Source organism: Brienomyrus brachyistius, chromosome 3 (genome assembly GCF_023856365.1).
Source record: "Brienomyrus brachyistius isolate T26 chromosome 3, BBRACH_0.4, whole genome shotgun sequence".
In the NCBI taxonomy this organism is placed as follows: Eukaryota; Metazoa; Chordata; class Actinopteri; order Osteoglossiformes; family Mormyridae; genus Brienomyrus; species Brienomyrus brachyistius.
In genome coordinates, this window is record NC_064535.1 from 35333887 (window position 1) to 35453100 (window position 119214).

At 47.5% G+C, this 119214-nt stretch overlaps 3 protein-coding genes across 6 annotated transcripts; 2 read left to right on the top strand and 1 right to left on the bottom strand.

Annotated features, from left to right (window-relative positions):
• The first annotated feature begins 39679 nt into the window (after positions 1-39679).
• LOC125738270 (CCR4-NOT transcription complex subunit 2-like) lies at positions 39680-66313 on the top strand. The gene is made up of 16 exons (XM_049007081.1): positions 39680-39740; positions 40061-40185; positions 54221-54340; positions 58454-58526; positions 59287-59434; positions 59551-59733; positions 59902-59981; positions 60433-60558; positions 60875-60999; positions 61406-61526; positions 61696-61852; positions 62964-63025; positions 63118-63167; positions 63713-63813; positions 64570-64714; positions 64972-66313. The coding sequence occupies exons 1-16, from the start codon at positions 39695-39697 to the stop codon at positions 65056-65058; spliced, it is 1749 nt and encodes a 582-aa protein (XP_048863038.1). The 5' UTR covers positions 39680-39694; the 3' UTR covers positions 65059-66313.
• A 5592-nt stretch (positions 66314-71905) lies between these two features.
• LOC125738271 (calcium-activated potassium channel subunit beta-4-like) lies at positions 71906-83255 on the top strand. 3 transcript variants are annotated; one of them, XM_049007085.1, is made up of 4 exons: positions 71906-72470; positions 72605-73059; positions 79064-79191; positions 82805-83255. In XM_049007085.1, exons 2-4 carry the CDS (start codon positions 72724-72726, stop codon positions 83154-83156), a joined length of 816 nt encoding a protein of 271 aa, XP_048863042.1. In that variant the 5' UTR covers positions 71906-72470; positions 72605-72723; the 3' UTR covers positions 83157-83255. The 3 variants fall into 3 exon arrangements, with proteins under 3 accessions (XP_048863042.1, XP_048863041.1, XP_048863043.1); XM_049007084.1 differs by having other exon boundaries at positions 71906-73059; XM_049007086.1 differs by lacking the exon at positions 82805-83255 and adding an exon at positions 80537-82224 and having other exon boundaries at positions 71906-73059.
• Positions 83256-84116: 861 nt separating this feature from the next.
• On the bottom strand, positions 84117-110490 carry LOC125738269 (receptor-type tyrosine-protein phosphatase beta-like). Of its 2 annotated transcripts, XM_049007079.1 has the most exons (34): positions 110232-110490; positions 109272-109670; positions 107873-108282; positions 105040-105316; positions 103223-103498; positions 102744-103001; positions 101786-102049; positions 101215-101484; positions 100691-100951; positions 99671-99937; positions 98863-99126; positions 97529-97792; positions 96934-97197; positions 96115-96378; positions 95522-95791; positions 95171-95434; positions 94365-94631; positions 93851-94129; positions 92153-92431; positions 90514-90663; positions 89964-90213; positions 89673-89779; positions 89436-89541; positions 88682-88762; positions 88004-88021; positions 87834-87915; positions 87654-87744; positions 87375-87451; positions 86623-86757; positions 86405-86527; positions 86063-86226; positions 85356-85491; positions 85053-85191; positions 84117-84338 (listed from the first exon to the last, which is right to left on the bottom strand). In XM_049007079.1, exons 1-33 carry the CDS (start codon positions 110281-110283, stop codon positions 85084-85086), a joined length of 6777 nt encoding a protein of 2258 aa, XP_048863036.1. In that variant the 5' UTR covers positions 110284-110490; the 3' UTR covers positions 84117-84338; positions 85053-85083. The 2 variants fall into 2 exon arrangements, with proteins under 2 accessions (XP_048863036.1, XP_048863037.1); XM_049007080.1 differs by lacking the exons at positions 107873-108282; positions 109272-109670; positions 110232-110490 and adding an exon at positions 105395-107812.
• Positions 110491-119214: the final 8724 nt, after the last annotated feature.

Sequence of the window (119214 nt, forward strand, 5' to 3'; positions counted from 1 at the left end):
GGGAAAGCACAGATAAAGTCCCCTAACTAGAGACCCCCCCAGCACCCCCCAGAACTTTAGTAAGTTCCATATTATTCCTGCTGTCTTTACTATGAGGTTAAGATGAAGGACTTGGCTTCCAAAGAAAGGTCTCATTCTCCAGCAGCCAAAAGTCTGAAAGTATCCAGAATGCACAGCTATCAGGAAAAATTGGAGCAAGAAAAATCATTTAGGGATCCATGTCGGCACGGCTGTCTATGTGGAATGAAGTAAGATTCATGCTCCAGGAAATAGCACAGGTATTACTCAAGCTCAGGCCAAGGAATGGCCATCACTGTACTTTATGAATGTACCCAGTACACACGATCTCTGAAATCACATGGGAATTGCCAGGATACTTATCCGGATGTCGAGCAAGTCAGGAAGACGGGGCATGGGGACAGGGAGAGGGGCTTCAAATGGCACAGGATATGACAGAGGATGGGGGGCGAGGTCACAAAGATGGCATGAGATGTACAACTGTCAGCTGGGCCGGACGTCCCATCAATCAGCAACGACAGACATGAAAAGGGGACGAGGAATCCAGATTTATCGCTTTCTTTTGGCAGAAAGAAGGAAAGAAAGATGCAATCAATTTTTGCTCAGTTTTTGGCGTAGAACAAATGTGAACAGATTACCGTCTGATAGCCGTACACTCCAGGCAATCCATCATTGTTGTGGACCAGACAGCCTGTGATTACAGGTCAAATGCGACATCTTTTGTAAGGAGTGAGTTGCAGAAAAGGCCTACAACAGCTGGGATACCCGGAAATACCGCGGCCTGCATTTCACGGTGGGACCTTAGCAGGTCAAAGGTTATTTACAGATCCAGAAAGACGCGGGAAGGTGCCGTGAGTCGCACACAAAGCCGTTACTCCACGTTTCTCCTGAAAAAGCTCCGTCACTGAAGTACCCAGTGATGCGTCATTTCTTGCAGCATGTGCCCTCAAAGGGAGGGTTATGGGTAAACATTCAAATGGATGTAGGATAATCTCACGGGATTGCAGCCATTGTGCTATACAAAGAAGAGAAGCCTTTAAAAAGGCTGAAGACAAACACTCAGTCCACCACCATCACTCCACCATGAATCTCTGATGGGACGTCTTTCCCTTAATAAGAGGAGCACCCAGGGACTACAAAGACTCAGACTTATTAGGTCACATGACACTGCACACGCACCATCGGTGATCTGGAGGTAGTGTTCCACTTTGCGTCTTTAGCGCGGGATGCTGAGGTCACGCATTCATGCCGAGTAACGAAGTACAGCAAAGATGTTCTCCTGTCACTTCACATTAATGAGACTGACGGTAAATGATTCATACTGACAAACCTCACTTGAGCAGGGACATTAAACTAAGTCAGCAGAATGCTGGGTCTGCACTATAGCCAGTGCTCTACTCTGATACTGGTCATTCCTCGATATATCCATGGCATTGCTGGTTTGGCAGCCTTGAATATAATGCATTAAAAGCCTCTATTAAGGGAAATTTAAACATACTGATGGCTTTTTAAATGTTAATGGACATAATCTAAAGCCTTTGACGTAATCCTCAAACGAAAGTAAATCCTAGTAAAGATTTTTAAAGGGGGTGAAACGACGCTTAAGACCGTATCTGTGTCTGTGACTCCTGCAGAGGAAGAACGACAGGAGACTTTTATATTCTTTGAGGAGGCAGGCGGCTCCTTTCAAAGTTCTGTGTGTAGCTGCACTTGTTGTGCACGTGTAGCACCTGCAGATACTGCTGTTTTAATCGGGTAAATGAGTTGAATATTTTAAGTTTGGATTATGACCATTCATGCCACCGTTCGTTCGCACCAGGTCTGCAGTGTTAGCCGCGGCGCTAATGCCTGTGGCATATCAGCTTTTATAGTGTCTCCAGGGTTAACGTAAAAGGCTAAGCTAACCCTTCATCCAAGCTGTAGGACTTCCTGAGTTGGTCTAGTGCTGCACGGAACATACCTGAACCTTTCTGAGAAGAAAGTTAGTGTACTGCTACCGTGATAAAATTAGTATAGCTAGTAGCATTGGAGGGTCATCTGTTTTGAATAAAGTTGATTTAAAAAACCTTAAAATGTGTCTCCCATTGAGTTCAGGCAGCAAGATAAGATGTTATTGATCACTACACGTCATCTAGCAGATTTACTAAAATGCACTTCTAGAACAATAGTGACCCCCCCCCCATGAAAAAAATACATCAGCAGAATGGTGTACAGTGCAGTGCTAATGCATGTCTGTGAACACAGAAGGTGGAGCCATACTGCCATGGGCCATAGAGGGTCAGGCTGGTGACCTCCAGGCTGGCTGGGGACAGGAGCAGGGACACTACATGATAGCATGAACAGATAAATGGCAGCAGCAACAAAGGAGCATTGGAAGAGCTCAGCCGTCCGACCTGTGGCTGAAGGTGCCCCCCAGCCTCTCCATTGTTCACAGGAGAACAGTTTGGACTGTGGCGCTTAGTCAATCTTGAGTCCTTCCCGTTACTGGTGATCCTCCATATCTCACACAGCCGCTGTTCGCAAACCAACCATGGACTCTCCTCTGCTCTCATCTCTTCTTCCCTCGACCTCTCCTTGAGCGGCCTTCTGAAGCTGTATCACAGAAAACCCGTTTTGACAAACCAGGCAACATTATATCAAAAATGAATCACAGCGGCAGCTCACTAAAACCAGTGCGGATTAGGTTAGCATAGTGCTGTTCCTCAGTCCCAATTCAACGGAGAGGCAGTACTTTCATATTTCATGACTTAGTCAGAAGCCTAGTCATTACTCCTCAGTTCGGTACGTCTGTGCAGGAAACTAGCACTCTCCAGTGACACAGAGGAGAAAACATTTTTTATTTGAAACACTGAAGAACAGATGGTCTCTGCGCAGTAGAAGAGAAAGAGAAAACAATCCCTCACATTTGTTTAAACTTTAGTAGAAAATGTTTGATGTTTGAGCTGCACACAAGCACGATGTCGTCGGGCTCGGACTTGGGAACGAGGTGAATATCGGAGTGTCCTAAGCAGGCGAACAGCTGGCATGCAGGGAAAGATCATGTGGCATCCCTGAACAATCCAAGCCGCAGAAAGTCTCGGGGACAACAAGAACGCATGACTTAACTGCGACCAGCTGACTCACTCAGCAACAGGAAACTGAAATTCTCGGCTGAACTTCCTCCCGAAATATTTCTGAGGATCAGTATGATGATCAGCAGAATTACGTGGCTTACTTTGTTTCAGACCCAAAACGGTGGTGAGGATCACACCTGTGATACTATGCAACAGCTAGTGTTGTGCAAGGTAATGAAAATTAGTAATCAGTTACAGTTACTTCATTAAAAAGTAATATACAATGTATAGTGTCTCGTAACGCTATAGTATTGTGTATCGCTATGGTAACACGCAATGTTACCATCACTGGTAAATGTTCCAGTGAATGTGTGGCTATAGGACACAACGGCACCCCCCTAATATTACCCACAACCCCCACAACCCCCCCCCCCCATTTCACATAAGCAGGGCCTCTTCCACAGCACCATGGGAACTGAGTGGGGGGTATAAGCAGCTCAAGGAGTAGTAAGGAGATTCCAAGGATCCAGAACGCTTTCATACTTCCTGTTGTGAGACGAATGAGCTACCAGCCAAGCAGAGTGCCTTCGGGTTCCAGTGGGGGTGGAGGAAACTTTAGGCCCCCATTTTCAGCAGCTGTGAGCCAACTCAGTTTTGACACATTTACAGCTGCTGAACCCACATTGCCTGAAACACCCTCCTGTACAGAAAGCCGCCTTACTCAGACAGCCTCAAACAGCAGGGGGCACTCTCCCTCCTAACAAGTCTCTGACAAGTCCCTCTGTGCCAAGCCAAAAATGGTGGTCAGAATATAGATACTATCAAAGCATAAATACCGATTTAATGTTAGGGCAATCTGCAGTAGTGAGATGGGATAAGCCATCGTAAGCTTAATGGACGATTCTCTGCAGCTGCTCGAAAGCTGGAGCCTTCTTTGGGTATAGAACCCCTCTCGGCTTAGCAGCAAGATGTAGTTAGCTAATACTTTTGCCCATAGCCATATACTAGCCAGGAAAGCTTGGGGTCCAGTATCCATGAAGTAGTTGGGGTTATGGGACTCTCTCAAGGGCCCCATTGTGATATGATGACTAGGCCGGGAAATGGGATTTGAACTACCACCTTCTGGACACAGATCTCAACTCAGTGAGCCAGTTATTTCATTTAATCTTTAAAGGTTTGAAACCATGAATGTCAGAGGGGATGTGGAATTCCGTGACAGATGGGAACGGGAATAGGAAATGGCTGGTGTTTAATTGATGAGGTTCCCATAGGGAAGGCGGCAGTGACAGTGAAAGGCTAGAGAGGCACATATGACACTGATTTTCCTCCCAAACTGAACTCGGGTCCCTTACTGAGATATCAGACTGCCACAAATAAATGTGAGTCCATGCGGGGAAGTGGGTTCGGATCGGATTAGCCCCCATCGATCGACCCTGTTGGGGAGACACAGTCATACATGCTGCCTCACAAAGCCTGTGGAGCTGTGAAGCATTTTAGCTGATGGGGGAAATGTTTTAAAGCAGATTGGGGGGGCTGTCATAGTCTCGCCACATGGCGACCGCTGTCCGATGGTGGTGTGGCTCTGGGCAGACTGTGACCTCAGCAGATTTTACATGATGCAGACAGGAAGGAGTGAAACACGTCGAAAGCAGAAGGAACAACACAATTATCTGTTTATCTTCAAAAATTCATTCTATGTATATCAAATTGACCGAAAGGAGGAGACAAGAAAATCCATCAAAGCACAAGGACATTTACAATTAAAAAACTAAAAATGTTTGCGTAATAATTCCAAATTAACCTGCAGTAAAGCGAAGGAGATACATTATATTTTTTATCATTTTTTTTTATGACTGTTACTGCTGTTCATGCCGAGAAAAAACCATAAAGCTTTGCGTATGTTTACCTCCAGTGATATTTTAGCAAACCTGTGTGCAGGTATGTTTAGAAAGGAATCTGGCTCATAGTAGATCATCCTAAGCACAGTATTTATGGGTATAACAAGACCAGGCAAAGCTTGGCTCTGAGCTCAGAAAGGCAGCGGTGAATGGTGAACGCTTCCATCTGGTGGGATGAATAAAACACAAGGCTCACTCCATCGAAACGGGAAACCAGGTGCCCCGGGGGGGGACAGCGCTGTTTGGGACCAGCTTGTCTCCCCCACCCTCTGTCACGGCTTTCAGATTGGGCCCCACCCTGAAGACTTCGCAGAGAGAGGCATTTAAAGAAGCGGGACACGGCTGCTGTCCATTTGCATGGCCGCAGACCACAGACATCCCAGACAGATGTGTGATGTCACTTTTGCGCCACGTCCCGTGAAGTTTGACCTTTCAAGCACCCGTACCTTGTTCATAGCAAAACCGCCAGCTCTGAGAACACCCAAAGAGTTTCACATAATTGCACAAAATTAAGTCATGCTTAGTTTCACCTTATACCAAATGTTTCTTTTTCCTGAAAGTATAAACCTTGACATGAAGTGTACTACAATGATACCAAGCGATACCCTTTTTTGCAAGGGTTTCATTCAAGTAGGGAGCAAGGAATTAATTGGCTTTTTTAATTACTGCTGTCAAAGAAGACTCAAACAATGGCTGTGGACTCGCCGCATCCAACAAATGCAACGAAACACATGCAAAAAAAAAATGTGTCAATGAGTGCAGATTTTGAAGTGTAGACGAACTACTGAAATACTGATTTAATAGCGAGATGATGAGATTATGGGGGTTTTGTTTTAATGAGTTACAGGACTCAAAATTGCAGGACTGTTAATAAAAACAGGGGATTGGGGAGGGCGCGGGGGGCGACCTCACAAGTTGATCCCTGGCCCACGGCGTCGGGAATCCAGTGAGCGTGGGGGGGCCTTGGAGTGGCAACATGCAGGGGGGGCTGGCGGCTCGCCGGAGGCTGCTCCCGCCTCTCACGCAACATGAAAAGCGGCTGGACCCCCATTTACAGACCCATGTGGAAGCTAATGAGGAACACGGGAAGGGGGGCAGTGATTGGGAGGAACTGAGCCCCTCAGGGAGATTCTGGTGCAGAAAAACCATCAGACCTTCAAGTAAGAACTGACATCGTTGATGACAATGGCCATATTTGGAAAACAATGTATTTAACATGCTGGGGTGTCATAGGGGCAGGATACTGTAGCAGATTCAGGGGGGGGCAGCCTAGGGGTCCCTGAACACATAAAATTATGTATGAAATTGGACTGGGGAGCCCGGCATTTCTAAGCATGCCCCTGTCATTGTGCATGGTACACGGGGGTAGCTTTCTGGCTTCAGGATCCAAAGGCCCTCCTAATGTAGGAATGCAGCTGGCCAACAGGGGGCCCCCAAGGTTCGGCCCCCATGGAAATGTGTGGCTTGGGTGGAGTGAACACCACCTCTAATAGTAGTACCTCAGTAATACTGACACGTTTTTGTGTGCAGGGACATTTGGTTGGATCAGTTGACTGTCATCCTTCCTGATTCTTCCTACCTGTTCCTCACTGGCTGGCTGGGCTGCTTCCATTTTTGATGCACATTACGCTTGACACGTGGGCTGGAGGTGACACACATGCAAGTGACACGCGGAGTACGTGTTAGGAAGCATGTTCTCACAGTATCAGGCCATACAAATGTGCAGAAAAAAATGCTTTAATCTGCAGCGTAAAAGAAAGGAGAAATTCAGGAGAGAAATTCCCGTGTCCTGGCTGTGGAGGCGATGGGATCAGACTCCAGCCACCAGAGTTTGTTAAACATCTAGTAACACATCGATTCGTCCAGCTGGAATTAAACCGGGGGGGTGCGGACGGGACACTGTCCCCGCTAAACTCTCACCTCAACTCAGGCAGTCCCATTGCAGCTGGAGGGGGCCAAGCTTGGCCAGCATAATCGTCATCATGCTTTCTTTCCTGGGGAGTTCATTGCAAACAGCTGTCAGATTCCTGCATTATAAACGGCTAATGCTCAGCTTTGATTTACCTGGACCTGGGGGCAAAGACAGGAATGAATTAGTTGGATCTATGAAAAAACAGGTGTTCAGTGCCATGTCTAGTCCATGTCCCGGAGGACGTGGAGTGAATCCGTCCAAAGATTCCATAAAACTACACAGCAGGTGTGCAAAATCCGGCTTATGCTAAAAACAGCCTGTAATGTTCATCATGCAGTTTTTTTGGAGCCATTGGAAAGTGTCAGGTGGCTTCAGGGAGGAACACGATATACCCAACCGTCAGTACTGAGCCGAGCACTTAGACCACAGAAGATCCATCTCCAGAGAGGACTGGTACTCTGCATTATCCTGTCCCCCTGCTGGCGTCCGCAAGCCCAAACGCGCCGCGTCCTGTTACTACGTGTTATCCTCTACCTGTGCTACTAATTACCTTACCTCCCTGTCAGTAATTGGCTTGAAACGCAGGCACCATCATCAGTCAAATCGACTGACTTTATGTCAGGACGGTTGGAGAGGGCACATACTGGACTGTCTGTTAGCTGTACTTCGTAAACAAGTGCAACGGAAGCAGAGAATCTTAAAGCGTCCCTAGGGAGATCCTAAGGGTTCAACAACCGTTCCCCTGGGATTTAAACCAGCAGCCTTCTGGTAGCAGGGCCTCTTCTCGCTGCCTTCGTGTTGTGTGTCAGGTCATGCTGATGTAGGACTCGCTCTGCTAAAGTGCTTGCTGGAGGGGCCTTTCCGAGAGGGGTGGCCAGCTGGCCTTCATGTACACAGCCCACTGTAGCTGAGTGGTGCATTTTCGGTCCAAGAGTCTATCCATTATATTGCAGCGCCAGTGTCTGAGCTCAGTCTGCCTCCCACACTGAACCTCCAGCCTGGCCTCCTCTATGTCCGGGCCTTTCTGGGCTTGGCCGACGTCCTGATTGCTGGCTATAAGCACAAGGCGGAGCCCCGTTAATGGCAAACGAGCTGATTTAATGTGTTTTAGGGCACACTGGGGATAACCTCCCCTGGCACTACAGCAGACTTTGCATTCGTTCCGCCTGAAGCTCCGTCTGAATTTGAGCCTGAAATCCAGTCGTCTCCTGGTCATGCAGCTCTCTAAATGAAATGCACTTTTGCATTTAGCATAAAGCTGTCTCGTGCATTAGCGAGAATATGTCATATGTACTTAATATTCTGTGATTTAACTGGTTAAAACCAACAAAGCATGTGGCACATACAAACAGAGGCATTTGTTTTCTAGCTGAGCCAGTAACAGTCAGCTTATATCGGGAATAAATTTTCACCTGCTTTCAATAGCTGGAACGTGGCTGGCTTATCTTAGCAACTTCATACGACGTGGCGTTTTAAGCTAATTTCTCACAGCGAGAGTGTAATGGTGAGCAGCCAATGATGACAGAGGAGGGGGGCAGGTACGGAATGGGGGCACTGAGCATTTATAAACGGCCGCCTTCTCTGCTCATCCATTTTTTTCTCGCTTCCTTTTTCACACAGAATTTGGGGCGAGACGCCCTTGTGTAAGAGGGACATGTCCCCAGACAGAGGACGGGATGCAGCGTCCTGGGGATTCCAGGATGTCCTTTGGGTCATGTGACCAATGTCATGAGTAATGGCTCTTTGGTGGAGGGAAGGTCTCAGTAGCTGGCACATGATGCGGCCGGCGATGCCCGCAAGTCAGAGGGCAGGCTCCCATGCAGCGCGTAGAGCGCCCTCTTCTGGAACCTGACTCGGTGTATCGACAGCATTTCTGGAACGCGATCAGCACCGCTGACTGGCCTCCACGTGGTTTGGGCTTGCTGGCTCTGCCAAGGACAGTGAGGAGGTCTTCCGAATTCTCCTCCCGGAATCATCCATCCTCTGGAGTCCACGCCCCACCCACAGCACGCCCATGGAAATCATGCCCCATTGCAGCCGGATGGGTCAGGCTGGGGCCCCACTGATTGATCTCCATCAGCAGCCCCCCCCCCCCCCCCCCACCCCGCACGACCACCTCTGCTCTCTCTGACTGCAGAGTCATTAAGCTTACAAGGAGGGAGTAAGCAGAAAACTAGCCAGCTAGCGAAGTAGAGAGGATGGCTGCAAAGCCCGCCCCCTGCCGAGAACCCGAGATGGCTGCAGGGGAAGGGGGGGCATCTTTGAGGGAAATCCAGCTCCTATGGAGCCCTGCGCACCTCTGATCCCGCTGCCGGATGGCACCTCCCTGGGAAAATCACACTCACTTATCAGTGTCCGTCAGGGCGACACCTCAGACAGTCGCAGAACCCCGTTTTGTCCGGTGCTCTACGTTCAGCCTGGGGAGCCCTGTGAAGGTATCTGACGAGCTTTTCAGCTCAGCAGATTTGCAAACGTGTAGGAAAATCAGATGCAGACCAGCAGTTACTGATCAGCTCCTCAGAGATGTTCCAGGTTATTTTTTTTTTCTCCCAAACCCAGTTACTATATATTAGAAAGGTAATCATTAGTGATCCAAGTCATAACATAACAAACAGATTCCATGAGGTGACTCTGGGGACTGACTCTGGGGACTGACTCTGGGGACTGCTCTCCGGGCGATGCAGAAATGATGTCCACACCCAATTCATGCTGATCATCTACTCATATTTTCTTTTCCATTTTTCTTCCCAGAATTACATTGGAATCATTTGCTCTGCTTCGCATACAGCTATTCTTCATATACAGGACATAACAAACCTGAAAAACATTTTTATATTTCATGGAGTCATTTAATCAGCTGCTCTAGCTGAAAAAAAAGCATATTTGTACTATGATATGAGTGCCCTGATAGGATAGAAAACTAAGCTGATTACCCTTGTTAACAAAATCCTTTTTCCTGAATGTCAGCGTTCCAGTGATCCTTAAAATTTGCTTACTTGCATAGTTATTAGGTGGTGGGGGGATCAGTGGAGGGTGGAGGATTACAGAGTGATGATCCATTGTCTGCGATGAGCAAAAGTGAATCCCCACGCGTAGCGGAGCGGGTGTCCGTGCTGATGCTCGGTGAGGCATCCATAATACCCTGTGCCCACGTCTGTGCCCGCCCCTGCTTTAGAGTGACACGCCAATGTCAGCCTTTGTCGAAGGGCACTCTGCTCTCATGCCTAAAGTTTCTGGGCAGAGAGGAGAATTTGGGAGCTGCTGTCGGTCGCTGGAACAAAAATGACCCCCCCCCCCCCATCATTCTGGAGGACTAACCCTCTCCATCCCAGGAATATCACCACACCAACTTTATGTATTATTTAGTAAGTGCATTTATCCAATGCGCCACAGAATTGAGCACGCAGGAGGGTCAGCCAGTCCCTGGAGTGACGGCGGCCTTGTATAGGGGCCCAGCAGTGAAACCACTCAGCTGACCATGGGATTTAAACCAACGACCTTCCCATCACAGGCACCGTGTTCTAACCCACTGAGGCACATGCCACTGTCATTGAAGACACAGACCAGCCTATAATACTACTAAATTACATTTGATTTTGATGCGATGGGTTGGCACCCTGTCCTGGGTTGTTCTCTGCCTTGTGCCCATAGCCTCCAGAATAGGCTGCTTCCCCCCCCCTCCCCCACCCAGGACCCTGGATAGAACAAGTGGGTAAAGAAAATGGATGGATGGATTTTAAAAATTATGTTCTGGAAGAATTTCATTATCTTTTTGAATAAAAATGTTCAAATTGCGTATTTAGAAATTATTCAATTATAAGCATGAAGTTTACCTGACAGACCTAACAGTCTGATGGCAGTCTCTAAACCTTCCCCAACTGTTTCAATGTGTATGTGTGGGGGGGGGGGGTTCACATGCTGTCTATGTCTTCTCAGAGGTCTCTGCTGTCCTCCTGCATCCAAAGACAAACAGTTAGACTGTCTGGTGTCTCAAAAATACTCATAAATGGTGACTCAGCATCAGTCTTGTATGAAGTACCCAAAAGTCACACTTAAGTATAAGTACAGATACTCTCCCAAAAATGTAGAGAATTCCACTCAAGTAAAAGTCTTAAAGTACCTAGTATTCCAAGTATTCCAAGTATTACAAGTAATCTATAGCTAACTGTACTTGAGTAATGAAAGTACAAGTGCAACAACAGAACGCTGCTTAAACTTTTAATATTAAAACGTTTACTCAGCATTTTAAAGCATTTAAAAGAAAAATTTTGCATACATCACACACTTCAAAAACGGCTTTAAAAACCTAAACAGGAGTAGGCTATTGTTAAAAAAGAAGTACAGGTCAATGTTAATGTATTTTGAAGCCATTTCTGAAAACACAAGTCACTGTTTTTCCTATTACCAGCATGGGGTTCATTATCTCAGTCACGAAACCCTGTTTTCCAAGTTAAATAACTATTTCAATGTTCATTGTTCAAACGTCCAAGTTAATATTAGTGATTCAAATGCCCTAACCAGCCTGTAACCAAGAGAAGACAACGTTCACCTAACATCAGACACAAAGCTCACCCCAAGCTGTTATCCAGGCTAATCGTGATAACTGAAGTTAATTCACTGGTGTTTACCATTAATTTAGCTTTGCTCGATGTGCTTCTTTAGATTGGACGGGGAGCTTTTAAAAGCCAAAATTTCAATGTCTTTAGGCAGGCACAAGAGGCATCCAATAAGACGATTCTTTCCCACCACGTAGGAAAATATTGTGTTTAAGTGTGGCCAGGGGTGCTGCTCATCTTCTTCTCCGTCATTTGTAGCCGATGCTGCGTCCGCTGTTTCTTCCTCCCTGATTGCTTGTGGGATGGCTGCTCAGCGCTCACATCGACAGATAGACGACAGGTTGAGTGTGGAGTGATGCGTGTGCACGTCGCGTTACGTGATTCATAGAACAATGACAAGTCAGCTTCCACAAGCTTTTGTTGCGGTCAATTAAACTAAGAGCGACAGGGAAAACACCAAATCTAATTAGATTTTTGTAACGAGTAACGACATTCCGCGCTGAAATGTATCAGAGTAAAAGTATGCAGTTAAATTAGGAAATGTAGTGAAGTAAAAGTGAAAGTTCACAAAACAAAAAAACTCAAGTAAAGTATAAATACTCCCAAAACATACTTGAGTACAGTAGTGAAGTATTATTACTTCGTTACTATACAATACTGCTCAGTATGTATGTGTCTTTGCGCACGCGTGTGTGTGTGTGTGTGTGTGTGTGTGTGTGTGTGTGTGTGTGTTTGTGTGAGCACACCCTTAGATAGGCTGGTATCCCCCGCCCTGTGCCCTCTGCCACTTGGAATAGGCTCCGGTTGACCATGACCAGAATACATGGTTCTGAGATGTATTACTTGATGTATTCTGCTTAGATCTGCATAGCTTTTAGCTGCTAAACAATGATGTGACAGGACCAGCCCATTTTGTGTGTAACAGATATGGTGTTTTTATCAGCTTCTGGCCCTCACCTGGTTCTGATTCCCTGCCACCCCGGATTGGCAGCAGCAGGCCCGGTTTGGCACCAGCAGGCCCGGATTGCCTGCCCCTGCTATGTGTATCACATCGCGCCCTTAAACAGTTCCGTCATGCTTCCAAGGCAAACAGAGTTTGTGAGTGATCACGCTTCTGATTGTTTTTCTGTTTACAAATGCAGGTTCAGAGAACCCCAGAATGAGAGCAGAACCGGGCGGCTGCTGTGGTTCGGCATTGGACAGACTGTGAGGGCGCCTTTGTCTCCAGCTCCTCGCATATCTGAGGGGCGAATTGGGGCTTTGGCTGCCTGAGAGGCTAATTTGCTGACCTGCTCCGGGCTGCAGCCCTGCTGCGTCCTGCTGCTCGCTGATTCTCACCAGGAAATACCTCCCTGGTCAGTGTCATGGAGCCACTTTGTCATGCCGCTTATACTCAGCGTGATGTAAGACCTTCGTAAAAATATTTTAATAGAACTATTTTGATTATGATTGACTTAGATTGTCTCTTTATTTAAATATAAATATTGTTTAGAATCTGATCTTTAAGATTTATGTATAAGGTTAGCTGTTTAAATTTGGAGGAATCCGATTGGACGAAATGGGAGAAACAGGAAGTACGGAGTTTTAGTTAGTTGCTGTATTTTGAGACCCCACATGCAATGCTGAATAGATGGTTCACAGGATGGAATCTTACCGCCATCTTGTTGATTGTTGGGAAGATGCTCCATCATTACATTATAGATTCATGCTTGTCCCATTACACAGGAAGCAGATTTTGCCATCCGAGCGCCTGTGAATGTATCTGGACATGCAGGATGGGTAGGCAGGATGTCGGTGTACATCAGAATGATGTGTCATAATGTAAAGTATTCTGCAAAGACATGGCTACTCAAAGATGCAGGTTCCCTCAGTGGGAGCCGGTGGCCTGTATCAAGCTCACCTGAGGGGGGGTAGGTGGATAAATCCCTGCTAAAAACAGGATTAGCTTTTCCGCTGGGCCTCCCACTAAAACTTTAAGCAATTGTGACTCTGCTTTTCCAGAATGTCACGTGGAAGCCAGCCAGCGACGTCTGTATCTCACCTGACATGACATGCGGTAATCCGAGAAAGCGGGATTATGCCGCAAGTAAAATCCTCCGTGTGCATTAGTGATACAGCCGTTAGCGTTACACCGCTTACTTGCGCGGTAAACCGGGGCAGGACCGAAATGGCAGACTAGAGCTCGACATTCCCGCCTCTCCTGTGCCGGGGATAATTACCCCTGAAGATGCCATTTTCCTGTAGAGGAGGAAGGTAAGCCCACTTCACATATTGAAGTATATTGAAGCATTCATCATTTGCTCTGTCTTCCAGAAAAACCAGGTAAGGTATTTGGAAGGTGGAAACTTGTAGTAGTCATAATGAACACCATGCTTACGGATTTACTCTGGGGACTCTCTGTCCCCCCTGGCAATGGTGGAAGGAGGCAAGACATGTCAGTGGTCAGGAGCAGGGCTGTTAGCAGAGGGGATGCAAAGGGGTGTGATCCCAGGGCCTCTGATTACCCCCTTCTTGGCTGAGGGCTTGGGACATGAATGCATGCACAGGACACTTTGATATTGTATCTGGTGTTTAGGAAATTAAAATGCGATCTTACGGGGGCTAAAGCGGAGCAGGCGGAACCGATGTGCCCAAGGGCCCGCAGCCCACAGAACAAACGGCCGCAGAGCTTCACCCTAATACCACAGCAGCTGTAGGGGGCAGCGTGACAGACTGTGAAACCAGGGGATCTCAGAAAACAATGCCGCTCTTTATCTGCAGCGGATGGCGCAGTCGCCTCAGCGTGTACAGAGCGGCACCCGGTCCGTTTGAAGGCCTGGTTGGTGGGGAAAAGAATTCGATACTCCTGAGGGGTGTGGGATCTGTGAACACCCAGCAAACTACGGGCGTGTGGGTGACAAAAGCCCCCTTAAACAAACTCAAAGCCGACAATAACGTGCAACAGAAAGACTTGGTCTGCCACGTTTGACCGTTAAGCAAACACACTTCATTTAGCTCTACTGGTTCCGGCTAAGTGCTTCGCTCAAGAGGACCACTGCAGATGTCCTCTCGGGACTCGAACTGACAACCTTTATATTGCAAGTCCATTCGCTTAATCATATTGCCCAGCAGGCCATGATAAAACATGATGTGTCTCACACTGAACATGAGAAAGAAGACGACCAGCCGCTAGCCCCAGTGGCTACCTGGGGTCATACCCTGTATATGCTGTAGGTGGCAGTGTTCTCGCAACCCAACCCTCAGGCTCAGTACAGGGCTTTGACAAGCTCACTGCTGGTTTCACCTTCATGGCTTTTTACGTCTTTCTGGCCTGGAGGCTTTCGGTTAAATAAATCCGCATATCTGATCCTCCGCCTTGTTGTTCTCCTCCTGCTCCTGCACCTCCTCCTTCACCTCCTCCTCTTCGCCGGCTAAAGCACATATCTCTCCAGGTCTTCGTTAGTCACATGGTCGAAAGCGAATGACTCTACATAAATAACCATGTACATGACGGCATTAAACGTAATGGCTGACCTGAGCGTCTCTTTTACCCAAAATCTCAGCTCTTCGTACCAGGGGACGCCATCCGCCTTTGTGGGAAAATATGAGAGCAACCTCCGCCATGAAAGTGTACCCCACCCTCCTAAACTTTTCTGTGTAATCCCCCCCCCCATTCAAAGTTCATGATGCAGGACAGCCCAGTGATTTTTATGAGTTTTTTTTAATGATTTCATATCCATACGCAAACTCCTGCCTGTGTCTGTTTCTCCGCTTCTGAGTTTAGCCTCTTTTGGGTGACAACAGGAAGAGACCATAATCAACATTCTCTGATTTTCCCCCAAGACTCCATACAGTTTAGCATCTAAAACTGAAGCCTGCATGACTTCAGGCAAAGACGTTTTTGGAAATGATCATTCCTGTTAAACCTGATGTGTGCTGAGCTCGTTGTCTCTCTCCTGTCACCATAGGACAGGTAATGAATAGTCTCATCAAGCTGTTGATAGCCCTGTCTTGGCTGGCATTTACACAGAAAGCAAACTTCGTGGGCTGTTGAAGGGCTTTGGGCTAAAGTTCACAGAGAAAGAGACTAGGAGATAGAAACGTCTCACTAAATCAAATCAGGGATGATGAAATTAAGAGCATCTCGTAAATGAAAATGCTTTTGTTTAGCAATCAGCTGATTACAGCGTAAGCAAAACTTGCACCGTAATCATTCCCCGCCCGCTGGAAAGCGGTTCTTTCCCAAACATCAAGGGGCATTAATGAGCAGACTGCAGACCAGCCTCTTCTGTGTCTGTGATATTTCCAGGTGTTCATCTGATTACACGCAACTTCCCGGAATTCCAGGTGAAAATCCCGTTCTTGGGCGTGAATAAACATTCTTGTGCAAATCTAGACAAAGACTCCAGTAAACAAAAAAAAAATAAACCTCTCATTTTAGCATCACTTGTGGTCATGTTTAATAAACATACCCTAGCATTAAATCACTGGTATTTGTGCTGCTGACTTAGCTCAAAGTGAAACAAGCCCAGCTTACCCTGTAATAACTCTCAGCTCTGCTTAATGCCACACTACACACACAACACAATCGCGCCCCACATTCCTTTGAAACGCGTGTGCCAACGTAAATGAAGTCCCAGACAGCGAAATAAAACAGGCAAGCTTTAATCCATCACGTGCCCTTCATTTGGAAATGGATGTAAAAACCATTTAACGTTTTTCAGAGCTATCACCCCCCAATGAGCAAGCAAGAGGAGTTATGGGCCAAACTCTTCCAAACTGGAAAAACACCCAGGAGCTCAAAACGCATGTAACCTTCTGGCACGTCTGACAGCTGGAAAACAGCGTTAACTGTGGAAGGTGTACAGAGCTGGTCAGACAGGAAGGCATGAGATATTTGTGTGGCTACTAGTCTTATCTGACATCAGATCGGCACCAGGAAGTCTGGAAATCATGGTCCTGTGTGTGGGCCTTCACCTTCCCCTTTACCTCCCCCAACCCCACATAACGGGCATTTTGGACTGGAAACAAGCATCATAAACAACAGTAATGCACTGAAAAAAAAAGACTTTTCCCCAAAGGCCTTAAATGTGTGTGTTTAGTTGCTTGTTCTGCCCTGTAACAGTGCACTTCTACTCTGAAATATCATCTGTACAATTAGGGGCTCATGTTACAGAAGGACCCAGAAACGGCCACTCTGACATATTACAGCCCCCCCGTATCATGTGATGCAGCTGAACGCAATTAAGCCGCTTTGTCTGAGGTTTCAGTAACATTAAAATGGGTACCGTTCTACTATTAACTTGCATTATGATGTGCGGAGCTCCTGAAAAGCCCGGCCTCTGATGTAAAACTGATGTAAATTTCTAGAGCAGAGCCATGCCAAAGTGGACAGTGTGTGCAGGAGCAGAACCCCCTAACACGCCTCCCAAAGGCTGCTGAACAGCAGCCCCGCCTGTCACCGGGAGGAGCACCTTGACTAATCGCTCAATGAAGTAACAGTCTCACTTAATTAAAAGACAGAGTCCTGAACAAAGTATTGACTGTCTGTAACCTGACACATTTAATAATGTTCAAGTTCAAGAGTCTCCAACATGCTTTATGTGCTTTTTCAGCAGCAGCACACAGGAATTCATACTCGCTATCCAGCCAGGAACATGTAACATGTAACATGTGACCAGACAGCAGGAAAGAAGACAAAGGTTCCAGCAAAACATCAAAGCGGACATATGAGTATGAGCCGCAGAGGGACGAAGGTATGGGGAGGATGTGAAATAGATAAAAGAATTAAAATTCATTTAAAAAATGGCTGGAAGAGGAGATGTGGCTAAGTATGAATAGATAAAAACAGAAATTCAAGAGATTGATGGAACCGGAGATGTGGCTAAGTGTGGATAGATAAAATGAGTATTAAAAGAAATGTCTGGAAGAGGAGATGCAGCTAAGTGTGGATAGATAAAAATGACTATTAAATCAAAGAAATGGCTGGAAGAGGAGATGTGGATACATAAAATATAAATATATGAAATAAGTACTAAATAAATTTTAGAAATGGCTGAAATCGTGTATCTGGCAGAGTAAAGCGCGATGTCAGAATTCACTCCGGCACAGTTTAATTTTACAGTGGCTGCTCGATGGTGGAAAGGCTTCATTAGGCAGACAATGATTTTTGATCCGTGGAAATAAAACAACCTATGTAAATAATTTGTGTGAACTCCGCATAAGTCACAGTGTCCCTTTCAGGCTGCGGCGGCATCGCGAGTCTCTCCTCACGTTTTCATGGCCTCTGAACCAACATGTAATTAGTTTTTATTTTTCTTCTTCATGCAACAATATTTTCTCTTGGATCAGGAAATGAAAAATGACATGAAAACAGGGTGGAATCTTTTCCATGGCAGTTTTTTTAATTCATTTTTACAGAATAGGGCACTTCAAGCCGAATTAGTGAATCTGATCGGATTTTTAGCTTAATACCCCTCCTTAAGACACTGCTGGAAATGTAATTGTTTAAAAGTTCATTCCTAAACCCTGGCTCCTAGATTATCCCAATGCTGATCCACTTTCACTCTCCGGGTTTTGAGAGCTTGAATCATTCCCAAATGATTACTGCAAATATTTACCTGCAATGTTTAACGCTCATCTACTTTACAAACAAACTGTGACAAAAATGGAAATAATCCAGATCAAGTCGGGATTGGGGAGAGTGATATATTTCCATCTTTATCCTGTTAGCAGATGGCTTTATCCAAAGCTACTCAGAACCCAGCGTTATTCATCCATCAGTTTGCGTTGTTTTGTTCCACAGAGCAGAAGCGGCGGCGTTTCCATTAATATGGATTTTGTGCATTTTGAAGTTGCAACCTGACAAACTGTTAACGGAGGTACTTAAATTCTGGGGAAAAAAAGTTTTATGTTTGCTTGAGGTGATTTGTTTTTTGTGGTGAGTCTAACACGAAGTAATCCACGAACAGAATTTGGTATTAGATATGCAGGACGTGATCGTTAGTTCTTCTAGAGCTGCGGACTCGTCTGAAGCCCTCTGCATGTTGAAGTACGAGGCATGGATCTTAATCTCGCTGGGTGATAAATGGCAAGTATTATTCACTTAGCATCCATCAGTGGAAACACGGCCTATTCGCAACTTTGCCAAATTCGTTTATAATTTGTAGAAAACATTGCCGGAAATACAGCTAGTGTTGAGGCAGAAGATCCATTTTTTGGGAAATCTGTAAGGGGGCGCTCTTTGGACTTCTGTTCATATGCAGACACCTGTGCAGAGGTGTCACCTACTTCCAAAGTTAGGCACTCACCGCTGCACGATGAAAAACACACTAGTGTACTTTAATGTGTGCTCTAAGTGGGCCACTTAGGGTCCAAGCACGACTGAAAGTCATCAGAGTACAACAAAAGAGAACCAAGAGGGAGCTTTCACCTTGTTGGCACCGGTTCCTCAGCGCTAATTTGGTGTCGACTCAAACCGAGGGAATCAGTTTCACTCCATTCTTCTGTTTCTCCATAAAGTGTGAATTTACGAAGCCAACGTGTCCTGCATAATCCCCGAGCCGCGGTGTTCCTCTGAAGGGCCGTTCCCAGTCCCCGACCCCATAACTTTCTGCCACCTAGCAAACGGCTAACGCTTTCTTAGCGAAACGCTCTGGTTGACAGCGCCTCCCTTCCAGCCGCCTGGACTGCTGACACGGCCATGAGCGTTGCGTAACCTCTCTCATTACGCTCCGCCATACCGCATTCTGGGTGAGTGGTTCGAAGCATGTCAGACACCCACGTAATAAACCAGCGTGGCTCGGTGGGCCTGTAAAGATGAGGGGGTCTTTTTTCGGCACGAATGCGTAAGTATCTGCAGGGACACACCATGACTCATTCTACCCTGGGACATATTTATGGATGTAGCTCGAAAAGCTTCGCTCACAGGGTTCGAACTGGGAGCAAACAGTGTATCGCAGGACGGAGAACAGGACGAGCAGGCAGCACTTCTGCTTGGTGTTTGTGCAGCCGCATCAGAACATCCTGGTGGTAAGCATCCATCTGCCAGTCTGATCCTAATCCTCCCAGTCCCCCACGGCCGTACGTCAGGGCGCGAGGTGAGGGTGACCGGTTGGGCAATGTGCTCATTTAGCTGTCAGACGCAGCTGGATAGTGAGATTTTTATCTCTGCTTCCATATGGTGCCATAAAAGGAAATACTTTATTTGCAGATGTAACGCACTCGCAGTTTTGTTCGTGTCTATAAAAATTCTCTATCTTTTGCGTTCTGTTTCCTGGTGGCAGCCCTCCGCCCTGCCTGCCTGCCTGCCTGCCTGCCTGCCCGTCTGTCTCCACATGCCGTAAATCACTCTGGGTGGCACCCGAACACTGCATGATGCCTGACTGTAAAATATGGGGTTCAAAAGAAACAATAAATAAAATATGATCGAGTAAAATATGATTTTGAAAGGAGAAGTACATAAAATATGATAGAATAATATACGATCTTGAGAAGTTATATTTGCCAATGGCAGTAACGTGAACGGATACATTTGTGTAAGTTTTCCCAGCAGTGGGTATCTGGGGAATTATGTGGGGGGGGGAGGGGGTCCCGATGGAAGCTGCTGGTCAGGGATTCTAAGGCCCACTCATATGCCGTGCTCAGCAAGGGGGGGTGGCATGAAATCCTTGCAGCCCCCAAGCACAGAGGGACAGCCAGCTGATGTCTGTGTGGCCACGTTTAACCTTTGGCGGGGGTGAGTTGCCCCAAAGCCACTGTAAGGCAGGGAGGTGGTCTTCCCTAACACCCTACGGGGGTGGGGTTCTTACAGATTGCCAGATGTGGCACTTTTAAAGGGCTCACCTGGATGGACCCAGATCCCATTTTGCCTGAGATTAAGGGCACAGTAAATGGTTTGATGTGGAAAACCATTGTGTAAGAGTCTGTAGCCAGATACTGTAGGGATGGGGTCACTGTAAAGCATCCACGGCCTGCCTCCCCATGGCGAAACCGTCCGCATGTCCAGGAAGGAAGACGCTGGCCCGCACCACTCTGGACACTCCATACAAGGGCGGTTGTGTGGATTAGTGGCTTAGGATACTGCACCTGTGATGAGAAAGGTGCTATTTCAAAGCCCAGAGTCAGCAGAGTGATGTCAATGCCTGAATAAAACCCTAATCCTCAATGCTCCAGGTACCGTCCATTCCTGCTTTCTGAAAAATGTACGTTACTTTGGATGAAAAGTGTATGCTAACCATTCCTCTGTGCGTGAGCCTGCTTCTTACAGCGAGCTGAAGCCTTCCTCTGTGCGTGAGCCTGCTTCTTACAGCGAGCTGAAGCCTTCCTCTGTGCATGAGCCTGCTTCTTACAGCGAGCTGAAGCTCTCCTCTGGGCGTGAGCCTGCTTCTTACAGCGAGCTGAAGCCTTCCTCTGGGCGTGAGCCTGCTTCTTACAGCGAGCTGAAGCCTTCCTCTGTACGCGAGCCTGCTTCTTACAGCGAGCTGAAGCCTTCCTCTGTGCGCGAGCCTGCTTCTTACAGCGAGCTGAAGCCTTCCTCTGTGCGCGAGCCTGCTTCTTACAGCGAGCTGAAGCCTTCCTCTGTGCGCGAGCCTGCTTCTTACAGCGAGCTGAAGCCTTCCTCTGTGCTTGAGCCTGCTTCTTACAGCGAGCTGAAGCCTTCCTCTGGGCGCGAGCCTGCTTCTTACAGCGAGCTGAAGCCTTCCTCTGTGCGCGAGCCTGCTTCTTACAGCGAGCTGAAGCCTTCCTCTGTGCGCGAGCCTGCTTCTTACAGCGAGCTGAAGCCTTCCTCTGTGCGCGAGCCTGCTTCTTACAGCGAGCTGAAGCCTTCCTCTGTGCGCGAGCCTGCTTCTTACAGCGAGCTGAAGCCTTCCTCTGTGCGCGAGCCTGCTTCTTACAGCGAGCTGAAGCCTTCCTCTGTACGCGAGCCTGCTTCTTACAGCGAGCTGAAGCCTTCCTCTGTGCGCGAGCCTGCTTCTTACAGCGAGCTGAAGCCTTCCTCTGTGCGCGAGCCTGCTTCTTACAGTGAGCTGAAGCCTTCCTCTGTGCGCGAGCCTGCTTCTTACAGCGAGCTGAAGCCTTCCTCTGTGCGCGAGCCTGCATCTTACAGCGAGCTGAAGCTCTCCTCTGTGCGTGAGCCTGCTTCTTACAGCGAGCTGCAGGGCCTCCGTTTTGATTAGAGAGCTACTCTCACAGGCATGTGGACATTAGCAAACACAATCCGTCATTTTGCTGGGGGAGAGAAGCGAACACAGAGTGGAGATTCTCTCTCCCCAGCGGGAGCAGTGATTGATCAGGGCAGCCCTTGTCAAGGCTGAGGTTATGGATTGGCAATGGGGGGGGGGGGGGGGAAATTGTTTCCCGATGCCCCCAAAACCGCTCTCAGATGTGACTGGAGCCGCTGTTTTTACATTCTTTCATGGACACCAGGAGACAGCAGTTAGGCAATTATATACACAGACAAAGACAAGCCGTATGAGTATGTACATGTATGCCATATATAGCAGGCTTGTTCATTTAGAGTGTCTTTCTGGTAAAGCTTTGCATGAAGTACTTCAGCAATACTTGTATAGGAAAATTTCACATTGAGTTATACTGTAGTAAAAATTGTAATTACCTAGCTCTGGTAAAACAGAGACCTAAATCTATGTTCAAAAGCATTTGGAGAGTCTTGAATTGCACTCCTGTTTTTTTTTACTGCAACTTTCCAATGCAGAGAAACACAACACTGCCCCCTGTTGGGGATTTTTGATATTGGCATGTTTAAAAGGCTGCATTGAGGGCATGGTGGTAACCACACCAGCATAAAGTCAAACGCAGACCTGAATGCTCTCTCTCCATTTTCCCTTAGAAATGGGAAATTAGGGCATGTGTGTTCCTGCTGGAACTGCTACTTACTGGATAGCAATGATGAAGAAAATTAAAGAAATAAAAACCATCTAAAGCATCTTGATAACGGCAAACGTCTCCCAGTCTTTCATTAGCTTCTTCCCAGTAGACCGAATTGTCCCTGTATTTGGGAAAATGGGCAGTTTTGTTCTGGCAGGACGTTTCAAAGCATCATATCGTCTTGTTTGGTTAATGACTCTGACCTGGTATAGACGGCCTTCCTACACACAGAGACCCAACGGACTCAGCAGCACGACCCCTCTCAGGATCTGAACCCGTACCCACCCAGTCGCAGGCTGGCCAGTAATGAGCGGTGAGTGGACTGGGGGGGGGGGGGGGGGGTGGCCTCAGGCTGTTCGTTGACTCCACGACCACGGAACAAAGGCGTCGTTCTGGCCGGGGGAGTTTAAGACAACCTAATGAAGTGGAGTGTAACCCTGTCCTAAAGCAGGAGATACGAGCTCTCTGTTGGAGCGAAAAAAGCTGTTAAAACTAATGAGCTTTCCTCTCTGGACCCCCCTTTCTATACTCCATTTACACCCCCCACCTAATACAAGTCCCCTTTTCTCCCATGGCAACTTTGGGAGGTTGGTGGGGTCGACCAGAGACTCTTCATTAGTCCATCTGTTTTACTGAATAAATCTGCCGTTTTTTTCCTGGCTAATTTTAGCTGCCGATGGTGCGTTTACAGCTCCTTCCACACAGCTTGCGCCAGCTCTGCCACCGTTCCCCATTTACTTCGCTCCTTGAGAAGCTCATTTCCAGCCGGTGGCTGGCTTTTAAACTTCTGCTCAACTGTGGATGCAGCGGTAATAAATGGGTCATGGAGCAAGCAATTCAGCCCCAAGAGACTTATCCGTTTGCCTGGCCAGATCGACAGTCCTGGATTCATTGCAGTCCCATCTTGAGCTGATTCTGTAACCACCTGAATGGAACATGGTTGTGTCAAAGTCAGGTGACCAGAAAAAGTGTAAAACAGGCTTCTGCTTTGTTTGTCGGGCTGAATACACCTTCCTAGACCCTGACGCCTGAGGCACCCTGTCGGTTTTCCTGTGTTTTCCCTTGCTGTCATTCCTGCTCGCTGTTTTGTCGAACCCGTCTCCACTCCCATATAAAGTCGACATTCCATCCTTGAACCCCCACGTCATGTGGATCTGTCTTCCCCACCCTCGATCATTTGTACGCTGCATTTCCCTCTCTAAAATCTCCCACATCTCCAGGAGCACCCTATCCCCTGAAGGGATATAGCAGGCCATCAGGGGTTCAAAAGCACTTTCAGTACCACACAGACACTAGGGCTTGCGAGATTAATCACATGTCACTCTGCCAGTGTATCCATCATCCGTGGGACACAGGGTGGATTCCTTGGCCACGGCAGTTTGGAACGTTCTCCAGTTGTCACGGCCCAAGGCAAATCCTCCCTCTCCTGTCAAGCTGGCTTAGGAGAGCGTGTCAGTGTACCTAACTGCTGTATGGGGTCCAAGACAGCTCCTGAGAAAACATCTTGATTGGCTCTTCATGTGTGATTGACACTTATGTCATGCAATGTAGAGCCTTCTCATGTAGTAATTTAGCCATATTAAGAAACAGACATTGCATGTAGAAAAAACATATTCCAGGCAATAATAGTCGAATACTGACGCATCTATCATTGCATTTATTTAATCAGGCCGGGGAAGGTTTTGAATGCAATGATATTCGTATTTGTCTCATTGTCAAGACTCCAGAACCTCCGGAGAAAATGTGGAAGTCATGGTGATGACCTTGCAGTCCTGACCACTCTTCATCACAGAGATAACCTCACATTCCCTGTTGTTACTCAATACGGTGATGATCTTGCATTTCCTGCTATTATTCATCAGAGCAATGACCTACCTCGCATTAGTGCTGTTACTTATCATGGCGATGACCTTGCATTCCCTGCTGTTACTCATCTCAGTGATGACCTTGCATTCCCTGCTGTTACTCATCACAGTGATGACCTTGCATTCCCCGCTGTTACTCATCATGGCGATGACCTTGCATTCCCTGCTGTTACTCATCACAGTGATGACCTTGCATTCCCTGCTGTTACTCATCATGGCGATGACCTTGCATTCCCTGCTGTTACTCATCACAGTGATGACCTTGCATTCCCTGCTGTTATTCATCAGAGTGATGACCTTGCATTCCCTGCTGTTACTTATCATGGCGATGACCTTGCATTCCCTGCTGTTACTCATCACAGTGATGACCTTGCATTCCCTGCTGTTACTTGTGGCGATGACCTTGCATTCCCTGCTGTTACTCATCACAGTGATGACCTCGTATTCCCTGCTGTTACTCATCACAACGATGACTTCACATTACCTGCTGTTACTCATCACGGCGATGACCTTGCATTCCCTGTTGTTACTCATCATGGTAATGACCTAACATTTCCTGCTATTATTCATCACGACGATGACCTCACATTCCCTGCTGTTACTTATCATGCCGATGACCTCACATTCCCTGCTGTTACTTATTGCGATGACCTCACATTCCCTGGAATCACAGTGGCACACAGAGGCCATGGAGGCATTAGGCCGCTTCAATGTCCAGTTTCTGCCTCCTTCTCCTCACTGACAGGATAAACAAACCTCCTCTGTATTTCTCTAGCCTGTTGTACTGGGGTCAAGCGGAACAGGTATGATGCAGCATGTTTTGACAACATTAGATGGTGATTAATGTGCAACATGTTTTGACAAAGAACAGATGACAGAGGTTCATGGGAGCATTGCGTATGCAAGCCTAGGGGGAAAACACACAGGAACCAATATTACATGTCACTTTGGATTAATGGCGTGCTGTATTTTCTCACTGATACAGTATATGAACAAAAGTATCGGAACACCTAAAGTAATTACAGGAGGAATTGCCCACATAAGCCACACCCACTGCTGACATACTGGTGTATAATTAAGCACTCAGCCCTGCAATCCGCAGCATCAATGGCAGCAGAATGGGGGGGGGGGGGTCGTACAGGAGAGCTTAGCCAGCCCAGCACCATTATTGGACACCACTGGACACCTTTCCAGCAAGTCGGATCCCCACACTTCTGTCCTGCTAGAGCTGTCCGGGTCAACAAGTGAAGTGACTGTGAAGAGGAAACATCTGGGAGCAAGTTCAGCTGCGAGGTGGGGGCCACACAAGCTCACAGACAGGGACCTGATCGCCCAGCATGGATACCCAACCTGAATGGCAGCAAATTCTACCAGCATGTTCCAACACCTAAGGGAAAGCCTTCCCAGAAGAGTACAGGCTGCTATAACAGCTAAGGCTCAGTCAGCTTCATATTAATACCCTTTGATTTAGAGTGAGATGTTGGACAGGTCAGTGTCCCAAAAATTTCGTCCATATACTGTAACTCATTATTCTTTCCATCCATCCATCCATCAATCCATCCATCCATCCATCCATCCATCCATCCATCCATCCATCCAGTCATCTACTTTCCATAACCTAGAGCCTAAGCCAGGAAGCATAACACTGGTAACACCACCGATATGATGCATTATTCTGTTTATATATTTTGTGTATATATAAAATGTTTGTGCATATATAATACGCGACAAATGACAAAGCACCCCCTTTTTCAGTCAGTCTGTCCATCTGGTGGTCAGGTGAAGGACAAGTTCTGACATAGGGTCACCAATTAGTTAGATGTTTACTTAACCACTGAAAGAAAGGCCCACGTTTATGTGAACTCGCTCTGGTAATGAGCATAATTTGGGAGTGAAACTGGAAATTCAGGTCTGGCGTCATGTTGCGTGGGCTTGAGGTGCAGACAGAAGGCCACAGCAAACGGTAGCGTGTACACTAAACACTCAGCACCATGTCGAGGGGCCTGGCTTGGCCATTCTCCTCACGCCAGCTCTGTGGGCCCATGTCAGACGTTAGTGTAGCAGAGACGCCAAAGTGGCACCAGAGTTCCCTCTGCACAAAAACACCAGCCACTGACAAGGTCTGCATTTGATCAGGATACACCACATTACCCAGCATTCCTGCGGCGCCTGGATCTTAATGAACCCAGATGCTAAACAGGTTTCGAGGACAAAATGGGGATGTCCTCAAGCCAACTAAGGTGGGACTGGCTCAGCAAATTCGACAAATTGGATCGTATGTATGGGAAATCTTGGGATGAGGAGGATCACGTTTGCACCCAGGCCGTCATGTTTATCATAGTCATACATCTGGAAAAATAAACAGGATGAACAATAATGACCATCTACGCTCAGCACTTATATGTTTATGAACATAAGAGTTTCAGTGATGGCAGACATGAAAAAGAAACCTAAAATTTACAAACTAAGTATTTAGGCACTATAATGTCTCTGTGTTTTTATGTGTGTGTGTGGGGGGGGGGGGGGGGGACATCCAATGGTGTTGAAAATTGGGGCTTTGAATGGCTGGTAAGACGTCCTACATAGACTATGGCTGCTGGCAAGGAAAGCCTCACCTATTGACTAAAGTCAGCCTACATATGGCTAGAAAATAATTTATCATTTCCTATTAATAAATATGCATTGATTTGCATTACTGTGTCTACCTGAAAAGGACTCCTTCCCAGGCTAAAAAGCTGCCTTAGTTATTCAGTAGAAGATGTTCCTTTCACATGCCCTCAGCCAACAGGGCCGATGAAGAATGTTTTACTGACACCTGCTGGTCAGTGTGGGGTGGTGACCTTTGAGGTGGGAAAAGGCCAGCATATCTACCCAGAAAAACACCTTTAACTATGTATATCCAAAGGCCCCTTGGGGCTAGAGAGTGTGTTTGTGTTGTTAAATGCTAAAGAGGATAAGCAGTGAGGGTCCAGCCGAGCCCCCATCCTGCTGCTGTTTGCCCCCGTAGGGTCGACATGCTCCCCCAGCTCTGTGTCTGCTCTGTGATTACCCAAGTAGTTCTTCACAACAGAGACAAAACTCCAGGCCGAAGCCTCAGTGTCATTCAAGCATTTGGTAAAATTGGAACCGTTCATTAGTTTATGAATCTGAGGACCGTCAAAGACTCCAGCTTTTAGTTTTTCCATGCTCAGTCCAGGGAAAGATCTACAAATGTACTTGAAGCACTTACCCTTTCTGTCCAAAGCCCTAACAAATTGCTTTATCAATCCTAGGTTAATTTGAAGCGGTGGGAGAATGATTTTGTTGATGATATTCGCAGCGCCAACAATCATTTCTTCCCTTGTAGGCCTTGACACTTTTGTCCAATGATCTTGCTTTCTCCTGCTATCCCAGAGGCACATGAAGCATGGATATTTTGTGTATCCAGATTGCTGTTCAAGTAAAAAGTTCACCATCTTCAGATCAACACAATTCGACCACTGGTGCTCATGGTAACGGATTGTCTGTAATGCTGAGTAAGTAATGGGAAGAGACGCATAACGGTATACAAAAGAAATGGGATATTTCATTACCTAATACACTGTTAAAGAGTCGAAAGACAGACCAAAAGCTATTCCATTTGTTATCACACACAAGTCACATTGGGGTAATGCATTATTTTCATGGATGTACGTTATCTCAAAAAGTAGAACCAATTCAGCAAAAGTAAAACATTTTTTTCTTGTAGACCTGTGTTATTTATAAGTACTCAACATAATAGCTACAGGAAACACAGGTGAAATTAAAATTTATTGAACTGTAACTTACTGACATTATTCCAGCTTTGGTCACACAGATTTACCTCGATTGGTTCCTGCAAAAGTGTGAATCCTCCCTCCTGGAGAGCCTCAGAGAAGCTGAGGACTTTGGGGGAGATGCGTGTCGCAGGCCGGGACCCCCAGCTGTATTAGGCACATGGAGACTGCCTCCTATTCTGATTTCACATGGGTGTCATCTGGTCCCTGCATGCTCATTTTTAATTCAGCCCTTTTATTATTGGCTTGTAGGACAGGAAACTACAGGCACATGATCCCCACTGGTGAGCCGCTTCCTGTCGACATACGCCTGCCGTCCAGCTCAGGTAGTTGTGACAGGGTGCTCTGCTTTCTGCCTGAATTATTTAGCGTGCCTTGGTAGGGCGGCGACTCAGAGGGCTGTCAGGCGGCACGCGCCACAGCCCCCCCAGCCCCGTTCCCAAAAGACATCTTGCAGCACACGCGGGAACTCCAGGAGACAGAAAAGTGGGTCGGATTCTGGCCAGCTACAGAATCAGAGCTGCAGATCAGTCTGGAAAAAGCTAACAAATGCTCTTTTTAGATCACATTGCCCATGTCCTTCAACCCCAGTTTACCTGCTGTTCTCTTAACATTCATAGTCTGCATTGTTTCACTGTTGAAGGTTCAGCCTACGTTACTAAATGCATTGCAATCCTGTCTGACTGGAGATTCCACAGTACAATTACACTCATTGTAAAATCTGCTCTTCTCCTCCATTGACCTCCTGGTGTGTCCTTACAGGGCACTTTCCTTTGCCTTCTCTTTGGCATTCAGCCAGTTCCATCTGCTCAGTTCACATGGACCATACCTACCATGTGAGCTTGACGATCGACACTGATGTCCACCATCCCTATACTGCACTGCATTTGATGATGGGCTCAGTTGTACTGCAGGGGGCCTTTGCATACAGCAGGTATTATGCCAGTATTTCGCAAGTATTATGCAGGAGCTAACGACATATACATACAGGCGTTCTGTCTGATCTCCTCAGTTTTGTGAGTGGGGGTCCTGTGGCCATGTGTGAGCAGCAGACAGGCGATTGGACAGAACGCCTGCATGTTTATGTCGTTAGCTCCCGCATAATACCTGCTGTATGCAAAGGCCCCCTGCAGTACAACGAGTTTGGGTCTTTCCTCAAAAACCCAGCAGGGGGGCACAGAAGACTGGAAGGGCAGCAGTGAGCGATTATGTGAGAATTTCTCTGACAAGGAGTTTTATTGGAAGACAGCTCAGCTTAGCCCCACAGGATTTAGCTCCTTTATCTGGGAAAACCAGTCAGCGAGGAGGGTATAGAGTCCCATCCGCCCGATCTTGTTGGTTCTCCTTGAGGGCTTCTTCCTGTGGAGATGTGCAGCATGTATCTGGCCAGCAGGTGGCAGTTCAGAGTCAAGCATGATGGTAATAATTGCAGCAAAACAACTGCATGGAGATCGGTGTGGAGAAAGCATGACATCACCATATGGTTCCTGATAATCCCTTTGCCAGTAATTATACCCATCATGCATAGAATTCAGTACAAACACTCCCCATATTCGCTCTTGCTTTTCAGCCCAGAACTAATTGGCTCATTATCTGAAGCAAAATACTTTAACTCCCCAATTACATCACTATAATAACATTTCTGATGCCTTTTTAAATAGAAAAATTAATTATGTGTAAAACTATACCTGCCATATATATATATATATATATATATATATATATATATATACACACACACAAACTCTCTTAGCCGGAACTTTACAGCTCTGCAGAGACAACTGCTGTTGGATCTCTCAGAACTCAGACTCAAACATCTGCTTGCCAAGTGTCTCGGGACGTCAAAGGCATTATGACATTTTTACTGTTTCTACTCCATAAATGAAAATGTAGAGTTCAGCCATAAACTTTCCTTAAGGGAAGTGGCATGTGACATGGAAAGGCCCAGAGCTCAGTCATGGTCATTCCTCTGACCGTAGAGTGATGCTCTTGTAGGCCAATGATGGAGGGATTCTAGGGATTAAAACTGGGGAACATAACATCATCAGAACTAAGAAGATGAGGCGGGTGATCATCCATAAGTGCTTCCCCCCCACCTCCACCTGTACGCACTGCTCTGTTAGCTTGAAACTTTAATGGGACGTAAATCCGGCCCGATAGTATGTCGTCTGCGTTTCGGGGGGTAACCAAAGATGAGTGCGGCCGTCTTTCAGCTTCCCTCGGTTTGTAAACAGCTGTGCTGGTACTTGATTGCCTTTGACAGATTGCTTCTTCCAGGAGGCTGGCCAAACTCCGCGAGAAGGGCGGCTTTGTGTTACACTGACCCCGTTCGTCCCACCGCTCACTGCAGCAATCCCACTGTCTGACATTCATCCCGGATTGTGTATCGGGCTGCAACTAATCATCCCTCGCTGGAAAAAAATACTGCTTTTGTTTATTTCTTATTCTGTATAGCGGATAATCTTAGTGTTACAATTAATTTATTTAGTGTACACCTTTATACAAAGCGACACACAATTGAAAGCAGGATTAGCCAGTACTTAGAGTAACGGGGTTAAGGGCCTTGCTCAAGGACCTAATAGCAAAATAACACCACCAAACCTGGGATTTGAACTGACAACCTTCACAGGCACCACAACCAAACCAACTGAACCTCACACCACAGCGCCCCCTTCAGTAGACTGAAGCTATTATCTTTAACAACTGACAGCAAACCTACAATAAATTAAGCAGTGGGCAGCACAGTAATTTGGCGTGTGTTCTCGAACCGGAGATCTGTTGTCTCGGCTCTCTACAGAGCTCTTATAACTGGCCACTTAGGCAGAGTCGTCTGAGATACTGACCCCCGGTGTGGACTCGCCTGCTTGCACTTGGCTGACGCCTGCCTCCTCAGGAAGCAGCCACGCTCCTGTGGCCCTGCCTGGCATCAGAACTCTGCTCCCTATTCCAATTTTCCACATATTCATAAAATTCTGAATGAACGAGGCTTCTGTCTTTACGCCAGTGCCCAAAAGCTCCGCCTTGCCGTGAGGTCGCACTAAATCGCGCCTCTGGCAGAGAGCCGAACCAGGGGGCTGATTGGAAACAGCTGGCTCTGGAGAGTCCAGGCCCCTCTTCAGCGAAAGCCTTCAGAGACGTGGCAGTTTGATGCAGGGTCTCCCTGGGCCTCCCTGGGCCTCCCTGGGCCTGTCCCAGCAGATCGGCTTCTTGTGTGTTTTGTGCCGAGATCCTATGCAGAGGGATCAGTAAATGAGGCATTTTATGAGTACAATTATCCCGACACAGCAACCTCACGAAGCAGCCGGCGGAAGGCTCTCCACGCTGATTCGTTTATCACCCAGGTTTGCATTTCATGTTGTGTGGCACCAAGACAACCAAGGGTCATCCTCCAAAAATAATGACTCCTACTCTCAAAGCAGACTCTACGGCTGTCATTAAATCTCATGAGTACTCATGATTCCGTTAAACCTCCTAAACAAAGATACTGAGATATCATGTTCATCTTCCCAACAAGCTGGATTAGTGGCGGCATGTATAATTAACTTATTTCAGAACATTATATGACCTTGGTGCTTCGTGTACACAAGCGACGCAGGTAATTGTAAGTCATCCCTGCTTGAAAAATGAAGACATGAAAGACCGAGGTGACATGCTTCAGTGGAGGGAATGATGTGTTTAGCAAAACAAAACAAAAAAACTCACCGAAATGTGTCCTAGAAGGCCAACCTATTCAGTGGGGGCCAGCAATGATGGATAATGAATTGACACGCTAAGAGATTGACGGAGAGATAGAGGCAAGACTTCAGTAAGGGAGTGAGTACCTTTCCATGCTTCCTGGAGGAGAAACAGTAGATACTGGCATGCTGCATTATTGAAGCAGTCTGCGGAGCTGGGTACAGGGACCAGGAGTCGGGCCCAGGCATTTGTCACGCTGCAACAGCCACGACTGCTCCGGAGAGCGACGGATCATTCCGGAATGCAGGTGCCGCCCTGATTCTGCGGCACTGCCAGCTTATTTCTCTGGGTTACTCTGTAGGCTGGTTCCAGAGCCAGTTTAAAGTTCAGGACAATGAAGGTCGACCATAACATCGCTCAGGTGAGTCTTCTGCTTAATTTGAAGACCCCTAGGACGGGGTTGGGTTAGATTCTCAGAAGTTTCAGTTTGTATTCTGGTGCCTTCATTTGGCTTTCAGACTGATTTTTAACATCTTATCGGTTTTACTCTTGTCTGGTGCATCTCTAATTAGTGACAAGCTTGGTTTTGTGTCTGACTGTATTGTTGTTTCTGCATTTCATGTTAATCATTTTGTGTATTAACTAAAATATAAATATAAGGTAGAATAATCATTTATAACAGAAAACTGGATGGAATGTATACTAATTAAGGTACAGTATGTATAGTAAGCGAGATAACTCAAAGGTTGACCAGACCGCCTTTTCCGAAGTCTGTCTTTACAAAGATTGTGTTGTAATGATCATTTAAATCAGACACAATGGCATGTAAGATATATATTTATAGATAATGCCATTGTTTACTTGTCGTCATATCATAACATCTGGGTTTTTCCACAGATGAATTTTGTATTGAAAATATTTTGCATTTAATTGTGCATTTATTCTGAAACTGCCAGACCTGATGAACAAAAAGCAATGCGGATTGTCACACCGTTTAATTTTTCCAGAACATTCCGGGCTTGGTCACGTTGGCCTCTTATACAATAGCAGTTATTTATTTAGCAGAAACTTTTGTCGCATGCCTCTTTCACACGTGTGCTGAGCGGCGACAGCCGCGCTTCTCCTTTGTTGCACTCCATATGTTACACAGGTCTCCCTCGGGCTCCCGAATGCAGGGCCTGATGTAAATAACCTCAAAGCACCTGGGGAGGCACAGGTGTCGGGTTCTAGCGGGACGGTGATCTTATACCACCGGCAGATTTGATTACAGCCGACGGAGGTGATAAGTGTCCACCTGCACCATGTCCTCCTGGAGCGTCCCCCAGTACGAGGGCAATTTTGGTTTTAACAAGACATCCAGGGAAGAATAGTCCCAGACGTCCCTTAGTTTAATCGTGGTTTTTACACACTGAGCCACCCCATTGTCACTGGAGCCAGACACAATGCGAGACTTCAAAAGTGATGAGGAAAGCTTAGTACCTCCTAATTTGTGAGATCTGTTCTTTGGTTTAGATTCATGCATGTGTAGATTCTATGGTACTCACCAAATGTTGATGATTTTTGCTATATTCATGGCAGTTCTGTGATTCGTTTCACTTTCTCTGTATAGTTCAAACAAGAGCTTCCAGACAGGACATTGGGGTTTCACCTGTCCCTCATCCATGAGCTCCAGGAGGAACCAGAGCTTAAGGAGCCCAGGTGAGGCTCAGGTGTCTGTCTTACCACACGGCCCAAGAATTGGTGTCATCCTATGACCTTGGGGCTTCATGCTGACACATGGGTCCTTCGCACAGAGAGGAACAGTTGTGATGCCATGGATCAGACATGCTTGGGCTGCCTTAAGAAGCCCGCAGCCTGTGCTAGCACTATGGCTTTAGCTGCCGGCTTGCTGGCCCATGCTGAAGGACCTGGAGATGATCTCCTGTGGCTGGCAGTCGCTCAGCACTTCCACAGGAGGCTGATGGGAACAGCTTCTGAACATGGACAGAGTACTTCATGTGGATCAGAAGATATTCAGCTGCTTTCCAAAGTGCGATATTCAGCCAGAGATGACATCACCCTCCCACGGTCTCATCTCTATGTCAGCACCATCTTAGGCTTAAATAGGTTTCCATAAAAAGCACATTTAAAAAGAATAACTTCAGAGTACATTTTGTCTTGTCTGAGGCTGTTCTGCTGTTCTGTAAATTACAGAGTTCATCTCCGAAACGACAGTATTAAAAACTCACGGAGTTCATATCCAGAGGTCTCATTAAGACACCAGCATAAACCTCAAATTACAGCAGTATTATCAGTGTGGTATCAGCATGAGCAGATAAACCTCAAACAGTTTCAAGGCTGGATTTTGCTCGACAGAGAAGCATTTCAGTTCAGTTTAGCGTGGTAAGAGCCTGGTTATTTGATATATACGATGACAGACGTGCCCAGGCATCTAACAGCAGCAGTCCACTGTGCATGCTCCGGAAATTTGTCAACGTCAGCGATTTGGGTATCCGCTTCCGGAAGGAAACATCAGCCCTATGCAACATCTCTGCAGTGCAGGGGCCTTTTTGATCTGAGTAATCTCAGACGAGGTAGCGCTCTGCTCAGAGCAGCTCCGAAATGCCAATCATCCAGACAGACAGGTAGCCCGTGCCACTTCCAGGAAGTAACCTGAACCTTTAGCCAGTGCCAGAAACCAAGTTCTATATATCCATCCATCTATCCATCTATCTACCTACCTACCTACCTACAAACCTATCTATCCATCCATCTATCCATCCATCTATCCATCTATCTACCTACCTACCTACAAACCTATCTATCCATCCATCTATCTATCCATCTATCCATCTATCTATCCATCTATCTGCAGCTTCATTCTGTGCCAGGTCTTCCTTTAGCTTTTCTTTGTTTGACTTCTGAATATTATCCAACCCTCCATTTTCTGCACCCGCTTGTGCTACGCAGGGTCGCCAATCCTAGAATCTACTGGCACAAGGCAGGGAATAACCAAGGATGGGATGCCAACCCATCACAGTCTGAATGTTATATCTGCTAACACGTTTGCTTCTGCCGCACAGTGCATACAGGAGCCTCTGCTCAACCAAAAACTAAAAATAAGCACCAACCTGGCATATTGTAATGTCTGGACCATTTTAGATGGATTCACTTGCATGTAGAGCTACACGGAGATCCAAGCAGTGAAAAACCCCTACGCATTCTCTATCACAGGCGTTGCCTATTCCCACCCATCAACCCCCCACGGGACCAGGAGAAAAGGTTGCGAGCCCACCTCCCCGTCGATGAGGAGTATTCCCATCAGGAAGAGACGTGCCTGTTGGCCGAGGTGACAAAGCCTTCTTTCCGAGGTGTTTCATTTCACATGACTTGCCGTGTGAAAACTGCATTTCAGGTTGGCAGCGACTTCCTGTCCATGCCGAGAGCATCCGAAGTCTGACCTGACTGACGCTTTCCTCCTAAATGTCCAAATACCTGCCCTTTGCTTGGGCCTTCAGTGCAGCAATATGCGATAATCGGAAATGCCACCAAGAACCTGCCCACCAATCTATGCTATTCTATAATGAATATATAATTAATCATCTTCGGCATCAAGACACAGTATGGCCTGAGCAAGCTGGCTACAACCATTTTTGTATTACTTTAAGCTCAATTTCATATTTATGCACATATATTGATCAATTTAAATACAAACAGACAACAGCACCGTCTGCTCCATCTGTGCAGCTGCTGCGCATTGAACAGGAGCTGCAGGAGAGGTTGCGCAGGGAGAAGGAGCGCCAGGAAGTGCTGGAGCTGGTGCGTCAGGAGGAGAACCGACGGAAATGGAGAAGCCTGTGCTATATGGGCCTCAACCAGCGCATCAACAAGTACGTGGGCTGGGGACACAAGGCCTTAGCAGCTACGCTACGCAAACAGCTTGTGGGTTGGACTCTAATTTGCTCTTAACGTGTGGACTCTGATTTTCAGTGAATTATCTGCTTTCTGTCTGATCCGATCATATCTTTCTGTCTCTGTAGGCCATGGGTGTTCAGCTTCTATAAAACTATTCCCATGCACATATACTGTCAGCCAATCCAGTCGAACACACATGCACGCAGAAAGAAGAAGAAGCCGTCCAGTGGATGATAGATGGCGGGGCTTAAGGACGAAAAACTTGGATTGGGCAGAAGATGGGGGGTGAGGCCAAAGGTGCTGCCGGCTAAGCTGTCTGCTGTCGTCTGTGATGCTGGAACGGGAGGCCAAAAATATGCACATTAAAAACAAAATGTTCCTTCACACAATATTTCTGTACAAGCCCTTACAATAGCCCTGCCTGATTCTCCGAAACAGGAAAGTAATCACATTTTTTCATGAGGGAAGTTCATTGTGCTCAGGGAAATGGAGAGGGTCGGCTTTTTACTAGAGCCCCTAAACATTTCAGCGAACGCAGAGCCTCTGGAGACAGATACAGTAAGAAGTGACGAACACAATATACCAACGGAACAGTGTATCAGCAAATGCTAAGGCTGTTAATCGTTATATTTGTCGGACATAATGAGGTGATGTTATCAATGTGACCCAGCGATCATACGTTTTATATTTAAACAAAAAGAATTATCGTTTAGAGTTTGTGAGTGAATTAATTGGTTCTAGCTTATTATTGTTGTTCAGCAGAAAGTTCACGCATAACATCAGACTCAGAATCTGCAGGTTGAGTGTACAGGGTATTTTCTTTGGTACGGTGGTGCTGTGTTCAAAAATAACACTGAATACAATGAGTGATAAAGCAATGAGTACAAAGACATAAACAGGATAAAGAACAATGCATAAGCTATACGAAGGCTGGAAATGCACTGACTATTGATATGTAACATATGTTATGTGCAAAGCAGGATACACAGACGACACCGATGTGCAGAAATGCACTCCAGTGCATACTCCAGTTTTCCCTGCACTCCACAGACACGCAGCGCCCGTAGATGGAGGTAATGATCATATTCATGTTTCTGTGCAAAGGGTTCCGTACAACATGCGTCCATCCAAAAGGATAACTTAGGATAACTTAGCAGGATTTTATTCATCTTTAAATTGTTTCCTTATCCAGTCAATGTGCAAACTACTCTGGAGATCTTCTATGCAGAGCTGTCAACTTTGCTCAGCTGGCCGGTGTGAAATTTTCAATCTGTGACAAGTCTGCACAGGCATTTACATGTATGTAACGGTTTTATTACCTTGTAAATAGTCTGTAGGGTTTGGAAACTCCCCCAATGCTTTTGAGGTAGCTAATTTTAGGTTTATAATGGAAGAATATAGATTTGCCGTGTGATTGTGTGAGCATGAATATCTGAAAGCATGAGTATCACACCAGATGCGTGAGAGTTGGAAACACTGTCTGTAACATATTCACCCAGGATGTCCACAGGACATAACATGCAAAATGATTTCCTGTACATTATCATTGCATTTACATTACCTGAGTGCAACTCAAGAAAAAGTAAACCACGGTGAAATATTGCAGCAAGTTATGAAAATTCTTACCTCTCTGACAACCCACCTTTAGCCACCATTAAAATGTGAGGTATGTCCAATACAAGGAAGTGACTGTATAGGTTTGTGCACTTTCCGTGGTATTCCTAGCTAAGCTCTATGTAGTCGCTTCTTGTTTGCTTACGGTAATTTCTCAAAATTCTGTTTAAACAGGAAAGGACTCATAGTACTGGGATTTAATACATATAATAAGGGTGATCAACAGTGATGTGGTTTAAACTGCTAAGCAGGGGACCTGAACCAACACCCTTCTGATCATAAGAACAGGGGGCTGATTCACACACTGCACATTTAAGAGAAACATTAAAGTCAGGTAAAATGGTTTACCGAGCATTTTTGTAATTAAACTGTTCTGCTCTCTTATTAAACCAAGGGAAGAAATTTTTCATTTAGTTATATTGGGTTCTGCTTAAAAGAGCATATACTCTAATTTGTGTTATTTCACTTGCATTGTTATAGTGATGGGAACCTCTAAAGTCACTGCACAGGCTGAGATCCCATGATTAACTGAATGACCTGCTAATGATTAAGATTCTAGGCCGTATTTCCATTTGGGAGAATCCTGACTATCGGTAGCGTCACTATTAGCAGCTACAAAATGCCAGCTACATTTAGAAGCAAGGCAAAGTGCCGTCAGAGTCTGCCCTAGGGGGGAACAGAAGGTGATCAATTATTTATGCGTCATGTGGATGCATGACAGCTCTTTAATTCAGTCTGTGGAATAGCAGACGACAAGGGGGTAAACATTCATCTGCACCTCACTTTGGAGGGTGACTGATGTGAGGTGTAATTACAGGAGATCTCAGTATCCTTAATCAGATGTTTATCCTCAGCTCCTGTTCACGTCATCCATAGCTTACATTCAGATCCTCACTGTATTTTCCACCATTTGAGTAAAAATACATCGACATATTATCCATCCATCCATCTTCCAAGCACTTATCCTGGGTGCGTAACAGGAGGGCCTGAAACCTATCGCAGGCAGCAATGAGCAAAAGGCCAAGCAATCAGAAGACACGTGCAGGAATTCACAAACACAATAAATTAGCCTAACTACTCATCACTGGGCTGCAGGAGAAAACCACAGAATCCAGAGTAATCCCATGAGACAAGGGAAGAACCTACAAACTCACTCAACATCCAAACCCTCAACCCTGGCAGTGAGAGACAACAGTGTTACCCACTGAACCGTTGTGTTCTATTTATAGATAAAATGAAACCTAAGAGACCTTATGACGCTTTCCGATGCAAAATCAGCATCTGACAAACCTCTGGATGAGCCAGTAGTCCGTGGGACAGGAAGCATCACATCTGCGCTGCTCATTGGTGGAGATGCTGGAGACGAATAATTCATCAGATATTTCTGTGGTACTAGAAAGTACTGGACCTTTATTATGGCATCAAGATGAAGCTTTTTAAGGCCTGTGATACTGTTGATATGAAAAGATGCTACATGATTTTGACAGCATTGGAAGAAACGTGGCTTTCAAAGCCACAGTGGGTGAGATTGGCACGCAGACTCATTGGCTGGTTTCACCTTTGCGATTAGTCATCTTATTAGTCCCTGAACCGCTTAAATATGTTAACCAGCGACGGTGGCTCCACCCACAGTACGTTTCAAATGATTTTCCCACTACTGTGTTTTGAATTGAAAACCATGGTCCTTACCCCCCCCCCCCCTTAAATGACATACATGGTGTGTAGTTCAGGAGTTCTGTGATTTGGGGAAACTGGAATTTTATTGTTATGGCCACTGATAGGGCTGTAAAGCATCAAGATAAAATAACAGGAGGAAGTAACTTTTTTTTTTTTTTTTTTATGAGAGATGCATATAATAATAATAATTGTGGCTTGTTAAGTTTTTCCCAACCATGCAGTTTCACAAACAAATAAATCCTGTGCGATGCTGGAAGAACGTGTGATGTTTTACCAAAAAAAATTATGAAAATGTAGTAAAGAGAAATATGTGTTCTTATTTGTTGCTGATTTTTAGATTGTGAAATTGTGTCCACCTCACTGTCCTTAGGGAGGTCAGTCCTGCACTGTGTGCCTTTCCAGCCTGAAGCCCAAATGAGCTCCAGTATGAGGTGGTCCCGAAAACTCCCGTCCTGTCCTCCTTCCAAAAGCTACCCTCTGCCTATGTTTTTTCTCTAAGCTGAAGTGGATACTGAGTTTTTTTGCCCTGTGGTTGTTCTGTGGTTTTTGGTTATTCTTGAGTTTATGTTTATCAAATGAGCAAATATAAAAACGTTTTTCTTATAGTATTACTACAATATTGTATTTATTTATTGCATTTTGTAGTATTTATTGTAGCATTGTATTTATGCCATTCGTATCTTTATAAACACTTTAAAGAACCAGCAGACTCACACACACCTGCGACCTGCATCTGCGACCGTCCATCTCCGCATTTTCGGTCTCAAAATACGGAGATTCGTTCGCGGCAGCTTTAAGAAACATTTATTTCTATGCCACTGAATATATAACATATTATAGTATCGATTCACATGGAAGTTAAGCAGCGATAAATGACAGGACGGACAGCCATATGTCAACATGCACCGTTAATACGGGGTAAGCTGGCTAGTTGTACGAAGACCTGAGCTACCTGCATATGGACGACAAATTACCTGATTAATTCATATATATATATATAAATATATATATATATGATTCGTATATATAATGACTCCGCAATCATACTGATTACGTCGATACGTTAAAAAAAATATGTTCGATATATCTAGCTACGGTGCTAGAAACAGCACGGACGCTGAGCAGTTATGTGGCTACCAACAGGATGCTTTTCATTTAAATTATATCAAAACGATACTTATGTAGCAGTATGTCCGTGATTCCTGAAGTAGACATTTGACAAGCATGATGTGCGGTAGCTAATGGCAACGGCAGCCATGTTTCCGAGATCACGAAGGGGTCGGAGGTTAAAGGTCATTACCCAGCATCCACTGTCGGAATACGCCGCCATCTTGGATCTGCGAGGGGAAGAGAAATTAATGCGGTGAGTTTTTTTCCTTCTTCTTCTTATGATTTTCTTCTTAATAATTCTCGGTTCGCTCCGCCAATGGACGGCCGCCCGTAAGAACAGGCGTCGCGGTGGAGTTGGCCGTCCGTGTCCGGGTCGGATGGCGGGACTGAAGACGGACGGTGTCTTTATCGCTGCTGGGTTTTTGTCTGGGGCCGCGGAGGACCGAGGGGAGGAGGCTGGGCCCGAGCAGGCCCGGCCCGCCAGCGCTCACCTAACGGCCGCCGATTTACTCCCGTATTATGGGGAAATCGTTGCCGCTCTGGGCACACCAGCTTCAGCTTGGAGGCCGCGTATACGGCACGGTGGGGTCTGCTGGAAACCGATCTTAGATATAAACACGGCGTAGCCCGTAGCGGTGGAGCGGCCAGTCAGGCGACGGTGGGCCGGCCAGTCCGACACCCTCCTATCAGTCTGCTCTGTAGGAACCCGGAGCCGGCAGACCGCCGGAGTCCTGACTGCTGGACTAACGGCGTCCCGGTTCCCGACGAATTGAGGGGGCTTAAAGAGGAGTGTCCGCGGATCTGACGCCTTTACGCGTCCGGTGACGGAAGGGTTGGCCGGCACCATCACTGCCAACCAGCCGAGCTTCAAAGCCGGCAGGCTCTCCAGGGGGCTCCGCCGCTGCTGTCACTCCGCAGCTGTCACCCGCGCTGCGGTGCCTTTTATTCCTCGATGCGAGTTACCTGTATGGGTGGCTATATGGCCGCAACTAGCAGCCTATATCGAGCTATCGTGGGTGATTGAAACAAAAGTAAAGCCACCCCCGTAAATTACTGGGCAAAAACGAAATCACGGTTCCACCGGAGTTGCTGATCTTTTCAATTAAAAGTGAGCCTGCAGCCGTGTCCCATCAGTTACTGTAATTTAATTTTCTGCCTGGTTGGCATCGCATCAGCCTCTGACGTATCGATAAGCTGGAGTTGTTTCTGTTTTTGTACTTTTACGGTGTGTGTGTGTGTATTTGGCGTGTCGCGGCGGATATGAAGAGCCTCCTGAGCGCAGACGGCTATCCACTTCTGCCTTTACGCACCAGAGGCCTGTCCGGGACGCGGAACATTATCATCATACATAAAGTCCCACTTTTTTAAACAGCCCCACATTGCACTTTTATTAATTCATCCCGTTTAAGCCGTACATGCAGTCTTGTTATTATTATCTTTATTGTTACCTGTGTTGTGTTGATAGTTTAAGCGGAATGAGACTGGGAATATTTTGGCTTTTCATAGATAAAAATAACCATGTCCCAGTTGGTCTTATGGTTAATACTTTTATTTCTATCATTATAGTCTGGAATAGAGGTCAAAAATGTCAAGTAGTTTAAGATCTCCAGGTTTTTTTCTTTGAAATTAGTCGTTTTGTATTTTCAGTTTACATTACATTACCGATTTTGAATCCAAAAATGTGCATTATGATTTAACTCTGTGGTTTCATATAATCTGCTTCGTCTGAGAACAAATTTCATAACCTTTTCATAATTTCATTTTAAATTATTTTTGCACAAACATTAGTTATGATGTTATAGTGGAGTGAGGTTTGACAGGTCGCTGTTTTCAGGGGAAATCCTTAGAAAGAATCTTTGTGTGGCTGAAATGTTTGCTGTCCTGATTAAATATGGTGCTAAGACTGGCATCAGAAACTAAAGAGCCGCAGTTTTCTCCTGTTTCCTGCTCGGGGGCAGAGATTCTTTCTTATTGGTGGGACATGAACGTTTGACACGGTGTTCCTGGCTTTGGACATATGACTGGTAGTTAAAGTTTGGGATTAACAACACTGCAGCAAGTTAGTACTATATCTGAAGCGAATGCTGTCAATGAAGTGGGTTATTGAAATGCATGAAAAGATGCTGTCCCACATTTCAGCACTGTACCATAATATGATCTATTCCCCTGCCTTTTCCCTTTTATAAAGCATATTGCCATTACAGCATTTGGCCCTCACTCTCTCAGAAGTGTAATGGAACCCATTTTTATTAAAATGAACCGCTAGCAGGAATGTACTGGCTCTGGTCATTTCTTCAGAGCGCAGTTACTTAGCACATTTGAGGCCATACCCGTGTTTATTGTGGCCGTGCTGCACTGTTTCCATCCTGTGAGGCAACTTTACTAGACATGAATTTGAAGCTGTTTTTTTTTTTTAGTTCGTTTTGTTAGAATTGCTGTGATTAGGGTTGTGGACGTGACACGCTGTGCGTAAGGTTATTGGGGAAAGCCTCTATTTGAAGACTTACGTCAGCTAGTTCATACGTCTGAGAACAGAGCTAATGTCGAATAATGTACACTAAGCTGGTCCTTAATAGGTATAACACCTAATAGGGAAAGGCTTGAGGTTCAAGTGTATGAGAGAGAAACAGTGGTTGAGTTTGTAGCCTTAGACATGAACAGGAGAGAGGGAGTGGCTCATTTGAAATGAACATGGTCACCTGACTCCCAACGTGCCCCCTCCCCTTCTGCCTTTAATATTCAAGGAGTATTTGCTTGACATGATCCTAGAATTGTAAGCAAAATATCGTGTTTCCACCCTAAAGTGCTTTAGAGTATGTTGTTTTTTTATCAGTTTCTTGCAGCTAAAATTTATTCTGTAGAAAATGTCTTAATGAGCAGGATCTAAAGTATGAATTCTGAAATGGGTGCCCCCATTGTAGCGGGGATCGTCCTGGGGCACAGAGGATGCCGACTGTGTCGGCATTGGGGCACTAACTGTGAGTCGCTTTCTGAGCATCCTACTGTGGGATTATATTCAAGAGGAGAGACTATTGTTGAAATGTGGGACAGATTGTTTAACAGCATGTCTTAATGTTTCTTTGGAGTAACAAAAGTATGTTTGTTTGTGTCGGCCAAGCCTGAGGTTCTAGATGGATTGCTGTCTGCAGCCCACGTCATGTGTGTTATGAGCCGGATAGTGACAGTGCTGTTGAATTGGGAAAGCTGTGTGTTTTATGGCCCCATCCTTTAGTGTTTCTCTGACTCGAGAACAAACTGTCCTCACTTCCATTAAGCAACGTTGTCATTCAGATTCTGAAGCCTTTCATTCATAGAACCAGCACAACCGCATAATGTATCATGTTCGTCCCCACATCCTATAAAGCATCCATCTGCTGAAGTAACCAGATCACTGCTGGGGCAAGTGCTGTTTTCACATTATGCATTTTGTGCAGCTTTCTCTCTCTCCAGCTCTGACTATTTGCCGTTAGTGATTATAAACACAGGACGTATAACAAACGACAGATTCACCAGTGTTCCCATTGGCTAACACAGGGCAGCAGTGACGTGTGTCTTTCTCTAAAGGTTTATCGGCAGTTAAAAAAACAACAAAAACAAATGAACACCTTTTTTAATTATGCCATTTCCCTGAGTTGAGGAATTGAGCATCTCGATTACTCAGCAGTGATTGGTCTTGGCAGGCAATAGTGAGAGTATGCATTCCAAAAAAATCAGCTTTTAAGATCCCGCGTTGACCCTGAAAGCCCGTGTTGAAGTCCCTGAGTACAGTCGCCAGCATTTTCCTGCAGGATTATCTGACCTCGGCTAGCGTTTTATCTGATTAGCCCTGTCAGGTGTGTCAGCCTGGGCCCGGCTTCTACAACGCTGGAAAACGGGTGAGAATCTGTCAGCTTGCTTTTGCTTCACCCGCTGCCTCCAAACCGCACTGTGACGGCCCTCCCCAGCTCCCAGCATGATGCTTTCTGCCTGCAACACTCAAATCAGCCATCCCCATCCCTCCTGAATCATATAACGCGCTCAGCACTGTAGCTCTGTCAGTTGTGTAATGTGTGATGGAACAGGAAGCATTATCCCTCCCCAGGAATTGTTGTTGCCAGAGTTAGTCTGATTGCTTTGCATAAGAAGGGTGTCCTTGTTACTGATGGATTAGTAAATATTAACATTTTGTCTAGGTCTGGGTGAGTTTGACCTAGCAAAAAAGTATTAATTGTCTAATAAAGTATTTGTGTCTAATGCACTGAAAATGAAGCATGATTATCGCGACTTCTGCTTCGTTTAGCCTACCTCCATTCAGCAGACCTCCCGGTGTCTGCAAGACTGAGAAGTGTTCCTTTGGGACTTCGAATGCAAAAATCTGCTCTTACATAAAGATATGTCTGTTTAAAGCATTGGTCCATCGAATAATTTAAGGCATGTTGGGAGAATGATTCTTTCGTGCTATAGATGAACTGGTTGCAATTTTCTTGGCCGATTCTGATTTCCAATTTTTGTGCAGAAGTGACTCATTTTCTCTCATTTAAACAAGTCTCAAAATAAAGAGCTTCAAATAACAATGACTTGAAAGTTAGTTGCTGTACATCTGGCTTAATCTGACATATTTTACTTTACCACACAAGAGCAGGTGCAACAGATTTGAATAACAAAACAAATGTTAGTTACTTATGTCATTTCTCAGTTTGTTTAAATTCACCACATAACACAACATTGACCTTTTTCACTTTCTTTTCTTTTATACTCATCTTTAAAAAGTCCATAGGTTACCAACCTCCAAATAAAACTGAAATGTACTCTACTCTTCCAAATAATAATAGGTGCGGGGTAATATTAATACCAACATCGCATGTTATGCACATGCAATTCTTACATTGCCAGTAAGCCCAGTCTTTTTCTTACCTTCATACTGTTCGGACATTGTAGCGCAGGGGATTAAAGTTTCGCGAAACATTTTTACAGCCTTAGCTACCCGGTTGCATTTCTCTTATTGGCACCTGATGACTTCAGTGTGATGGTCAGTAATGTGGATGGACGTTGCCTTTCGAGGAATGATGGTTCTGAATGGTGAGAAGTCGCAGAATGCTGACCTTTGTATTTATGTGCTCCATGAGGGCCCACTCAAGAAGATCTTGAAAACTGCACAAATACCCCTATTATTGTCTGCAGCATGTAAATAAGGCCATTAGATTGTATCAGAGCTGCTGTTTTTTAGCTACTTAACAGCCGACTGAGACTGAGAAGGAGGATGGTCATATCATGGCTGGGTATCTCCAATGATTTCCTGAATTTATTCAATTACAATTTACAAGGTCCCAATTCCATTTGATCTGATTTAATATCTAATGTGAAGTTAGTCATCTGTATAAATTCGGTATATCCTTGTGTTTATTTAATTCCATTAGCGGAGGGCACCGTGTGTGACGGTTTTGGTATATTGTGGAATTAGTAAGTAGTTGAAGTTGCGGTGAAGAAAATAGCCCGGTATTCGCAGTACCCTTTAAAAAAAAGAGATATTGTGATAAGGTAAAAAGACGATGATAGTGTTACTTTTTGCTGTTTAAACATTTATTGGATGTAAGAATATGCTAAATTTATGCAGTACTAACTTTTGGGTATCACAATACGCCTCTAATATTTTAAGTGTCCAACCAAACTGATTATGATAAATATATTTATCATACCTTTTAATGCCTTGTATTTGAATACTTGACGTTTCCTTGCTGCAAAGGGCTTTTGGTGCTGAATGTCTGTGGTCTGCTTTCCCTGAATCTCCCCTACTTGCTTTGTCCAGGATTGTACACATATGTCCGGAAACGACTGCAGTGTGTGGCCTGTGATATTGGTACAGATTAAAAAAGGCCTGGCTGTATGCCAGGCCTCGCGTGTCTCCCTTCTTACTAGGGCTGCCACTAATGACTATTTTTCTCTGGATTAATCTATAGACTATTTTACCAATTAGTTGATTAATCTAAACGGTTCATTTTCCTCCAAAAGTCAAACAGGCCATTTAAGTTAATTTTATTTTGACAACAAACTGTATGTTATTGCAGGGCTTTAGGTACTGGACGCCATTATACGGACATTATTTTCGCCCACAATTCAATAAGCAAATTAGCAGCATGCATGAAATAGTAATGAGATGCATGCTGTAACGCCCAAAAGTTAGTAACCTGTATAAATTCGGCGGATCCTTATGCCTGTTAAATTTGGTTAGCGGAACACCACATGCTGCTGTTTTGGCAATTCGTCCACTGTTTTGGCGGTGAAGGAAGCGGCTGCTCAGCATCTTCTAAAAGAGGAGATATCGTGGGTAAAGAAGATAAAAGGATTTGGTGGTGTGGTGCTACTTTATGCAGATTAAAGTCAGACACCTTTTTTTGTAAATATACTTTTCATTTTTATTTCAGTTCACGAATTACTTTCTTTTGTTTAGTGTCCACTTTCGTTTCAGTTTTAGGATACGATACTAACATTGGTCCCAACGGGTCCAATGCGCACGAACACACTCTGACACCATCAATCCATGTAGAATAGGCCCAGATTTTAGCCTAAACATTATCTCAAACACTTATTCAAGGAGATACTGTAGCAGGCAGAAAACTTTATGGCGTAAATAGCGTATTTAGTAGCTACAAAGCCAAAAGATATTAAAAAGCAGTGATTGGTGATTTGAATAGACGACACTTATGGTGGTTTTGCTTATTCTGGAGGTTCAGAATAGTGCCTGTGTGTTTTCTCTTCAGATACTCCTTCGTCTTGCTGTGTAGTGGTGCCATCAAACTGTAAAATCACCTTTTTGGTTTGTGATGATTTGAACTATTAATAATTACGTAGTGATATTAAAGGAAACCATTTGTTAGAATGAATTTAAACATTTTTAGAAATCATAATGGTAATTTCATAAACGTCATTCTTAAAGATGCGTCGATTTTAAATATTGATGTTGCTGCATTTTCAGCATCGCCGTCATTGATTACGTCGGCTAATCACGGCAGCCCTAATTCTTACCCATATGTAAATTTGATTGGCTACATCTCTGGTTTGCTGCTATAATCAGCTTTCCTTGCAGTGCTGCAGAGCAGCTGGCTGTTCATTTCAGTTTCCCATCCCGTCTTTGTGCCTGTGTCAAACCTGCACCCAGTCAGCTCTCTTGCACCTTTTATTATACGTAGTGGTAGTACTTTTGTAAGGTTTTTCAGTCCAACAAAGGAATATCTAATGCGGCTCCATATTGTTATAAAATGTGTATCTGCTATTGCAGGAGCTCTGGGTCGCTTATTGAAATTATAAAACACTACTTTCTGTGAAGGCTGACATGAGAAGCTGTCGGGTGATCGGCTGGAAAAGTGGCAGTCACTGGAGCTGATCACCCTGATTGCTGCACCCTGCTTCAGTATGCTCTGCAGCCTAGCACCTTCCAGGGTGTTTGGATTAGCCTCTAAATCGGCTGTTGCAGAGTTTCCCATCCCAGTCCTCTGGGACCTCCAGACAGGCCCTATTTTTGCTCCCTCCCACCTTCCATCCAATCAGGAACGCCAAAACCTGGTACAGGTGTTTTGGGAGCTGGGTGAAAGAAAAAAATGTGGACTGTTGTATGAGGGTCCCTGAGCTCTGATTTGGGCAACAGAGAAATGAAGGTCTAGTGCCACTCAGCAGGTCATTTTATAGACTGCTTGTGAACGAACTATAAAAATATAGAATGTGGTCCAGGCGTGCAAGGTACAATTTGGCAGGTGGTATTAGTCGGATAGTTATACCCTCGATCCATACTTTATTCACAAGCTGACAGAATGGTTTTCTACTGGATGGCTGTGCTAATTGGCCAAATTAGATCATATGTCTCTACAGGGTCTCTTTCTTGTGTAATGTATTTGAAAAACAATTCCTTGTGAGCTATCACCATGGCGAGCGAGGTGGGTGAGGATAGTGACACGTCATTATGGCCATAGACGTTTTATGTGAAGTATTAGTAGAAGAACGTAAGATCACAATTTCTGTGAAAAGTAGATCGTGGACATCTTCAAGATCGATCACAATAGACGATTGTCAGATTGCCCACCATTAATTCTGATTATAGATGGTAGAAAATGTTTATATACAGTTTTAGTTTGGCTACTTTCTGACTTCCGGTTGCTTTTCCCTTGGCCAATGAACGAATGTGGTTCTCTTGCATTATTGAGCGGCGCCTCTGCGTGACATCACTCCCACTTCACCGAGAAAAGGTTGGGGAAGAAACCGTACGTAGGGTGTCACACAGGAACTTTTGTGTGATGTTCAGAGACACTGAAAGGAACCGTCCTAAACTAACTTTGTCAAACATGTTACTTTGTTCTATTTGTTATGACTTATATCTGACTTATAGCCAATATGTTGTTTTTTTTTTTATTCGTTAACAACGGTCCTAACTATCTCAAAGCTGGGTTGGCAGTCATATAATCATTGTGACAGGACTATGCTCCAATAACGTAACACAGGAATTTTCCCTCTACTTTGTACACATGCCTTTGGAATCCTTCGACACTTGTGAATACTGTAACAGAACAGCAGTACAGTAACACCTACGTGCTGCCGGCAGCGGGCGGCGGCTGACGTTACAGTCTCAGTGGGCCGTTGCCTTTTTTTGTAGCTGACCGGTCCCCCTGCGCATGGTCTGCCAGCCGCCCTGTCAGGTACTGGCCCTCGGCAGGGTGGCGGGCGCACGGGCCACACTGGGCAGCTGGAGCTTTTCTGAAGAAAGGTCTCCAATGATATCTCCTTTTTGCTGGTGCATATGGCGGCTTGGATACCGCCGCCACCAGTCCCTGGGATATCAATTTAGAAATGCAGTAGGCGTATCTCCGCCTCTGTTCTGGGGCTTAAGCTGCACGCAGAAGTACGTGGGCTTTTCAATGGAGAGTGGGAAGAAGAGAGAGTGGGACTCCCCGGACACCAGCTGTATGTGTTGGAGCACCGCGCTTTTGTAATTCAGCCTCCTCTGACACTTTCGTTGTCTTTCAGCAATATTTTACCTGGAATTGCATGTGTGTTGTTGGGTATACATTTGCACCCCATGCAACCTCATTCCCAGTCTCCAGCAGACTAATCATTGCAGTATGGTTGTTGGCTTGTTTGTGGCTCTCTCCTCACTTGGCGTAATTGTTGTGGTTGGTGTTACACGGTCCAGAGCTTTGTTTGCCGTTGGAGCTTACATAGATCTTTGTCATCCTATTTTTCAGTGGACGAACTTGCTTGTGTGTAATGGCACTGGTGGAGGGCGTCATGGGAAGTTGTATTTCTCTGTCATGTTGCCTTTGTTAAGAAGCCCAGTAGGTCCTCTGAGGAGCACATGCAGGTGTATTGCTCTTGTTCACTGTGCCGCTGGTGTTTGGATAGAAGGTGGCTCTCCACTTCGCTCAGGTACCCACTCCCTTCTTCTAGAGCAGCCGGAGCGCAGATGCACACCGCAGTCTGACAAGACGGGGCTTGACGTTATCCCATGATCCACTCTCTCTGGACTTAGCTCCGAGAGGATCAGATGTGCCGCACATTTATTTCATGACTGATGCTAAGAAGAGTCCAAATGAGATGGCGTACCTTTTGTTTTTTAGAAGTTAACTTTTTAACTTTTCACCAGGGTACTACTTTCCTCATCTCCGAAACCCAAGCGCACACCTGTAGCCTTGTGATATACGCCCACACGCTTTGGCACTGGCCTTTCTGGCCGCTCTGGGAGCATTGGTTGTAAGGCCAGAGCCATCTAGCACAAGGCAATGCCCGTTTGACCAGATCCCCCCCATTCTTTTTCTCGAAAGCTCTTTGTTACCGTGCCTAGGGGTTGAACCTATAACCTCACGTAGTCAATATCTAATTTTCTGTGGCAGTCAGAGAAGGAAGGCCCGACAGTTTGTCGCTGTCCTAAGAACGACCTGTGCTTATAAGTAGGGTCTCACCTGTCAGTTTCCCCCCTCCGGTGGGGGCAGGGTGACTGCCTTTCCTGATCGGCATCATGGGAAGCCGCATCTGGAGGCAGATGGAAGGGAAATAGCTGATTTTTGAGTTAGACCCACATAGGGGCTTTAATGGCCTATGACTAAAGTAACCTTTTCTTGACTGAGCTTCCTATTCCCAAAGCTTTGATATCCTTGTCAGACCACAAAGCTGACAGTGGCAAGTAGCACCCCATGGATTATTTACAACTGATTGCAAGCTGGTCTGGACCCTCTCTGAGTGATTTCATTCGCTGCCAGAAGCATGCCTCTGTTTCGGTTCTGTGTGTGTGTGGGGGGGGGGGGGGGCATCTCTGCATCCTTGGGTATCCTTCTGCCGCATCTCTACAGGAGGTCTCAGAGCAGATTGGTTTCCCTCTAGGGGTCGCGCATGCCCCCCTGCTCACCACCCCCACATGCCTTCCTTTGCGACAGAACCTGTGTGCAGGTGGCTCTTCCAGATGCGGGATGTGCGGAATTTGCTGCGTTTATCAATACAGGCTGGTTTCTTTGCACGTTAATAAAATCCTGAATTTGAGTGAGACCCCCGTCATTGCATACACAGGAGGGTGTGTTGTGGGTAAAACAAAGACGTATGATTATTTAATGTGGATAGGTCCAGTTCCCATCACTCTGAATTAGAGAGAAACCAAAGCCGCAGGATGTGTTCCTGTTCCAGGTGCGGTGCATGTGTTGGCTACGAGTCGGCCACCTGCTGGATTACTGTCTTTGCGGTGTCCCCTTATGTCTCCTAACCAAAAGGGGCATCACAAGGCATGTGGCATTAACTCTCCTTCTGCAAGTCTCTCCTGTTGAGTGCTTTTTCACAGCCCCTTTGAGTCACCTTATTCAGGGGGTTGGGCGCCAATCCATCATAGCACTCGATGTTCTCACTGTTGACACTGTAGCACGTAGGTCAGCAGTGAGATGCGTGGCCCCGCCTAGGGTCTCCCACCGCTATCTGCATCGGCCGGTTACAGACCACCGACTGCTTGGCATCATCATCTGCCATGAGGTTGCAGTTTTATTTATTCGTGTTCTTGGCGAAAGCATTTCCTTGACCTCTAAGTCAACTGAAAAACAAACAAGGAACTGAAAGGGGTGTCCATCACAAAATGGGAGCGTCGTAGGTAAACAAAACACAGCACAATTGGTTTATGTTGAATGTTTTGTTTATCTCTTGATAGCCGTTGGAAGTCATGATCGTCATTTGAAATCAGAATTTGAATAATTGCCCAGATCGAGTGGACCCGTTACCTGCACATATTCTTCATTCTGCATTTATCAAAATGTCCATGTTGCGCCTCCTTTCATGACATGGGATGAGCTCCCCTCTTCTGCTGCAAGATCTGGGTCAGCACATTGCTGTCGACTTCCCGCTGTGCCGGGTAAGCCTGGAATCCAGTTCGTCATGTGACCTGGCTGTAGGGGATGAGCCTCGATTGTGGATCCTCCAGAGCCGGCTGTTGGGTGGCAGCTGAGTACATCGATGTCAGTATCATCATGTAGCATGAATCCTGGCTGTAATCGGGCTGCGTTGGCCTCTCCCATGAGTGCGACCTGTGAGTGTTGAGGAGTACGCTGTGGCATAAATAGGAATTAATCAGCACCCCCTGTGGGCATGCCTTTCATGCGTGTCGGGCTGGGAGTCTGCTGCCTTCAGAGATGAGCCTCACCCGTAAATGCTGTCGGATTGCTTTAATTTAGCACCAGAGCGATGACCAGTGGGACTGTGCTACGCAGACTGGCACTCGACACGTGCTGTGTCAGCAGCCTGCTTTGAGCGGCTCTAGTGCAGCACAGAGACCCCAGTGGGACCCCACACCTGCCAGATACACAGAGCCATAAGGAGGGAGCAGGGATCGGCTCCTATTCCGTCTAGGAGTGATGGTCAAGCTCTGGGCGGATGTTAGACAACCTTCAGTCACAACTCCGTATTTAGCGATAAGAATTAAGAGACCGTTGGTGGGGAAATAAAGGGGCTGTTATGTCAGTCACCAGAAAACCCACAAGCGTGAGCTGGCAGAGGTAATGCATCCCCTTGAAGTGAGACTGAGTAGCTGGTCTGGCTTACTAGCTGTTCAGGGCTTAACAGGGGCTGCCAGACACAGCATCACACAAACCCGTGCAAGGAGCCTGTTGTGATTATTATCCTTGTTTGACGCTGTGTGAGGAATCCCAAATTGTCATGCAGTTGGTGCATGGCGCTTGCCTCTTGTCTTTGACCTGGATTTCCTGCCGGAGGCCCGGAGGCCCTCGGAGTCCCCAGAGCTCGTTTTCCCTTCGGCCTGGATCCACGTGGCACCGTGCAGATGGCCTCATTGTCTGCCCTTGCACGCCCCATTATCTCCTCACCCCATCCCACATTGTGGAGCTACCATTCAGCGCTAAAATCCATCCGGCAGAGGTCAGGAGACGGCTTCTGTCCCGTTGGCTTTTATCTGTGACGCTGGTCTGGAGGTGCTTGGCTCTGGGACATGCTGCTGAATTTAATGAGTGTGGGAGCTGCTGGCTTTTGACAAAGTTCAGACATCAGCATCTGGGTGCAGCGAAGCGTGAACGGCGAAGTGGCATATGCTGTGTGGCAGTGTGTCCGCAGATGTGTCAGCCCTCTGCAGTGACTAAGCAGTGGAGAGGGAAGTCCTTTGTTGTGCTGCTGGTTGGGGGAAATGCTTGGGTGTCCTTTAACTTAGGATTCTGTGTTGTGATGTCAGTGTTTTGGTAAAGCTTGTGTGTCACTGAGCACCAAAGGCGCTTGAATTATTGAAAATAAGTAATTGTGTCAAATCGAATAGAGCTGGTCCAAAAAAGTTTTTTATGGTTCGACTCATGCTTAAGCAGCGTTTCTCCTGCTCTGGTGGGAATAGTGTTAAAAATATTATGAATGAAGGTTGAATGACAGTGACAGGGAGCACCTTTCTATATTCTGGAGTAAAATGCATGTAGACAGAGAACCTGGTGTGTTAAGAGAGTGTCTTCCGGGCTGGGGCCCTGAGCTGAACCTGTGTCTCATGCTTTTGGTATGGGGGATGGCAGCTGCGGATGGCAGCGTCTATGCGGGGGCTTGGCAGCATGCGATTGGCCCGTCTTGTGGCGCATCCCGTTGTCGTGTCTGATCCGTATCCTGTCCTTTTGCGGGAACGGTCTGTGTGAGAGAGCCTGCATGAGCAGATTCTGATTTCTTTACTGTGGACATTTGTCATTGTTGTTAAAATCCACACAAAGGTTTCTGCGCAGCCTTCTTGTGGTCTCCCACAAAGGAACCATGCTGGCATGCACTGCAAAGCCAGTCAAAAACTAAATGCGGATTAAAAGGATTCCTATTGTTAAAGAATCGTTGCATTGATCCAGATGAGAGCTGGGTGGGTGTTCTGCTCTTATTATGAATGTGAAGCTATATGGAGCTGCGGTCTTTCTGTGCACTGCACGGGGAGCTGGAAAGAAACGATTAAACAATAAGGTCGCCCCATTTTATAACAACAAACTCTAGTCATTAGCTGTCAGTCTGGTCAAGCTAAAAGTGGCTGCAGTTTTTAGTCAGCGAGTGTCTTTAAATTGTCTCACTTGTGGTCTTTGTTAGCCTTAGTCACTAAATAAAATTGAAACGTAGCTTGATATAGGTTTTAACCACTGGGGAGTGATGTGGGAATGAAAGTTTGTGTACCAGCAGCGGGGGGGGGGGGGGGGGAGTCACTGTTGTTCATTTTTCTGGATCTGTCTTAAAGCAGGCCATTTTCCTCCATCCCTCTGGTCCCGACTTTCGCAACTCATCTTGCCTAGAAGTGAAGTGCCTGAAGGATTCAGTAGCTCCTTCATCTGACAAGATTCGTTTAATTTGTTTGAGGTTTTCACTACATCATCAGTGCAGTGATGATTCTGCTTCTACTGTTTGCTGACACAAGCACCCGACAAAGAACCTGGACTTCGTTAGAGAGATCCAGCCCCTGACCTGTGATTAACATGCATGCAGAGTTAGCCAGTTAATTGGGCTAGTCTTTGAAATAATTTTACACAAGCAAATAAAACATGTTTTTCCATTTCAAATGGTGGTGTGAGTATTTCGGAAGGTTAGAACTTGGTGATTAGTGGGTTTGTTCCTTGTGGTACCGGATTTCTGAACAGAACCGCAAGGAAACCAAACACCTCACAGAGGTGTTTGGTTAAATGCAACAGCAGGGCTGCTTGTCTGCCTCTCGGGCCCCTTATTGACCCTGTAGCCCCCTGAGATTAAATGACTTGTGACCTGTGTTGATTTTGCTGGGAGGGGCCTCAGCCATTTGAGTGACTTGACTGACAGCCAGTTAAACTTGTCTCCCTTTCTTCTTGCAGGTGACAAACAGCATGTTTAGTGCAAGAAAGAAGTTTTTAGAGGGGGTCGAAAGCGACTTCCCTGATGAAAGCATGTACTACGGCTCACAGTCGATGTTTCCACATCGATCGGAGAAAGACGTAAGTGCCGGCATGCTCTGACCTTCCCAGTCGCCCTTCAGCCATCCCTCTGGTGCTCTGAGCTTCCCAGTCGCCCTTCAGCCATCCCTCTGCTGCTCTGACCTTCCCAGTCGCCCTTCAGTCATCCCTCTGGTGCTCTGAGCTTCCCAGTCGCCCCTCAGTCATCCCTCTGCTGCTCTGAGCTTCCCAGTCGCCCCTCAGTCATCCCTCTGCTGCTCTGAGCTTCCCAGTCACCCTTCAGTCATCCCTCTGCTGCTCTGACCTTCCCAGTCGTCCTTCAGTCATCCCTCTGGTGCTCTGAGCTTCCCAGTCGCCCCTCAGTCATCCCTCTGCTGCTCTGAGCTTCCCAGTCGCCCCTCAGTCATCCCTCTGCTGCTCTGAGCTTCCCAGTCACCCTTCAGCCATCCCTCTGCTGCTCTGAGCTTCCCAGTCGCCCCTCAGTCATCCCTCTGCTGCTCTGAGCTTCCCAGTTACCCTTCAGCCATCCCTCTGCTGCTCTGAGCTTCCCAGTCGCCCCTCAGTCATCCCTCTGCTGCTCTGAGCTTCCCAGTTACCCTTCAGCCATCCCTCTGCTGCTCTGAGCTTCCCAGTCACCCTTCAGCCATCCCTCTGCTGCTCTGAGCTTCCCAGTCACCCTTCAGCCATCCCTCTGCTGCTCTGAGCTTCCCAGTCACCCTTCAGCCATCCCTCTGCTGCTCTGAGCTTCCCAGTCACCCTTCAGCCATCCCTCTGCTGCTCTGAGCTTCCCAGTCGCCCCTCAGTCATCCCTCTGCTGCTCTGAGCTTCCCAGTCACCCTTCAGCCATCCCTCTGCTGCTCTGAGCTTCCCAGTCGCCCTTCAGCCATCCCTCTGCTGCTATGACCTTCCCAGTCGCCCTTCAGCCATCCCTCTGCTGCTATGACCTTCCCAGTCACCCTTCAGCCATCCCTCTGCTGCTCTGATCTTCCCAGTCGCCCTTCAGCCATCTCTATGCTGCTCTGATCTTCCCAGTCACCCTTCAGCCATCCCTCTGCTGCTCTGATCTTCCCAGTCGCCCTTCAGCCATCCCTCTGCTGCTCCGACTCTTAGTGGTGGTTAGATCTTCCACATACAGCTGTTTTCACTCTGGTCCTCCTGCCCCACAAGCCGGCTGACACCCTGTGTTTGATAAGTGATACTGTGAAATTAGTTATACAGATCATGAAAGAAATTTTGCATGTTTAAGCTTCTCATTTTGGCTGTTAATGGGATGATAGCGTATGGAATTTCCAAATGCAAGTTGCAGTTTTCTTGTTTGCAGTAGGCTGGTCGGTTTGCTATGGTCAGACGTACATTTTGTTTCCTACAAGATGAACTGCCTGCTGTTATACAGCTACTTTCACATAATAATCTCGGAGCTACATGCCCCGAGTCTGTCCTTGTCAGGCAGGCTTTGAAGATCACTAGCTTCGACTGACTTTGGGTGGTTTCCTCAGTCACAAATGTTAGCCACAAATGTTAGCCAACTTGGCAGTTTCTGCTTGGGGCTCTGACGATTTGCAGCCTGACCTGTGAATGCTGCACTCGGTCCCCGTGCATGCACGGAACGTCGCACTTAGGCTCTGTGGTTGTGGAGGTGCATCAATAAGTGCTGCGCAGAACTCCCTGCCGAGCGGTAAGGCTGGGGTGGTGGGGTAGCTGGTAATCTGGCAGGTTCCTGGGCTGCTGCGTGCTCAGCCTGAGATTCCTCGAGTGTCCTTTGCATATTGATCGAGTTTGAACTGAGTATCTAAACCATTTTAAGTATGGTGTTTTAGATTAAAAACAGCTTTTATAAGGGAGAAGAGTGTAGAGTGAGTTACTTCACTTATTGTTAAGGAAGTTGTGTCTGTCCCGCTGTAACACACACACACAGACACACACACACACACACACACACGAGTGTAGCAGGCCTCTTCTGATAACCCAGTTAAAAAACACTATCACGATGAATATAAACGTCTAGGTCAGCCATCTGGCAAAGCTGCCGGGGAGCTCGTTACTGAGCCGGGTGCTGGAACGGCTCCGGGCCGGCCTGCAGGGGGCAGCATGAATGCTGTTGGGCACTCGCCCGTTTTGGGGCTACCCTGAGCTTAACAGAAGAATTGTGTGCAGGGGACCCTTTAAATCAAGGCTCCTGCAGGTCTCTCCGCTCAGCTTGCCTGGCCCTTTTTAGGAGACCTGCTTTCCCTCGGCACGACCCCTCTGCTGCCTGCTAATCACACACTTCCCATGACCTGCAACCCCTAACTTTTAATTAGTACCTAGCTTTCCTGGCCAAACAGGCACACCGTTTGACACAATTAACCCACCGACAACGGGGCTTGAGACGAGCCAGGCGCGGGTATGTGCGCACGCTGGCTGAGAAGTGCTTCCTACCAGCTGAGTCTCACTGTCCCCCCCCCCCCCCCCCCCCCCGATTTGAGCCCATGCCGAGCGGTTCATTTTCTGGAGTTCCATTAGAACTGACCCCCGGCCAGATGCATCTTTTTAAGCTAAATTTAATTTCTTGGAAACGACGGGAGCACGTCCAGACAGCGATTTGTTGGATGAATGTGTAATCGTGGGACTTGGGAGGTGTTTTAATCACGGAGATGGAGGGGGCAGAATGTCGGAGCGGGCCGCACTGTCTGGCTCGTATCTCCAATTGCTGATCGGTGGATCCTGCTGATTGGCCCCAATAGCTAATCGCAGCGGAGGCTGTGTGGCCCCTGTAGCCCTGGCTGCAGATCTGACCCGGGACAGCTGCTAGGTCACGATGCCAAAGTCTCCCTCGCGCCCCCATTTCCTGTCACCCTGTGTTACCGGCATCATGCCCACGATCAGCCCGCCCCCTGTCCCACTCTGCCTCCCAAAGCCTCCTCAGGGAAACCTTCTCTCTATTAACCAGCAGATCGATGGAGTTCCTCAGGTCTGACTTGCATGTGTAATTAATGAAGGGCCCCATAGGATCCCCCCCCCTCAGCTCGTCAGCCAATCGATCAGGGCTTTACAGGATACACTGATGAACCTGCTGCCTTACTAAATGCACTTACTCTGTCCTTCCTAGTGACAGAGCTATGACCATATTTAATTAGCCTTACCTGGGTGACTAATGTCACTGTCATGGAGCAACAGGACACTGTAAATGTGACTTGGCCGCCAGTCTCTGCCACACGGCCTTGGTCCTCTGAGTTCAGGTTCTCTGCTGCCTCTCGTTACGGTGTTTACCGTCCTCACCACCTGATCTTGTTACGGCAGCTGGGCGAGGAAGGAGTCTCCAGTCGTCTTCACCTGATGTAACCTCAGCGTGATGTGACACTTACGGCTTGCCGTACCTGTGTTGCCATGGTAGCTGGATGCTTATAGCTGTGCCAAATGCAGTGCAGTGCCCAGCTGGTTGTCATAGTAATGGGGTAAATATGAACCTGGAGAAATGCAACTCACCCATGGCTTTTCTCGCACCAGAAGCCGCTGTCTGAAGGTGGTTTCATATCATTTCATATCATCGCGTGTGAGACTGTGTCTAGGCCCAGAGAGGCCCCATGCCTTCAGCCCTTTGGCCTTGTCAGATGTCCCTTTTCCGTGCTGCACCTCAGAATTGCTGTGCTCAGTGATCTCACATCTCCCAAGTTGTGGTTTTGCGGTCTGGAGGGGAAGGGGAGACGGGTGATTCCCTGTGGGGCCTCACCCAGTGCTGCAGTTTAGTTTCTGCTGTTTTGGCTGGTTTCACGCCCTAGAGAGACTCCTGTCCTCGTTCTGGAGGTTGGAAGAACAGAATGAATGACAGTTGCATGCCCTCTCCTGTCTGTCCTTTCATCTGAGGGGGCTCTCAGGCACCGTAACGCCTGGATGAATCTCTAGGTGCGACTTCTAAGCCGCTGGGTTGATGTTCATTGTCCTGCTGGTACTGCTGCTTTTTGAAAACGCTTTTATGTGCTTTCATTGGTCTGTCTCTTTGAGCTTCCTGTAGCCTCGTGCTTAGGTGTGTGCGCGTTTTCCCGTCGCCTCTCTGTTGGTGTGGGGAATGTTGGTCTCTTTGGTCATGTGCGTCCGATGGACACAGGTCCAGGCGTCCCGTGACTTGTTGCTGAAAGCCTGCTCACTCTTCTCTCGCTGTCTGCTGCTCTCTTCCAGATGCTGGCGTCTCCATCGCCTTCGTCATCGGGTCAACTGTCCCAGCTTGGTGCAAGTTTATATGGACAGCAAAGTAAGCCCCGCCTCCCACTCACCTTGGGACTTGCCGCCATCCTGCCGTGGGGCCTGCAAGGCCCAAATTACGGGGCGATGGTGCCAAATCTCCTGGTTCCTGTTCGCTTCTTGGATCATGCATGGGTGGTAGAAAAGCTGTAGGTTCCTGTTGGAACCTATGAAGGGTTGGGGGGGCATTTTGAAAGCTTCCCCAGTTTTAATTTGAGCGATTTCTCACGGGGAGTCCCCTTAAGGCTCTCTGGCCCTTCATGCACTGTGGTTAGAAATGTTCTTCTCAGATGTGGTTGTTGTTTTACGCTCCTTGGGGATGGGTAGGGCTGTTCCCGTAGTTACATTAAAGCCCCCCCCCCCCCCCCCCCGGCAGCAGGGTCTCTGAGCAGAGTGCCTGCCACTAACATAAGCAGAAGCATAGCTCGTAACCACAACAACCCCAAGGATGTGATACTGGCATCACCCCAGTTCAGGGTGTCGTGGGGTGTGCCTGCCACCCCTAAGCTCGTACTCCATGCCGGGTACTTCTGGAATAATTAGCAGGCCCTTATCCTGCAGTGATTAGGGAGGCTTAATTACAGCAGAAGTAGCGGCAGTCTGATTATGGGTTCAGTAGCAGAGAGCCGTAAACAGGCGTGTTAGTTTGCATGCCTGGGGAGCGAAAGCAGGTCACGGCTGCGGTTTTCGGACACTGGGACGCCGCCACAGTGCTCTGTGAGCGAGCGTGGAGCCCCGGACCCCCACCTGAGTGCGTGTGCGTGTCACAGGTGCCCTCAGCTTCCCCATGAGAAGCATGAGCAGCAACAACCCTCAACTGAGCCGAAGTATGACGCAGGGGAACCAGCTGCCGGGTCACGTCCCCCCTACGACGGCCGTGCCCACCCTGTCCCTGCACACGCCGCCCTCGCCCAGCAGGTACGCCGGTACCCAGGGTCAACCCCAAAGCTGCCTCCAGAACACTCGCTGTAGGACGGTAGTTATTCTGGACCAGTCTGCTCCTGAACCTAACCCACCATCCGGCCTTTTCCCAGGGGCATCCTCCCCATGAACACGAGGAACATGATGAACCACTCTCAGGTGAGCCAGGGCATGGCAATGACGGGCAGGACCAACAGCATGGGCAGCTCGGGGCTGGGCAGCCCCAACAGGAGCTCCCCCAGCATCATCTGCATGCCAAAGCAGCAGGGCTCCAGGCAGCCATTCACCATCAACAGGTGGGTGTGTCCCACCTCGCTTCCCAGCATGCACCTGCAGGGCGCAGCTCTGAGCAATTATTGAGTGTGGCCATTGCCCGACCCCCAGAGCCACCTCGGGGTCGAGGTCTGTCTGCTACCCCGCCTTGTCGGGTGTTTAATCCTACCTCTGCCTGTCTCTTGTTGCAGCATGTCTGGGTTCGGAATGAACAGGAATCAGGGATTTGGGATGAACAACTCGTTATCGAGTAACATCTTCAATGGGACAGGTGAGCATATCTGCGTCTTCCTGCGTGGCTCTCGGACGTGCTTTTGAAGGACCCCAAAGTTAGCCGTCGTTCCTTCTGCCTGAATACTTAATCAGGCTTGATTGTTGCCGATTAAATTCGCACTGTGATTTCAGTTTTGAGGTTGAAGGTTTTTTTTTTTTTTTTAATTATGTTGAAAAAGCACCTTTGATACGTAGCTTTTCTTACCTGTCCCTTGGTGTCACAAGAAGATCATGAGGTCACAGCTGAAGCCACTGTAATGTTTGCTGTAGTAGTGAGGTCACACGGGTCAGCCTGCTACACACACAGATGCCGATTCGCTGACCCTGAGCTGCTGTCTGCTGCTTGCTTGCTCTATTTGTTTAGAGTTCCTATGAGTCGCTTACATCGGGGTCGATTTAGGTGTTGGATATTTCGGTTCCCCACCCTAATATTTCCCCTACCCTTACAGACGGTAGTGAAAACGTGACGGGCTTGGACCTCTCGGACTTTCCGGCGCTGGCGGACAGAAGTCGAAGGGAAGGCAGTGGCAACCCAACGCCGTTACTCAACCCACTGGCTGGGAGGGCTCCTTACGGTGTGTGACGCGGGCCTGGATCCTCGTATCGTCACCACTCCTCCCAGTTGTCCTTGGCCATATCAGACTGACAGCAGGCTTTAACTGGAACTCTCAGTGCACCTAATGTTACAATAGCTGTTTATCTGGCTTCTCTTAATGCCTAAATTGCTGTGTGAATTTGTTTCATCACCAGTCTTTTCATTCTGCTAAAGCAACACGGCTGGATCCAAACTCCCAGATGACCTGTCACTGGTCGGAAAGAATTTGGGAGGGTTTCTACGGCCTGGCCTCAGTCCTTGCCCACGGTCCTTAGATAAAACTCTTCATCTTCCAGTTGGTATGGTCACAAAACCGTCGAACGAGCAGTCCCAAGACTTTTCCATCCACAATGAGGACTTCCCTGCGTTGCCTGGTCCCAACTACAAGGACCCAACGTCGAACAACGATGACAGCAAATCTGTGAGTACCGTCAGAGAGACTGGGCGATGCTCAGGGTCTTTGTCTTCATTGTTCTTTGTTGCCGGACTTTCATAAGCCAAGCGAAGTAGTGAAATGTCATGAAAGTCTGGGGAAATGCAGAACTAGGTAACAGATTAGATGACGATGTTCACCCAGTCATGGTAGCAAGAAACCCCATGATAGATTTGAGGTGTAGAAGGAGGGCTTAATCCATCTGATCTTTGTGGGTTTGTAATGGGTCGAGGTGTTTCCTCCAGTCTCAGCATCTTCTTCTAGTCAGTCATGGTTCTTTTATTGCTAAGGGGGAGAATGGCCGGTCAAACTCCCTGTCTCTTTTGGCTCCCATCATCCAGTCCATCCAGCTGTCACCTTCCCTCATAGCTCTGTTTTGTCTGTCATTCCTCAGAATTTGAACTCATCAGGCAAGAATTCCTCCAGCACAGACGGACCCAAGTTCCCAGGAGACAAGAGCTCAACGGCGCAGAACAATAACCAGCAGAAGAAGGGGATCCAGGTGTTACCTGATGGTGAGTTCCTCAGAGATTGAGCGACTTGAGATCGTGCTGCGGTGTCATGCATGGCAGGAAATGGTTTGTTGTTTACTTTTTTTTTAATTTGGAAGTATTGGAGGTTTATGTGAACTACTTTTGGATTGAAGGTTTCCCCTACCTGATGACTCTTTGGACCGCCTTTCAGGTCGGGTAACGAACATTCCCACTGGGATGGTGACTGACCAGTTCGGGATGATCGGGTTGCTAACGTTCATCCGGGCGGCAGAGACGGACCCGGGTATGGTGCACTTGGCGTTGGGCAGTGACCTGACAACACTAGGACTGAACCTCAACTCCCCAGAGTAAGAAGGGCCTTCGTTCTCCCTCTGTTACAGGGCACAAAGGTGCAGGCTTCGCTTCTCCTGCTGGCTTATCCATGCACTCTGTCCATTGGCCTTCAGACTGATGATCCAGGGACACATTTGTAGCAGGGTACGCTTTGGACAAGATGACAGTCCTTCACAGGGCTCTTGCGCATTCACACGCCTGTGAAGGAAAACCTTGAAAACCCAGGAGGAACCTGCAAATTTCTCATACTGAACTGGGCTAGGATCAGACACCTCCCTTGGGGCAAACCATCACGTTGCTCGGAGCAGTAGATTAGTATATAGCTTTTGTGTGTTGGTTTCTGGTCGATAGTGTGGGGTCTGAGGAGCCGTATCCAGCACATGAAGGGTCTGCCATGAAATGCCTTCAGTTCCTGCTGAGCCTGAAGCCACTGATACCCAGCGACCTCTGCTCTGTTACGGATCAAGTTTGTTAGTGTCGGGCTCCGTGACCAATTGCACTTGGCAGCATGGACCAGCTCTGCTTATCTGCGTGTGCTTCAGTACACAGGAAATGGACCTCGAGCCGTGTCTGAATGACTCCTCTATGTGGCACATATTGATTCGGCTTCAGTTCTCATGGTTTGGTGCCTCTATTAGACGTCGTTAAAGCAGCCTCTGTAAGGCAGGTCTGTAGGCTTGCTGCCCTTTTGTATCGTAATACATATTTTAACTGGAAAATGCTGGTGGGATAAAACTAGCTATCAAGTGCTTTCTGGAACCTGCTCCTGTGTTCAGCCTTGGGTGGTGGGTGTTTTATATTACATACTGTGAAGTATTTATCTACATAATCTGCATTGCTCTTGGTTGTAGTAGTGAAAGCTTGCCTGCCTTAATTTACGCATCATGTCATCCAACAGCACAGTAAGTTTCACACCTAGTTCCAAAGCATCTGGTGATTAGCCAATTCTCAATACTTGTGGACCTTTTCCCCTTTTTCAGTGAATTAAAAGTGTCATTTAGTGTTTTATAGTAAAATTGGAATGTCTTGAGGTGTTGTCGGGCTACTTTGGGGTTCCAGATGGTATAACGCCACGCTTCCGTGCACAGCCCGCGGGCTGACTCTTCCCCTCTGCTCCTCCCCCAGGAATCTGTACCCCAAGTTCGCATCTCCGTGGGCGTCAGCCCCGTGTCGGCCTCAGGACATCGGTAAGTGTCAGGCAGCGTGAGGACGGGGGGCCCCAGGACAGGCAAACCGCCTCTGCATGCTAACTGCTGGTATGTCTCTCTCTCGCCGACAGACTTCCACGTTCCCTCGGAGTACCTGACCAACATTCACATAAGGGATAAGGTAGGTGCTCCCCCATTGTCGTTATGGGGAGGAGACAGGGTCAAGGCTGGTGCTGAAGCTGGCCGCTGTTGGTGTGCGTAATCGTTTGTTCTTCCGGAAGTTCGCTTGCTAGTCTTGAAATCAAAACCGATGACTGGTTGAATTAAGATTCCTACTGACTGAAATTGCCTGCCAGTTCCTTGGGTGAACGTGAAATGTCTCCAGCTGCTTCAGGTAAAAGTGAGGGATTGTCTAGATTCAGCTGTAAAGGACCAAAGCAACCATTTGTTTCAATAACAGACTGCAATCTGGAAATTTCAGCAGGGGACTGTCATTGAAAATCCTCTGGTAACATGTATCCGTTTGTGTTGTTCAGTAACCTGAAATTGATTCTTTTTCATTTGTGGGAGTTTATGGTGCAGATTGTCAGATAAGGGGTCTATTACTGTTAAGTGTAGACTTAGAGATGAGCATGACTGCCGTTGGCTGTATCTGTACAGCTTCATTGTTCTCCTGAAGTCCAGATGAATCCACTGGAGGTGCTGACTGTCGTTTCGTTCACACAGCTGGCTGCAATAAAGCTGTCGCGGTACGGTGAAGACCTGCTGTTCTACCTGTACTACATGAATGGAGGAGACCTTCTCCAGCTCCTGGCGGCCGTAGAGCTGTAGGTACCCAGTGTCGCTGGGGTCTGGGTGCCTCCGCTGCCACGGCCCAGCTTCTGCCAGCGTTAAGCCCTTCATCTGGGTCAGAGGGACCCACAGCATCGTCCTTGGAGTTTCTGTAGCTTAGCTGGCCCGTTTGTCTTGGCGCCTGCCCCGAGCAGCGAAAGCAGATAACCCCCGCATTTAATCTACAGCAAACATGCACTCATGCGGAGATGCCAGAGTATGAGATTATCCACGAATCTCATTTCAGCTCCTGCTGTGAAACGGTCCGGCATTTATAAATATTTAAGTCCGCACTCTGCTTTCGGAGCTGTAATATGTGCTTCCAGAATAGACCGATTACAAACATGGATACTGTCCTCGACCGTAGGTGTCCCTGCCGTACTCTGTGTCCCAGGTTAGAATGTACAGTGCCCTGTGCCTATGGTGGAGAAAACTGACTACGTCAGGCTCCTCCGTCCAGTCTCATAACCAAGGTTGTGTTATATGTTCATCTCCGGCCGAACCTGAATCCTGCTCTTCGGCCTCGTGACGGCGATTCAGTTTCGAAGTTTGCTCTGCCAAGGTGATGTGACAGAGGTTTACATTTTTCCATTTCATTCAAAACCTTGGAATATTAACCATTCACCAGCATTTGTGAATCAGGTTCCCGTAAGTAGGAGACCGGCTGGGTGGACCCTGAAAATTAAGGGCCTAGTGTAGCAGACTCACTCTAATGAAGCCACTTCCTGCATTTGTGTCCTTTTGTGCCTCAGCTTTAACCGGGATTGGCGGTACCACAAGGAGGAGCGGGTGTGGATCACGCGGGCGCCCGGCATGGAGCCCACGGTGAAGACCAACACCTATGAGAGGGGGACGTACTACTTCTTCGATTGTCTTAACTGGAGGAAGGTGGCTAAGGTAAAGCTGCTGGGCTGAGGCTCCGCCTCTGCAGAATGTGCACTCCGTGTTCATTGGTGGACAGTCTGGGCACCGACCAATCAAAGCCTGTATTTTGAATGTGGAGGCAGTATACTTTGTGATTGGCTCCCACTCTTTCGGTGCGCTTCATTCTTGTACAGATCCTTATGTGCTCGTGTCATGGAAGGTCCTTCCTGGCCCTCCACTTGACAGGGCGGGGGGCACTAACTTCAATGTTGTGGTTATCGGCCTTCCAGGAGTTTCACCTTGAGTATGACAAGCTGGAAGAGAGGCCACACGTGCCGTCGACCTTCAACTACAACCCAGCGCAGCAGGCCTTCTGAAGGACTTCCCCGTTCATGGGGTATGGCTGTCTGGGCCCGTCGCCCACCGACCCCCCCCCCCCCCAGGCCTCGGCGTGGCTCGGGCACCCTGGTTTTTATTCCTCGAGGATCTGGCAATCGACTTTGACGGGGGGGGGGGGGGGGGGGGTCTTTGGGCTCCTGCCTTTTCCAATTATGTGCTGCCCAACACCACCAACACTCATCTGACTGTCCTCCCTCATGTCTCATTTTTTTGTTTGTGTTTTTTTTTCCCTCCCACCCCGTTAAAAAGCATGGCAGCTGTCATACAGCGTGCTCTCTGTGCAGAACAAGGTTGACACTTAAGTTTCCAGTGTTAGGAGAATAATGGGGGGCAGGGGGTGGCGCAGCAACGAGCAAAGGGACAGGAAAGAAAACTTGTTTATTGTAGCACTGTTCGCTAATAAAAACACAAATGTTTGTGCATTTTTTATGTGAAGACACTTTCCTGAGATTTCATTTTGAAAAGTAAGCAGCCTCTACTTTTGTCTTTCACCTCTCCCCCCTTTCTGAAATGTCTCGTTACCCTCCTTTTTACTCCATGCCCCCCCCACACCCGCCTCATTGTTCATGTGTTTCCCTGACAGATTTTTGTCAGCCTAGGTTCAACGAGAAGGACTGTTTTATCGAGCGTCACCGCCGCGCCCCCCCCCCCCCCCCCCCACCCCCCACGGGCTCGCGGTCTTCCTGCGCTTCGTTCCGGATTGAGCGAAACACGGTCCAGCCTTTGTTACGATTTTGTAATAAACGTGTACATTTTTTTAATTTTTGGACATCACATGAGTAAAGATATGTATGTACGATTGTGTATATATTATATATATATATGACATCTATTTTGGGGAAAAGCCCATAAACCAGCCGTACCTCGTTTTTCGGAGGTGTGCACGGACGCAATACGTGGACAAAACGGGACATTTCTGGAGCTGCTGGATGGGTGGGGGGGCGGGGGGGCTGGTGCCCTGCGCTCCTTCACTCCTTCGCTTTCCGAGACGGCGACAGAAACGCGAGGTTCGAAGGGCCAGACTTGCAGCGGAACGCGGACATCCATACCCAGGTGAACGACTCGGGATCTGAGGAGAACTGAAGCATTTCATTCTGGCTGTTTTAAACGGCAGCATTTCATAGGAAAATGAAAACCAATAAAAAAAAATGACGATAAACAGATCAATCTTGTATTTTCTGACCACGTTCCAGTTTCTTCTCTTTGTAATAAAGTAGAAAGGCTTCTCCTGAACGCGTGTGGAGTCTGATTTCAGGGGCCCTGGAACTGACTGGGAGTTTGGATTTAGTTTGAGCCCGTTAATGACTGGTACCCTGTCAGTTTGGCACCTTGATTTTCATTGAATCTAGGAAACGTTGCCGGTATCTTTCAGTTTACTGAGGAAATTATTTGGTTTTGAGCGCTCACCACAAGGTCAGTATATTCAACTTTTGTTTTTGGAAACCGTTTTGTTGAAGCGTGTTCAGCTGTGTTGTGTTGTGGTGTTCAGTCTTGTCAGGATTTCCAAGTTGTTCCCTGTGGTCTCTGTCTTCACAGCCCTGTCCTTCAAGGTTCCCTTTTCGAACTCTGGCTCATCTTCACTTAAAGGCATTTAAATCCACAAAGGAGGCTGGGGCAGTCTGCCTGGCTGAGAAGGAGCAATCAGGAAGGACATTCCCCTGGAAACCTGTGCGGAGACGCATCAGATATTCAGAGGAAGAGCAATCTGCTTGTGGTTGAAGGGACTGGCAAAGATCTGGCAAATCTGTCATGAAGAAATTCCCCCCTCAAAACATATTTGTAAACACACTATGTAGAACACAAGCATGCAGCTGTCTTTGTAGATGACTTTGACAGGCACACACAGATGTTTACGATGTCATTGAAATGCCTGTGAAGTCATTGATCAAAGTTAAACTCGTCATGCTGAACCAGAATTCAGCCGGTGTGGGAGCTGGCCAGCTCTAAGGGCAAAGGCGATGTGCAGCAACGGCTCCAAGACAAGCGTGCAATCAGGTCAGTGCTTATAACCTGTAGCAGCAGGTCCGCTGAGCTGAGATCAGGGGACGTTTCTTCAAACATGGCTTGACGGTTCACGCATGTGTATATTTTCGGTTTCAGGGCTTCCCTTGTTTTCAGGGCCTGAGCCTTCATGGCCGATCACTGCTGCCCAAATCCACAGACTGCAGCTGTCTGCCTTATTAATGTGACAGAAATTCTCTGCTGCTCTGGTAGTGCTCAGGCTTTCGCTGTACGTCTCACCTTAGGGCGTGTTGCTGCTCTTCATTTTTCAGTTCATACCAGTGTCCTCTAACGGTACCCTCATCCGATCCATTCAGTATTTATATCTGCCGATCCCAAGTCCCAATTTAAACATTGAAATATACAGTGCATACACATACAGTCGACGTGGCTGCATTCAACCTTGCAGTTTTCTTCCTTAGGATGTTTTTGCAAATGTCCCTTTGGATTCACTGCATTAAACGGCACTCTGTTGCTAGTTCCTCTCGGAGGGACGGCTCTGCAGACCTTGCAGGAAGCTGTTGGGCTGCTTTGAGTTTAAAAAGTTTCCACACGGCTGATACCGATCAGTTAAAAAATGCCTGGATTGATTCTGATCATTGATATTGGCAAGAGACATCACTGGATTCCTGACTAATCAGCAGTGATAATGACGTAGTGGGACATCAAGGTAAGAAACCCATCGGTTGAAAACCGGACTTAGGTTCATTTTTCAAGTATTGGGGGTGGGGGGGTGGCTTTGCTTAAAATTAAGGTGCATTACTGTGACGAAACATCTTTAGAAATCTATTCCAGCTAGAATTCAAACTGCGCAATATTTTCTCCTGGGTGCTTAAATACTTTTGTTAGATCGTTTTTCGTTTTCAGACTCAACGCTTGGTGTATGGGCAGATTCTCAGGTCGAGCGCTGGCTTGACTCCTGAGGACGGACGACCTCAAGCGAATAGACAGGTCACGTTCCCTTCTGTGGGGCCACCATGCATGTCACAGCGTCTTCAGCAGGGGTCGACCAGCGCTTACAGGTGTCTGGACCCCAGCCACGGAAGACTTCATAAGGTATTACTTTGTCCATGTCTTCTTCCCCTTATTACATATGCAATGACTAGCCCAGAAATCAGCCATGTGGTTATTATGTAATACATTCAGTGAGCTGAGCTTATCAAAACACTATATATTCTGAAATGTTATGCTGAATATATCTCACTCTCAATAAATGACTTATTATGTGTTTGGCCAATCAAAGCAGACCGTTGATGCACAACGGCTGATGCGTTGGCCTGCGTCTCAGATGACAGCCTCCTCGGTCGCTCGCTGACTGCGGTTTTTCCACTAGATGGTGTCCGAGTGTCGCTCACAAAGCCGGGTCCGCACTCTTGCACCTTGACAAAAACTGTGGAAATGATTGGTCTAAACTGAAGTTTCATTAAGGTTTTGTTTTACATGTTTTATGTTTTGATTTATTAACAACAGTAGGAATGAATTTGAAATGATTCACAGACCGTGTCTGGAGTTTGCAGCTCTTCATTTATTTTCCCGCATCTGACATGACATGTGCGCTTTCTGACTCTCACACTCGTACAAGAAATCTTATGGGAAATCTATGATATTATGCACATCTGGAAAATCATCTTGAAATGCAGTAAATCGAGTAGTGCGCCCTGCATGGGAGAATTGTGGGACGTGCAGAATAAAGATGGATCCATACGTCTGGCTGGGCCGGGTCGGTAGTGTGTGACCGGCCCAGACCTGTTAGATGCAGCGCTGATCTCGGATAATGATAAGGAGCTGCCCGCCTCCCGCGGTCATCAAATGCCGTGACATTATTTGAGCGTGGGCTCCGGTGTCAGCGGCCAGCGGATGTTACGCTGGAGTCAAAGGCTGCTTCTAAAGGTTACTCAGGTGAGTCATTCTGCAGGCTCCGTTTCAGAGCGTCGACTCCTGCAGCCATGGAGAGTGTGAGATGTTGCTGGGCCGCCTGACTCTCTGCCATTTCCCAGCTGTCACTGTGCTTGTCATCCACTGGTTAGTGTGACTTTAAATCCTCCCTTATGTATTTATGTCACATCTACATACTTTGATCCAAATTAAGTTCTTGAGTCCATAAGGTGGTATGACAGGTTCTGAGAGCTGAGATGTGCTTTTCGGTAACATTGTATTCTATTATTGGTGTGATTTCAGTATCGATTATATTACACTGCAGAACCACCTTAAACCAAAGTAATGTAAAAAAAATTTGATTTTTGCAAACTTGGCATTACATTTTATATGCTTGTAGAATGATGGTTATCTACATTTATATTGTACACAAGTAATTTAGATTTGTTGTTATTTTTAAATTGATGGTCTGGAGCTCAGTGGGTGATGGATAACTCTCCAAGTCCGAAAGGTACTGGGTGGTAACTGGTTGAGAGGTCACATGACCTTTTTGAACGTTGAGTAAGACCCTTAACCCCAAGGGGCTCTAGATGCTGGCTGATCCTACGCTCTCACTCCAAAATTTGTGATGTGGACAGGTTGCATACCTGCATTCTCTGTGCGATCTCACAGTAAAGCTGTCTCAACGAGGAATAGCACAAACATTTAGCTTAATAGCGAATTTCGGATCGTACCTTTTTCATAAATCCCCTCAGCGTTTCTCACAGCCTCTCTTAGGGGCTCTCTGACTCTTCTCCGCATTTAGGCACATTGGTTACATATATTTCCCATTCGTTGGGCATCTGCTCTCTATTCAAGTTCTCTTCGTCTCCGTGGTAGTAAGCTTAGCAAAAGGCAAGCTTTTACGATTCGATAAAACGAAAAGATTTGGGGGAAACCCGGGTGGTCTGTGTGTATACTGCTGAAACACCGAAACATGACGTGCCAAGATCATTTCAAAAGATAAACAAGAATGGGCCAGGATTTAGTTTTTAATTGATATAATTGTTTTTATCATAGTAACTGCCATCATTAGGAGACCGACGGCTGATGCCTGGGTAAGCGTATGATTGCTCTGGTCCACCGGTCATTTACTACCAGTGCAGTAGCCTCGTTTCTCCAGTAGAGGGTCTGATGCACTGTGTGTTTGATGGGAGGAGGACATCGTTTCGTGTGAACTGTAGTTTCATAACAAAGTCATTAACGTTCTAAACTGGTTATCCCATAAATCACCTTTAGGTTTTTAGCAGATGTTTGATATTGTAAATGGCATATAGATAAGTGGGACCCAGTGTGGACTGAGTACTGTTGAGTCTCTCTAGGGCACGCTGACATGTTAATGCTCGGAATACTGGGAATGAAGAGGAACGCATTTTCCTACAGAAACCAACGTGAAGATCGGCGAAATAAAGTGGATGTTGGTGAATGAGCATGAGTGCTTTGGTGGCACTGCTGTCATACAAACTGCCATACATCCAAATCACAAGGAGCATAAAGGAAAGAAAAGGAGCCGATAACGGAGATCCTGAGTTACTAAAAAGGCTGAAGATACATATATTGCACTTTCTGAAGACTGACGCTGTCAGTTGACGTGAATGGATTTGGCAGCGCGTTTCATGCTCAGTTATGACCGGGAAGCGTGCAGACCTCCGACAGCTTGCATGTTTCTGATCTCTAATTAACCATGCAGTTAATTAACTTCTTTTGGACAGTGTTCTCCTGCTTAATGTTCAGTTCATTTACTGAACGCTTCACTGTTAACTGCCTTGACGAAAGTGGCCCACCTTTTGAAAAAAAATAACTTCAGCACCGCCCTATTTGTCTCCCCTGTTTTTGAAAGGGGGTGGGTTGGTTTGGCGGGGGGAGGGCTGGGGTTGCAGGACATGTCAGTTGTCACATTTGTTATTCCAGTTTTGGCCCTTTTTCAGATCAACACACTAAGTTTTTTTTCCTTTCCTATAAATTATACAGAATGCAAACAGAGATCCATTTATTTGGCTGATGCTCTTGCCCAAAGCCACATCTGAGTGAGGGAAGCATGGGGGCCCTGAGGCAGGGAGGCCCGTGCTGTGAGATATGATGGTCATTCCTACAAAACACAGTCACTCCTGCTATACTGATAATTCATAAACTGTTGATTGTGTTGTAAATAATGCGTAGGTGGTACCTAAGGAACATCCTCAAGGTACAAATAACATTGACATTCCGCAAATGGTACAAACATGTTCCTCACAGTGCATTTCTATACCTGAAAAGGTACCATTACCTACCTTTAGAGTGATGACTGCTTTTCACTTGATGTAGTGCCTTCATGTGAGATGATGTGCCCAGTAGAGCAAGAAAATGCAATGAACTATTTCAATGAGTGCCCTTCTAGTGGAGAGAATGTGATGCAGTGCCCTGGGCCGTGCCCCTACCATGGTCTAGACAGTCCCCATGCATGCCCTTCTAATGGAAAAGACGGCACACATGACGAAGTGCCCTTCCAAGACGGCACACGATAAAACGTCCTTGTAATGGAGAGGAAAAATCTCTGATGGCTGCCCTTTCAGTGAAGAAAATGAGATGTAGTTTTCTATACATGCGAGAGAGAAGTAGATGGTGTAAAACGTACCTTCTAGGCATTCTTAAGTGTAAGAAAATGTGACATCTAGATTGTAGTTGGCAAAACTGTTGAATAATGTTAATCAGGGATGAAGACTACTTCACTGTATATTCTGTATATTCTACTGGGTAGAAACTGGAAAATGACAAGAATCACACAGCCTTGGATGGAGAGAAACCTGTCAAATCTCCCTTGAAATGGTAAGGTGCTCAAAGTTTCAGAACTCCTGTGTGATAACAGGATGATCTTACGCATTGGCTAATAGTTTGTGTGAACCAGAGCTATGTGAACGAAAGAACCTATAGTTTTAAGGTAATCATTGACGTGAACGCATCATCTAGGTGCATGATCCCCTTTTTTTGTAACTCTAGACAACTTCTCAATCAAAACGCGGGTTAACGTCATTGCAGGATCCGGCGATACTCCTGCTTTTCGCGCATAACTTTTTCGGGCGTTCCTTCCTTTCACTCACGGTGATTCATTTCCAGCTACTACACTGGGAATGGTCAATATGGGAATGGACGGGGAGCGGAGGTTTGCCTTACGAGACACCTGCGCGGGCATTCAGCATCGGCAGCCGGATAAGACGCGCAGCAGATATCCGAATGAAATTAAAAGGAGACACTTATCTGCCATCTGGGATGCAACGGGCAGTTTTCATACGGTGACATTTCATTCTGGTGAAACGCACTTTTATTTTGCTCTCTGTTTTTATTTTCTTCATATTTGTTATTATAAATGATTTCTTCCTGAGCTGCTGATGTAAACGCTTTCCACAAGGAGCAGTCCCCATCCGCCTGCACATGGCACCGCGCCCCGGCATCTCACATCCAGCCTGGAGCCGGGCTCGGTTCCTTCCGCTCTTCCTGCGTAAGAAGCTTAACCATAACCAGATAATGTCCCGCCTTTGTGGATGGACTGATGCGATCACTCGGGGAAAAAAAATCTGCGTAAAAGGGGAGGGGTAAAAACCAGCTTACTTTTTTCCCCACCTTTTCCACAAGAGATCATCAAGGGAACAGGAGTTTGTCTGGCAGAAGTTGGGAAAGAGGGGCTTCCCCTGCGCAGGTCACCTCCCACGTTGGCGTTTGAATGCATCTGACCGCCACATGGACGAAGACTGATGGCAAAAAGCAGGGTGTCGCATGAATACACGGACGCGGAGGATAAGAGCATCCGGCTCGGCGTGGTCCTCATTGCGTCCGGCGTCCTTTCTTTCTTCATCGTGCTCTTCTGCTGGCTGAACCCCATCCTCCAGAGCATGCAGAGCACGCCGGCCAACTGCACGGTGGTGTCAGTCAAACGGCCGGGCGAGATGTTTGAGTGCGTCTTCACATGCGGGCCGGATTGCCGGGGCACGTCGCTGTACCCCTGCCTGCAAGTCTTCGTCAATAACTCGCAGTCAGACTCGCTGGCGTTGCTGCATTACGATGAGCAGCAGCTGTTGGGCAACCCCAAGGTGAGCGCCTACCTGGAAGCCTTTACACATTCAACCGGAGCTTAACTTCAGCTACTTTTACTGACATCTTGCTGTTCTTTACTCAGACATGACAAAACCGATGCATGTATGTTTAGCTTAATGCCAATATTTTGGCAGTTTTTAATGTTATTTTATGTTGTTACAAATTTTAAAATCCGTCAAAACATCTGTATTTAACTTTTTTTTTAATATAGAGAAAAGAAAAGACATTCACTTTTTAGATTTGACTGAATGAGTTTAGTGCACTTCTGACAACTACATCAAGGAATGAGATTTTAGTTATTTTCGTCAATAAGTTTACATTTTGCGTAGCATCACATTTTAATAGTTATTTTTTTTAATAGTCTTTTTTAACGGATTGTTTTAAAAGAGATTTAAAAACGACCATTGCACAAGACTAAAACGTGGGTTTATCTTGATTTTGCGTATGATTAAACGGAAGTTTGTATAAAATTCAGGCTGAACAGATTTATAAAGGTATAACTTCTGGGCTTTGTGGGCAACATACATAAACGCCTGCTGATGACGTCATTGTTGATGATGTCATTGTTATTGGCGGTGATGACGGTTGGTGGTGATATTAATGTTGATGGTGATGTCGCTGAAGTTGTTGGTGATGCTATTAGCGATGTTAATGTTGTTGGTGGTGATGCTGATGTTGCACATGTTACTGATGATGGAGATATTGGTGATGGTGGTGATGTTGCTGATGTCATTGATGTTGATGCTGTTATTGGTGATGTAGATACTGTTGGTGGTGATGTTGATGATCGTGGCTACAGGTCGCGGATACCTATCAGGCGCACACCCCCCATTGAGACAGATAATGTGTCCTTGTCGCATTGTGTCACACCACAGGTCCCAGCAGCACCATGGTAACTAACTTTTATCCCGACTTAACAAGGTTCTCTATTTTTACCCTGCTTCTATGGCAACATTCAGCTTGGTGCTGAAGGCTAAACATTCAGAAGCACCTAGCAGACAGCCGAACACTCAGTACTTCACTTAGATTGTAATGTACCCCCCCCCCCCCCCCCCCCCCAATATCATGTGCTAATAAATTATTTTGGGGGGATTGTTGATGATATCAGAATGCATTTATTATATACAGCGAAAACATTAACTACAACAACAACACTACTACTGAATAATAATAAGATATTTTTTATGTAATTACTATAATTATGGGGATAAAATGTTCCTGTTGTTTTGATGTTGTGGGGACCATTTTTCAGGTCGCAACAAAGATCTGTGAATGCAGTCAAAAAAGTAAAAATGCCAGAAGTCTAATGGTTTGTTTGACTGCTGATGGTTAAGGTTAGGGCTGGGTAGGGGTTAAGGTTAGGGCTGGGTAGGGGTTAAGGTTAGGGCTGGGTAGGGGTTAAGGTTAGGGTTGAGTAGGGGTTAAGGTTAGGGTTGAGTAGGGGTTAAGGTTAGGGTTGAGTAGGGGTTAAGGTTAGGGCTGGGTAGGGGTTAAAGTTAGGGCTGAGTAGGGGTTAAGGTTAGGGCTGAGTAGGGGTTAAGGTTAGGGCTGAGTAGGGTTAAGGTCGTCATGTTGGGAGTTTTTCTTGTAGAAATGAATAGAGACTCCCCGCAAGGATATAATTACAAACCTGTGTGTGAGTGAGTGGTGTGTGAGTGTGTGAGTGAATGGTGTGTGAGTGTGCACTGTGATGGTTAGGCGCCCCATCCTGGTTGTTCCTTGCCTTGCACCCATAGCTTCCCGGATTGGCTCTGGAGCCCCCATGACCCTGAATAGGATAAGTGGATACAGAAAATGGATGGATAATAACAATAAGGTCTCCACTGAAAGAATTCATTGAATGTTCATAAATCTAGTGGCATATTTCATTTCAGTGTAAAAGTATGATGTCACTGGGCCATCAGAGATTCTGCCTCTAGAGGTACTGAATGATTTCTTTGTTTAAATGCGTAATACATAAACCCAGAAACCAGACGTTTGTTCCCAGGGACTGTCCACCGTAGTGAGAAGCCAGATCTGGAAAAATCATCTTGATATGCAGTAAATCGAGTAGTGCGCCCTGCATGGGAGAATTGTGGGACGTGCAGAATAAAGATGGATCCATACGTCTGGCTGGGCCGGGTCGGTAGTGTGTGACCGGCCCAGACCTGTTAGATGCAGCGCTGATCTCGGATAATGATAAGGAGCTGCCCGCCTCCCGCGGTCATCAAATGCCGTGACATTATTTGAGCGTGGGCTCCAGTGTCAGTGGCCAGCGGATGTTACGCTGGAGTCAAAGGCTGCTTCTAAAGGTTACTCAGGTGAGTCATTCTGCAGGCTCCGTTTCGGAGCGTCGATTCCTGCAGCCATGGAGAGTGTCTCTCTCTCTCTCTGCCATTTCCCAGTTTATCACAATAAATGTTGCAGAATTTTTGTGTATTATTCGAAACATTCTTGTTACTAGCTGTCTGTTCTCTGCATCAAGGTGCATTTGTCTTGTTCTTTGTCCTTTATTAAGGACTGTGGCCTCCTGCTCTCTATTCCAGCTCTCCTTGTCTCCATAGTAATAAGCTGAAGTGTAATCGAGCTCTTTTGATTGGATGAAACGATCAGAAGGGGGGCTTCTGGGTGGTCTGTGTTTATGTTGGTTAAAGTCTAGGTAAAACACCCAGACCCGAGTCGTATGAGCAGAAGCAAAATGTAAATGTGAATAATATGTCCAGTGATGTTGCTGGTCATAATTTTTTTTTCTTTAACATTTTAAGGAAGCCTGCTGTCTTTAGGATTTTTCTGCAGCAGAATTTTTTATATAAAATAATAAATCTTTTCAGTTAAAATCTTTTCAGGGGGGCAAGATTAAAATTTAGTCTTGAGCCACCATCTTTAATTAGATCAGTAAGAACTGGAGATGGCCGTTTTCACCCCCCGTAGGGGGTGTCAGCGGAAGCCTCGCCTCTTTTTCACACATCCCTGCTTGTCGAAAGGTCTCGGGGGAGCCGGCAATGAGTGTGAAGGATCATTTTCAAAGCCCAGCTTTGCCGAATGCAGAGCCAGCCTGCATTCTGGTTCTGTCGAAGAGATAAGGGAGGCGAGATTGGATGGGGAGGGGAGAGGTCTTCAGATAATCAACACTGGCAACTAATCCTCAAAGCAAAATGACAAAAGAGAGATATTAGCTATTTCTAGATCACCTTTGCATTTGTAGGTCAGACATTTCACACGGGTTTGTCAGTTTGCCTAGTAAGAGTTCAGTGAACATTTCAATATGTTTTCTGAAATCGTGCCATCCATGTATTTTATGTGGCATCCATTATGCCATCGTGCCATCCATGTATTTTATGTGCCATCCATTATTTTATGTAAACATTTTTGTGGTGCAGCACTAGAATCATCCATCCATCCATCCATCCATCCATCCATCTGTCTGTCTGTGCTCTAACCACCCAGTCAGGCTGGGAGGGGACCTAGATTCTAGCCCAAGCAGCGTATCGCACAAGGCTGAGGGTTTGTTCTCTAGGGACTCTTATCTCTCTGGATAAAAGGGTCCGCTAAAATACTTGGCGTTTTCTGCTTCAGATTGCCGCTGTTCCTGCGGAGAGAGCGAGATTCGCAGAGAAATAGCCCATTGTAATACACCACAGCCGGATCTGGGCCCTTTTCAGTGTTGGACTGCACACACTGCAGAAGCCAGCTTTGCAGCCTGCGGGCACAGTCAGCCCGTGGCGTGTGATTCCCCCCTCAGGGAGTCTCACAGGTACATAACCTTGTTCCCTTTGTGTCTCATGGTCCTGGAGAGCATCTGTGGTGCTGCAGATGAGTCTTCTGATGTTGCTTCCCAAGTGTAGGTGATGGACTCTTTCCTTCGGCTCATTTGACCACGAATGCCATGGTCGTCATTAGGAAGCAGGTTCAGCCAGAGGTGTGGAGTCCCTGTGGGATCGATGTTCCTTCAGGATTGCTACCTTCAGTAGCTTTTTCTTGGTCAGCTGCTTCCCTTGGCCATGATTGTCTTCAGCCTGTCTGACTTCCCGTCACTGAATCTATCTCTCTGAATATCAGGAGTACATCTGTCGAGCGTTATACTTGTTTTCACGACTGACTGACTTCCTGTGGCAGCAACAGGCAGGCAACAAGTGGTATTAAGCCATTTTTCTGTTGAAGAGACCAGAAGAAATCAGTCGATGACCGTTATAGAAAATGTCCTTTAACCTCATGGAGGTCTTCTGTCTTATGTTGCTTCCTTGCTGTTTGATTAACAAGCTTCTTAAACAATTAAAAGGAAGAACATTATGCTTTTTGGGGCTATTCATACCTTCATATATCTATCTGTGCATCTTGATCTTAGGTCAGAATGTTCACCCATAAGAGGAACATGAATTTGGAGGAGATGGCAAGTGACCTCGGGGTGGGATTAGCTCAGGATAAGGCAGGAGCTGTGTGGCACTTTCGGCTGGCTTTGATGAAGATTTAGATGTTTGAGGCTGGTACTTCTTGCACTGTTTTGAGTCCATGTGAGGGAATTTGAATTGTGCCTTTTTGAGGGTTTTGTGAAATCTTTAGTGGATTTTGGTGGTATTTTCACAGAGGATGAAGTCGAAGTCTTGGTTTGAGATGCAAGCAAGGGGGTGGATTTGTGTTTCTGTGGCTGGGCCATGTAGGTGAAATATTTGGCAGCTTGATTTATGTTTTATACTGGTACTTTTAACATGGATCCTTAGGCATGAGCCTGACAAAGTCTCACTTAGTGGGGGGTTTATTTTTAGTGGAGCTGAAAATTGGCACGACGGCATCAGAGATGTTTACAAAGTCGTTCTCCTGATTTGTTTTATTTTTTTGTGAATTTCCCTGCTGTCGTTTTTGCTTTGTTTGGTTAAAAATATAGAGAGCTGAATCATTTTTGTTTTCTTAAAGGCCTATATTTCAGAATCTTTTCCAGTTTGATCTTTTAAATCTCTTTTAAACATTAGGTACATTGGGTTTTCATTGGAATTTCTGAATAACTCTGTTTCCTTCCCTATTACTTTGGTATACTTTTGATTTGGGGGTGTGGGGGGGGGGGGGGTGTCTAACTGTCTGACTGAATAATTCTCCTGAAAAACCATAAACATTTTTCCCTGCATGTCTATTTCTGCAAAAAGACTGTCTGTTATAATATACAGATCTTCATGCGAAGTAGCTCAGCTGGATGAGATCACCTTCTTTGGTAGTAAAGTAAGTTGTTCATCCTTCTGGATTTATATTCAGATCTTGTAGCTTCCTGATTCCCAGCTAGGAGGCCTCAGCACAGATACAACCACAGGTGATGTGTAGCAAAAAATGGTGCTTGAGGGTTAGGGCTGGGTGCCGCAGGTGCTGGAGGTCACCATCAGCAGCTAACTGCTGTCTTTGGCTTGTAACTGCAGTGTTAGCAAGTTCGATCGCGGTATTGAATCGCTGTTTGTTGACCATGCCACTAATCCACATAGCAACAAGATAAAGGGAATGTGAGGCTTTGACCGATACATCAACAGGGCAGGATTAGTCCTGTTCTTTATGAATAGGTCAGTGCTGGAGATGAACACAAGGTTGGGACACAGGCTACTTATGAGGCATCATGGGAAACGGGATCAGTGAGAAATTAGGTTTGTATGGAAAAGATTCCCAGTGCGCAGATCTGAGTGGAAATGGCGCGGTCACCCCTGAAGAGTCGCCCGGTTCCGAAGCACGAGGGTCTGGGGGGGTGGAGGGGCTTCCGCTAACGTGTCGAAAACTTGTCACGATCCTTCTCCTTCTGAGGATGTGACTGTTTCCATGGAAACGCTGTCACCCAGGTGAAGTGGTGCCAGAGTGATGTTTTAGGACCGATACACCGATGCCGTTTGCTTTTCTTTTCAGGACCGTACCTGTGAAGCCTGATGATTTACAATTAAGGTGCCGATTCACAATGCATCATTATATAACCATAAAGCTGTGCAATTCTAAATTCTCCATATTTCCTCTGAGGATGTAACGATTAAACTTGTGTAAACTATTTTGCATTAGTGCTCCTACGTTCCTCCCTGTGAGAGAGACGACCAGAAGAACAGCGAGAGGGTCCTTCTCTGGCAGGATTACTGGACCAAGGAAGTCCAGTCCCGTATCTTCACCTGCTTCTTCAATCAGCAGAGGAGGTAAAGCCTTCTGTTTGGTGACCGAGCGTGTAATTCAGCAGGGCTGAGCTCAGGCTCTGGCAGTGCAGTGTCTTTTTGCTCTTCACATGGACCCAGGCAATCAGCCGACACCCGATTCCCCTGTTTCAGCCGCTATCGGGCCCAGTGCTATCGGGCCGTCCGCCTGGCGGCTCTGTCCTGTGTGCTGCTGTGCCTGTGGTCGGCCAAGTGACTGGCTTCTTTTGCATTTTTGTTCTTCTCCTTTCCTGGGACACGCATTAAGACCTGTCTGTCAGTTGACAGCCTGTTGCCAGTTTTACCATTGACTGGGATGTTTGAACCACTATGCAAAGTTAACCCACAAGTCGATCCGAGTCCTTCAGCATTACCTTTATGGTAATGCTACGCCAGATTACCTCTTAAAATGTCACTATAAACATTTTCCTAGTGGTCAACTGCCTCATTACTTCGAAATGAATTCTTATAGGGAAATGAAGGGAGGTGTTTTTTAATCCAGTGTGTAGCGCTGAGGGTTATATATCCTGTTTACAGCCTTCTGATTCCACACCAGCTCTCTAAGTGTATGGAGACCCCTCAGGGTCTGTCTGATTGGCCGCTATCTCGCTGTCATGGAGACTAGATCCTGCTGAGAGAGAGTACGCCGCTAATTCACACCGCCGGGGGGATTCGCCCGCTCTGCTCCAAGCCCATTATTTTGTCCAGTACCCTTGTGGGTGCTAAATAACTCTCAGTCCTTCCCCCAGCGTGCGGTCGGCTGAGGAACGTCTTGGCCGTGAGGTGATGTTTGGGCGAAGCTCTCCTCCTCTGTGAACCCCCACCTCTCTCAGCTGCATCGACATCCTGTGGCCTTATTCCTGCATCCACGTTTGCTACCACTCAAACCACGTTGCATTGGGGGCCCCCTGTTGGACACAAACAGTCACTAGATTTGGGTGGGGGGGTGGGGGGCATTGTGACGTTTTGAGTGGGGAGCCAGAAACAGCCCCCGCTCAAGGGCTAGAGGGCCACGGGCAGCTTTCTGTGCTGAAGCTCATTACTCGTCGCCTCCCAGGTCTCCCTCACCCAGTCTCAGTCGTCCCAAAAGGCCCCTTTCAGACAAGGGTACATGGCTTCCCGTCATGATGTCTCCATAGACGTACAGCCGCTCTCCCTTTCTCTGAGACACAGGCAGCAGCCAGCCCACTCCAGCCAGGAGTCCTGGGCTCAAAGTATGATGTCTTAACGATGTTTAATGTGACCCTGTTTCTAAGTTCTTCTAAGTGTTTTTTTTTTCCTCTAACTCTTGGAATGAAGTTTGGATCGTTTTTCACGTAGCCTCTCGTGTTTGGTGCTTTGCGCTCTGCAGGCCGAATGACGTGGTCTGGAGACAGGCCCAAAACGAGAGTGTGGTGATGCACTGCGTCCTCTGGCCGCTGCTCTGCCTGCTGATGGGGGCGCTCATCGTCCTCCTCACTGTCTGCACCCACATTCTGGCTGAACGCGCAGAGGCCATCCAGAAGCTCTCCTAGGATCCCACAGGAAGCACAGCACGTGCTACAGGCTCCTGATCCAGAGACCGTTATGTAGATCTCCGTCCGGTGATGGGCGGCATCCCGCAGAGGATGTCCCCCTAACTGCAGTGGTGGCCGCCTTCAAGACATGAACGTGTTTCTTCATCTGCTACATACATCTTTTTTTTTTTTTTTTAAAGCAATCTGCTGTATTTCGGGTCCGCATGACAATGGAGTCATCTTGTGGATTGTTGTATTACGTGGTTAAATGTAAAAACTTCTGCTGAGGACCGAACGCCATTTTGTGGGGTATTCGTCATGGTGGCAGCATTCCTGATCTGACTGGACTGATCCACCATCTCAGACTGTCGTCACATCAGAGCTACACACCATGAGATATGGACAGTGCTACGGCCTGCATACCCACTACAAGGTTATTTAATTTTAACCACATGACCCTAAATTAATCAGATGACTGCTCCTCCCCGCCCCATGTTTTGTCCTGGCTATAGCAGGTTGTATTTTACCATGTCCTTCCTTCGCCTGTCACGCGTATTACTCTAGAACACATGTACAGTCTATAGTATTCATGTTCTAGGATATACACAAGTCCTTCACCAAGATCTGTATATTCTAGAAGACTTGGTTGTATGGTATGTATGTTCTAGCGCTTGGCTGATCTGTTACTTTCACTCTCTACACGTTTGTTTCTGTTCATAAATGACAGCATATTTTGAGCTGCCTCTTTTTTTACCATTCTTAGCTAAACTTTTTGTTCTTTGTTTTTCCTTGTTAAATTTGATATTTACGGTTAAAGATGAGATTATGAGGTAGCTGGCTCAGTAACAGAAGCACAAATCACAGAACGGCTTCTTGGTTCTGGATGCCAGCTCGTCCAGCTCACCAGCTGCACCTCACCATTTTGCTGGGGGTGTTATGCTGTGCGTTCTGACGTTTCCAGCGGCCTGCTTCTGAAGTTTGCTGTTCTACAGGAATGTAGCGGATCACCCGTGTAAAGCTGGCCCATCTCCCACGCAGTAGACCTCATGCAACACAGACAATCAGGGCTTGGTGATCTCACGTCATGCTCGTACCTCTCGGCGCAGACTGTAAGGCTTCTGCCAGCAGCCAGGATGTCACTAAGTCTGCACTGATCTGCCAGGTGAACGAGATTCAACAAGCCAGTGTGTAACTTTTAATCAATAGTGCCTATTAAAGACATTTATTAAAGCTAATATTAATATTGTCTTGAAGGAAGTCTTGTGTACCCATCAATTTAGCTTTGTCCTTGTTTGTTGCTTGTCTAACATGACTGTGTGATATCAGTGTGATTCTTAGCTCTGTATGTTCGGTAATTGCTCATCGATTTATCTGCATCTTCTGCTTGGTGTGCATGTGCCTCCGATTTTCTGTTGTCTTGTTAAAGTTTGCCATGACAGCTGTGGTAATTGGTAGCAGGTTTGGTTGTTCTCAGAATATTCTCTGACTCCTGCCGTCCTGTAAAAACAACATTACAGTGGAATAAAACAGAATGGATCCTTCATTCCAGTGCTTCCCAACCCAGTCCTGGGCCCCCCCCCGCCCCCCGACAATCCTCATTTTTGCTCCCTCATGGCTCTCAGCACGCAATCAAGAACACCAAAAAAACTCACAAAGGCCTGCTGGGGGGGGGGGGCAAAAATGCGGACTGTCCGGGCGTCTCTGAGGACTGTGCTGGAAAACGCTGCTTATTTCATGCCCGTCCTTGTACCCAGCGCGGCTTGATAAGAGTAGCTGAATGAGCAGCGGGTTCCCGGCAGATAGGCAAAGTTCTGCTCGGACTGTAACCAGGTCTGCACAGGCCGTGTTTCCCACCCCTCAAATGTGGAGCCCCCAAGGTTTGGGCGACCCCTGTAGGCCACGAACGGTCACTACACTAGGGCAGCACCCACTTCCATAAACCATCAGTTTGGGGGTGGGGTGGGTATAATTACCTAGAATCACTAAAGACAAAAAAACAAAAACCTGAAAGTGCCCAAACAAAGTACTGTCTATTTTTCATGGATCTCTCATTTCATTTCCAGACTACAGTGTCTGACTTTCATGTAGGCCAATAGCAGCTCACCTCCTAAGATCTCCCCCAGGATGCAGCTGCAGTGCCGCATACTGCCACAGGGGGCAGCGCCACCACACGCTGACTGCTGCAGGTACCAGATGACCCACTTTACAAGATTACTGAAGGTTCCCATGCGGCTGGTTTCCAAGCACCCAAGACAAGGTCTGATTCCACCGTCACCTCATCTCATCTCAAATCCCTTTGTCATCTGCACTTACATCTGTTCATGCTACATTCTTCTCAGATATTTACAGTATGCATTGCCTTCCATTATTTTCTGGTTTTATTTGTCTACCAGGAAGCTGCTCCTGCCCAGTCTGCTGGCATCTGGGCGTTCCAGCTGGTACCCAGATGCCAGGGCGTCATCCGCCCCTGAGTGACTCTGTCTCACGGCTCCATCCTCTGCATGTTTCCAGGCCTTGTGTTCACTGTGATGTAGTGACACTCGCTACTAAACAACAAGATGGTCTGAGGTGTACCGGGTGACCAGGGTGTACCATGTGACCAGGGTGTACCGGGTGACCAGGTTGTACCATGTGACCAGGGTGTACCATGTGACCAGGGTGTACCGGGTGACACCTCTGGGGCTCTGTGTGTGGGATTCCCAAGGACTTCCAAAGACATGCAGCCTGTGTGTGTGTCCCTGTGACAGCCTGGCACCCTACCCACTGTGTCCCCAGCCTTGTACCCTCAGCTTCCTTGGACAAACTCCTGGCTCACCATCTCTCTGTAGTGGATGATGGATGGATGGATGGATAAGCATTTTGTCAAGTACTGGGCTGATAAGTGCTCTGAACGGATGCATTGTCATAGGGCTAATTGGTCTTATTTATAAAATCTTTACTGAACTGTGAAATCAGTATAATTTTACCATAGACAGATGATTTCAGCCAATTTAGAGACGACAGCATGGTACCAGCCGGCATCTGGCAGGGTGAGTCCCCAGGGTGGCGTATGACAAACACAGAGGTGTGGATGCACAGATGCGCACTGACGGCACCAGAGGACTGGATTTCACAGTCAGAAACTGAGACAGGAAGGGAGGGAACAGTAAAAATGCCCACCTGTGTCCGTCAGCCATATCCTACCCTGGCATGTGCGTTTGGGGAGTGGCAAAACAGCCAAATATCCCAGCTGACTCCAGCTCCGCAAATGCTCAGTATGATGTGGGGTCTCTCCCCACTGGGGTACTTTAATAGCATTGGGCTCCGAAAATGTTATGTATGGTATGGGGTCTCTCCCCACTGGGGTACTTTAGTAGATGTGTAAATGCCCTATCCTCCCTCTGGTTATGCATGGTAGCTTACCCAGCAACTTAGAATCCACAAAGACTCAGGAAGTGCATAAAACACCATGTATTTTTAAATATGATAACAGTATTTACAACAGTGCTACAATGAAGTAGCTTCTGTCTCCTCACAGAGGACTGGGAGAGTTTCACACAGACTGTATAACTGTAAAGTCTCACATTCTGCTGCTTTACATGTGAAAAATCTTTTCTGCCGCTGGTTCCTTAGTGAACAGGCATCCACTGTGCATGGTCTTCAGCATCAACGCTCCACCTATGGGGAGGAGAGACATATTTGCTGCCTATAAGATTTGTGAAATTTGTGCATTAATAACAATTTGTGTCTGAAGATGTATCTGTATATTTCTGTAATATTAGGAGGATTTTGTGGCTCATGGCATTAGGCTGTTGTGCCTGTAATCAGCAGGTTGTTGGTTTGAATCCCAGGGTTCACAGAGCAGGGCTATAACGGTACATATATTCATTGTGTACCCCTCAGTACATCATTTCAGGTAAGTACACACAAAAAAACAAGCGGAACTTAAATTCACAAGTAGATGTTCCACATGGAAGACATTTTGCTAATTATGGCTGTGAGTTTGTAACCAGCATTAGCTATAACAATCAGTCATAATGCGTGGTTTGGCAAAATTTTGATTTCCTAATAAAATACACCAACACGGGGGAGAACTATGACCGTAGGGGTATTTATTGCTACGGGTATGTGATGATGTCACCGCTAGGTCCCTGAGCAAGGCCCTTAGCCCCCAGCTGTTCCAGGGACTGTGCCTGCTTCTGGAAAACGTACGTTGCTTTGGATAAAGGCATTAGCTAAACAAGTAGAATATAAATCGATTAGCAGTCTGGGTGGCCTGGACAGCCCCTATATCTCAGCAGGTTTAATGGCGATACCCTGGTTTGTGCCTGTCGGTGAGTGACGGCCCCAGAGTCCCAGAAGACGGGGCGGAGCCAAAGGCTGCACACTCACCGGCGGGCAGGCTGTACCACTGCGCGGCGGGTCAGGGGTTTACGTTCTCATAGACGGGGTGCTGTATCTCTTGCTCACGCTGCAGCAGCCGGGCCCTCAGCACGTCCCGCACGCACTGGTGGAGGTACACGTACTGGCACTGTGGTGGGGGGGAAAGCGGGCTTGTCACACATGCTCCCCTAGTCCCGCCCAGCTGATGGACCATCCCTGAGGTTTGGTGTTCACAAACACACACACAGCCTCTAGCTAAAGCCACGGATAGTGCTGAAGGTGGAGGGGGGGGGGGGGGGGGGGGGGTCTCACCTCGGTCTGCACCATGTGGGAGCGATGCAGCCTCAAGTCGAAGACGCAGCCATAGATATCTACAGTGTCCTTGGAGTCCAGCTGCTGCAAGACCCGGTCCAGGGCGATGAAGGTGCCAGTGCGACCCACCCCGGCACTGCCAGAAGGGGACGCAGTGAGCGGGAGGCCCGTAACGTGCAGTGACAGTAACCCCCCCCATCCATGCTACTATCAAACTGCAGGCATCCTTTGACTGTCGAGTGTCTTCCTGTAATTATGTCTGCAGATGATTTAATCGAGTAATTACGCTATCAGACTCTGTACTGGTGTCATGTTTGGTAAGCTGTCGCGCTTTTCTGTGCATGCACCTCCAGTGGATTAACTGTTTATCTCACCACATTTCAGTTTACTTTTACAGTGGTTAAGTTTAAAATTAGGGTTACACACTGAGATTATCCAAAGAAACTGTATGGCAATTAGATTGTGTTGGAACGAAATCTACATTCTTCACTGGGCTCCAGCTTTTTTTAGATGGCTACGTATTCAAAGACAACTAGGATAACTGCTAATGCTAACATTAGCCTTCAGTCCAGGGACCTGTCTGACCTTCCAGCAGGAGTCGGTCCCATCAATGCTACTGCAGTCTCGGAATATAGGCTGGAAGTTCAGCACTGGCCAGGCTCTGAGGCTGCCATTCCCTCCCCCTGGACCGTGTAGGTGCCCCCTACCTGCAGTGCACCACTGTAGCACCGGAGCCTGGCGTCCTGCTGATGTAATCACGGACGGTCCTGGCAAACTGGATGAGTGACTGTGTGGTCTCGGGGACGCCATGGTCAGGCCAGACAGTGAAGTGGAAGTGCCTTACTCCTCGGGAGTAGTCAGGCTGGTCCTCCTGCAGTCCGGTCATCGAAGATGTACATCAGGACCAAACACAGGACTGTGTTAATCGTAAGCCTCTGTTTTTTACAGTGATACAGCTCTATCTCTATCGTGTGACCTCCCCCAGGGGTGGAGCTAGTGCAGTGATGGTTACTGTGTCCTGCGAGGGACCCCTGATCTGCTTCACTTACGCTGAAGATCTGGAATTCCCGGATGGTCCATTCTGACAGAACCGATTCAGACTGCATCTGGACCACGAGGTCTCCGTAGTACAGAGGGTCCTGATCAAAGGGCCAGTAGTGATCACACTTCACCTACAGGGGGCGATAGTCACATGGGCACACAGTCAGGCTGGCTCCGGCCCTTGTTCTTGTTTCCCATGGAAACGGGCAGTGCCCCACCCCCTTACCCTGCCCTTCTCTATGCACTGTGTCACCATGACGACATTGTGCACGTTCTGTTCCCACACCATCTTCCAGAAGTCGTCCTTGGTTCCAGGCAGTGGCCCCTGAGTGGCGATGTACTCCCGCCGGAAGTTGTTACCCTGAAGGGGGCAGTGCAGAAACGATCGCGGCGCCTTTACCGCCACATTCACCATGCTATCCTGTTACAGTGGCTTTGAACAACGTGCGGCTTGATATTTATGGCAAAAATTGCTGCCTTTGTTTAACATCCATCCATTTTCCAAACCACTTGTCCTTCTGGGTTGCGGGGGGGGGGGGGGTTCCGGAGCCTATCCCGGAAGCTATGGGCACGAGGCAGGGAACAACCCAGAATGGGGGGCCAGCCCATCGCAGGGGACACGCACACACCATCCACTCCCTTTGTTTAACATTTAGCACATAAATAAAAAAGTCAGAGCAGGGGGCCGGTGACGAATCCCCGTGGCATATCCAGTGACCTGGTCATTAATCTGGGAGCCATGGAGGATGTCTGCTAACGAACGTCATTAGAGGGACCATGACCGCTCTGCCATCCGCTCCAATTAGCAGAGATGTGGCACCGTGGGAGTCCGCTACGTGACGAGGGAAGCCAGTCACAGCCCGTCCATCTGGGTCAGCTTCCATCTTCCTGCTGATGTGAAATTTTGGAACCTGCTGCCTGGCAGCACTTGGGACCTGGTGGAAATGCGTAGAAACTGCAAGGTAATGACAGACTCACTGGGATGTAGCTGGCATTGATGTAATCAGAGGAGGGGTCGTCATCGACACAGGACAGCTTTACTCTCGTCGAGTCATCTAGAGGTGGGCAGAGGTCACAGGTCATAGTTTGGTCACATGACTCTAAACTCCTGGCTTTTTTTAAATCCCAGGATCTGGGAAGCTTATAGGCTGGTGTTACCTATAAATTTTGTGACATCATTACAACATTTAAACTCAGTACACTGCATCTCCCAAATATCCAGATAGTTCAAGAGGCACATGTTGACCGCACACTTACAGGGTAATATGTTGTTATAGCGGTTCTTGCCTCTGTTCTCTGGCAGAAGCGCGGTGTCGACTAGCTGGTTCCGGCCAACTTCTTTCAAGTCCTGTCAAGACATATCATGCGGGTGGGTGGGGGGAGGTGTACACCCAGGCCACCAGGGGGCGTAGATCATCTAGGGGGTTGTTCACATACCTCAAACTCCTCTGAGAGCAGGTAGTTCGAGTCAGCCTGAAGTTTGACGAAGTGTGACTCAAAGGACTCGATTTTAATGGGGCTGAGGAAAAGGAATGAAACAAATGAAAATTAAAAAGATGTGAAACAAAATAGGAATTTCAGTAATTTAAACTGGAGAAGCCACATACCTTGATATCTGATGATTGCTGAACATAGAGGACAGAAAGCCTGTGATTAGTTGACATTTCAACTCAAAAAGTTAATTCATTTCAGTTTTTTTTTTTTACACTTTTTTGCATTTTTCTATTAGTGTGAAAAAACTAGACCATTAGAAAAGAGTTCGAAAGACAGTAGCAAGTATCACTGATCACCCACAAAGACGACGGCAATTAAATAAACTCCCCAGGATAACTGGACTCTCTCCTGGGCTGTAGGCGGGTGGCCTCAGACGGACGACCCTGTCATTCATCACAGTCTCTTGGATAATTGTATCGTTTTGACAGGTGGGCAGCTATTTTTAGAGGTGAGGAGTGTGATGTCGCTCGCTTGTCACAGTGATCAGCTGCAGTGTTTTAGCAGCTGTGATGTCATGTGAAGCTGTGTCCTGAATCTCCATGGCATTTGAGATTTTGGAAACGATGGAGTTGGACTGGAAGGCCTGGGAACGAGGGTCCATCTGGACCTTTCAGTGAAATATTATAGCCACTGTAAAAAGTTCCTCCCAAACAGGGAATCTGTCTGCATCTCTGTAGATTTAATACCTCATCATCTGAAATGATTTTCCATGAAGGACTTAGATGCAACAGCATATTTTCCCACTGTTTGAATGATGCAGGACTAAGCATACAAGCAGCCTGTACCCTTACCCCCTGATGCCCACATGCATCCCAGAAGTGGTCCTCTGCCGCCGGATGCTCATTCTCAGTGCTGCCCCCTGCTGGTGGCCCCTGCAATCACAACCAGTCACTTCACACACAGACAAGATTCCTCGTTCGCTTAAATTTTTTCTTATAATAATGAGTAAAATATAACCAAAATACGTACTCCTTAGGTTTCACTTCAAATCTTAAGGCAGCTTAGAAACAAAATGCAATAATCAGAGTTAATGAGTGAAGGGTGATTTTACATTTATGTGATTTGAAGCAGACTGTTTTCCTTAATGAATATGGATCTATTCTAATGTCAGTATTGTTCAAAAGGGATTTAAGTCCCTGAGGATTTGCACTAGAGCGTCATGGGAAGGTAAGGAGATGGCCAACCTCAGCATCCATTCTACTCACATTAGTTCTACCGCCAGCTAACAGAATGGTAGCGATACCAAATGAAGCTTCTTGAACCATTTGCTGTATTTTTTTGACCCCACTAGATGGCGCTCTTGGTTTGCTCTTGTTCGTTGGCACGAACATCTAGTGGGGTCGGAATACAGCAAACGGTTCATAAAGCTTCATCTGGTCCTCACTACAGGATGATTGAGATGGTCTGAATCGTCAGCTTAGAACGGCTGAGATGGTCAGCATCTCCACTTCAGAATGGCCAAGACGGCAAGTATCTCCAGCTTTCAGCTGCGAGAATTACTCGATAGACGCGGAGGGCCTCTATCCCGGAGGAAGCTGTGCTCACACTTTCTGAATGTTCCGCCTGCAGATGAGTAGAATGGAGACCCCGATCACCATGGCAATGAGGAAGAGCCCGGCGCCAATCCCCTCGATGACTCCGCTGAGGGGCTCTGTGTAGGCAAAGGCACGGCGCTCACCGAAACGGCAGAGGACGGCCTCTCCCACAGTACCTGCCAGTTCAAGCCCCCCTGTGTTTCGCAATACACAGAGCTTCATGAAAGACAACTGTAAAAGGACTCACCCCCTTCTGTCACCAGTGGGAGGGAAAGGTATGTGTCTGTGTAAAGTGGCTGGAGAAACTCTCTCTGATCCTCGTCAAACAGCTGGGTGAAGGCACGTACACTGAGCCTGAAAAGCGAGGCGAGAACGTCTCTGTCAGCATCTCTATTTATTACATGCATACATTTCACAGAGTATCAGCATTTTCTATAGCCACCTTTCCGTTCATGCTGCCCCTCATTGCCACCCAATCAGAAGTAACATCAGGCCCCCCAGACACAATCCTACAGGGTCATGTAGAGGATCCTGTTACCTGTAGGCAGTTTTGGGCTTCAGTGGTCCATCACAGAAGGCGTTCTGGTCCTGGTCCTTCTTGCACCTCCCGCCAAGGGTGTCCATGCCAGTTCCCAGGTGGACCTCGAAACCCGGGGAGACGTTGTCCGGGCTCTCGGTGCATTGGCTTGGGAAGTAGCTGGTCTGGTACACCTGGATCGAGCTGTTGGACCTGTAGTCCTCGTAGGAGGCCAGGGGGTGTTGCTGTTGTGGCTGACCATCTTCACGATCTGGGGTCACAGAGGACGTAAACCCTGACAGCCACTGAAGTGGACCACGGATCATTTCATAAGTCAGTCAACAGATCCTACCACAGGTCCCATTACAGATCACTCCACAGATAATTCCCATCCAGGGCTGCTGTGAACAGGCCGCCTTACCAAGCTCCACTGAGATTGTGGCTCAGTCATCAATCTTTAAATACATTTGATCACATTAAATCACCTTCATGTGGGACATTCACTGAAACACCAATTCCCTTTTTCAAACAAGTCATTCATATTCCTGTAAAAGCCTCAAACGGAACATACCGGAAGACTCTGCCACCACGATGGTGAAGAACTTGACGGCCCCATTGACATCACTGAACCAGCTGCAGTTGAACTTGAAGAAGATACTTGACTTTGTAATCTGGACCGCCTGCTCACTGACCCGAGTGCTGAGAGGTGGGAGGGGCGGCCCTGGAAAGGGCAAAGGCACAGGACAATGACTATGCCAATCAAGCTGAACCACCAATCAGCAGTCTGCTGTGGAATTTGAGGCTTTTCATTTGCACAATTTTATCCATTGAGACACAGACTTGCGTATACAGGACGGTTTCTCTCGCCCTTTCGATTGTATAGTATAATACCACTGCATCTGTTTTTAAAAGATTCATGTGTATTTTATCTCCATACATGTGTGACATTTAATCTATTTTTTTATTTGTGTACTGCAGTCTGGTGACATTTGTTTTTAACTGAGCTGGATATCGATTTGTTCCCGTAAGTAGCGTTATTGTAAATGGCACAGACATATCACGGAGAAGGTCGGCTGTCTGTTGACATCTCTCTCCAGCCTGACTGCTCTGGAAAACACCAGGATCCTTCTGAATCCAGTCTTTCACATAATCATCTGCTATTCTCTACCAGCAGGGGGCGACACAGATCTAATGAAAAGCATAAAAAATTATACAGATGCATATGAAAGGCTTTCTTAAAGGGCACACGGCATCCAGCCAGCACACGATGCAAAAGGTCAAGTCACTGTGCATCAGAGTCTGTGTGCACGCTGTGCTGACCTTATAAGGCCATCTGCTGCCCACTGTGAACCCGCCCCCAGACACGCGCTGGACCTAGTCAGGCTGGTGTCCATCTTTACGCACCTCTGGTCACATGACCAGAAAGAACCAATCCCACCCTCCTTGAGGCAACCGGTCTTTATTTACCCGCTTTGCACCACATGTGACTCGGAGGTACTGCTTATTAACAGGGGATGCCCTAAATATCCCCCCTGTGAACCATACTGCCCCTCTCAGGTCTGAGACTTCCTGGCAAAATTAACCAAGAGGTGATGGGTAGACAGGATAGAGTTTAACCCTCCCCCACTATCCATAAAGAGTGTTTCAGAGAACAGGTAGCAGAGATGAAGGCAGGTGCTGCTTTGTTGATGTTACTTTGTCCTACGTTGCCCGAAATGGGAAGACTGCGCCATTAAAACTTATTTCAACCTGCTTTTTTTTTGCTCTCCTCCTGTGGCCCAGAGATAAATCACCCAGACAGAACTGGAACTGGGAGTGGAACAGCTTGGGGTCAAATCGCGGCTGATCGGAGTGCTAAATCTGCCACTGCAGACGGGGACCCGGGGCCCGGCTGAGACTCTTAGGCTCTAAGGATGGCAAATCAATCACTGCCTGAGAAATATCTATTAGCTACGGATGAAAGCCGAAGTGAGCACGGTCAATGTAGGTCTGTGTTGTTTATGGCGGTCAGGCTTTGTCAAAGTCTCTTCCGCCCTCATCAATCTGTCCTCGTGCTTATAAGAAGAGGCTGTCCCCATATTAAGAGAAGCTCTCAAGGATGTGACACAACAATAGTGTGGGCTGTGGCTCGTGCCACATCCCGTACCCTCGTCTGCAACAGAGGCATTAACTATGAGCGATATGGTTGGTGGTGAGTTCAGGTCACTCACGGTCGATCATGGTGACCACCCCGTCCTCAGCCGCCTCACTGGTCATGCTATCGGAGATGACCTTGATGGAGACCGTGTAGCGCTTGTGGGGCTCCAGCTGCATGATGCGGTAGTGTGTGTCGCCACGGCCCGTGCGGCGTGAGTACACCAGCCTGCGTGAGTCTTGCTGCATGCACTCCACCGTGTAGGAGTCATAGTCCGACTCTGGGGGGCTCCAGGAGCATAGGATGGACGTGGAGCTCTGCGGCCGGCAGTGGATGTGCTGGATGCTGTCAGGCTCTGGGGAGGAAATGAGGTGCATTTCAATCATGGCTGACAGGGCGGGGCCAAAGAACAGAAGTCATCTATACTTCATCACTATTGGTGTTACGGTTCTCAACAAGGACCAATCAGGAAGGCGTAAGTGATGCACTTGTTGACTAGTATGTGGTTGCTCAGTGATTTTGAGCTGATGTTTCCAAGGAAAGTAGCCCAGGTCGGGGGGTCAAGCCGCCACGACGGAGGTCTTCCTTCTCTACCCGTTCCATGGTCTGACACTGGGGCTCAGCATCCATCACAAGGACTTTTTCCTCTAATCCAAGGCTGGACTTGGGTCATGTTACCCACAAAATGAGACTCGACGTTTAATTGGCTCACCAGCTGCCAATGAAAACGCAGCTCATGCCAGGGCAATTCATCAACAGACTGTGAAGTGCAAGCAGAAGCCCAGGGCGAAAGCATGGGATGGTGCCGGACGCGGCTTGCAAATGGCCCATTTTGGAGCGTCTGTAAGTGGCAGTCTGATGCTAACAACCAGCTTCAGGCTCTCTATTCCTAGCTGTAAAAATTCACATTTATAAATGAACGAGGCACTTACAGCTTGTGCAGACATGCATGCATGGAGAGCAGAATCTCAGGGCGAACTCACACTTGGCCTGGTTGCCTAGTACCGTGCCCGAGCACGACGGTCCCCCTCCCCACTCCCTTGCTGGTCGGCTCTCACATTCCGCTTAATGTTCCGGATCCGAACACGCTTTCGTTATCAGGAAACATCGTTTGTGTTAAAGGAAAGCGCTATCACACAGCATGGTCATCACCAGGTCTGCGTGTTTCCCAAACCCCCCCCAGCCCCCACCAGTCCAGACAGTCATTGCTTTGGTAGTGAGAAGAGGAGGGGGCTACAAACCAAAATAAAGGCACTAGCAAATTATTTTTAGAATTCAAGGGTTCACAGTTCAGTCTTAAATATTAGAACAGTCTATTAGAATAGGACATAAGAACATAAAAACATAAGAACTTTACAGACGAGAGGAGGCCATTCGGTACATCAACTAAACTAATAGCTCAACTATTCGAATTAGGCTATTACTTATTATAGAGACACTAGAACTGAGTGAACCAGCTGGGTAACACTGCTCCACGCGTAGGTCATGCTTGCTACTCCTCTGGCTGTCTGCTCCCCTCTAGTGGCCGCTGGTTGAACTGCCTGCTAACATTTCTCCTTCTGTCATTTCTGGCGTGAATGGCCATATAAGCCGACTGATCTGCAGTTACCCAAATCTGTAGGTTTTGGCGATATTACAGTCCTCTCCACCCAAAAGCAAATTGCTTCCATGCCTGAATTATAAGCTTGAAGGTCAAACCCCTCTATTAGTAATCACTCATTGTATTACAGAAGGGCAAATGGGTAGGGCTTTACATTGTCCATGCACCACTCACTTGTTCTAATGCTGCCATGGATGGGTTGGCTGTAAGCAGTGACTCCGCCCCTGGCCCCACCCCCGGCGATTGTGCGGATGGTGAAGGTGTAGAGACGGCCAGGGTACAGCCCCTTCAGGACACGGGTGGTGCGGTAGGGGTTGAACATGGACAGGGCATCTTGGGGTGTCCACTGCACATCAAAATCATCATAGTCCGTAGCTACGGGGGCACCCCAGGTGATCTCCACGGAGGTGTTGGTGACCCCCCCGAAGGTTACCGAGGTTGGGCTCTCTGGGGCTGTTAGCATGGGGGTGGGGGGTTATTTCACTCAAAGACCAAACTGTCTGCAGATAACTAGTTAGCGTAAGAAAAACCGTAAACTAGAATCTGAAAATCAAAGGGTACATTTGCAGACATATGACAGCAAAAGCTTTTGATAAATGACATCAATATCTATGGGAGACAAGCTTACATTTTACAAATTAAGCGATTACATGAAGTGATTTAATGAAGCAGTTGGAGGGTGACTGACCGGTCCTCCCTCTCGTGGTGGCGCTGTTGCTAAGATCCCCGCTGAGGGTGACCACCACGGCTGAATAGAGCCGTCCCGCGACCAGGCCATGGAAGAGCTGCTCGCCGGCATCAGGCCCTAGGCTCTGCTCTGCATGCCAGGAGCCATTGGGGTTGTAGAGATGCACTGAGTAACCCCTGAGCTCCCCAGCTGCTTGCTCCCAACTGAACCACAAGCTGCTGGTTTGATTCCGGTTCTGGACCTGCAGGCCTGTCACTGGGGCAGGGACTGGGGTGGGGGGATCAACCATTACTGTTGTTATTGAAACATGACTGGTTAGTGCAGTTCTTTTCCAGTTGTGTTAATGCATTTTTGGAGACCGCAACATTCAATTTTACCTATCAAGCCAATCTTCATCTAAACTAACTAGTCAAGCCCGCTTAAAACCTAACTAGTCAAACCTTGTTCGGCCAACCTAACCAGTCAAATCTTCCTCATCAAGCATAACTGATCTAGTCTTGGTCAGCCCATCTAACCAGACAAGCCTTCTTTATTAAACCCAACCAGTAAAGCCTTGTTCAACTAACCTAACCAGTCAAGTCTTGTTCACTCAACCTACCTAGTCAAGCCCTTTTCATCTAAACTGACCAATCAGGCCTTCTACGGCAAACCTAAACAAGCAAGAAACTCCCTTCATAAAGCCTAACTGGTGAGGCCTTGTTCAAACAACCTAACCAGTCTAACAACCTAACCAGTCCTCTTCACCAAATACTACAAATGAAGGAAACACACAGTTTAAATGACCAAAGGTTCAGAGGCACACTCACCTGTCCTGGCCCACAGGGAGGAGTCGTTGGTCTGCTGTCCACTGCGTGTGAGGACCACCACCTTGTACAGGGTACCTGGGAAGAGCCCATTGAAGGAGCAGCCGCGGGCATCTCCCTTGCCATCCTTCTGGTCACGAAGTGTCTTGTCCTGGTTGTACAGGTAGATCTCATACCCATCAAACTCGCCCTCAGGGGGGAGCCAGCTGAAGGCCAGGCTGCTCGTGCCGTTGGCCTTGACGGTCAGCTCGCTGACTGCGGCGGGACCTGGGCAAGTGGGCATATGTGGGTCAGGCTGGGAGGGGCCCCCAATTATCTGGCCTCCAAATACGGCAGTGAAAAAATGGGCATTACGTGTCCGTCCTTCAGCCTCAGCGGCCACACTGAGCACTCCCCCGCTCAGCGTCTGCACCCGCACGTGGTACGTCTTCCCTGGGGTGAGCCGCTCAAAGTGGTGCTCCGTGGCACTGGCAGCCTGAGAGGCATTGGCCACCAGGACACCCCTCTCGTCCAGGAGCTGCAGGTTGTAGCTGTCAGCCACTCCCCAGGCTGGACTCCAGCTGGACACCAGGCTGCAGATACTGTGCCTGTTTTCTACTTGCAGGCTGGTCACCATGGCAGGTACTGAGAGCACAGGGAACACCTTTCATTAATTACATCTTTGTTATTTTACTGCTTGGTTTACACTTTAAATATTTAGAAGACTTTATTTTAGGAGAACATTGGGTGGGGGCTTAAGATCCTGGGATTTGAAGTTACAACCTTTCAGTCCCAGACGCAGTACCCTAACCTGAGTCACACATTTGTGCCGAGTCACACATCTCCCCCAAGTTCCTGCTGATTATTTTCTCATGGCCACAGCATCAAATTGTCTCCTTATCCTGAAATTTACTCTACACACCCCTCCAGATGTTTCAGTTGTCAAAAACCCCCAGGCTCAGGCTCACCGGTCCGCCCGCTAGCAGTGTCATTGTTAACCAGCACACCGCTGATGGACTGGATGGTGATCGAATACTTCTGGCCTGGCGTCAGGTCCAGGAAGCTCAGCTCATAGATGTTCTCGGGCACAGGCCGCATCTTCAGCAGCTGGTCGCCCTCAAATAGCGACACAGAGTAGCCGTCCACGTCCCCCTGGCCAGGCGTCCAGCTGACCTTCAGGCCACTGCTCTGCCCATTGTGGTTGATGTGTATGTTCTTCACCTTGCTGGGCACTGAGAAGTGAATGTGAAGATAAAGACAACCTCTCAGCTTAATGGTTGGGGGTTCGCTTCTGGTTATTCTGTGTAGAGTTCCTAAGGTCTCGTTGGCGGTGTTTACTGCTTCTCAACCCCCAGGGGGCCCTGAGGTGCCTTTCTGAGTGGGGCCCCAAAACCAACAAACCTGCCCCAACACATTCTCTTCATGTTCTCCTCATAATCATGCAGTTTACGTGAAGTGGTATCTCTACACTCTCCATAGTGTTGGTGAGTGTGTGTCCATCCTGCCCACTGCCTTGTTCCTGAGCTTCCTTACACAGGCTCCAGGACTTCATAAGCACTTTTGAAGATGAATGGATGAAGAAGACTTCGTGAACCTGTGTTGAACCTCCCCTTGACCCGGGGGAGTGCTACTTCATGCTACTGTATATCTGCATATGTATGGTATGACAATAAGGCCCACTTGACTTGATATGAACATCCATGAACCACGACGTAAACTGATATCTGACTGACTTCCTTCCTTGATGATGCTTAGTCCATGACATGGGTAGGGCTAACCCCCCCTACCTGTCCTGCCCTCGATGAATTGGGCCCTCTGGTTTGGGCCGCTGAAGGTGGACACCACGATCTTGTACAGGCGCCCGGGGGTGAGCGAGGACAGCTGGTACTCCCCCGCAGAGCTGCTCAGTGTGATAGGGGGGAACACCTTCAAGTCGTTGTAGAGCAGCTGTACCTCGTAGTGATCCACGTCTCCGGGGGCGGCACCCCAGGTGACCTGCAGGTCTTCTGTGCCCCCACTGGAGAGGGCCAGGTCGTGCACCGCCCCGGGGACTGGGGGCAGCCCGACAGTCATGTGATTTTCACATTACATTATAGTAACATCATCCTGATGTCAACCATTTAATGTCAATAAAGAAAATGTTGATATAACTATGTATTCTGCTGTATGTCTTTGTAGTTTTTATTTTATTTATATCAATATTCGTATTGTTACTTTAATCTTTAACGTTATTTTTTTCTTTGTATCACACATTTCCTTTCCGTACAAAACTTGACCTTGATGATCTAGCAATAAAAGCCAAAACCATTAGCTGATAAGGCTGTGACTTCAGTGACTTGTGATGAGTGGCCTGACAAGGCACCTTCACATGGGCTCACTCACATGTCCGGCCGTCCGTGGACACACTCGACTCGTACTTCCCACTCCAGGTGCTGATGACCACTGTGTAGAGGCGACCCGGCACCAGTGAGTGGAAAACGCACTCCTTCTGGTGCTTGGGCACCGTCTGGTTCTGCAGGATGACGTTGTTGTGCTTGATGGCCACCTGGTAGAAGTCAAAGTCTCCCGCCGCGTGCCGCCAGTACACCTTCAAGTAGCCGTCCCGGGCCGAGTGAATGGCTGTGGGGTTCTGCACGTTGGAAGGTTCTGGAACCAAAGGAATAATCTGAAGGTGCCATGAGCCAATGTAGGAAAACACGTTTTCACCTGTTTTATTCCATAACCGGTGTTCAGACAGGGATTACCCATTTCCTTAAAGAGGCAGTTCACCCCAAAACTGAAAAAGATACATTTTAGGGGGGGGGAGGTTAGTGGTGTCTATCCATCTAGATCGTTCCACTGGGAGTTGTCTGGTTTTGGAGATAGTCCATAGAAACGTTGGTCCTCTCTGAAATATAACTGGACTGAATGGCATTCTTTATGTGCTGGTTAAAGCACCAAAAAATACATTAGAATAATTTTACCACAATGTATCTTAGAAGAAATCAAGACCTGGTGTGACCTAATTTTTACCATGACAGTTCAGTCGCGACCTTATATCTAAATTAACGCTAAGATTAAGCACACAGCGCACTCTGCAATTTACACCAATCAATGTCTATCACACGAATCTGATTGGATGTGCCAGTGAACTTTAAATTAAGCATCTGTGGTTTGGCTTTTAGTATTGGTTGAGTTTGAAGACCCAAGACCCAGTTATATAGGTTAATTCAAGGACTGAAGCTGGTAAATCTGATCGTGGATCAGCATAGGAGTTTCAAAATGTCTGCATCGTGACCCTTTAAGAACTTGCCATGACCCAAATTCAGGTCACGACCCTAAGGCTGACAATTGCTGTAGTAGATAATCCACAGACTTTGTAGTGAACAGTTTAATGGAGGAACTAATTTCTTCTACCGAACTCCACGCACCAATTGTGTCACTCTGCTGAAGATACGAGCACAAGCAACCCGGTGACCTAGATGGATTGATGGCACTAATGTCCCTGTAAAACTTATCTTTTTTTCAGTTTTACAGTGAGCTGCCCCTTTAATGGTTTACTATATGTAGATATGCTGATAGTATTTAGAATGATCCAAAGGTGCATCTTCCAGAAATCCTTGACAGGGACAGTAAACAAGGAATGATATCAAACCAAACACCTATTCTGTAATTTTGGGTGTTAGAGAATCCACCAATCAGCAGTGCGCTTACTCAAAAAGGGGGAGGGGACTCACGTGTGCGTTCCTGCACCGCGGTGTGGTTCTCGTAGGTGCCACTGCGGGACGTGATAGAAATATTGTAGAGGCGCCCGGACACCAGAGAGCTGAAGACACACTCGGTACTAGAGCGGGACATGGCCAGCGTGTGGACGGTCTTCTCACGGTCCCGCAGAGTGACCAGGTAGCTGTCAATGTCACCCTGAGCCGGTCGCCATGACACGCTGAGGAAGTCAGGACGTCCATTGCTGCTGATCGTCACCTCTCTGACGGCGGCAGGCACTGAGGGCAAGGGGTGTGGTTAGGGAGGGCCGCCTATTCCCCAGCGGACCAATAGGGGTGTGGTTAGGGAGGGCCGCCCACCCCCCAGCGGACCAATAAGGGTGAGGTTAAGGAGGGCCACCCACCCCCCCAGAGGACCGACAGGGGTGTGGTTAGGGAGGGCCGCCCACCCCCCAGCGGACCAATAGGGGTGAGATTAACATAAATCAAAGGATCACAAAGGGCCTCCCACACCCTCCCACACAAAATCACTCCCATTTTTAAATCACTGAATGATGTGGATTGTTTAAGTTGTGCAACGATCTGGCTGGCAAAGCCTTACATTAAATCAGAAGCCGGACCGCAACACTGATTGGCTTGGCAAACAATGGTGTCTGAACAGGAAACCTCGAAATGGCCTATGATTACATTCCATACAACGCTTCCTGAAAATTCCTAAAATTCCTGCAATGCTGGACATTTGCATTGTTCTCCCTTAACTCTTTAGAATTTTTTTTAGCTCAGTGGTGGACAAAGAGGGCCGTTGTGCTCCTGAGCGGCCTACCTGTCCGGCCCTCGGCGACCGCCTGTTTGGAGGGCAGGCCGCCACTGACTGTGGTCACCACCACGCTGTAGAGGGCGCCAGGCGTGAGGGAGTGGAACTGGCAGGCAGTGGTATTGGCAGGCACGCTCTCGTTCTTGATGACCACACTGTCGTGGATGAGCAGCACGCGGTAAGAGTCGACGTCCCCCTCCGCCGCGGCCCAGCTCGTCTGCAGGCTGTCTGTCCGCCCCTGGCCCCTGACATACAGCTGCGTCACATCTGCAGGGACTGCGCAGACGAGGAGGGGGCCACTGTCAGCACACAGAGGCCTCCGCACCGTAACCACACGCAAAAGCCTCTCCTCACATTACAATTTACTGCATCTGCACACATTTCTATTCCATATGTAGCACATATGTAGTGTATCGTGCTTGTCGTGCAAGTTACATGTTGTTAGTTTATGAAATCAAATCTGACATCAAAGTGAAGAAAGCGTGGAGTCGGAGGCAGCTGGGGTCCAGCATCCCTGGAGCCCTTGGGGTTAAGGGTCCAGCAGAGGCTTTGCAGGCTATAGGCTTAGAACCCACAAATCATCAATTCATTTTCTGTAACCACTTGTCCTATTCAGGGTAGAAGGGGGTTTGGAGCCTATCCTGGATGCTGAGGGTGCAAGGCAACGAAACAACCCAAGATGGGGTGCAAACCCATTGCTGTGAACCCACAACCATCTGGATATCTATATGTTATATATTTATCTGACTCTTTTATTCAAAGCGACTTACAGTAGAGGAGAGCGTTACAATTTATGTGTGCTCCCTGGGACCTGAACCCACAACACTGGCGCTGTTAGCTTGCTGAGTTAGAGGAGCATATGGATATGGGGACAGATCCCTAACCAGCCAGGCTTCTTACCACTCAAAGGTTTTCCTGCTTGTAAAATTAATAAAAGAATAATATTTGCAAGTGAAATTGCTCTTAAATATCCTTCTTAAGAGTCTGGATGACCAGGAGAAAGTGGACATTAATGCTGACTAAACTCACGTGTCCTCCCCACCACAGAGGCGGAGCTGCTGAGGTTGCCGCTGATGGTGGTCACCTGGATGGTGTACGGGCGGCCGGATGTGAGCACGTTGAAGGTGCACTCCCGCATGTCGCGCATCAGTTGTCGCTCAGCAATGGCAATGCCTGCTTGTATCAGCACCACCGTGTAGCTGTCCCAGTCCGCCAGCGGGTGGAGCCAGAGGGCGCTCAGCGAGGTCTCGTCAGTGTGTCGGATATGCAGCTGACGCACGGGTCCTGGAGCTGCGGGGGGCGTGGGAGAAGTTTAGAGCCCAGTCACACATGATACAACACACTCCACTTTCAGCATGTTACTACTGCAGCCTACAGGAGGCAGTGAAGGGAAAAAGGACACAAGTGATGATCAGGTGTTTCTCTGGGACAAAATCAAAGCGGACAATTGATGACCAGGTATTCCGGGAGAGAAGATAAGTGGACAGGCGATGATCACGTGCTCTTCGGGACAGAGGAAAAGCAGACAGGTGATAATCCTGTGCCCTGTTTACCTAATCTCCACTGGCAGGCGGCAGAGCTCCCCAGCATCCCGCTCCGCACAGTCACTGTGGCCCTGTAGAGGCGCCCAGGGACCAGCTCCAGGCCAGAGAAGCTGTGCTCCACTGCGTCCCGGTCCACCGTCACATTCACCAAGGTCAGAGACTTGCCCAGCAGCTGGATACTGTATCCCTCCCAGTCTCCACTGGGGGGAGCCCATGTTATCTTTAGCGCTCCCTGCTGGCTGAGACCCACCATTGCCAGCTGAGTCACGGTACCTGGAACTAAGGGAGAGGGAGGGGTAAGGCAGCAAAGCACAAAGGCTCACGCTATGTTTAATTAGTAATTTGTTCTAATTTCAAAACATTTTCAGAAACAATGAAATCTAATGAAACCATACACAGTTAATGATTTGGCTACATATTCATGTTGCTTTTACAGAAACAAAACAATTACACTGCAATATTGCAGTGTCATATCGAAGTAGGAACTAAATCTGTGCAAGATTTTTAATGGTCTTGACATTTACGTTACGTGACGTTAGCTAGCTGGATACGACCAGAGGCATCCCAGGAAGCTCTGTACCTGTCCTGCCCGCAGCCTGGCTCTCGGTGGACAGCTCCCCACTCCTGGTGCTGACCGATACTTGGTAGGCGCGGCCTGGGGTCAAGCCGCTGAAGAGGGCACTGGAGGCACCAGGGGGCAGCACGCTGTGCTGGCGGCGTGAGCCCAGCGCAGTCAGGGACACCAGGTAGAAGTCGACATCGCCGGAAGCCAGGCTCCACACCGCCACCAAGCTGTCCCGGCTGCCATTGTTCAACAGCCTCAAGTCGCTTACTGCGGCCGGAGCTGGTGGGGGGAAGGAAGCAATGATGGGGATGTTGTCGTGACAACCATGGAGCGGCATCCACCTGTATCTCTCAGATAAGCGAAGGGAAACCGCGGCGTCTCATGGCAACCAATGAAAACAGAGAGGGACTGTACATGTGGCCGGTGTGAGGGGCGTCACAGAACAGCCTGAAAAAGCCGATGACAGACCGGAAGGTGCCAGGGACCATGACACAGACTGGAAAGGAAAAACGCAAAGGCAGCTCGACCCAGACTGATAAAAAAAAAAAACAGCTAATTTCCCCACCCGGCTTCTGCTCCCCCCCCCCATTTCCCACCTGGGCCTTTAACTCACAACCTCATCAAAGTGGAGCCCAAACAAAGGCGTTTTAGACCGGAAACCAGAGGGTCTCAAAGGGGAGAGCCATAGAGTAGCGGAATAACCCGACCTGAAGCTCTAGACCTTGGCCTGAGGAAGGGTGACAGCGCTGGGGGGGCAAGCACTGGCTGGAAATATACTGGAAACAATGATGAGCTGTGAAGGTGTGGCTCCGTGCAAAGTCACGCCCACTCAGACAGGGCACGGGGGTGTGGCTCAGTGCAAAGCCACGCCCACTCAGACAGGGCATGGAGGTGTGGCTCCGTGCAAAGCCACGCCCACACAGACAGGGCATGGAGGTGTGGCCAGTTGAGAGGAGACATTGCAGCTCATTACCCGTCCGGGCCTCTCTGGAGACGCTGCTCTGCCGCCCTCCGGACTCCGTCACCACACTGACATTGTACAGCCGTCCCGGGACCAGGCCGCTCACGGTGTGGGATGTGACGCTTCTCTCCAGGCTCACATTCCCGACCAAGCTGCCATGGTGGGTCACCAGCAGCTGGAAAGTCTGTATCCTCCCTGGGCCTGGCTGCCAGGAAATGCCCAGGCTTTCGGGGGACCCAGAGAACTTCAGGCCAGTGACGGGCGAGGGGGCTGAGCAGGAGAGATGGGCAAAATGTGAATAGGCTTCATCATAAAGTGTACGTCCGCTTCAAGTTCTAGATGCTTCTGTGTAAAACAATGCTGACAGGCCTCAAAGTTTCTAATAACCAGTGTTAACAGTTAGATCAGTTAGGCTTGTGTTTGAGCCCCAAACGAGGGCCCCCCTGTTCATGGTGTGGAGCTAATTTACAGCCGCTTCGGGGGGTGTATACCTGTGGTCGCGGTAGCCCTCACCACAGGGGAGGTCTTGTTCCCGGCAATAGCCCTGAGGTGGACACTATAGCGGGTTCCGGGGGTGAGGCCGGTGAACCCCAAGCGGGGGGCCGCCGTGCTGGACACACGGGTGCTCTTACTGGTACCCGTTTCGGCATCCTGCAGGGTGACCTCATACCAGTCCACCTGTCCTCGTGACCGCGGCCAGGACACTTGAAGAGCTGTGCTACAACTCTGCTCTGGCGTGACGTCCAACCGGCTCGGCTCCCGCGGGTCTGACGGGAAAAAAGATGCAGCAGATTGAGACGGCTGATTACCTCAGACCCCGATGCTGCACATCGATAGTGTCTCTCTCTTTTACTTTGTTTAGCAGATGCTATTGGTGACAGCTAAGTGGGTTAAAACTCGGAGCCTGTGAGTGGAAGGTTGCTGGTTCGAGCCTGAAGGTTGCTGGTTCGAGCCTGAAGGTTGCTGGTTCGAGCCTGAAGGTTGCTGGTTCGAGCCTGGCCTTGGCACCTCTATGGGTCCTTCAGCAAGGCCTTTAACCTTCATCTCCCTGCGTGGAGCCACCAGGAGGCACTTCGGCAGGGAGGAGTTGGAGCTTATTGAAGCCGACAGCTTGTATAGTTACAGTGATATTATGAAATGAGTAAAGCATGGAAATACAAATGAACCAAAATTTAAACAATAACACAGTTATGAGGGTTTAAGCTAAATGCGTATTAAGGGCCGGGGCCCGGGGCCAATTGGAGGCAGGGGGTCTGTGTGCTTCGAAGGTGAAGTTCATCGAGGTTCTTTATCTAATCAGGCCCACAAAACAAAACAGGGAGGCCTTCTGTGTCCGGTGGGACAAAGGAACAATGAGGCCGGACGTGAGGCACGCCGAGCACACACACCAAAAAAGCACACACTTAAGATTACCCCGCAGCATTGTTGCCCATTTCTGCTCTGGCCCCCAGCCAACAGCGACCTTCAGCTCAACATGCCCCCCCCCCTCCTAACTGCGATCCGTCCCTCTGGCTGTGGTACCAACAGTGCATTCTGGACTGCAGAGACAGGTGAGGACTGAAACCCCTCCCTTCGCTCCCTCCGTGCGAGGGGGGGGTGCTTTCTTATTGCCGACAGGACAACTGCATGCAGGATCTAGGAGGGGAAGCCTAGTGCCGGCCAAACGGCGCCTATCACACTCGTATATTTATCTCGGCTACCCATGAAGTTGACCCCCCCCCCCCCCCGGACCATTATGGGCAACATCGCTAACGCAACACGCCGGACCGGCACAACCCCACGACTCCCCTCTCTGTTTTCCACCATATTTCCAGCCTGTTGCCAAGACAACCTCATGGCCTCTGCTCCCGGTCAGGGCTGGGGTGTCCCGCAGACACTGCGTTAATATCTGTCTGCCAGTCTGCCAGTTTTACAGTGAATCCAGTGTCATTTTTACCAACATAACATTTATAAGCAGCTTCCAATGTGGAACAATAATTTACAAAAATCCTTAAACTGAATACATTTGTCAATTTCAACAGTAAATTTTGTATTGAGTATAATATTATGCTCCCAATAACAACAGTACAATATACAGTGAATAGCAACTCCGTGTATATAGGGAGCGATAATTTAAAATCTACGTCACATTTGATTAAATTGTATGTATATGTGCAAGACAGTATAGTTCCGTTAGTTTGGTACATTTTTAAAGGCCGGCAACAGATCTGGGTAAGCCAAATGTAAAACATTTTAAAAGTTTAATTGGCTTACTGCGGTCCTATAGACACAATCATCTTAATGAGCCGTGCAGGCTATAGGGGTATACCTGTCTGCAGGGACACGTCCCGCCGCTCCCCGTCAGTCCGGGACGCGATCCTCAGGCGGTACAGGGTCCCCGGCTCCAACTCCGTAATCGCACACTCGTACGCGGCGCCTTGGCCTCCGTCCCGGACGCAGTCCGTTATTTCGGAGCCGCTGTCCAGGGAAACCACCGCAAATGCGCAGCCCTGTCCAGGGCTGCTCCATCGCAGCCGGAGCGCCGCGCCGCCCGCACTGGCCTCGGTCAGGGTCACGGCGCATCTCAGAGTCTCGGCGGCGCTCCGCTGAAACAAGCAGCAAAGGGCGCTGAGGATGCGCCGAGCAGGCAGTGCCGAGCGGCGCGGCGCTCCGGTAAAACTCACCTGGAAAAACCTCGATGCTACAAGAAGCACTAAACAGACCGTCTTAATTCTTAGCATTGGCATTGTATTCGACAAGTCAGCGAATCAAACGCTTATCCCCTGGGGAAAAGATACAGCTATGGGAAAACAATCATTCAAGTAAAAAAGAAAATTAAAAACATTTTCCGACCCAGTGACTTTCCCCGTTTGTCTTTTCAGGATGTCTAAGTCGCGCAGAAGGCGCTTCTCAGCGTCCATTGCCGTGTTTCTGAGCTTCCCAAGCTGCCCTTATGTCCGGGGCCGATCGGACCCCCTCTCCTCACAGACAGGCAGCAGACCCCGGCAACAGGTCCTTCCACACTGCGGGTCTACACCTGCGACCCAGCGACATAACTCATTTGAACAAAAAATGCAATCTCCATTATCCGGGTTAAAAAATGTTCCAAGATCAGATTTCTTCACTTCCTTGAATAGAAATTTTCTTTTTTCTTTTGAAAAGAATGACAGATTTAGTAACCAGCATCTAGACTCCATCAGTTTCCAGCAGATCAAATGTTCCTTAGACAGAGTGTCTTTCTTTGGGGGTGTAGCGTCAAACTTTCACTGGTGACCGGGACCCCGTACCCCTCCCTCCTTTCCTTCCCGTCTGTTCCCTCCCTGGAGAAGCGGGCTTGCTTTCTCCGCAGATCAGTGTTGTCTCTGCCCGGGGATCATTGCATTTGAGCTGCCCCCAAAGATCAATCGCTTTTCGTGAAATGAACGCGACAAATCATGATAATAAATCTCACTCCAAACAATACTAAAACAAAGGAAACGTGCACACAGAGAACAACTTAGCTCCCTCATGAGACCGCTGGCTGTAGTTTAAAGAGATATTGTCCCGCTTAAAAAAATCAATTGATTATGACCTGAAACGCCATTTAAACGCTTGACATACTGCTGAACATTGTTTAAACATTGAAAATCTCGGGGATGACTTCGTATTTGGAATCTGGCGCAAAAAATAATAAAATTCTTTACTGTATTCTTGTCAGATTTTAACTGAAATCGTGAACTATATGGTCCTACATAGATTTGGACACATTACATCGTGCAACTATATTACGATATATACGTGAATACATATATAGCAGAACTGTAACTCAAATACACAACTGTAGCATCAGCCATTTAATTTAATATACAGATTTTACATTGCTTACGATGTAATATATTAAAAAGATACACATATAAAAATGCATAAATATTTCGATACTGAAAGATCATCTTTGAAATTGCAAGACCCTCCTACAGCGCCACCTACTGTGTGATGAGCACACCTGCCTACAGCTAATGAAGTCGTTCTTTCACAGGGAGCATTTCAATCTGCTGGATGACAGCAACGCAGACATCCCAAGTGTCGTGCATTTCATGGGAGTCACACGCATTTTGTGGGAGTTACTCAATTTGTGGTAGTCCAACGCATTTTGTGGGAGTCTCACGCATTTTGTGGGAGTCTCACGCATTTTGTGAGAGTCTCACACATTTTGTGGGAGTCTCACGCATTTTGTGGTAGTCTTGCGCATTTTGTTATAGTCTTGTGCATTTCGTAATAGTCTTGCACATTTTGTGGTAGTCTCGCGTATTTCATGGGAGTCTCAAGCATTTGGAATGAGTCTCCTACACTCATGCATGTTTAAGTTTCACCATAAAAAATATTAAGTTTTGCTGTTTTACTGCATTTTTCTATCATGGCTACATGGCACAGTCAGAGTCATCCTTTGGTTGAACTTTAAAAAATCGGCTGTACAGCATGAACTACAAGCCCCAGCAAAGCCTGAGGAATCACAGTGCAACCCAGGCGACGGACAGACTCTACAGAATAGGCTCCCGACTCCTATATCCAACATCTCAGACTTAATTATTGACTGTGAATGATTAAACTCCCAGAGAGAAATAATACCTACCGGCAGTGGTCGGGGTCCATGCGGCACACCAGGCAAGCATCAACCCCAGTACCCCTCCACCCCCCAGCACTGCGCCTGCAGTGAAGCTTGCAGGGAGGGGTGGCACCGCTAGTTTGCTAAGTCCCGCCCTCTCAGAATATGGCAGTCTATATCACGTAAGGGGTCCTGCCAACGGGAATGTTTGTCCCAGCAGACATCACAGGGAAACCGTGTTGGGTAATGAAGTTGTTTAACGTGACTTTTTCAATGGAGTGTATAGGCAGTAAGAACACCCAACTTACGGGCAACCTCTACTTACGATTGGGATGCGATAAAACAGATTGCATTCATAATCTTACTTAAATAAAATGGTTAGTGATAACTCGGTGACCTTGCATGGCTACAGCAGTCCGCTGGCCCAAGGTACAGTACAGTACCGTATGTAGTTATTTTTATTAATACTGTATAATACTTAATACTGTATTATTTTTGCCTACAAATACGACTTAGGGGCGGATCTCGGCAGTAACCCAGGAACTACCTGTATTTGCATGGGCACACTAAGCTCTCTCACCTCTTGGGTGGCGGTCGTTGTAGGAGCTGCTGTAGTCAGCACTGCAGCTGCAGTGACCACAACAGAAGTCGCAGTACGAGCTGCAGCAGGAGCTGCAGTAATGGTCTGGGATGCAGCGCCAGTGGAGCCCGATGTGGTAGCCAGGGTCTGGGGGAAGCGTGATGTGTTTGTGGTAGAACCCGCTGTCATAGACTCGGTGGCACTGGGACCGAGTCCAATGATGCTGGTTCGTCTGGTCCGGCTTCTGGCCTGCATTGCTGCAGTGCTCTGACCTCTGCTTGGGGATCCACTGGCCCCAGAGGTCCGGGGCCGGAACAGCAGGCCTGTCGTCATGGCGGTGGGGGGGTCAGCAGTGATGGGGTTGGATCGGTTGCGTGGGTGTGAAGCTGTGGTTGATGCTGTAGAGGGTTCTGGACAAACAGAAGAACAAACCGAATTAGATCTTGAGTCAGATCTTTGAAACCTGTCAAACTATTGGTTTCAACTGAGTCTCAGTGAAACCGCAGCCAATAACACATGAAACAAAACATCAATTCAACTTCAGACATGTGAGAGAACCGCTACAGAGACAGAGAGGAGGACACGGACTTTGGGAAGGGTGCCCCCCCCTCCAAGAGTGACATGCTGCGAGGATGGGCCAGCAGAGTTCTCACGCGGATGTGCTTGTCACTCGGGTGACAGCTGTCCCCATTTATGTGTTTCCCTGAATGTCACCCTGCATCCTCCGAACCACAAGCATCCTGTAAATGTCAAGGACTGTTGTTTCTCTGGGGTGGGGGGGTAATGAAAAGAAGAATATTCCTCATAAATGAATAAGAAAAAGAGCACTACAATACCTGCAAATCATCTTAATCACTATGATTAATCATTATCATAGTTGTTTAATAAATAGGCAGCTATTCCCTGAAATATCTGATGTTTTTATTTATTTATTTTTTATTTTTTTATTTTTTTTTGGGGGGGGGGTGATGTTAAAGTGATACCAGAAACACAGCAGTATCAGGAAGAAGATCATTTTCACTCGGGCTTTGGGACTTTGGGAGTTGGGGCACAGGGGCGGACTCTGGGCACGTCAGGCTGGGTCCACGGCCAGCTGGCTTCCGCAATGTCACTGGCGTGAAAAGTGACATCCTCACCCGGGCTGACGCACAGCCGGGACACTGGCAGCCCGGTACAGCTCGTCCTCATACTCAGGACTGGTACTCGCAAACATTTCCTGCTTATTTAGCCAAAGAGTATGATTAAAACTTTGATCATCTACAAATTTAAAGACACATCAATCAGCAATCCAAAACCAAGTATTTTGGGTAAATATGCACCGAAAAATTCTGTAATAAAATTACTGAGCACTTAAAAATCAACACAGGAGACTGCGGCATCCAGATCGGCGTCCACTCACCCTGCGCGCACAGAGGCATCCGAACCATCTTCCCTCCCGAGTCCTTTTCATACTTAGCCCAGGCTGAATACTTCGGGTCACTCCTGAGCACCACTCGCTGGCCTTGTTTCTTCAGGTACAGTGGCCAGTCCGCCAATCCAAAGGTCCCCCCCCCGTCGTGACACTTCCAGGCGGGCGCGCTCACGCAGGCAGCTGTGCCCGCGAGGCGCGTGTGTCGCGGGATGGCGCTGGACGCGTCCGCCCACATGCACCGGGACGAAAGGACGTGAACGAGCCTCATGTCGCGCGTCCAGCGCCACTGCTGGTCGGGGTTGCTGGCGTTGCATTTCCCGACGAAGACCGCTGTGCTTTTCGTATACAGACATAGTTCCTTGGCCATGTGAGCAATAAGGAATCCGTCTAAAAAAGTAAAAAAAAACAACTGACCTAAATTCCGGTCATTGACATCACAAAATCAAGGCGTAAAATTATTTCAAATCCTGGACACCGTAAATGTATTTAGGCCTAAGTGTTAGTTTGTAGTCAAAACTAAGAAGATACAAGACGAGCAGTAGGTATAGGCTACAGGCGAGGAAATTAGGTAAATACACTTTTAGATTTAGAGTTGAGTGTTATTACTTTATGCTCATTACAAGTGTCACGAGACTGTTTCAGCTCGTGCTTTAGAAAATAGAAATTTTAATCGTTTTAAAGCTGCAGCATTCTTTATTCCGCATTTACAAACACTGAAGTTGTAGACCTTGGTCATTACAACCGGCGTTATACACGTCAGGAGATTTTTGCTGAAGTATGTTCTCATAAGACTCCTCACTTTGGCCCGAGATGATTGGCCGTACAACCTAAAGATTAAGGCTAAGTAAAGATTATTACTCACCTGAATATCCATATTTAACATAGAGCCCAAAGTCTGAAAGCCGTTACCCTTGATGATAAAGACAAAAGTCACCGTTTGTCACTCACCTGTTGCTGTAAAACTCAGAAGAATGAAAATCGCCGTCGGTAAAGCGTCCATTTTAGCAACAGGGTTTGCGCTGGATGCGGCGAGCGGAGCGCAGAGGAAGCGCCAGTGAGGGCAGCTTCCTTCTCCTCTATTGTTTTTGGCGGATCATGGACCACTTGGTGCGACTCTTTAACATGAAATGGCCAAAGTAGGCGGCAGATGTTCATCGGGCCACGCAGCTGCGATCTCATCTCATCCTCAGGATGCGCAGGGCGCGATCAGCTGGCCCATCGCCCCGCTTTCCGCATCATTTGCAAGCTGCTGACTACCAAAGTCTCAGCTTCATAAACTGTAATTAACGTACGAAGACGTAAACCGTGGGAGAGACGGCTAACACGCAGAAAGCCGCATTCAGCATTTAAGGTCGTCACGGCTCTACATCACGAATGCAAATTTGTCTGTAGTACAAGTAATACGCCTTAATAACATAAGATATAGCCCTTTTTTCCCAAAACAAACTTTCCATGTCAGAATTCAAAATAAAACCGTTTTATGGAGTTTAGAGCCAACAAAAATGAACAGTACTCTATATTACAAAAAAATGTTATATTTGCACATCCTCTGCCCATCTGCTCCCAGAATCTCTATTCCTTGCCCACATCCTCGGCCCGTCTGCTCCCAGCGTCCCCGCTCCCTGCCCACATCCTCGGCCCATCTGCACTCAGAATCCCTGTACCCTGTCCACATTCTCAGCCAGGACAGCTCGTCCTGCAGTCGACGCTTCATGAAGCATGACAACAGTGAATTCCCCAACATCACTTCAGGTGTGACAAGGACTGGGATCTGGTGTATATTCAGAAAGCTGGTCTACTGCAGTTAAATACTGATCTTAAAGTCCAGTTTAATGATTGTGAGAGTTACCAAGGCCTGGTAAGAGACCATAAGCTGCCTGGGGAGACCATAAGCTGAGGCATTTTGGACATTCATCCCTGGTTACGTGATGTTGGATGGTTACTGTTACATTTCTGCTTACCTCCACATTTGGCCAATCCCTAGCGGGGTAATGACATGAACGTGCTCCTACCTAAGTTCAGACTGGAGCTCATACTCAGAAGCATCTGATAAGACACCTTGCCTTCAGCTGGACAGCGTCAGGCCCTGACCCAGCTCACAGGTACAGCCATGAACCATACCCCCCGCCCCCCCCTCACTGCACCACTTTGTCCTCCGCCTATTGTGAGCTATTTTTAGGCCTTTGGGCCACCCTTCCCACTCAACACACAGTGAGACCTCTCCAGCCCGCTGGGCACCGCGTCACCCATCTTTTCTTGTGTATCTGTAAGTTTAGTATCCATGGCGACAGCCCTGGCAAGGGCAGCATTGACGAGCTGCTATTGTCTTTCTTTACTTTTGTGCTTGTGCCAAAACACACAAACCCGGTGGGTCGGCCATGGGGGGGGGGTGGTCAGACATGCCGCTGCAGGCTGCTTCCTCGGGGTGGGTCGACGTGCATAACCATCCCCCTGGTCAGAGCGTCCCCCCGTAGGCTGTACACTAGTTTAAAAAACTACTTCCTGGCTGTGAGGCCCAGTTTCCAGACGAAGGTGACTGTAGACATGCTTCCCATGTTGATTATGTCATTTCCAAGTGTTTTTAAGCAGCCATTTTGTCAAGGGGCACTGGGAAGTCAGTGATGGACACGTTCATCCCCAGCGTCTGTGCGTCTGACCAGCACTATCAGATCCAGATCTCATCATATTCCCAGAGCCTGAGGACCAAAGGCCACATAACAGTGTCTGTGTTGCGGCTACCTGCTTATTTACCTCCTTAGCTGATACTGAAATGATTGTGTTCATTCTATCCCCCATTTTATTAACCATATCCTCACCCCCATTCTATCTCTGCATCATGTGGTTAGGCTCACCAGTCTCACAGCACCTGAGTTGTGGGTTCAAACCCCACCTCTGGTCTCTGTCTTGAGAGGCCGCACATATTCTGGTTCCCTCCTACAGTTATGCAGCTGATAGCAATGGATCTCCTGCCCAACAGGTACCCCAGTTTAGTACCTCATGCTGCCTGAGAGGTGCTCCAGAACCTCCGGGACCCAGTTGAGGAGAAGTAGCTGGACGACAGGACAGTTTATGTACTGCTGGAATCCGTGCATTTTACTAAGTTGCATGGCCTCATGAAGGCCGACCTCCTTGGTAACCTAAACATGGCAAGTCTGTAAGAAGGTTAGGTGAGTTCAGCTTTAGGCCAGCAGCTACAAACAAAAACAATACAACCAAAAGGCTGTTTACAGGATGTGAGTGATGACGCCACTGATTGTTACAACTTAAATAAAAGGGACTTGTTTGTATTTTGAGGAAGTTATAGTCTGTGGTATGTCTGTCACCATAGTTACATAGTTACACCATTTTCCACACCTATTGTTTACGTTAAAAAGGGTACAGAAATTTCCCAAACCTGGAATTCTGCAATAATCTGTTGTTTGAGAAAACTAACCTTTAGCGTACTAGTGAGATTGCTAGTGGTTTGCACTTGCTATTAATTGTGATTTTAAGTAAATAGAATAAAGGATAAATCCAAAGAAATGGCATATCTTCCAAAGACAGAGTATCACTGTAAGCATTCTTGGTGCTGCGGATCTGAATCTGGATCCACATGAGACCTTGTCCGGCCACCGAGGGACTGGAGCGTGCTTTGCGGCCTGAAACGGCCCCTCCCATGTAGCATGGATGGTATCCCGCTGGTATTTTTAACTCCTCTATCAGCTGCCCTTCAGCGGGGTCTTGGTCAGGAAGTTACGCCCTCTGCAGGAAAACATGGCACATGACCCCAATCAACGGGGCCACCATGCCCTCCCCCACCGCTGTGATATTCCAAAGGAGAGGAAAAATATAAAAATGGTGATGGGGTAGAAAGTCAGGCACAGCAAGAGTGACTGCAGCAGGGTGCCGCTGACCCTGAAAGCTCACCAGCCACACCCTCTAATTCACAGGCCTGACGTGGCTGGTTCCCAGGGATATGGACCCAGTATTTCCACCAGTATGCTTCATACTGCTGTACTGGTACCAGTACTATTAGGTGCTGGCTGTTTCCCAGCTAACAGAGAACATTCCCAGAACTTTATTTAAAGGTCTTCTCAAAGTTGGCAGAGAGCGTTCTTACTGTAATATTAGTGGAAAGTTATTTCCACATTGTACATTTTAACATAGGTTAGTAGGTTTCTCAGTATTAGCCCAATAACATTATTGCATTATTATTAATCATTAATGTTGAAATATTGTTGTATAATAAGTATATTACTTTATTCAAGTGCAATAATGTGTTCTGTAAATGCACCAGCTGGCCTCGAACCCGTGACCTTATTGGCATAACACGACAGTGTTCCGTGCTGCTGTACCATGCCCTTCCTGGAAGGGCTATAGGGTTCTCCTGGCACTGGGTCTTTCATAATGAAGCACCAGGCGACATGTACCAGGGCGCTATACACAGGCTACAAGCATGCCGGGATATACTAGTCCCACCTGCGCTACAATAAGTTACGTAACTCTGGGCAAGAACAAGCCGTTCTCCTACTAGATGCATTGTTCTTGTAGGCTCTGCGGAAACTGAAGGAACTTCCCCTTTCACGTGAGGCCCATTTACCAAGCCTGTGATCAGCTGATCTGTTTGTGCCTTGAGCCGATGGTCATACGGTGATATTTTGGGCTCGTTAGGTGGAATGAGCTGACGAAGTGGTCCGTTAGTGTGGCCCTCCAAACGACCTTCTTAAAAGTGTGTGTGTAGACAGTTTTCTGCTAAGCCACCCCAAGATAAGAAACAAAAGCTATTTAGTTTCCGGAAGAATGTCAACGGATGATCCAATGAGTAAAATGCTACTACACAGCCAAAAAAGCAGTGGGCACCGTGTAGCGTTAATTACCAGTGTGTAGTGTTAATTACCAGTGTGCAGCTTTAATTCCCAGTGGGCAGCAGGTGGCTCAGTGAGCTAAACCTGTGTGCTTGTGATCGGAGGGCTACCGGTTAGTACCCAGCTTCAGCACGTCTGGGGCTCCTTCAGGAAGTTCCTTGATACCTTGCTCCCCCCCAGCTCCCTGGGTGCCTCATGAGGCAGCTGCCCTTCGCAGCCAGCTTACTCTGCAAAGAGCCAGTTGAGGGAGGCGTAAAGAGAATTTCCCCAAGGGGATCAATAAAGTATTATTATTATTATTATTATTATTATTATTATTATTAACGCAGTGTGACTGGATCACTGCACTGCACTCGAACAATAGATACCGTCTGTCAGGTTTACAGTGAAAGATGTAAGAGGTGCACAAAACATCGATCCTGCTGGGCAGTGTGGGAGGTAAAAACTACGCCCCTCATGAATTGACTCGGAATTCCCAAACATCAGTGAGCACTGGGTATTATTAGTCAGCGAGTGCTGATACTCACAGCGTGCCGTTTTTGGGTGCTGTTTGATTGCCAGAACAACACCCCTCTGATTCTCTCCCTTTAACGACTCACTTTAGGCCGGACAGCGCTGAGATAGAGTGATCTACAGGGAAGGAAGACATTCATCAATGGGCGCGCACACACACACACACACACACACACAATAATCATATCTTTATGGGGACTGCTCAGTCATTTCTATGGGAAAAATGCTAACACTAACTATGACAACCTTAACCCCCACCCAGCCATAATCATAAGTAACCAAGCAAAATACAAGAGTTTTTGCATTTTTAGTTTTTTTTATTGCAGTCACAGATTTTTATTAAATTGAGGAAGTGGCTCACCCAGGCCCTCCTGGAGAGGACTCATCCAGCAATCAGCACGCCGAGTGGACCAGGAAACAGCCCACATCCTGGGCAGGGAGATGCTTTCCTGGCCCAGACCTGCCTGGGACACAGTGTCACCCTGTGGGGACCTGGAGGCAGAGGGAGGCTGGGGGAGCAGGGTGGAATTTGCCTTGGGACAGACCTAGCTTTGAAGTTGGCCAACAGCAAGGACTGGAAGAAGATTTCAGATCTTAGACGTGTGCAGAAGGACCCTCTGCTGCGGTCACTCCACTTCAATGCACAACAAAACCACCAGGATTAAATCCTGGGAAGTGATGCTCCTCCCACTCATTTCTCAGCCCTTTGGAGAAGAATGAATTATTTGTGGCAGCCAACCTCTCTAATGGATAGCTGTCTGCTCATGCACCACCTAGCACTTACAGAGGTTCTCCACCACAGCCTGCAGAAGTGTCAGGAAGGAGAGGCATCACTCATGCCTGACTGAGTGTGCCGGGAGAGGACAAGGCGATAGCCTGGTAAAAACGCAGTTTTTAAGAGCTGATGATACAATTACAGTTTGCTGTAGATGCCAGGAAATTTAATGAATAAAAATTCCCAAAGTCTGCATCCGTCATTTCTGAACAACTGTTCCCACGTTAGAGTCACGTTATGTAACAAACAACACAAAATACCCTCGGGATGAATCCTGGCATCAACCAACACAGTGAATTCTGAGACTGTCTTCTGCTAATGGAATGAACTCCCGCTCACAGCTGCTAGGATGCTACAGTGCAGGGCACAACTGTCGGGGGTCCGCTCCATGCTCGTCGGGGGCCGCTCCATGCTCGTCGGGGGGCCGCTCCATGCTCGTCGGGGGGCCGCTCCATGCTCGTCGGGGGGCCGCTCCATGCTCGTCGGGGGGGCGCTCCATGCTCGTCGGGGGTCGTGCTTAAGGCACGATTCCCAGCGGACAGGTATGCCTCAGTCCACGCACGACTTCGCCCGCCTGGCTCCACACGCATAGTCCAAGCCAAGCTGACCGTTTGCTTAAATGTACACACACACATGCACACACACACGTGCACACACATGAGCACACACCCGTGCGCTCACACACACACACACACACACACACACACGTGCGCTCACACACACACCCACACACACCTTTACCACACAGCACCTTTCATGCTTTGCCAGAATGAGGGGTGTGACGTCCCGGAAAAGGCACATCTCCCACCATCAGCTTCCTGTGGGCTTGGAAACGTTCCTGGCTGGGAGCAGCGGTGACCTGCCTGTAAAACGGTGGCGATCCCATTCAGCACATCTGAAGGACGGAGTGACTCTGTGGGGTGAAAGGTCAAAAGGTCAAAACCGGTGGCTGCAGGCAGACAAACTGTACAAGGTGGGGAAGCTTCTGTTTCCTACAAACCCAGAGAGGCCTGCATGCTTGGGGGGGGGGGGGGGGGTGACAGTCATGCAAACAGCTTACTTTATCCAAAGTAACTGACATTGTTGAGGAAACTGGGCCTGACTGTCTCTGGAGCAATTGGGGTTAGGGTTAGTTTACCGTTTCGCCACTAGGTGGAACTGTTGCATTATAATAAGAAACCAGTAATATATTACAGTAATTATGACTTGAAATAGAGGGAAGAGTTACGGTTTTTGCGTGCTTGTTGAGATTTGACCCCATTGTTAGCACAAAGCTCTGCTTATTGTGCTACAGCACCTCGTGCACCTTATGCACTATACCTTACTGGAATACCTTACCCTATCCCGGGAACAATTGGTGCCGGAGGTAACCACCCCTGGCCAGGTACCAACACACCGCAGGGCACACAAACACACACAGGGCCGATTTAGACACACCGATCAGCCTACCCTGTACGCTTTTGGACCGAGGGAGGAAACCGGAGCCTCCGGCAAAAACCCACGCGAACACGGAGAGAGCATGCGAACTTTACACAGAAAGGTCCTACGCCCGACCCGCGGACCGAACCACTGCACCACTAACAGTAATAACTAATAGTAATACCTTCGGGATTTCTACATTCCGGGGTTTACCATCATATCATACCAGCCAAGCCTGTAACCTACACACAGCCCCGTCGCAAAAGTGTGTAACATCCACCCAGCCGTTTATATATGGCTCTTCATTGTATTTACTGGTTCTAATTTGCACGCGGTTTATTATTATAATGCTGTGTATTACAACTTCCTGTATACTTAGTCACCGATGTTCTGGGACAATTTTTTCACTTTGAGAATGATTTGGTTAGATGTGATTTGATAATGTGACCAAACCGTTAATAATGCATGTGTATGTGTGACTGTCTAAGTGCCTCTGGTCAGAACAAGCTGCAGGAATGATACGCCTTGTTGGCGATAGAGGTGTTAACTTTTTGATGTTGAATTATATAACACTGTACGCGAACATTGCAGTCGTGTTTTTTGCTCTTTGTTGTAGTCAGTGTTTCCAGCTGCTCCTGTGAGTTCTGATGATGTATAAAGAGGTAAACGCCTTAATATTAAAACCTATTTTGCAGTTGTCACGATCCACGGCGCGGGTAATGCGCACTGGCAGGTCGGCAGGCAGGAAACAGGCAAGGCAAGCGCAATCGGGGGAAAACTGGGGTTTAATTGGGGAATAGGGCAGAACAGACCATTGACGCACAGCAACATCAATAACAGACAAGGGAAACACGCAAGACCAGGACTTAAAATAGGACAGGACTAATCAAAGTAATCGGACACAGCAGGAGACGGTCAAGGAAGCACACGTGGGTAATCAGTACACATCTAAGGTTTCTCAGTTACTTAACATGTCCGATTCCCAAAGATGATCGCCAGAAATATACTAAAACCCGGCCATATGAATTTCAGAAGGACTGGATAACAAGTCTGCAAGGAAGAACGAGCGTTAATTCACATTGATAGAAGTGTTTCCATGCGTCATGTTAAATAAAAAACATACAGTCTAGATGGCAGAATATTACATCAGTATGAGTTCATGTAGTCAAAGGCAGTTTGTTGTTTCTGGGGCAACACTTTGTAAGTCACTCTGGGCCCCCTTTAGTGTAATGACTTTTTGTGGCCAACAGGTGATGTTCTAACTTCAGGGTCCGCACACAAATGCTTGTTTTGAATGGTGGGGAACTTACCACCATTTAGTGCAAATACAGGATCGTCTATAACCAATATATGTATAACTGAGGCTTATGTGGTACAAAGCCTAGCTAAGCTCAAAAATAAATCGCATTTTACCTATAGTTTTAAAATTACAGATATTTCATGGGTTCCACTGAAGTAAAGGTAGCTGATAATGAGAAAGACCTCAGTGTGTATGCTGATGCTTCCATGTCCCACTCTCACCAGTGTGGGGAAGCAATTAAAAAGGCCAGTAGGATGTTGGGTTGCATCTCTAGGTGTGAGGAGATAAAGGGAGGTGATGCTACAATTATACAATTCCTTGGTGAGACCCAACCTAGAATATTGTGTGCAGGTTTGGTCACCATACCTTAAAAAGGACATTGCTGCCTTGGAAAAGGTGCAACAATGATTCCTGGTCTTAGAGGAATGTCTTATGAGGAGAGGTTAGCTGAGCTGTTCAGCCTCGAGCAAAGGAGACTAAGGGGGACATGATCCAGGTAAATAAGATTCATTCAGGTCTGGATGTTGTTCAGCCAAATGGGTACTTCAGTATTCATTTAAATACTAGAACTCATGGCCATAAGTGGAAATTAGCCGGAGAACATTTTCAAACTGAATTTGAGGAAGCACTTCTTTACACAGCGTGTAGTTAAAGTATGGAATAGTCTTCCGGTTAGTGTAGCGCAAGCTAAAACCCTGGGTTCCTTTAAATCAGAGCTAGATAAGATTAACAACTCTGAGCCATTAGTTAAATTCTCCCCAAACAAGCTTGATGGGCCAAATGGCCTCCTCCCATTTGTAAATTTCTTATGTGAATGTAACATCACTACCTTGGACGTCACCCAATACCGCAGTTCCACAGAAGGGACAATGCTCAGTCAACCCAGCAACATGACCATATTAGCAAAAAGACAAACTAAATACATGAATAGCGGCCAGAAGGCATGCTGGAAGATGGCTGTCCGTAAGCTACAGTACCTTCACAGGGTGAAGTTCACTCAACAAATGTACCTTTCAATGTCTATGAAACTAAACAGAAAAATAACAATGTTTTTTCCCCTCAAACTGTGGTGTTTCAGGA

Coding starts and splice junctions, on each gene's coding strand:
- LOC125738270 (XM_049007081.1), top strand. CDS start 39,695: ATGACAGGACGGACAGCCATATGTCAACATGCACCGTTAATACGGG. Junction 59,982..60,432: donor TAACATCTTCAATGGGACAG/GTGAGCATATCT, acceptor CTACCCTTACAG/ACGGTAGTGAAAACGTGACG. Junction 60,559..60,874: donor GGCTGGGAGGGCTCCTTACG/GTGTGTGACGCG, acceptor TTCATCTTCCAG/TTGGTATGGTCACAAAACCG.
- LOC125738271 (XM_049007084.1), top strand. CDS start 72,724: ATGGCAAAAAGCAGGGTGTCGCATGAATACACGGACGCGGAGGATAAG. Junction 73,060..79,063: donor AGCTGTTGGGCAACCCCAAG/GTGAGCGCCTAC, acceptor ATTTTGCATTAG/TGCTCCTACGTTCCTCCCTG. Junction 79,192..82,804: donor TTCTTCAATCAGCAGAGGAG/GTAAAGCCTTCT, acceptor GATCTCCCCCAG/GATGCAGCTGCAGTGCCGCA.
- LOC125738269 (XM_049007079.1), bottom strand. CDS start 110,283: ATGGACGCTTTACCGACGGCGATTTTCATTCTTCTGAGTTTTACAGCA. Junction 92,432..93,850: donor CCATGGCAGCATTAGAACAA/GTGAGTGGTGCA, acceptor TTTCCTCCCCAG/AGCCTGACAGCATCCAGCAC. Junction 89,542..89,672: donor CCCACTGGTGACAGAAGGGG/GTGAGTCCTTTT, acceptor TTGCCTACACAG/AGCCCCTCAGCGGAGTCATC.